The sequence below is a fragment of the Arachis hypogaea genome, chromosome 10, assembly GCF_003086295.3.
Source record: "Arachis hypogaea cultivar Tifrunner chromosome 10, arahy.Tifrunner.gnm2.J5K5, whole genome shotgun sequence".
NCBI lineage: Eukaryota > Viridiplantae > Streptophyta > Magnoliopsida > Fabales > Fabaceae > Arachis > Arachis hypogaea.
Window position 1 is genome coordinate 101,087,001 of NC_092045.1, and position 135,835 is coordinate 101,222,835.

Genomic DNA, 135,835 nt, shown 5'->3' on the forward strand with positions numbered 1-135,835 from the left:
AAATATAGTGAAGCTGAAATGAGCAAGGACTATGAGTTTAAGGTGGAGTTGGAGTTCAAGTCACTTAGTCAGTTTAAGGATGCTATTAGAGAGCATGCTTTGTTGAATGGAAGGAATATTAGGTATATCAAGAATGATAAGGTTAGATGTAGAGTGGGTTGTAGAGGAAAGAAAGGGAAGTGTAGGTGGATAGCATTTGCATATAGGCATGGCAAAAACCCCCGGTGGGGCGGGTACCTACGGAAATTTATCCACCGGAGGGCAGGTATGGAGAGTAATTTCTACCCACGGAGACGGGAGATGGGGCCCCGTATAATAAACGGAGTGGGGGTGGGGGTAGAGGCTCCCGCCCTGTGGAGACTCGTTTAAATCCCCGTTTATGTGGAATGACCAAAATGCTCCTGATATATATAATAGGTGAGCTATTGGAAAAAAACCCTAGCCGTCACTCACATATGCTTCACTGCTTCAGTCTCATCTCCTCTCCTCTCCACTCTTTCTCAAAGTTCAAACCCTCAGCCCCTCCTATCTCCTTCTCGAACACCGCTGACGACCGACCGCTGCCTCCCACCCTCTAGGTCCCTCAACGCTACAGTCTCGTCTCCTCTCCTCTCCACTTCTCCTCAAAGTTCAAACCATCAGCTCCTCCTGTCTCCTTCCCGAACACCACTGACCGCCGACCGTCGCCTCCCACCCTCTGGGTCCCTTAGCGTCGCCTCTCACCCTCTGGGTCCTTCAACGTCGCCTCCCACCCTCCGGGTCCCTCAGCGCCGCCTCCTACCCCCTGAGTGGCTCGGTCGCTCACTGCAGGTCTCAAGCTGACCGTCGCGGCCACGTTGTCTTCTTCTCCTCGTTGCGTCGTTGCTGGTCATCGTCTTCTCCTCTTTGCCGTTCATCCGTCAAATCGCCGGTCTTCACTGGTCTGCCCCTTTTCTCTATCGAGTAAGTTAGTCCTGTGATTTCTGAATTTATGTTTCTGAATTAGGGTAATTAGTTTCTTATTTATGAATTTTTGAATTTCTGATTCTTATTTCTAATCAGGGTCATTAGTTTCTGAATTTCTGAATTTCTGAAATTCTGAATTTCTGATTCTGATTTTTAATTAGGGTAATTAGATTCTGAATTTCTAAATTAGGGTAGTTAGATTTTGATTTCCGAATTTCTAAATTTCTGATTCTGATTTTTAATTAGGGTAATTAGATTCTGAATTTTTGAATTAGGGTAAATGTTTGAATTTCTGAATTTCTAATTTCTAATTAGGGTAATTAGATTCTAAATTTTTGAGTTAGGTTAATGAGACTCTGATTCTAAATTTTTTATTTTTAATTTATATTTCTGAGTTAATTTTGGGTTAATTTGGAGTTAAGTTAACGAGATCCTGATTTTGAATTTTTTATTTTTTATTTGTATTTTTGAGTTAGGTTGATGTGATTCTGATTTCTGATTCATATTATTGACTTATTCTTGATTTATTTCATGATTTTAACTTTTAATTGTATTCTTCTTTTTTATGTAGGATTCAAACAAATCGGAATCTACTATCACTACCATTACATCATGAAAAAAGGCTTAAGAATTCTACAATGTGAAGAATTATGCTTTGTAGTTTTTGGATATGTTTGATACTTTGGTTATTTTATGGATATGTTTGATATTGTTTGTTGTTGTTAATGTGTTTGGAAACTATGAACATATTAATCTCTTTGTTGTTGTTAATGCTTTGGAGACAAGAAACATGATGATTGATATGGTCTTTTCATTTTTTTATTTTTTTTTATTTTTTAAAAATCTGCGAGTATCTGTGGAATCCCCAATCCCCGGTGGATACGGGGTCCCCGTTACCCGTGGGTGAACGGGGTGGGGATGGGGACTGGATATGGAGGCGGAGGTGGGTGGCATGTCTCCGCCCCTGTGGGTACCCGTCGCCATGCCTATTTGCATCCAAAGTTGGTGGTTCTGATTGCTTTCGGCTGAAGACCCTTAATGGAAAGCACACTTGTGGACGAAATTATAGTGGTAGGCTTGCATCAAGTAGTTGAGTGTCCCAAAAGATTGTTACCAATATTAGTAGGGGAGAGGAGATGAAGATTGCAACCATAATTCAGACTATTCAGGATAAATACATGGCTAATATTTCAGTCACAAAGGCTTATTGGGCGAGGAGAAAAGCGAGAAAAGAAGTAAATGGCAGGGCTATTCTGCAATATGGCAAGTTTAGAGATTACTGTGCACAGATTATGAGGACGAATTCGGAGTCTACTACTCAGATTTTGGTTGACAGGCCTTTAATTACACACCAGCCTAGGTTTATAAGGATGTATATGTGTCTTGATTCTGTTAAGCAAGGGTTCTTGGTTGGTTGCAGGCCTATCATAGAGGTAGATGGCTGTCACTTGAAGGGTGATCATAGTCAACAACTTTTGGTGGTTGTTGGAAGAGATCCGAATGATAATTATTTTTCAATTGGTGTTGCTACTGTAGAGGCTGAGAGCAGAGATAGTTGGGGTTGGTTTATTAACCTGCTATTGGATTATATTGAACATGTCAGTAGAAGAAAGTGGGTATTCATGTCCGACCAACAAAAGGTTAACACTTGGTATTTATTTATTTATTAACCTGCTATGTAGTTATATTAAACATATTGGGTATATTTAATTAACCTTGATTTATCTTTTAGGACTTCAGTATATCTATGTTCTTTTATGTTTATGGTTTATATCATGTATTACAGGGTTTGATGCAAGTTTTTTAAGAGATGATGCCGGCTTTAGAACACAGACTATGCTTGAGACATTTGTATGCCAATTGCAAGAAAGCATATGGTGGTGGTGAGACTGTTTTTAGGGACCTAATTCTATCAATAGCAAGAACTACATATATAAAGAAATGGGAGAGGAGGATGACTCAGCTGATGCATATCAACCAATAATACTATGAAAAGTTGGCAGCATTGGAGTTATTTCATGTTTTCTACATCAACCAACAATACTACATCACTTAATTTTCATATTTTCTTTTGATATTATTTGTTTCATGAAGTTATGCTATGTTATCAATGTGAGCATATTGTAGGGCTCTATATATATATATATATATATATATATATTGAAAATAGAGTTGAATATTTATGTGGTACAAGGCATATAAATGTAAGAAATAATTCATCATTTTTTATGTGAGTTTTGACACTGGTTTATATTGCAAACTGGTTGTGTTATACCTAGTTTCAGAGCCTGATGTTGCTGCTATTACCACCAATAGAGAAGATTCGGCTGCTGTTGATAATAGATCCGGTGTAAATATTCGTAGATTTGAGAGAAGAAGGCAAGTAGTAATAGGTAGGGATAGAGGAAGGGGCAGAAGAAGGGGTAAAGGAATGACTATTGTTGCATCTTCACAATCACTCTCTGCTACTGCATCTTCACAACCGCCACCCACCACATCTGCTGTTGCTGCCTTTACTCAACCACCTCCCATAGTTGCTACTTCAGATTCTCAGGCTCCAACCACAGCCACCAGTTCAGCAAATTCTGAGTCTCCTATCGTAGCACCTCCTGGATCTTCACAGTTTGTCTTACCTCTTGCTTTTGTAACTTCCCAGCCTCTCCTACCTATTGTAACTGCAAATTCTCAGCAACCACCTGGAATATCTTCTCAAACTTTACTAAAGACAAAGGTATTTGGTGTGAGAAGGAGTGAGCAGCTAAAGTTAGGAGTGAGGAAGCCAACAGGGCAACCGAGTCTATATATAGACCTAACTGATGACTGAAGCATGATTAAAGTTAAAGTTAGGGTTGTTGGGGTTACTATTAAATAGTATATGTTGTGATGAATTGTGTCTCTGTGGCCAATATTTATTATGTGAATAGGACCATTATTTTAAAATTTTGTTATAAGGCACTTTTAATTGTTGTACTTCTTGAACCTTTATTTTGGATTAGGTATGTGGCATATTATATGACCACTTATTTTGTGATATATTGTGGACATATGATTTAAAGAAACACTTATTTAATGAATATCTAATTTTGTGGCATATTATATGGCCACTTATTTTCTGTAACTTGTGCACCTATGGTGTGACTTTAAATATTGAACTACAAAGTTTCTATCAACTATGGTTTTATTGTTATACACACACAAAATAAATCACTGCAAAATTTAATCAAACTAAATATAATTAGCAGTAATTGAATTGAAGTTGTAAAATCTTTTACATTAGAATTTTATAACATAAGTTAACTTTAAACCCTTACAAACCACATTGCAATTATTAAGACTATCAAAAATATAAACAACATATATTGCATTTTACATTGATTCTTCATATTATCATCTTATCTCTCAACTTGTTCTTGGACAATATTAAACTCATCACATAATCTACCCATACAAATATTCATTTCTCTAGCTTCAACAATCAATCTCTCCATCTACATGTTTAGTCTCTCTATTTTTCTTTCTTCTGCATCTAATTTCCTTATTTCAGCCTCCAAGTTAGTATGATGTTGTGTTTCTCCTTTCTATGGCAAGCTGTATGTAGGGCATCACCATTGTCAATGGCTACATCCCATCCTCTCAGTGAAAAAGGTCCAAATGCTCTGTGACGGCACGGCTAATCATCTGTTGGTTCTCGATCATGTCGGAATAGAATCCATTGATTCTTTTGCGTTTGTCATCACGCCCAACAATCGCGAGTTTGAAGCTCGTCACAGTCATTCAATCCCAGAATCCTACTCGGAATACCACAGACAAGGTTTAGACTTTCCAGATTCTCATGAATGCCGCCATCAATTCTAGCTTATACCACGAAGACTCTGATCTCACGGAATGGAAGGCTCGGTTGTCAGGCGAGGGGCAACCATGCATCGTGTATTAGGAATCCAAGAGATACGCATCCTAGCTCTCGCTTGTAGAATGGAAGTGGTTGTCAGGCACGCGTTCATAAGGATGGATGATGATGAGTGTCACAGATCATCACCTCCATCAGGTTGAAGTGCGAATGGTATCTTAGAACAGGAATAAATCGAATTGAATAGAAAATAATAGTAATTGCATTAAAACTTGAGGTACAGCAGAGCTCCACACGCTTAATCTATGGTGTGTAGAAACTCCACCGTTGAAAATACATAAGTGATCAAGGTTTAGGAAAGGCCGAATGGCTAGCCCCCAGTGTCTAAGATCGCATAAACTGATCAAAGATGTCTAGTACAATAGTAAACTATCCTATTTATACTAGACTAGCTACTAGGGTTTACAAAAGTAAGTAATTGATGCATAAATCCACTTCCGTGGCCCACTTGGTGTGTGTTTGGACTGAGATTGATCTTTACACGAGCTGAGACTTCTTTTGGAGTTGAACGCCAAGTTGTAACGTATTTTTGACGTTCAACTCTGGTTCGTGATGTGTTTCTGGCGTTTAACTCTAGAATGCAACATGGAACTGGCGTTGAGCGCCAGTTTACGTCATCAAATCTCGAATAAAGTATGGACTATTATATATTGCTGGAAAGCTCTGGATGTCTACTTTCCAACACCGTTAATAGCGCACCATTTGAAGTTCTGTAGCTCTAGAAAATCCATTTCGAGTGTAGGGAGGCCAGATTCCAACAACATCAGCAGTCCTTTGTCAGCCTTCTATCAAAGTTTTGCCCAGGTCCCTCAATTTCAGCCAGAAAATACCTGAAATCACAGAAAAACACACAAACTCATAGTAAAGTCCAGAAATGTGAATTTAGCATAAAAACTAATGAAAACATCCCTAAAAGTAACTAGATCATACTAAAAACTACCTAAAAATAATGCCAAAAAACGTATAAATTATCTGCTCATCACAACACCAAACTTAAATTGTTGCTTGTCCCCAAGCAACTGAAAAATCAATTAGGATAAAAAGAAGAGAATATAATATAAATCTCAAAATATCAATGAATATTAATTCTAATTAGATGAGCGGGACTTGTAGCTTTTTGCTTCTGAACAGTTTTGGCATCTCACTTTTTTCTTTGAAGTTCAGAATGATTGGCTTCTCTAGGAACTTAGAATTTCAGATAGTGTTATTGATTCTCCTAGTTAAGTATGTTGATTCTTGAACACAGCTACTTTTATGAGTCTTGGCCGTGGCCCTAAGCACTTTGTTTTCCAGTATTACCACCAGATACATAAATGCCACAGACACATGACTGGGTGAACCTTTTCAGATTGTGACTCAGCTTTGCTAGAGTCCCCAGTTAGAGGTGTCCGGAGCTCTTAAGCACACTCTTTTTGCTTTGGATCACAACTTTAACCACTCAGTCTCAAGCTTTTCACTTGGACCTGCATGCCACAAGCAGTCAAGCACATGGTTAGGGAGAGCTTGATTTAGCCGCTTAGGCCTGGATTTTATTTCCTTGAGCCCTTTCTATCCATTGATGCTCAAAGCCTTGGATCCTTTTTACCCTTACCTTTTTGGTTTTAAGGGCTATTGGCTTTTTCTGCTTGCTTTTTCTTTTTCTTTCTAAATTTTTTTCGCCATTTTTTTTTCGCAAGCTTTTGTTTTTCACTGCTTTTTCTTGCTTCAAGAATCAATTTTATGATTTTTTAGATTATCAATAGCATTTCTCTTTGTTCATCATTCTTTCAAGAACCAACAATTTTAACATTCATAAACAACAAGATCAAAAATTATGCACTGTTCAAGCATTCATTCAGAAAACAGAAAGTATTGTCACCACATCAATATAATTAAACTAAATTCAAGGATAAATTCGAAATTCATGTACTTCTTGTTCTTTTGAATTAGAAACGTTTTTCATTTAAGAGAGTGAAGGATTTATGGAATTATTCATAGTCTTAAGACATAGTTACTAAATACTAATGATCATGAAGTAGAGACACAAAACATAAACAAACATAAAGCATAAAAATAGAAAAACAGAAAAAAAAATTAAGAACAAGGAATGAGTCCACCTTAGTGATGCTGGCGCTTTTCCAATGATGCTTTTTGAGCTCCTTTATGTCTCTTCCTTGCCTTTGTTGCATGATCCCTAGTGATTTTGGTGCTCTTATCCTTAGTTGCTCCCAATAATTATGTGGAGGAACATGTATCCCCTGAGGTATCTCAGGGATTTATTGATGAGGGAATTCCTCATGCTCTCTTGATGTGCAGTCAAATGCTCTATTACTGAGCTATGGACCCTTGAGATGAATCTCTCCATCTCTCATGACTCAGAGGTGGAGGCTTTTGTCTTCCCTTTTCTCTTTTTTTTTTAGGTTTCTCTGGCCTTAGGTGCCATCAATGGTTATGGAAAAGCAAAAAAAAGCTATGCTTTTACCACACCAAACTTAGAATGTTGCTCGCCCTCGAGCAAAGAAGAAAGAATGAAAGGAGAAGAAAATATGGAGGAGAGGAAGAGATGTGTATGTTTCGGCCATATGGGTGGGATTGGGTGGGAAAGAGATGGATGGATGTGAGTGGTAAAGAGGTGATGGGGAAGAAGAGAGAAGGTGAGTTGAGGTAGGTGGGAATCCTGTCGGGTCCACAGATCCTAAGGTGTCAAGGATTTACATCACTGCACCAATGAGGTGTGTAAAACGCCCTCTGCATGCAATCCTGGCGTTTAACGCCAGATTGGTGCTTGTTTCTGGCATTAAACGCCAGCTCTAAGCTTGTTCTGGGCGTTCAATGCCCATCTGCAGCATGTTTCTGGCGTTGAACGCCAGCTTTCCTCAGTGTGCAATCCTGGTGTTTAAACGCCAGATTGCTGCATGTTTCTGGCATTCAGTGCCAGATCCATGCTCTGTTTTGGCGTTGAACGCCAGCCAGATGCTCCTTACTGGCGTTTAAACGCCAGTAAGTCCTTCCTCCAGGGTGTGATTTTTCTTCTGTTGTTTTTGATTCTGTTTTTAATTTTTGTATTTTTTTCGTGACTCCACATGATCATGAACCTAATAAAACATAAAATAATATTAAATAAAAATAGAATTAGATAAATAAAAATTGGGTTGCCTCCCAATAAGCGCTCTTTTAATGTCACTAGCTTGACAGTAGGCTCTCATGGAGTCTCACAGATATTCAGAGCATGATGAAGGCCTCCCAATACCAAACTTTAGAGTTTGAATGTGGGGGCTTCTCAACACCAAACTTAGAGTTTGGTTGTGGCCTCCCAACACCAAACTTAGAGTTTGATTGTGGGGGCTTTGTTTGACTCTGTATTTGAGAGAAGCTTTTCATGCTTCCTCTCATTACCAAATAACTTGGCATTTAGCTTCATGATGGCTCCTAGATATTGAGCAACTTGCTCTTCAGTCACATCTTCATCCTCTTCAGAGGAAGAATAGTCTTCAGAGCTCATGAATGGCAGAAGGAGGTTTAATGAAATTTCTATGGTCTCTATATGAGCCTCAAATTCCTTTAGGTCCTCAATAAGGAACTCCTTCTTGCTTGAGAGACGTCCCATGAGGTCTTCCTCATTAGGATTCATGTCCTCTCCTTCCTCTCTAGGTTCGGCCATGTTGACTATGTCAATGGCCTTGCACTCTCTTTTTAGATTCTCTTTAGTATTGCTTGGGAGAGTACTAGGAGGAGTTTCAGTGACTTTCTTACTCAGCTGGCCCACTTGTGCCTCCAAACTTCTAATGGAGGACCTTGTTTCGCTCATGAAATTTAAAGTGGCCTTAGACAGATCAGAGACTATGTTTGCTAAGTTAGAGAGGCTCTGCTCAAAATTCTCTATCTGTTGCTGAGAAGATGATGGAAAAGGCTTGCTATTGCTAAACCTGTTTCTTCCACCATTATTAAAGCCTTGTTGAGGCTTTTGTTGATCCTTCCATGAGAAATTTGGATGGTTTCTCCATGAGGGGTTATAGGTGTTGCCAAAGGCGTCCCCCATGTAATTTACCTCTGCCATTGTAGGGTTTTCAGGATCATAAGCTTCTTCTTCAGAAGGTGCCTCTTTAGTACTGTTGGATGCATTTTGCCATCCATTCAGACTTTGAGAAATCATGTTGACTTGCTGAGTCAACATCTTGTTCTGAGCCAATATGGCATTCAGAGCATCAATTTCAAGAACTCCCTTCCTCTGAGGCGTCCCATTATTCATGAAATTCCTCTCAGAAGTGTACATGAATTGGTTATTTGCAACCATTTCAATAAGTTCCTGAGCTTCTGCAGGCATTTTCTTTAGGTGAATGGATCCACCTGCACAATGGTCTAGTGACATCTTAGAAAACTCAGATAGACCATAGTAGAATATATCTATCATGGTCCATTCTGAAAACATGTCAGAAGGACATCTTTTGGTCATCTGTTTGTATCTTTTCCAAGCTTCATAGAGGGATTCACCATCTTTTTGTTTGAAGGTCTGAACATCCACTCTAAGCTTGCTCAGCTTTTGAGGAGGAAAGAACTTAGCCAAGAAGTCCGTGACCAGCTTATCCCAGGAGTCCAAGCTATCTTTAGGTTGAGAGTCCAACCATGCTCTAGCTCTGTCTCTTACAGCAAAAGGGAAAAGCATGAGCCTGTAGACTTTAGGATCTACTCCATTAGTCTTAACAGTCTCACAGATCTGCAAGAACTCAGTTAAGAACTGGTAAGGATCTTCTGATGGAAGTCCATGAAACTTGCAGTTCTGTTGCATTAGAGCAACTAATTGAGGTTTCAGCTCAAAATTGTTTGCTCCTATGGTAGGAATTGAGATGCTTCTTCCATCAAACTTGAACGTAGGTGTGGTATAATCACCAAGCATCCTTCCTGCATTATTGTTGTTAGGTTCGGCTGCCATCTCCTTTTCTTGTTCAAAAATTTTAGCAAGGTTGTCTCTGGATTGTTGTAATTTAGCTTCTCTTAATTTTCTCTTCATAGTCCTTTCAGGTTCTGGATCAGCTTCAACAAGAATGCCTTTTTTCTTGTTCCTACTCATATGAAAGAGAAGAGAACAGAAAAAGAAGAGGAATCCTCTATGTCACAGTAAAGAGGTTCCTTATTGTTAGTAGAAGAAGAAAGGGAATAAAGAAAGGAGAATCCAAACAGAAGGGTGAGGATAGGGGTAGTGATTTAAGATGAAGAGAGGTGAAGAGAAGTGTTAATAAATAAATAAATAAATAGAAGAAGATGAGAGAGGGAGAATTCAAAAATTAATTTTGAAAAGCAGTTAATGATTTTCGAAAATTAAAGGTGAGATAGAATTAAAATTAAAATTTAAAACAATTAGTTAATTTAAAAAGAATTTTGAAAAAGGGATGAGATATTTTTGAAAATTAGAGAGGGAAAAGTAGTTAGGTGGTTTTGAAAAAGATAAAAAACAAACAAAAAGTTAATTAGTTAGTTGAAAAAGATATTAAAATCAAATTTGAAAAGATAAGAAGATAAGAAGTTAGATAAGATATTTTGAAATCAAATTTTTGAAAAAGATAAAATTTTGAAAAAGATATGATATAAAAGATATGATTAAAAAGATATGGTTAGAAAAGATTTAATTTTTTAAAATTAAAATTAATTACATAACTAACAAGAAACTAAAAGATAAGATTCTAGAATTCAAAGATTGAGCCTTTCTTAACAAGAAAGTGACAAACTTCAAATTTTCGAATCAATCACATTAATTGTTAGTGTAATTTCAAAAATTATGAAATAAAGATAAAAGAGATTTTGAAAATCAATTTAAAAGAAATTTTCGAAAATATATATAAAATTAAAAAGATTTGAGTTTTGAAAAAGTTTTGAAAAGATAAGATTTTTAAAATTGAAATTTTGACTTGACTAACAAGAAAAACAATTTATTTTAAAAAATTTTGACTAAGTCAACCCAAAATTTCGAATTTTTGAGAGAAATAAGGAAAAGATTTTTTTTATTTTTGAATTTTTAACGATGAGAGAGAAAAACATAAAAATGACCCAAAACATGAAAAATTTGGATCAAAACACATGATGCATGCAAGAACACTATGAATGTCAAGATGAACACCAAGAACACTTTGAAGATCATGATGAACATCAAGAACATATTTTTGAAAAATTTTTGATGCAAAAAAAACATGCAAGACACCAAACTTAGAATTCTTTAATGCTTAGACACTATGAATGCAAAAATGCACATGAAAAACAATAAACAACATAAAACAAGAAAATTTAAAGATCAAACAAGAAGACTTACCAAGAACAACTTGAAGATCATGAAGAACACCAAACTTATAAATTGACTCAAGACTCAAACAAGAAACACAAAATATTTTTGGTTTTTATGATTTTATGAATTTTTTTTGTATTTTCTTTTATTATTTTCGAAAAAAGGAAAAACATTGAAAATTTTTGAAAACAAAACAAAAAGAAAATCACCTGATTTGAGTAACAAGATGAACCGTTAGTTGTCCAAACTCGAACAATCCCCGGCAACGGCACCAAAAACTTGGTAGGCGAAATTGTGATCATCAACAATGGCTCCAATAGTTTGGTAGCTCTCACACGTGAATTACACTTAGTCGCAACTCCGCACAACTAACCAGCAAGTGTACTGGGTCGTCCAAGTAATACCTTACGTGAGTAAGGGTCGATCCCACAGAGATTGTTGGTATGAAGCAAGCTATGGTCACCTTGTAAATCTCATTCAGGCGGATAATAGATGGTTATGGATTTTCGAATAATAATAAATAATAAACAGAAAATAAAGATAGAGTTACTCATGTAATTCAATGGTGGGAATTTCAGACAAGTGTATGGAGGTGCTGTGTTCCTTCTGAATCTCTGCTTTCCTACTGCTTTTATCCAATCTTTGTCACTACTTTTTATGGCAAGCTGTATGTAGGGCATCACCGTTGTCAATGGCTACATCCCATACTCTCAGTGAAAAAGGTCCAAATGCTCTGTCACGGCACGGCTAATCATCTGTCGGTTCTCGATCATGTCGGAATAGAATCCATTGATTCTTTTGCGTTTGTCATCACGCCCAACAATCGCAAGTTTGAAGCTCGTCACAGTCATTCAATCCCAGAATCCTACTCGGAATACCACAGACAAGGTTTAGACTTTCCGGATTCTCATGAATGCCACCATCAATTCTAGCTTATACCACGAAGACTCTGATCTCACGGAATGGAAGGCTTAGTTTTCAGGCGAGGGGCAACCATGCATCGTGTATCAGGAATCCAAGAGATACGCATCCTAGCTCTCGCTTGTAGAACGGAAGTGGTTGTCAGGCACGCGTTCATAAGAATGGATGATGATGAGTGTCACAGATCATCACCTCCATCAGGTTGAAGTGCGAATGGTATCTTAGAATAGGAATAAATCGAATTGAATAGAAAATAGTAGTAATTGCATTAAAACTTGAGGTACAGCATAGCTCCACACCCTTAATCTATGGTGTGTAGAAACTCTATCTTTGAAAATACATAAGTGATCAAGGTTCAAGCATGGCCGAATGGCCAGCCCCCAGTGTCTAAGATGGCATAAACCGATCAAAGATGTCTAATACAATAGTAAACTATCCTATTTATACTAGACTAGCTACTAGGGTTTACAAAAGTAAGTAATTGATGCATAAATCCACTTCCGTGGCCCACTTGGTGTGTGTTTGGGCTGAGCTTGATCTTTACACGAGCTGAGGCTTCTTTTGGAGTTGAACGCCAAGTTGTAACGTATTTTTGGCGTTCAACTCTAGTTCGTGACGTGTTTCTGGCGTTTGACTCCAGAATGCAGCATGGAACTGGCGTTGAGTGCCAGTTTATGTTGTCAAATCTCGAATAAAGTATGGACTATTATATATTGCTGGAAAGCTCTGGATGTCTACTTTCCAACGCCGTTAGGAGCGCGCCATTTGAAGTTCTGTAGCTCCAGAAAATCCATTTCGAGTGCAGGGAGGTCAGATTCCAACAGCACCAGCAGTCCTTTGTCAGCCTTCTATCAGATTTTTGCTCAGGTCCCTCAATTTCAGCCAGAAAATATCTGAAATCACAAAAAACACACAAACTCATAGTAAAGTCCAGAAATGTGAATTTAGCATAAAAACTAATGAAAACATCCCTAAAAGTAACTAAATCATACTAAAAACTACCTAAAAACAATGCCAAAAAACGTATAAATTATCCGCTCATCATCTCTCACAAAGTAGAGATCCAACTCAAAGTGCTTGGTTCAATTGTGTAAAATTAGCTTATAGGCAAGCAACACAGTTGAAATGTTATCACAAAACACAGTGGGAGGAGCAGAGCAGGGCTGGTGTAGCTCAGCAAGAAGGTTTTGAATCCATAGCAGCTCTGTGAATACTACTGCAAGGGCTCTATACTCTGCCTCGGTAGAGCTTCTGCTGACCATGGCTTGTTTGCTACATTTCCAGGACACCAAATTTGATCCAAGATACACACAAAATCCTATAGTAGACTTTCTATCATCAAGATTACTCCCCAATCTGAGTCTGAAAAGGCAGTAAATCTCAAGTCAGTGCATCTGTGAAATTGAAGTGTAAGATCAGCGGTACCTGCTAAATAACGCAGCTCCCTTTTTGTTGCAATCCAGTGTTCTTGACATGGGTTGGACATGAACTGACTTAGTTTATTAACAGAGAAACTAATGTCAGGTCGTGTAATAGTTGCATACTGTAACCCTCCTACTATGGAACGATACAAGGTTGGATTTTCAAAGAGAGTTCCGCCATTGGCTGTTAATCTCAGAGAGCTTACCATAGGTGTACTGATTGGTTTTGAATCCTGCATTCCAGTCCTGAAAAGTAAATTGTGAATATACTTTGATTGACATAAAGAAAGTAAGGAATTGGAATGCTTGACAGCTTCTATTCCCCAAAAGAAATTCAGATCCCCTAGATCTTTTAATAAGAAAGTGGAATGCAATTTAGTAAGCACAATTTTAATATCAGTTTCATTATCACCAGTAACAAGCATATCATCAACATAGATGAGAATGTAAATAACAGAATTAGTAGTAAATCTTGTGAACAAGGAGGGATCAGATTTTGTAACTGTAAAACCAAAAGACTGAAGAGTAGCAGTAATTGTTAAATACCAAGCCCTTGGGGCTTGTTTAAGACCATAAATGGCCTTGTTGAGTTTACAAACTAATTTAGGATTGGAGTTACTGAATCCTAGAGGTTGAGTCATAAAAACAGTTTCATGTAAAGTTCCATTCAAAAAGGCATTATGAAAATCATATTGTTGTATTCTCCATCCTTTAGATAAGACAAGAGTCAGAATGATACGAATTGTAACAGGTTTTATTACAGGAGAGAATACTTGATCAAAATCTATTCCTACAGTTTGGATAAAACCCCTAGCAACTAATCGTGCTTTATGTCTTATAACTTCCCCTTTGGCATTTATCTTGACAGCAAAAATTCACTTGCAGATGATAACTTTTTCATTTTCAGGGAGCTCAACTAAGGTCCAAGTATTATGATGTACTAGAGCCTTATATTCAGTAAGCATTGCTTCTCTCCATAAAGGATTCTGAAGAGCACTTCGAACACTTTTTGGAAGTAATTCATAATCAGGTATAGAGCTTACTAGAGAAGTACTTACCTGAAAGGTCTTTGATAGTTTGCTACCTGCTTTAGACCTTGTCTGCATAGGGTGAATATTGTCTGAAGGAGGGATAGGTGGAAGATTCTGAGACGAGGGTAATACAGCTTCTACAGAGGAGAGTGGTATAGAATTTTGTGTAGCTGAAATAATAATAGTTGACTGTAAGCTTGGATTTGTTGTGTGTGAGAGTTGATTTCCTTCTCTATTAGTAATGTCAGCATGCTCGTCCAAAGAATGAGTGGAATGCATAGGAATTGAACGAGATAGAGGGATGGCAGGATCAATGGATGAAGGTGGAATAGTTGCAATTTGAGGCAAAAATTCTGTAACTGTAGTACTACTAGCACCTAAATTTTGATCATTATTATTATGAAGGAAAAAGGAGAGAGAAAGAAAGGTAGTTTCATTAAAATTAACATCCTAGAGGTAATTATTTTTATATACTTTGTTAAGCATCTATATCCTTTCTGATTTAAAGAATAACCAAGAAACAAACAAGATTCAGATCTATATTCTAGCTTATGCACACTATATGGTCTAATATGTGGAAAACATAAGCAACCAAACACTCTTAAAGAAGCATAAGCAGGTTTGTTATGAAATAACAATTCAAAAGGTGATTTATTCCCTGTTACATATGAAGGCATACAATTAATTAAATAAACTGAAGTTGCAAAAGCCTCATTCCACAGAGTTAAAGGAAAGAAGGCAATGGCTAAAAGAGCTAGAGCAGTTTCAACAATATGCCTATTCTTCCTTTCGGCTATCCCATTTTGTTTTGGAGTATGAGGGCAAGTAAGCCTATATATAATACCTTCTTGTGCTAAAAAATATGTAAAAGTCTTAGACAAATACTCTCTAGCATTATCAATTTGTAAAGCTTTTATAGAATGTCCAAGTTGCTTTTCCATTTGAGCTTTATATAGTTTAAACACACTGAAAATTTGTGATTTATTAGTTAAGAAATATATAATAGTGTGCCTTGAGTAAGTGTCAATGAAAGATGCATAATATCTAACACCTGTATGAGCAGTAATTGGGGCTGGTCCCCAGATATCAGACAGATAAGGGAGAATCATATATAGTAGTAGATGGAGAGTAAGAAAGTCTGTGAGATTTAGCCAAACAACATGAATCACACATAACAGTATCAGATTCATTATTATTAATAGGTAGTGAACAACTTGCTACAATGAATTTTACAATTTGCATTGTTGGGTGACCAAATCTCTTGTGATACATATCTAGAGATAAAGTCTTAGCTATAAGAACATGAGAATTAAACTGACTATAATCTGTTTTTATTTTTGGAATATAAACTTTTTGAAATCTATACATGCCATTAGTTGCTGTTCCTTGGAGAAGCACCTCCTTGGTAGCCTGAGATTTCACAAAATACACATCAGGTCAAAAAGAGAAATAAACTTGATTATCTCTTGCAAATTTTGATACGCTAACAAGATTATGAGCAATTGAAGGGACATGTAATAAATCATAAAGATAGTATCTCTTTTCAGTTGGTTTATGATGTAAAAAGGATTTTCCAACATGCTGAATCTTCATACCTGAACTATTACCTATATACACCTGATTTGGTATTCTTGTGATTGCTGTAAGTTGGACTGATCTGGAGTACAGTGATGAGAAGCTCCAGAATCAGCATACCATGAAGGGTCAGCCATAGTAGTGGGTGTAGCTAGCAATGCTCTGGGGTTATGAAAGGAGGGAGGTGGGAGGTAGTGCATTGCGCATGGAGGATGAACCTGAATTTTGTTGGGCATGTTGGAGTTGTTGATCAAATCGAAAATAACAGTAACTAGCAACATGTCCCAGCTTGCCACAAATTTGGCATTGTGGATGATTAGGATTATTGTTCCATGCACCCCTGCCTCCACACTGCGATCTTCCTCCACGACCTCTTCTACCATAAGTTCCTCTACTAGGCATGTTTGTTGTGTGTCTTCCAAAGCTAGGATTAGAATTATTTTGATTAACAGGTTGTGATTGAGTAAAATTTACCTGCATCATAGAGGAATCCGGTTTCTTGAATCTCTCGACAATGTCTTCTTGAGCCATCAAGAGAGCTTTAAGATCAGAAATGGAGTAGGGTAGATCTTTTGCTGTAACATAGGTGAAAAAGATTGATAATCTTCATTTAAGCCATCTAGAATGACATTGGTGTATTCTGCATCAGTTAAAGGAGCTCCAACAGTAGCAAGAGAATCAACCACTTTCTTGATTTCAAAAAGGTAACCTGATGCTAATCCCTCCTTTTTGAATGACTTCAATTGCAATTGGAGTTGTCTAATGCGAGCCTTGGTTTGGAATGCAAAACGTGTATGAAGGCGGCTCCAAAATTCATGAGCAAAGTGACAACCAAGAACTCGATACTTAAAGGAGGGTATGAAAATAACTATGAAGCAACATTGTAGTCATCAAGTCTCCATTCTCTATATGCCTTTGATTCTTTTTGAGCTTGTGCATCTGCTGGTGAGGCATAGCGAACTGGAATCTTCGCTTTGTCTAAGTGATCTTCAAGTTCTTAACCTGAAATTGTAAGAATTGCAGAATGACGCCAGGTGAGAAAATTGTCATTGTTCAATTTCTCAGATAAAGGAATGGATAGTGATTTTGCAATAGTTGTTGTAGGTGTAGAAGATGCTTGAGGAATAGAATTGGACAGTAGTGGGTTGTTGATGATTTCTGGGTCCATGGATTTTTATCGCTCTATGATACCATGCAAGAATAAAAAAGAAAAGAATTTTTAAGCGGAAGAATGAAACTTATACAGAAGGAATTAGAAAGTGTTATTTGTCATTATATTGTTTGTACACTAAAGTAGGAGTATATATATATACACAGAAATTTTTACTGCTAATCTAACTAACCCTATTCCTCGTAATAGAATTATTTAAAAACATTATTTAAATTAATTTAAGAATTGCTCAACTAATTTTATTAGATAGAATCTATTTTTTTTTATTTTTATAACAGATTCTTTATATATGTTAATAGTATGACAAACATTAGGGTTGATATACGGAGAAACTATGCTAGGGCTTGTTCCCTTGAAGTAGCAACAAACCAATAAACAATACAAAATTCACGCCTAATAGATCTCTATGTGAAATATGAAATTATGATTATCATTCAATGCTGCCATTGGCTCAAATTAGTACTATGTAGAGATACTAATAATAATGTTATTGGTGTGTACTTCAATCCTCCGTGTGATTAACAATATTTATGTGAAGTGTGTTATATTATTCATAATTAAACATTTTTCTAGTTAAAATAAAAAGAGATTAGCTACTATTTCTTATTTTGTCAATAATGTTTCAAGAGATAAAACATAACATATACTTGCATGTATATAGATAAGTTTTACATGCTAAACCGATGAGTTGTTATCCATTTTCTGTTTATAATACACTTATATTAATTTAAAGAGTGTTCTAAGGATGGTGATAAACTTATTATTAATAAAAAAATTTAAATATTTTTATTTAATAAATATAAAATAAATATATTAAAAACTTAAATTTTTTATATTTTTAATAAAAAAATTTTAATTTATAAATTTAATATGTACCCTTAAAACACATGATAGCTAAATCCTTAATTTAGATAAAGAATCTTTTAATTATCTCGGTTATTTCATTAGCTATATAATGAGCTACTAGTAAAAACAAGTGACAATTAATAATTGTCAAAATACACGTTACACATAAGAAAACCGCTTTAGTATGTGCAGGGACAGACCTAGAAGGAGGTGGATAGTGACTTTGGTCCTAAAATTTTAACAAACTATACTTATATATATACTTAAAAAATATTATATAATTTAATAATTTTATATGTATTATTTTTTATGATGTAATGAATTTATGTTTTAATTATTTAATTTACTAATATTTTTCATTTAATCAATTCAATATCATACTCTCAAGTCTTATATTAATATAATTAATATTTATATTATTATATAGGATATTAATAATGACTTATGTAGTTATATTTTTGCTAATTATATTGTGTACTTTAAATATTCTTTTCTTGTAAAAAAATACTTATTTATAAAAATATCTTATATGTTGTATTCTATAAAAGTATTGTGTCTTTCAAATAATTAATAATTTATTTTTAAAATTTTCAAAAATTTTGAAAGAATTCATTTAAATTAATAAAATATGTGATAATTTTTTAATAAACACGCTATAAATTATTGGTATTCTATAACTTTATAATATACTATTGATATTGTTATGTTTCTTTTGTGTAGCATCACATAAAAATAAAATTGTAAAAAAATTTATAATGCCCTGACTCAATAATTGAGAGCCAAACCCAATAACACACAAAGGCCCACCACAAAAAGGTGGACTTCACTATAAACTCGACCTTTTTAAGGAGGTCGGACAACGATATAGAGGACCAGCCCTACTTGTCTTAACAAGTAACAGCCTTCTTAAATCTCTCATACTATCTCTACCTCATCTAGAGAAAAGATTTCAACAAACTCCCAAGATAAAGGGAATGCTTATCCATCAGAAAAGATGGAACTACTCCTACAAAGGTGGTTATCAATTCTACTATAAATACACCGACTCTCTCAGGTATAACTCATGCTCTAATATACTAAAAACCTACTTAAAGCCCTTGCTAACTTAAGTATTGGAGTCTCTTCCAGGTACCACCCCCACCTCCTCACGAGGAATTCGGGCAGGCAGCACCTCGGTACCAAAGAAGTCAGACGCTACCATACTAAGGGATCTGAACCTCACGTTCAGACCCAAATCAACGTTTCAAGTAACCCTCGAAATATTGGCACCGTTGCTGGGAAACTTGGCATCCTCTGTTTGACAAATGGCGGACCACGAGCGTAAAGATGGCTATACAGCATCTGAGTCTGAGCCCAGAAGATCAGCCAGAAGACCAAGCCCTCTTACTTCTACCTCCACCACCACACCATGGCCCCCACGGGGAAGGGACCTCAGAAAATCCTCAAACAAGGAGGATCCAGTCTGAGGTCCACCATCCCGAGGCTGAGGACCAGCCTCCATACGATCGAGATCTTGGATCTCATTCATGGCCAAAAGGGACCGACTACAACATCTCGAACACGAGGCTGAACGACAATGGAAAGCAGAATGGGAGTTGCGAAAAGAAGTAAGGCAACGAAATGAGTTAGAAGACAAGCTACGAAAACTGGAAGCTGATATACAAAGCAGGAATAATCGGGCGGAGCGTGATGAAAGTCCCTTAGGGGGGCAAGATCTGTTTACAGAAGAGATCATGAAGGCTAAAGTTCCTAGGAACTTCAAATTGTCTAACATGAATCTTTATGACGGATCGTCTGACCCAATCCACCATCTCAGTAACTTTAGAAACAGAATGTACTTGGTCGATGCCTCTGACGCCACTCGTTGCAAAGCCTTCCCGACTACTTTAACCAAGGCTACAATGAAATGATTTGATAGTCTGCCCCCAGGTCAGTCACTAGCTTTGACGACTTGAAAATAAATTTTTTTTACCAGATTCTCCATCCAAAAAGACAAAATAAAGCACGCTCCGAGCCTGCTGGGAGTAAAGCAAGAGGTCGGAGAAACCCTTCGTGACTATACGAAAAGGTTCAACAAAGTTTGCTTGAAAATTCAGAGTCTACCAACCGAAGCTATAATTATGGGTGAGGTCAATGGCCTTAGAGAAGGGTCATTTTCTCAGTCAATATCTAAGAGATACCCAACTTTTATGAACGAAATCCAACAAAGGATAGAAAAATACATCAACATGAAGGAAAATTTTCAACTCAAGGAACCTCCTTTGCGATCTAACCTACCCTATCTATCTTAGGATAAAGAGAGGGAACCTAAGAAGAAAGATGAGAAAAACATAGAGAAACCTCAAAAATATCACAATTATACTCCTCTTAGGGTTTCCTTAGTGGATGTCTACAAAGAGATATGCCATACAGAGAAGCTTCCACCTCCTCGTCCGATTAAGCACAAGAAAGCTGGAAGTCGGGTTGAATACTGCGAGTACCATAAGCTCTATGGTCACTACACGAATGAATGCTACAACTTAGAAAATGTCATAGAAAAGTTGACCAGAGAAGATCGACTTGATAGATACCTGGTAGACAGGTCAGATGACCCGAGGAAGAGAAGAAGGGATGAAGAAGAACGACGACCAGAACGCCCTCCTCACACCCCTGAGTGACATATACACATGATTAATGGTGGGTTCGCAGGAGGAGGAATATCAAAATCCTCGCAAAAAAGGCACCTCAAGGAAGTATACCAAGTCAGAGAGGACAATCAATCATCCGACTTACCCACTATTTCCTTCACTAAAGAAGATGATCAATGAATATTACCAGGACATGATGACCCAATGGTTATAACTATAATCCTAGCAAATGCTAACCTCCACCGAACCTTGGTAGATCAAGGTAGCTCGGTGGATATCCTGTTCAAGCCTACCTTTGACAAGCTCGGGTTAGAGGAAAAGGATCTAAGGGCGTACCTAGATAGCCTTTTCAGACTAGGAGACACCCCAATCTGACCTTTAGGTTACATCTCATTGTACACCACCTTCGGAAAAGGTGTCAGGTCAAGGACACTAAGTGTCGATTATATTGTAGTCAATGTAAGCTCAGCCTATAATGCCCTAATAGGTCGGACGACTTTGAATCGACTTGCAACTGTCGTCTCCACCCCACATCTTTGCGTGAAATTTCCCACAGCTGAAGGGATCGCCACCATCAAGGGAGATCAAAAGTTAGCAAGAAAATGCTATAACGAGAGCCTTAGCTTGAAAGGAAACTCGAAAGGCAAAGAAGTCAATACAATCGAGTTAGGTGGAGTCCGAGTTTGAGAAGAACTACGACCTCAACCTGAAGGCAAAATAGAAGAAGTACAAACCGGGAATCACCCTGACAAGATAACGAGTATAGGGACAAACCTAGAAGGGAGCCTTAAGCAACAACTCGTACAACTGTTAAGGGACAACTCCGACCTCTTTGTTTGGAAAGCTTCCGATATGCCTAGCATCGATCTGGACCTAATGTCCTATAAGCTTGCAGTATATCCAAGTTCCTGACCTGTTCAACAAAAACGTAGGAAGCTCGGACCAGAACGGACATAGGTCATCGAAGAACAAGTACAAGCCTTATTGGAGGCAGGGTTTATAAGAGAGGTAAAATATCCACTATGGTTAGCTAACATGGTGTTGGTGAAAAAACAAAATGAAAAGTGAAGAATGTGTGTTGATTATACCAACCTCAATAAAGCCTGCCCTAAGGACTATTATCCACTCCCCAGCATAGATGCTTTGGTTGACTCAGCATCAGGCTACAGATACTTGTCTTTTATGGATGCCTATTCAGGGTATAATCAAATCCCTATGTATAAATCGGATCAAGAGAAGACCTCGTTCATAACTCTGAAAGCTAACTATTACTACATAGTAATGCCTTTTGGATTAAAGAACGCAGGAGCTACATATCAGCGATTGATGAACAAGACGTTTTTCACTCACATAGGAAAACTCATGGAGATATATGTCGACGACATGCTTGTCAAGACCCAAGAGAATGCAACACTACTGTCTGACCTCTCTAAGGTATTCTCGACTATAAGAAAGCATGAAATGAGGTTAAATCTCTCAAAGTGCATTTTTGTAGTAGAAGTTGGGAAATTCTTAGGGTTTATGTTGACACAAAGAGGAATAGAAGCAAACCCCGAAAAATGCCAAGCTATACTTAATATGAAGAGCCCGACTTGTGTTAAAGAGGTTCAACAACTAAATGGAAGGTTGGCTGCTCTATCTAGATATTTAGCCATGTCAGCTCTGAAATCACTTCCCCGTTACTCAATTCTAAGGAAAGGGAAGCAATTTGAACGGACCCTAGAATGCAAACAGGCCTTCCAATACTTCAGGGCATTCTTGGGGCAACCACCCATACTTATCCGACCTAAAAAAGGAGAAGAACTCGTACTATACCTATCAGTTGGAAGTCGGGCTATAGCCTCGGCCCTGGTCCAAGAAGATGAAAAAGGGAAGTAACTTATCTACTTCATCAGCAAAGCCTTACAAGGGGCAGAGTTGAATTATCAAAAGATAGAGAAGTTTGCTTGTGCCTTTTTCATCACATCTTGAAGGCTCCGACCTTACTTCCAGGCTCACACCATCAAAGTCCGAACTAATCAACCAATAAAACACATCCTACAAAAGACAGACTTAGCAGGGCAGATGCTACAATGCGCGGTAGAGTTGTCCAAATTCGACATAAAGTACGAATCTCGAACGGCCATTAAGTCTCAGTATCTTACTGACTTCATCGCCGAATACACCGAAAGTCCAGGAAACCTAGCTACATGGAATTTGTATGTAGACAGATCATCAAATAAGGCTGGAAGTGGAGCTAATGTTATCCTAAAAAGTGATCAAGGAACTCGGATAGAGCTATCTTTAAGGTTCAAGTTCTCTGCTTCCAATAATCAGGAAGAATATGAGGCCCTATTTGTTGGCTTAAGCTGACTAAAGAAGTGGAGGCAGAAAAGGTGGTGGTGTTTAGTGATTCACAAGTAATAACTTCGCAAATTAGTGGCACCTACCAAGCTAAAGACCCCACTATGAAGAAGTACTTAGATGAGACACGAGAACAATTGACACACTTTTCAGAAAGTGAGGTCTGACATATAACTCGGGAGTCCAATGCCCGAGCTGATGCTCTATCAAAGTTAGCCAGCACCAAAGCAGGAGGCAATAAAAGATGTCTCATTCAAGATACTTCGCAAATGCCATCCATATCAAAAGAAGAGGAAGTACTGACTATGCACAATCAGCATTTAGGGTGGATGACCCCCATAGTCAACTATCTCAAATTTGACATACTCCCCAAAGATGAAAAGGAGGCCAAAAAGGCTCGTAAAAGAGGCACAAAACTATACACTGGTCCACAATATCCTATACAAAAGAGGAATCTCAACACCCCTCTTAAAATGCATCCCAACCTCCAGCACAAAAGAAGTCTTGGAAGACGTACATAGTAGCATATGTGGAAACCACCTAGGAGCTCGATCACTAGCCAAAAAAGTGATCCGAGCTGGCTTTTTCTGGCCAACCTTGCCGAAGGAGGCAGCCAAGTCCGTTAAGGTATGTCCGCGTTGCCAGAAACATGTTAACTTCCATGTAGCACCTTTTGAAGATCTTATCAATGTAACCTCACCATGGCCATTCGCGAAATGGGGCATTAACCTACTTGGACCCTTTCCACAAGCACCAGGCCAAGTCAAATACCTCATATTAGGGATTTGACTATTTCACTAAATGGATAGAAACAGAACCCTTAGCAACTATTACTGCTCAAAGAAGTCGGAAATTTCTGTATAAGAACATTGTCACAACTCACAAGGTTTGAAATTCCACACACCATCACCACAGACAATGGAACTCAATTTATCGACTCAACATTTAGAAACTTGGTGTCCGGCCTGAAAATAAAACACCAGTTCACATACGTGGAGCACCCCTAGGCCAATGGACAAGTTGAAGCTGCCAACAAAGTCATATTGACTGGGATAAAATGCCGATTGCAAAATGTGAAAGGAGCTTGGGTGGACGAGCTTCCTCAAGTCTTATGGGCATATCGAACCATTCCATATTCCACAATGAGAGAATCACCCTTCTAACTTGCATACTGAGTAGAAGTAGTAATCCCTATAGAAGTAGCTAAAGAATCACCTAGAGTCTTTTTTACAACGAAAGAGCTAATGCCTAGGCTAAAAAAGAAGAGCTCGACCTCCTCTATGAAGTCCGAGAAAAAGCTCGGATTAAGGAGGAAGCTCTGAAGCAAAGGATGGCTCTATGATACAATAGAAAGGTGATCAAGAGAAATTTCACCACCAATGACCTCATCCTGATTCGAAACGACATCGGAATACAAAAGTCAGGTGAAGAAAAGCTAGCTGCAAACTGGAAATGACCTTACAAGATAGTAGAGATCTTAGGCAAAGGTTCCTATAAGGTGTCCAACCTCCAAGAGCTGGAGTTCCCGAGGTCTTGGCATACTTGTAACCTAAAAGGATACTATAGGTAAAAGCTAAGCCTTGTACCTAAGTGCATTTTTCTAATAAAAAGGGCTTTTTAATGAGGCACCAGTGCAAGGGCTAGGGGCACCCAAACCTTTAGAAAATAGCTTTGTAAAGAAATTTCTTAAACATTAATAAAAAATTCCTAGTCTATTTCTTTTTAAAGTTTCCCTATTTCAAACGCATTAACTTAAGCTCGACAAATCGCAAAAATCATTGCTCGACCTAAAATTTTGGCAAGATAAAGCGACGATGTACAAGTTAATGTAAGAAGTTATACAAACAACTCGTACAAAGCGATCTCAAAACAGGTCGGAATAAAAACAGAGTTGTAAAAATAACTTAATAGAGACCGATTATTCGAAGTCGAGACTACATAAGGAAATTAATAAAATATCAAAGATTCAATAGTAAAAACAAATTATACCTGACCCCAAGTATTCAATAAAAAATCTACCACACTTCTCTTTTGGTCATCTAACTCGGATAAGTCAACTTTACAAATTATAAGGCTGTCTTGCCAGTACAGAGGAAAATGGGGTTCTTGGTTTTCAGGAAGAAAGAAAGGTTAGGAATCATCAGCAGCTCGGATCTTGAAAAAGTGATTTTTAAAATCATGAAACGAATCGCCAAAGATAGAAAAAACCTTCCAACCTTGTACAGCTCGAAAGGATATCCATCCCAGCTTCTTTGAGAAACTATAAGGTTTCATTGCAACAAAAGATAAAGGAAAACGTTTAGAGAGGGTTGAACATTTAAATCCCGACATAGGAGCTCGCACATCTTCATGAAGGCCTAGGAATTCGGATGTAGTTGGGTAAGGGCAAGGTTACAAGACCTAAGAACTTCCATTTCAAATGGAGTAAAAGGAAGTCGGACGCCTAACCTAGTAAAGAAGCAGTTATAGGCGTAAAAGAAAGGCCACTCTGAATCCACTAAAGGGGGAAACACACTCTCTCCTCTGGGCCAGGTGGTTCTAATACATAGTTTTTCTCCACTTTTCTATTCTCACAGATATTATGGTACCTACGAAATTCATCATTGTACTCCCTATCAGTCACAGAAACACAGCAAAGAACAATACTATCTACCCAAACTAGAAGACTAGGAGGGACTTTGGTCGATATGTTCGTGATAACACGACGAGACATACAAGCTACACCTACAAATGCAAAATTAAGAAGTCCATTACCAAAGAAGTCAGATGTTGCCTCAAAGAGGTCGGGTGAATCAATAGAAAACAAGAAAGCTACTATTTTCAAATTCTTTTCTACATAGAAAACAAATGGTGCCACTTCCCACTCAACATTACATCAAAGCGACACCATTAGGGGCAATACAGACACATAGTCAACAGTCAACTAAGGAAAATTATTACAGTCGTGCAAAAAACACAAACACATTAAAATTTTCATACATCTCTAAAGCTTCCTCAAAACGCCAAGCCCGCAAGAGAGTCAAAAGCAAATTTTTTTTCCAAGAAAGGAGAGACAACAAACAAAGCGGAGATAAAAAACTTAACGCAAACAGCAAGTAATCCTAGGCAAACAATAAGTAAGGATTCTAAAAAAAGGAGAAAGGAGACCAACCTTGAAGAAGACTACGAGAAGGAAGAACGCTAATGCAATAGCACAAATACAAACGATCCTTACGACGAAGGCAGCAAAACTCTTCAAAAACCATGAAAAGAAATCTTGAAGGAAACAGGAGCAATCTAAAGAACGCAAGGAAGTTTCTGTAAGAAAAAAACTAAGGCAATTCCTCGAAGAAACAATGGAAAAAGGGAAAGAAGAGCTGAAAGGACTTTTTATAAAGAAACAACGAACCAAAAAACGGTTCCGTTCTCCTCTTTAAATGAGTGCGAATCCCCAGGAACAACTGCTGCGCACTGTTCACCCATCATTAAAGTACCTCCAACGTTCAAAATTTCAAACACGTCAGGCAACCCGATGAGCTCGAACCCGACGTCCAGAACAGAAGCCGCGAATACTTGAGTCTGACCTATAAAAGGAACGTACTCAAGCAGGGGCACTGTTCATACCCTGACACAATAATTTAGAGCCAGGCGCAATAACACACAAAGGCCCACCACAAAAGGTGAATTTCACTATAAACCCGACCTCTTTAAGGAGGTCAGACAACGACATAAAGGACCAGCCCTACTTAGCTTAACAAGTAACTGCCTCCTTAAATCTCTCATTCTATCGCTACCTCATCTGAAAGGAAGATCCCAACAAACTCCCAAGTTAAAGGGAACGCTTATCCATCAGAAAAGATGGAACTACTCCTACAAAGGTGGTTATTAATTCTACTATAAATACATTGGCACTCTCAGGTATAACTCAAACTCTAATATACTAAAAGCCTGCTTAAAGCCCTTGCTACTTAAGTATCAGAGTCTCTTGCAAGTACTACCGCTCACCTCCTCACGAGAAACTCGGACAGGCGACACTTCGACACCAAAGAGGTCGGAAGCTGCCATACTAACGGATTTAGACCTCATATTCAGGATCAAATCAACGTTTCAGATAACTATCGGAACAATATATATATTGATAAATCTTTTGAAATATCAATTCAAATAATTATATGTTAATTATTTTTATGGTATGAAAAAATAATAAAAAATAATAAAAAAATTTATTTAAAACTCAACTCATCTATTAAAATTTTTTTATCCGTCCTGTATATTATTTTTGGCCATTATTATAAGCTGGTAGCCAAATATTTTTCTTTTAATATCTACACGTAAATAATGATTCAACAACGTTTAGTTTTAAATTGGTCATAATTAAATTTTACTCATCGTGTCAAATTGTCAAGCAAAAGAAAAAGATAATTAAATATATTCATTTATGAATATAACAAAAAAAAAGGGCACAATTGTCATATGAGTCAATTACGTATTACTACGTAAATAAAGATAATCGCATAATTATATAGTCACCAAAAAAAAAAAAATCACACAATTACATCGCGTGATGACATAAATGGTCATAAAAAAATATAATTAAAAGTTATATAAAATAGTTTATATTTTCGGTATATTAAAATTAAATTATTCTTTATATGCCAAATTAGGGTTAATTTTCAGATTGAATTGTAATAAGTAATTTAACCCACATGTATAGTTGTATACACCTTTGTTTTAATTAACTGTTAGCTTTTAAGTGTTAATTACGTACATGTATTTTATTATTTGACGTAATATAATATCTTGCTCGAATTAACAAAATATTTGCGCAATATAACTTTTCTTTCTAAAACTTTACGCAATCACATGACTAGAATTTAAATTTTAAAGACAGCCTTTGATAATATAGTAGTCCTTGAGTGAGTCATGTATGTGTCCGTTGATTCTTAATTAAAGTATGAATAAGCATAAATAAAAACATACTTATTACATTTTAGGTTTAATTATGCTGGTAATTTTTATAGTTTTATAAAATTTTTAGTTAGATTTATATATTTTTTAATTAAATTTTTATATTAATTTTTTAATTAAATCTTTATACAATTAAATTAATTACTGTTAAAAAGAATCTAATTAAAAAAATTAGTACAAAAAGTTAAATAAAAACAAATATAAAAATTTAATTAAAAATAAAATTTGATACAAAAATTTTAATTAAAAAATTAAAATATAATTAAAAATTTTAAAAAATTATATAAATAAACAGAATAATTATTTTTTTTAAATATAAAAAAGTAGAACATTTTAACTTATTATTATTATTATCATAAATTATAGAAATAAAAAATTTAAAAGATGTAAGATCTAACGGAAGTACGAAACTTGACAAGACCGACGTACACGTGTACAATACTTCGAATCCAAGTCTCCATTGGATTCAATTAGCGCCAAAATCCATTCATCTTCATCACTCCCATAAAAACCGTGCGTAAACCTTTTTCCACTAATCCAACGATCAACCTACGTTTCCAGTTACTCAGTAAAATCTCAGCCGTCAAATCAATCCTTTCCTTTTCAGCTTATTCAATTCAATTTTCAAAATCTGAGAGAGAAAGAGAGAGAAAGCGAAAGAGCACCGCAGAGCCTTCCTTCGATCACGTTTTCCAGCCAACTCTTCCGGCGACATTGCATCGATGCATGCTTCGTTTTCTTCCACCAGAGCTCCAAAGCCATTCTCTCTCTAGCCGTTGGTTCCTTGCTTCCGCGAATCGCTAACTGTAACGCTTGAGAATTTATGGCTTCAGTCGCTAACGCTGGTGCGGAAGCAACAACTTTCTTCAGTTACTCTCAGCTTCGGTGAAGATTTCTCGGTACGTTTCGTGAGCTCAGTTCGAAACATTGAGTAGTTAAGAGCCACATTGCTGTTCTTAAAAAAAAAAGAGGCGAAGACGTTGTTTCTGCGAGATCGGTTTAAAGGTGAATGGAGCAGAGCGAAACGGCTTTGGATCTAGCTCCGAGGAAATTGGTGAGGCAGTTGGATTTCACAGCACACCTGAAACTGCCGCCGACTCCGCCGCCGCAGTCGCTGGCACAGGCGATTCCGCGAACGCCATCACGATCACCGTTGCAATTGCAATTGACTCTGCATCCGCTAGGGCAACAGCAACAACAGCAGCAACAACCGCAGCCGTGGTTGTTTTCGCAGGGACAGCAGCTGAGAGCGCCGCCGCAGTCGCCAGCAGTGCGGCAGCAAAAGCTTTCGCCGGTTCCTCGAATTCCGTACACTGTGCAGAAGCTTCCGGTAAAGGCGTTCAAAGTGTCGTAAGTATTCTATAAGTTCACAACAGCTGAAAAAAAAAAGAAAGAAAGTAAAGAAAGAAAAAGGTAGGGTTTTGATTTGCAATTTTGGATTGCATGTGCTTCACTTATTTGTCAGGAAAGACGGCGTGGTAATAAAATCAATGTAGCAATGTGTGTTTAAGAGTTTTGAATCTGGATATTATATTCTGAGTTTCAGTTAAGGTGATGAACAGAAGGTGCAAAGAGGTGCAGAAAAGAAATGAATGCTATTCATTTCGAGAGTACTGATTCTTGGAGAGAACTAGTAGGGTGGAGAATAGCTGCATAAATATTCGTATGGTAGAGTAGAACACTTTTTTTTTGTGTTGAAAAGAGAAAAAAAAAATTTAATGTAGCAAATCAATTCGGACTACTTATAGCCTATGATAATGATTCTTCCTATTATCACTACACTGTCTACACATATTTGTTTCTAGCTTGATTTCTTCCATGCTGAAAAAGAAAAAATGGAACTTCGTTGAGGGTTCTTGTTGCTCTGATTTCGAAGATGGTTATATTCATCTTGATCGTGCAGTTAAACAGAGTATTCATGACAGGAAAAGAAAATGACTTAATTTTTCTGCTAATGAAGAGCATTGCTAACATTACATCTGTCCATATAACGGATCCTATCAAATAGACTGGTTTATCTCTTACGCTCATAAAAATTTGTGTAAGCACGCCTATTTAAATGACCTTTTTCGCTACACTTGAACATGTGCTTCACAGGAAGCAGGAGTCTCCCAGTCCCAGGTCACAACCTTGGCATAATGTTGAATTGAAAGACAGCACTCCAAAGAAATCAAAACAATGTAACTGCAAAAATTCTCGATGCCTCAAATTGTAAGTACTTAAACTTCTCCGAATGAGAACTGAAAATTTTTATTAAGAATGCTATTGCTTTATGACAAGATATCTTGCATTGCATGCATTTTCCCACACTTAAATTTATTTAACTTGCAAAAATTAATTTCACAAATGCTAGGTACTGTGAATGCTTTGCGTCTGGGATGTATTGTGATGGTTGCAATTGTACAAATTGTCAAAACAATGTGGATAATGAGGCAGCCAGACAGGAGGCTGTTGGACTAACATTAGAGCGCAATCCAAATGCTTTCAGACCAAAAATTGCTAGCAGTCCACAAGAAACTCGAGATTCCAAGGTTAGTAAGTAAATTCCTTGTAGAACAAAATTAATGGTTTCTGGCATGGGCCTTCTGAGCCAACTTAATGTGATTTGGATTTGGACTACTCTGGTTGTAGCTTTATGTTCTAGCTGACTTGGCTTGTGCTGCATTATAAATGCCTTGACTCTTGAACAAATTCAGGAAGATGTATCTGAAATTCAATTAGTTGGAAAGCACAATAAAGGATGTCACTGTAAAAAATCAGGTTGCCTTAAGAAGTATTGTGAGTGCTTCCAAGCCAATATCCTCTGCTCTGAAAATTGCAAATGCATGGACTGCAAGAATTTTGAAGGAAGTAATGAAAGAAGAGCAAGTTTTCATGAAGAGTGTAATATGTTTCACATCAAACAGGAAGCAAATGCTGCCATCAGTGGAGCAGTTGGTTCCTCTGGCTACGGGACTGGAATTGCCATAACACCCAAGAAAAGAAAAATTCAGGAAATATTTTCTAGCAAATCGTCGATAGATAAAACTGTTTGCCAAACATCTCAATATCAACAGGTGTTTGCTTATTTGCATTTTTTATAGGATTTACTTGGATTCTAGGTTTTTCTGCTTGGTTTTCTTTTTTGACAGGCCTCTCTTAGTTTCTTAATTTCTTTATTATTTTTGTATTAACTATCATTTTTCTCCTCCCTCTAACATCCAAAATTCATATAATAGTCTGTATTTTATTTTGAATTTTAATCAGGAAACTGATCCTATAGTTACACCATCGACATCTCAGTCAACTGCCTTTTATGTTGACACTGCCAACACTAGAAATTCAGGTTATTCAAGATCTACATACAGGTATGTGCATATTAAATCATTATTTGAGGAATTCATCTTCTGTTTATAATATAAATATAAAATAAAATTTAATTAACAATGGTTCATGCTGAAGGTCACCATTGGCGGATGTCCTCCAGCCACAAAATGTGAAGAATCTCTGTTCACTTTTTGTTGTTCTCTCAGGAGTAGCTGCCAAAACGAATGCAGGTTTTGACTTGTATATTGATGCATACTATATTTATATTGTTCATAATGAATTCAATTTATTTATATATTGGTGGTTGATTATGATTACTATTGTTTTTGTTTACAAACTTTCTAAAGTTCATGCTGCTGAGACATTTATATATACAAGCATAAATTTTATTTTCTTTTCCCCTATTTTGTACCCCTTTGTATTTTTTGTAGGGGCTTTTTTTATTATTTAAAATATGTTTGTTATTTGTTATTCATGGATAAATTAGGGGAGAGTGGCTTTATATATCTGATCTTTTTGAGGAGTATTGGATATTAAGGATTTGGGAAAGTATGATGATATGTGGAAATGAGTAACCTGATTTGCAACTGAAGCAAAGAGTACTAGGGTTTATGATAAAAATGAACTTGTTTTGGAATAAAAATTTATTACAGATTTTTTGCTTTTGGAAATTTCTGAATTTTTTGTTTGATGGAAATTATTGACCATTGGTCGTACATTTATGATTTTCTTTGCACAAAGTTGAATGATTTATATATATAAAACTAGAACGGTGTAGTTTAATGACAGGGTAGACCAGGAGAGGGTTCTGGTGAACTTCTACAGAACTACCATATGCTTTTACATGTTCTTACATTTTCTCCCTTTTTGCTTTTATAATTGCTAATGTGGGCAGTATTTTTTAAGTCTACTAAAATATGGCTGATTACTTTTTATTTTATTTTTTCCAAATGTTTTTCCCCTGAATATAGTTCTAGAGTAAGCTATCAACATCATGTGTAGTTGCAGCATCCATGTAAATATAGGCGTGAGGGTTACTGATATGTTCGTTATTTGTTACCTTGCAGTTGATGTGTCTGTCTGTATTTAATCTTAAATTTGTTCTGAGTTTTACACTTGCTATAGTTTTAGTTACATTTTATTTTAACACATTTAGAATCATAACTGTCTTTTAACTTTCCAGAAATGAGAGCCAAAGTAGGCCTGAACGTTGATGCTGGGAAATTTAAATCTTCTATTCCTTCATCAACTCAGTTGCTGCAAGACAGGGAAGATGTCCGCAAGTTTGTATGTGATGATCATAAAGATGAAGTAGATAGAGTTGATATTGACTGTTATAATAGGCCACTTTCACCAGAAACCCTATCACTGATGTGTGATGAACAAGATGAGGTGTTTTTCAATAATGGTTCTGCAAATAGAGTGGCATGCAACAATTTTCAAAGTATTGTTCAAAAGTCATCTACTTCTGATCGATGCCCTGATGTGTATGAGGAGCAAGAAAGGGTTGTACTCACAAAGTTCTGGGATGTTCTACGTGGACTCATTACTGTTGGAAGCATAAAAGGTTTGGCTTATTATTATGATGTTGAACTCTTCACTCTTACAACCTTTTTGTGCAGAATGCAATTTGTTTTTGGTATTTTATTTCTTCTATTTCCTCTGAAGTGATATAAAGTTGATGATGATATATGCCGGTTTCATGAGGAAGGATGAATGATTGTTGTTATCTACATGATGACAAATTCGAGTAATTTTTGAATTTTGCCATAGCTAAGAACTGTTTCTCATGGCACAACACAAACCTTTTAGAGATCTCTTTTATTTTTACTCGTTAAAATTTTATACAATTTTTGAAGTTAGGATTCTCTGTTATTTTTCTGCTCAACACCTTGGATCACTTTCTCTTTTTTTCTGTTGGTTACAAAGATCACTCGTTCTAATTATAATTAGTATCACTTATCTTTTAACTTGCTAGAAACAATGTGCTCTTCATTAGCCAAGAAAGATGGGGGAAGCGAGGAAGAACCTGCAGCCAACAGTAATGGTGCTGAAGTTGATATAGGGAGTGAAAAGAAGGAAACTCCCAGCAACTGTGTTGCAAGGTGCCCCATCTCATCATCGGCCATTGAAATATCTCAGAAAAAGCATGCAATGATCAATGGCAATGATGATCTTGATCTCTCCTTAAGGTTTGCTTGCCAATTTTATGGAAGGGAATGATAGAATGTTTCCTTATGTGAAAGACTTCTCAGCTGAGTGGTAATGGAAACAATGTTTGATTGATGTGCATAATTGGATGAAGTTGATGTTAACTGTTAAGCACACATAAAAAAAGGAAAGGAAATTTTTGCAGTTATACCGACAGTGAATTCCATGCAATGCAAGTATGCAACCGTGTAAAATTTTACAAAATCAAGTGCGCCGGGATTTATTTAATTAATTTGATCTCTCAAACTTGCACGGAAGTGTCAAATTAGTTGGAGAGTGACCAAAACTTCTTGTTTTGAGGAACCTGGTTAATAAGAAGAATGTGACTTTGGGGATCAAACTAGATGAGTTTTACTCATAAACAGTTCTAAGAAATTTTTGTTTACCGCTTAACCATCATGTTAGTCCTCATTTCCTTCTTTGTTTCTTTCTCCGTTTGCGGCCAAAGGATGAAACTGGCTGGATATTCTTAATCCGCAATATAAATTTGGTCTTCCAGCAGTTTTGGACATATTACACTAAAAAAAGTCAGGAATTGAAGTTTCTCCACAACTTACCACTTTTATAGTTCCTTGGTTAAATTATATCGAATTTCAATCATGGTTTTGCTTGAACTTTCTTTATCGAACATAATTTCATCGATTAAGAGTGCAAGTCCAACCTAATACACATCAAATTTTTCATTAGATATTTAAAGAACAAGTTAAGAATAATTTAAAACCGAATTAATAAAATAATTAATGAGCACGTATAGAACTATATTCAATTTAAAATAAAAATAAATTTGATGAAAGATATTATTACCTTAAAAAGACGGGGACAACTCTCAATTCTATTCGCTACGTGAGATACTAACAGTACGGAGCAAGTGAACGCCGGATGTATCACTAAATTGCAAGAACTCCCAAGCTTGTTTTGGAAGGAAGAATCACATTCTTTTCTCAAAACTATACTGTAAGCTGAGATTGGCACCACAGATATTTTAATGTATCTACCTATGGATATTAGACACCAAAAAGGGATATCATGTCAATTTTTTCTTTTTTTTTTAAAAATGAAAAAAAAAAGAAAAAAAAAAGAATATTAACACGTTGCACAAAAATATTTCTCTACAAAAGTACAAGCATGGCCTCAAATTTTAATTTCGTCTTCCCTTAAGGTAACAAGACAACAAAAATAATAAATAATAATAATAAAAGAGATAATGTAATGAGCAAGTCCATCGCGAGTTCTCACACCATTAATTAGCAGCTGCAACACGCAGAGACAGCACCGATGAAAGTTGGAGCTGGGAATCTTCTCCAAACATGGCACGTGAGCACTCCCATCAGCCTCACGTGCCTTCATTTCCTAACTTTTACTACTTCGGTACCTTCCGTAACAACACGCACCACGAACCCGCGCAACTTGTATATAAATATAGGCAGCAGAACACAAACTACATGCTCACTAACAAAACCCGTAGCCGTTTTAGTTATTCCTCAACAGACTCACACTCTCACTCACACCAAAATTACCAAAGGACAAGAAGAAGCCATGGAAGCTCAGAACAAGCTTCGGTCCGAGTTCCTTCAAGTCCTCCGTAGCAGAAGAACCACTCCAGGTAGTAATAACACTTCTTCAATCAATCACCATTGTTTCAGTTGACATAAATTAAGATTTCGGTGATGATTATATTGATTTAATTCTTTTCGTAATTGAAAAATTCATTTCAGTTCCGTTAACTATAGAACTTGCAAAGCCGGTGACAGATCCTTTGGATCAGAACTCTCCTCCATCGGAAGTAGAGGTTTCAAATTCGAAGTTTCATTAACATCCATAGCAATTTTTATTTTTTAATTTTCAATTCAGATTTTCCTTTTTTTTCCCTTCCTGGTTGAATTTACCTGACATCCCTACAGCTGGAGATTATGACGTCTTGTCCGAAGGCAGACATTGCTAACCTCCAAGATTTGCTCAAGGAGGAGAATCTCTACTTGACTGTAGAGGTATGATTGATTAGTCAACGGTTCTCAATCATTGATTCGATTTTTTTTCTTTATTGAGCTCAGCTGAATTATACAGTTCGAATTTGAATTTTGAGCTTGAGAGAAAAAAGAATATGCTGAAAACGAAGTTTGAATCGTTTGGTTGCGTTGCTTGTTAGGAAGGAGATCAAGGAAAGTTGCCTCTGTTGATTCTGAGCTTGAAGGAGAAAACCAAGGCGGAGAGAAGGCCTGCGGTTGTTTTTCTGCATAGTACGAATAAATACAAAGAATACCTGCGCCCTTTGCTTGAGGTTGTCGTGTTTCATCTTTGTATGCTTAATTCATTGGTGAATTATACTGTGTGTATATGTATAATCCTGTAATTGATTGTGAATCGTCAAAGTTTGTGTTCTTATTTTTTGGTTTCGTGTTTCAGGCATATGCTTCGCGAGGATATGTGGCGATTTCTGTGGATTCTCGATACCACGGCGAGCGTGCTAGCAGCGCCACCACCTATCGGGATGTATGTGTCTGCTTTATTAGTCATTAGTTTTCTAATAATTGCTAATTTTCACTGTTCATTCAGAAATTAAGCTACTGTAATTAAGATAATAATGGACCTAATTCAATTATCGAAATAAAAAAGAAATTAAGATAATAAACGTTTTAGGAGTGGTTTAGCATGCATAATGACTTAAGATGTTAGACTTGAATATTATCGCCTTGCAGTGAATAAAAGAAGGTGAAAATTGAGGATACTAATTTTTTTTATTTATATATATCCCTTTTAATAATATAATTGGAATAAATGAAGAGATATAGCAGTAAAATAGTGATAGATAGAGAATAAGTAGGCTAATTTATTAAGGAAGATAAATAACTAATATTAAGAGTAATTTTGTAAACGAAAATCACTTTAATGTCTTTTTACAATATTTGAAAATTATTTGATTAGATTGTTTCCAATATTTAAAATAATAATCATGTTTATCAGTTTATCACATTATTTAAGCTATAAGGCCTAGGAGAAGTACTTCGGCTTTAATTTTTATTGTTTGCTCATCTAGTCCAGTCTAGTCTTGTATAGAAGAGCTGAAGAGAGGCTTTTTTTTTTTCCACTGAAATATTTAGCCAAGATCCTTCACAAAGTGGAAGACAAATCATTTTGTAAAAATTTCATTGCAGGCTCTTGTTTCTGCTTGGAAAACTGGGGAGACGATGCCATTCATATATGACACGGTAACTTCCTTATTTATTATGCTGGTTTAAGGTGCAAAAAGATTCGGCCACTGGTGCATTTTAAACTTATGAATTCATGATTAATTTGGCTCAAAATTTGTGCATCGTTCCTTCATCTGTCAGGTCTGGGACTTGATTAAATTGGCAGATTATCTATCACAGAGAGAGGATGTAGACCCATCTAGGATAGGAATCACTGGAATATCACTTGGAGGTTGGTTTGAGAGAATTTGATAGGATCATGACAGATGCCATGTTTTATATCATTTGTAACTTACGTTATTCATTGATGTAGGAATGCATTCATGGTTCGCAGCATTTGCTGACCCCCGCTATGTTGTGGCTGCTCCTATTATTGGTGTTCAGGTGTAATTGAATTATTTTGGGGGTTTATCTTGCAAGATGTTCTTCTAAAGCAACAATTATTGAAAACTGTCATGCCGCCTTCGTGCAGGGTTTTCGATGGGCCATCGATAATGATATGTGGCAGGCTCGAGTTAACAGTATAAAGCCAGTGTTTGAGGGTAAGATATATAATGTCAAAAGAAATGAAACTTATATGATGTTGTTGCAATTTTGAAGTTTCTTAAATTTATTGATGCAGCGGCTCGTGAAGATTTGGGAAAAAGTGAAATTGACAAAGAAGTCGTGGAGAAGGTCAGCCAATGTTTGATGAATGGAACCATCATTAGTCTATAAAACGAGTTGCAATATGCTTTGCTGTTCTTTTAGCTTAAATAAAACAGGATTCTTGACGCTCATGACCATGACATATATTTTTCATAATGTCTAGTACTGGATACTAATCTTGTTTTTCTTATTTTCTTAATTTCTGACCAGGTATGGGATAGGATTGCCCCGGGCTTAGCTTCCCAGTTTGATTCACCCTACTCGGTTCCATCTATTGCACCACGTTCTCTGATTATTATTAATGGTAAGCTGAAGATCCTTTCACACAAGTTTTGATAATTTGGGGTTGGCAAGCTCATTCCATTTAGCCTTTTCTGAAGCATTTCCTTGTGTCTTGGATACATCAGGTGCGGAAGATCCTCGTTGTCCCATTGGAGGCTTAGTAACTCCTGAGTCAAATGCACGCCAGGTGTATGGGGAGTTAAATTCTTTAGATAATTTCAAGGTATGAACATGTATTATTTGGTTCACAATCTTTATATATATGGCCTTCCAATACTAATACTAATCTAAAAATAATTAATACAATTGGTTAGCTTCAGTTGATCCTATTTTGAAATGCAGATAATTTTAGAACCTGGAGTTGGCCACCAGATAACGAAATTACAGGTGAAAGAATCGTCTGATTGGTTTGACAGATTTTTAAAGCCAAAGCTTGTGCCCTCAACATCTAATTGTAAATTATGTGTAATGTTATAAACCTATTTGTTCTGGCTCATTGGTAGCCTTGGTATACTTTACTTTGTCATGTTGTGAAACTGAATGACAAAACGCTATGCGTATTCATCTATAGAGGGAGTACTTTACCTGTTCAATGTTATGCAATTTTACATTGCTGTACTATCTAGTTGTCATTATCAAATGTAACACAATGCATGATTTTATTTAAGCATGTTTTCTCTTTATTCCAAGGTGCCATGTTTCAGATTCTTAAGCTATATTTTCCTTTTTCTAAAAACCAATTTACGGTGAATAATGAATAATAATCTAATACAAAAAAACCATGTGATTTCTAAAGCTTTGGTATTTGTTACGATGGGTAACCGGAGATTAATGGGCTGGATTCGTTAGGTTGGTCCAATCGTCTGAGGAGGGAAGCCTTCGAATGGATTCGCACCTTTGGGGCCTCCGTCCGACTTGTGAGTGTGAGTGAAATGGGGGTGGTACCTGCAAAGACACTCCGATGCTTAAGTTAGCAAGGGTGTGAGCAGGTCTAGAGAGTATTGGGACTTAGAGATACTTGAGGGGTGTCAGTGTATTCATAGTGGTGAACCAATAACCACCGTTGGAGTAGTTCCACCTGTTAAGGTGGATAACCATCTCTTTATCTTAGGGAAGTTGAGATATGGCTCCTGGAAGTGGGTTGAGAGATTTTAGGAGCAGTTATTTTAGCATTATCTGCCTGCTAATCCTCGTTTCCGACTTCCTTAGAGCAAGTCGTGGCAAGAACCGACTTCTCAGGGGAAGGTCGGTATAATGTGAGGCTCAACCTTGTGGGTTGGGCCAGGGTATGAACAGTGCCCCTATTCGAGCCCGATTTCTTTTAAGAGTTGGGGTCGAGTATTTTAACTCGGGACAGTAGCCGACCTGATAAGGAACCGACGTGATTTTTTGGAACCGACTTGTTTTAAAAATTCTCAACAGTCGGGTCTAATCAAACGTCGCGTCCGTTAGAGATTCGTGTATTTGTACGCGGGGATCAGTTACATTGGGAACGATGCCTGTCTTTAAATGACGGCCTCCGTTTTTACCATCATGCTCCTAACGTTTTTATAAATACTTTCCCTTTCTTTCCTTGCTTCGTTTCTGAAAATTTTCACACTTCCTCTACTCTGTTCAAAAGAAGCTCTTGTTCGAAGGAATTCCTCTTTCTCTGCCCCTGCCCTTTTTCAAGCAAAGGTTAGTTTTTCTCTACTCTCTTTTTTTGAAGTGCTTTTGTTTGCATGTTTTTATTTTAGAAAGGAGGGTTGGCTTGTAGGCTCCTAGTGACTCTATTTTGTTTGATTCCAGGCCCCTTAGAGACTCTATTTTTTATCCTTCTTTTTCTTTTGTAGGTTTCGCTATCTTTTTCTAGGAAAAAATGTCTTCTATAGAAACCCTTGCTCACTGGGTGGATGTCACGGTTCTGGGGGAAGAACCTTTTGTTGATACTGACTTCATCACCAACCTTCACACTCGTCATAGGCTTTGTACTTCTGATGAGAATGAGCCGAAATATGAACTGATTGCCCCGGGTCCGGAAGACCGGGTTTGTTTTGGGAGGGCTTCTAAGGTAGCCCCTCATTTTCTCTATATGTATGAGAGCATGATTACCCGCTTAGGTGTTTTTCTTCCTTTTTTCGACTTTGAGATAGCTGTTTTATGCCACTGTCGGGTTGCTCCTACCCAACTTCACCCTAATTCTTGGGGTTTTCTGAAAATTTATCAATTTATCAGCCATGCTTTAGACTTTCCGACTTCTTTGAAGATTTTCTTTTATCTCTTTCACATGACTAAGCCCTTCAGTGGGCAAAATAACAAACAGCAGTGGGTGTCTTTCCAGGCCATACAAGGCCGGAGAGTTTTTACCCTTTTTTATGAATCCTTCCATGACTTCAAAATTTTTTTTTCAAAGTTCAAGCTATAGAGGCCTCTACGCAGTACAGGGGAAATGAGGAGAAGAAGTTTCATCCAGGAAAAAGGGGTGGTGACCCTCTACCTGGATACAAAAAAAGTTTCTTCAGGAGTCTCCGACCTTTGTCCAGGCTCAACTAGGTAGTTTTTTGTTTGTTTATCATATTTTCTGACTTGATGGTCGCACGACTTGTTTTTTCCGACTTGTTTTACTGACTTTAGCTTCCTAATTGCTTTTACAGAAATGGCGAAGAAGAATTCCAGGGAGTCTTACCAGAGAGTTCAGGAGGCCAAAGCGAGGTCCCGCGCCAAAGTCGGCGGCGCCAGGACAGCTGGTCCTTCTCTTCCTTCTCCCCCCTCCTTCTCACAATTCGGGGACCCTCACTCGTCCTATTGTTATTTCTTCCTCAGCCTCTTCTCTGTCGTCCCCTCCTCCCCGATCTTCCCCTGAGCCAGAAAAGAAGAGGCGCAAGACTTTAGAGTCTAGCTCTTCTTTTGAAGGTGAGGCCAAGGTGGATGCGCCTCGGTTTGTTCGGAAGCATATTTATCCTCATATTCGTATAAGTATGGATGATGCTTCTATTCGAAACCACCTTACTATTCTAGCTCAGGAGAGTATCAGGATGGCAGGGGTGTGCACAAAGTTCCTTGATATTTTTGAGAAGACTCCTCTTTGGGTTCATCCTCGAGGGTTGAGGAGCTGGAGGAGAGGCTTCTCTTATATCAAGGGCAGGAGAAAGTGCTGAGGGAGGAGGTCGCCAAATTGAAGGAGGAGAGGAATGGCCTCCAAGAGAGGGAGAGAAAGTTGCAGGCCCAGTGTTCCATGGCGGAGGGCCTGAGGGAGAAGGCGCATGAGGGTTATTCGAGCCTGTTCGAGGATCTTGTGGAGGTGAAGAAGGATTTGCTGAGAGCTCGGGAGGCCTATACAGAGTTGGAGGACTCCATTGCTGACGGGGCTGAAGAAGCATGGAGGATCTTTAAAGAACAGGTCGGGGTTCTTGCTCCCGACCTAGATCTCTCTCCTTTGGATCCGGATAAAATTGTGGTCGACGGAGCTATCGTTTCTCCTCCCTCTCCCCGAGGTGTCACCGAGTCTGATCTAAAGACTCGGGGACAGAGGATAATGGAGTCCCCTCCCCGACCAAAAGATCCCCCGAGTTCTTCGAAGGCTACTGGAACTTCCACTCCATCTCCTATGGACACCCTGATAGTGCTTCGACTACTCTCCCTGACTTTGGTGGTGTTCCGACTATTCTCCCTGACTCTGGTGGTGACGTCCTTCCCAACTGAGAAGAAAAAATTATTTGTGGCTATATGGGGCCCGGCCTGGGGTCCCCTTTTTTTAAACTATTTATTTTTACTATGTGATGGTATTCTGCTGACATTTTCTTGACCTTTTATGGCTGTAAACAAAATATTTAAAAATACCCTTTTTTGGACAAGAGTTTAGGTTATCTTTGTTGGTTGTGCGCATGCCTTTCTGTTTAGGTTTCGAAAAACCTTTTTGATCATTATTTTGAAAAACCTTTTTTTGGCTGGCTGTCCCTTTTTCTAAGTTTTTCTCAAATTTTTCTTGAAGGTTTGGGACAGTCTTTTCCTTAGTGCTTTCTATAAGTTTTCTGATCTCTTTTTGGTATTCCTTGTACTCAATTTTTTGATTTATTGAGCTCTTATAACTTAGGTTATTTTTGCGATGTATTTCTTTGTTTCTCGGTTTTTTCCGACTTGTTAGTCAGATAATTTCCGAGTTTATCACGATCGACTGTTATAACATCTTTACACCGACTTGTACCTCGTCGTTTTATCCTGACAACCATCTAGGTCGGTTCATAGGATTTTCACGCTTTGTCAAGCTTAAGTCGGCACGTTTCGTAGAAAGAAAGAAAGTGAGAAGGAATTTATAAGAGATATTGTAAAAGATCTTTATTTATTTGCGAAGGTACTTTACTGCTACTAAGGGTTTTTGGCTATTTATGACCTCTTAGTCTCTACTGTGAGGCCTCGTTAAAAACCCCCTTCAGAAAAAACCCTTTTCTTTTGGAAAAAAAACCATGAAGTTGGGAAAAGAGTACATCAGGGAGTAGAGTTCGCTTTTAACTGTAATGCCTTTTCATATTACAAGCATGCCATGACCTAGGTAGCTCGGTGCCGTTTAAGTCGGTCACTTTGTAATAACCTTTTCCTAAGACCTCACTAATCTTGTATGGTCCCTTCCAATTAGCAGCGAGCTTTCCTTCCCCAGACTTGTTGACTCCTATGTCATTTCTGATCAAAACCAAATCGTCTGGAGTGAAGCTTCTTCGAATGACCTTTTTGTTATATCTGTTCGTCATCCTTTGTTTCAATGCTGCTTCTCTAATGTGGGCTCGTTCTCGGACTTCGAGAAGTAGCTCAAGTTCTTCTTTGTGTCCTTGTATATTTCCAACCTCGTCGTAGAAGCTCACCCTTGGGCTTTACTCGTTGATTTCGACGGGTATCATGGCTTTTATGCCATAAGCAAGTCAGAAGGGTGTTTCTCCTGTGGCAGACTGAGGTGTGGTCCGATAAACCCAAAGTACTTGTGGGAGCTCCTCAGCCCAAGCTCCCTTCGCGTCCTGCAACCTTTTCTTCAACCCTGCCAGTATGACCTTGTTTGCTGCCTCGGCTTGTCCGTTTGCTTGTAGATGTTCCACCGATGTAAACTGATGCTTGATTTTCATGCTGGCCACCAGGTTTTTGAAGGTTAAGTCAGTGAACTGAGTGCTATTATCGGTAGTGATGGAGTGAGGTACTCCATATCTGGTGATAATGTTCTTGTAGATGAACTTTCGACTTCTCTGAGCGGTGATGGTGACCAATGGTTCTGCTTCTATCCACTTTGTGAAATAATCCACTCCCACTATTAGATACTTTACTTGTCCCGGCGTTTGGGAGAATGGTCCTAGCAAGTCCAACCCCCATTTTGCGAAAGGCCATGAGAAAGTTATACTAATGAGCTCCTCGGGATGAGCTACATGGAAGTTTGCATACATTTGGCATGGTTGGCACTTTTTCACAAATTCTGTGGACTCTTTTTGTAAGGTCGACCAGTAGAACCCAGCTCAGATTACCTTTCTGGCTAACGACCTTGCCCCAAGATGGTTCACGCAGATTCTATTGTGCACCTCCTCTAGCACCTCAGTTGTCTTTGAGGTCGGGACACACTTTAGTAGTGGTGTTGATATTCTCTTTTTATAGAGGATATTTTTCACCAGCGTGTAGTTTTGTGCTTCCCTCCAGATCTTTTTGGCCTCTTTTTCTTCTTTGGAGAGGATGTCGAATTTCAGGTATTCGACTAAGGGCTTCATCCACCCAAGATCTAACCCGACGACTTCAAAGACATCTTGAACAGCCTCCGTTTTGACCACGAAGGGTTCGAGGAGAGTTTCTTGGATTAGGCTTCTGTTGTTCCCTCCTGATTTGGTACTTGCGAGCTTAGAGAGGGAATCTACCCTGCTGTTGAGATCTCGAGTTATATGCTTCACCTCGGTCTCCTCAAAGCGCCTAAGGTGCTCCAAGGTTTTGTCCAAGTACCTTTTCATATTAGGATATTTGGCCTGATACTCTCCGTTTATTTGGAAAGTCACCACCTGAGAATCGCTGAATATCATTACTTTAGTTGCACTAACTTCTTCTGCCAGCTTTAACCCTGCAATCAAGGCTTCATACTTTACCTGATTGTTGGAAGCTGGAAACTTGAATTTGAGGGAGACTTCTATTTGCGTTCTCCCTTCGCTGACCAGTATTATGCCTGCACCGCTTCCAACCTTGTTGGAGGACCCATCTATATATAATTCCCATGTAGTGGATTTTTTCTCTTGATCTCCGACGTATTCTGCTAGGAAGTCGGTGAGGTATTGGGCTTTTATTGCCGTCCGGGCTTCATATTTCAGGTCAAATTCGGAGAGCTCTATTGCCCATTGAACCATTCTGCCCGCAATGTCCATCTTCTGGAGGATATGTTTTATGGGCTGGTTCGTTCGGACTTTTATCGTGTGCACTTGGAAATACGGCCGTAATCAGCGTCAGGCTACTACTAAGGAGTATGAAAACTTTTCAAGTTTTTGATACTTTAGTTCAGGGCCTTGTAAAACTTTTCTGGTGAAGTACACAGGATGCTGCCCGACCTTATCTTCCCGTATTAGAGCTGATGCTACAGCTCTGTCTGCTACTGACAGGTACAGGACGAGCTCTTCCCCGACAATAGGTCGGGTCAGAATTGGAGCCTGGCTCAAAAATCTTTTAAACTCCTGGAATGCTTCTTCACATTCCGGAGTCCATTCGAACTGGCATCCTTTTCTTAGTAGAGAGAATAGTGGAAGGGATCTTAGTACCGATCCCGCCAGAAATCTGGAAAGGGTGGCAAGTTGGCCGTTCAATTGTTGGACCTCCCTTAGACAAGTCGGGCTTTTCATTTCTAGAATAGCTTTGCACTTGTCGGGGTTTGCTTCGATCCCCCTTTGTGTTAGTATGAACCCTAGAAACTTTCCCGCTTCCATCGCGAAGGTACATTTTGTGGAATTTAGTCTCATCCCATGTAACCTTACGGTATTAAAAACTTGCGAGAGATCTGTCAAGAGGTCGATCTCCTCCTTGGTTTTCACCAGCATATCATCTACGTAGACCTCCATTAAGTTCCCGAGGTGGGTAGCGAACACTTTATTCATCAACCTTGATATGTGGCCCCAGCATTTTTTAATCCAAAAGGCATTACCACATAGCAGTAGTTTGCTCTAGGTGTGATGAATGAAGTTTTTTCTTCATCCGGCTTATACATCGGAATTTGGTTGTATCCCGAGTAAGCGTCCATGAACGACAAGTACTAATACCCTGAGCTCGCATCTACTAGGGTGTCAATACTGGGAAGTGGATATGGGTCTTTGGGACATGCCTTGTTTAGGTCGGTGTAGTCGACGCACATCCTCCACTTGCCGTTTTGCTTTTTGACTAGCACTACATTTGCTAGCCATGCCGGATACTTGACCTCCCGGATGAAGTCGGCCTCCAAGAGGGCTTGTACTTGCTCCTCCACCACCTGAGCTCGTTCTGTTCCGAGCTTGCGCCTGCGCTGCTGTACGGGTCGTGATTCGGGGTGCACTGAAAGCTTGTGGGACATGAGCTGAGGGTCTATCCCTGGCATGACGGAAGTTTTCCAAGCGAAGAGGTCGGAATTATCTCGCAGGAGCTTTATCAGCCTCTGTTTCAAATCTCCGTCTAGACAGGCTCCTATGTTGGTATTTTTCCTTTCTTTTTTTTGATTTGAACCTCTTCAGTTCTTCCCCCCGGATGTGGCCGCAGCTCTTCTTTAGCTTTTATTCCTCCGAGCTCTATGGTGTAAACTTTCTTGCTCTTTCCTCGGAGGTTTAAGCTTTCGTTGTAGCATTTTCTTGCCAATTTCTGGTCTCTCCGTACCGTCGCTATTCCCTTAGGTGTTGGGAATTTCATGCAAAAGTGAGGGGTTGACACCACCACTCTAAGCCGATTTAGCGTAGTCCTGCCAATCAAGGCATTATACGCCGATCCGACATCGATGATGATAAAGTCGATGCTCAGAGTTTTGGAATTTTCCCCTTTTCGAAGGTCGTGTGGAGGGGGATGTATCCCAGTGGCTTTATTGGCATGTTTCTTAGTCCATACAGGGTGTCCGGGTAAGCTTTTAGCTCCCTTTCATCCAACCCTAACTTGTCGAATGCGGACTTAAAGAGGATGTCAGCCGAACTCCCTTGGTCCACCAAGGTTCTGTGGAGGTTGGCATTCGCCAAGATCATGGTTATTACCACCGGGTCGTCATGCCCGGGCATGATTCCTTGCCCATCCTCTTTGGTGAACGAGATGGTTGGAAGATCGGGAGTTTCGTTCTCGACTTGATAAACTCGCTTTAGGTGTCTTTTGCAAGATGACTTAGTGAGTCCCCCTCCCACAAATCCTCCAGAGATCATATGTATGTGTCTCTCGGGGGTTTGTGGCGGTGGGTCTCTTCTGTCCTCATCATCTCGCTTTCTTTTTCCATGATTGTCCGACCTTTCCATGAGATATCTATCAAGTCGGCCTTCCCTGGCCAACCTTTCTATCACATTTTTAAGGTCATAGCAATCATTTGTTGAGTGGCCATACATCTTATGGTACTCGCAGTAGTCGCCGCGGCTTCCTCCCTTTTTGTTTTTGATGGGTCTAGGGGGCGGCAATCTTTCAGTATTACAGATTTCTCTGTATACGTCTACTATGAAAACTTCTAGAGGAGTATAGAAGTGATATCTCCTCGACCTATCGGGACCGACCTCCTCTTTTTTCTTGGGCTCCCTTTCTTTCTCTTTTGTTGAGTGAGGGGGCCCTGTCGCCAGCTTGGCTCCCGTAATCTGGCATTCTCCTCCATGTTGATGTACTTTTCTGCTCTCTCTTGTACATCGTTCAAAGAGGTGTGGTGCCTTTTTGATATGGACTGAGAGAATGGGCCCTCTCTAAGTCCATTTACTAACCCCATGATAACTGTCTCTGTGGACAAGTCTTGAATCTCCAAACACGCTTTGTTGAACCTTTCCATGTAGTCTCGTAGAGGTTCTCCGACCTCCTGCTTTACTCTCAGGAGGCTCGGTGCGTGCTTTACTTTATCCTTCTAGATGAAGAACCTCATTAAGAACTTTCTCGAGAAGTCCTCAAAGCTGGTAACCGACCTTGGAGGGAGGCTATCGAACCACTTCATCGCTGCTTTTGACAGGGTGGTCGGGAAAGCTTTGCAGCGAGTTGCATCAGAAGCATCAGCCATATACATCCGACTTTTAAAATTGCTTAAATGATGATTCGGATCTGTGGTTCCGTCATAGAGGTTCATATCAGGGCTTTTGAAGTTTTTTGGAACTTTTGCCCTCATTATATCCTCACTGAACGGAACTCTCCTCCCAGGGGTGACTCTTCTCGGTCGCCACGGGAGTTCCGACTTCTAAGGGAAGATTCTAGCTCCAAGAGTTTTTCTTCTAACTCTTTTCGTCGCTCTATCTCTTTCCTGAGATTTTGCTCTGCCTCTCGTTGTCGTTCTAATTCATGTTCCAACTGTTCCAAACGACCTTGGTGACCATGGACCAACCCCATTAGCTCGGCTGCATGGGGTGACCCTTTCTTTATTGATTCTCGTACTTCCGAGGAGTTTACCTTTGGGTTTTTAAACCCAGAGGTGCCTTCTCTATGCTGGTCGTTGGCTCCCTGGTGAAGAGTCAGGTCTGCGTCGTTGTTTCCGGTATCTAAATTTTCTTGTTCGGAATCAAACGCTGTATGACCATCCTCTGGTGAGTTGTCCGCCATTACTGGTTGATCTTTCGGGTCCCCGGCAACGGCGCCAATGTTACGATGGGTAACCGGAGATTAATGGGTTGGATTCATTAGGTTGGCCCAATCGTCTGAGGAGGGAAGCCTTTGAATGGGTTCGCACCTTTGGGGCCTCTGTCCGACTTGTGAGTGTGAGTGAAATGGGAGTGGTACCTACAAAGACACTCCGATGTCTAAGTCAGTAAGGGTGTAAGCAGGTCTAGAGAGTATTGGGACTTAGAGATACCTGAAGAGTGTCAGTATATTTATAGTGGTAAACCAATAACAATCGTTGGAGTAATTCCACCTTTTAAGGTGGATAATCGTTCCTTTATCTTAGGAAAGTTGAGATATGGCTCCTGGAAGTGGGTTGAGAGATTTTAGGAACAATTATTTTAGCATTATCTGCCTGCTAATCCTCGTTTCCGACTTCCTTAGAGCAAGTCGTGGCGAGAACCGACTTCTCAGGGAAAGGTCGGTGTAATGTGAAGCTCAACCTTATGGGTTGGGCCTTTCGTTTGGTCCTGGGCCTAACGTTGGGCCAGGGTATGAACAATATTTTTTTTATTTTATTTTTGGTTGGATTGGAAAGCGTATTTCATTCATTGATAATACAATAGTACATCAGAAGTTATATTGCTAGCATTTTGGTTTGTTTTCCATATATATTGCTAGCTTGTTACAATATGTCGTTGGACACTTTAACACACTGATTTTCTTGTCGCTGGCAAGCGCGGAGACAAACAGAAAAGCAAGTTATCCGAAATTATTCAGCCCTTCTTTGGCATTGCTGCAAGCCTGGTGTACATTCTGGCCATTGATTGGTACCCTCTAACATCACCGGAGCGCAAAAGATTACCTGTAATGCCAAAGAGAAATAAGTTGGGGATCGAAAAGGGATTCAAATTGTGGGTTTAGGAACTACAAATTAATTTGATGCTTTAAGCACAGTTCTATAATGAATAACAAAAATCTAAAAACATACATTTCATTTCAAAAGAAAACGCAGCTGGAGACTGAAGACAAATGGACCTCATTCAGTTAAACACTTGATTCTACTACGCCACTACCTCACCTATTGGCTATTGCCATTGTCTCATGCAATTATACTTAATTGGCATACATATTGCATTTTCTCATTCGTCAAATCCAACTTTAATATGTGATCTCCCGTCATCAGGATCTTATACTACAGATGTGCATCTATAAATTTAAAAGTCTTCTTTCAGTTATTTTTAATGAGAATAGAACTTCCTTTTGATTCCATGAAACGAGAGACAAACCAAAAAGGGTAAACAATAAGTGGAGAAAATCAGTCAACCTGAATCACAATTCAGTGGGCTGTCGGGTTCTGGATGTGCCATCAAAGCAATTATAGCCCTACATACAGACTGAAGTGTCCAAGCCGGGCTCCAAGCATTTTTCAAGATATCCAAACAAATCTCCCCCGTCTGGAAGTTTAATAACACGTTTAAGTAATACTCATGATAAAAATGTAAGGAAAATCAAATCTAATAAAGAATTGCGATCGAACTTGTATATCAAACAAAAGGAAAACAAGAATCTTCCTTTTTATCTTTTGGTTTTCCAAGGGTATCCACCCGCCACACGTGGTGACTAATCCGTTCGTGGCAGGTCATCCATTTAAAGGCCAACAGCTGGCCCCAGGATGTTTTCCATGTCCAGGTGGGATTCAAACTCCCGACCTCTTAGTTAAGGGACCAGATGATGAGCCACCATGCGACATCCACGCAGTTAAACAAGAAACATTAATAACTAGGCAATGAAATTAAATTCAATAATAGCTTCTAAAACACTCTATCGTAATAGTAATTAGTGATCATAAGGCTTAACCATCATCTTTGCCTCCCATAAAAGTATTTAATTCCTATTGGTCTTGCTCCCACAGGGACTGAGACAACTGAGACCCAAGAGCAAACTAAAGTAGGTAAGTTAAGACAACCAAGATTACGGGAACATAAGTTGCAAGTAACATAAAAGAGCACTAAACTATTGCGATCTTAGATGTGTCAAAGCTTTTTTTATTTTCAAACTGATGGTTCATGGTGAGGACAAACAAGGTATCCAACCCCATTCATGCTCCAAGCAAACAACTACACCATTTTTTAATTTCCACTTGAATTTGAAGGGAAAAAACTCAAAAAAACCATCTATGTAATAAATCAGGAAAATGCCTTTTTACTCAGAAATCATATAATATAAATGCAATATAAGTGAAAAAGTATAAGCACAAAACAAGGCAATAATTACTTAGGATTAATCCATCTTACCTTGAAGTGCACGTTTGGGTGAAATATTTTAGTCAGAAACCTGACTTGGGGGGGCTGTAGAGGATACTGCTCTGGAACCGAAAATGCAAGTTGGAAGACACCCCCCTCAAAAGGAGTCTCCGAGGGTCCCTAATACAAAAAAGAATAAAACACATCAAAACCAACATGATTTCAGAATCATCACACACTGGTTGAATGCCATAAACTGCTTTTACAAGAAACTTATTGATCAAACCTTGATCAGTGCCGTCCATTTAAAAATGTTAGAATCATCACAAACTAGTTGAATATCAGGATCAGCCGATTTCTCTCGTTGAACCTCTTTGTACTCCTTGAACAGCCTAGCTCTTGATGCCTAAGTCGAAATCCCAATTCATTATAACAACAAGGTTTTACTGAAGAACAATCAAGTTTATTACAACTACAAAGTTTGACAATAAATCAGGCACAGAGCCAAAAAACAAATAAAAACATCTTTAATGAGTAACAAACCCATCTTCATAGAAGGTAATTAAACACAAACACCAGGTACTTCAAAATAAACAACAATTATATGATATCCCATCATTATTTCCCGTAAACAAGTGCTACTCAATTCAATTTCAAACACCAATATGTTAACTCACAACAACTGCATCCATTATGAGTAGCCGGAAAATAAAATCATTAGACAAGATAGAAAGAGAAGACAAAGGTTAGTTATAAGAACCTGCATGATGCCCAAACTGTGAATTTAGCTGCATGATTAACCAAAACAACTCGTTAATTAGCGTTGGGAAACAAAATTGAGGAAAACACAAAAGAGGGAACGGAAGATCGTACCGTGTCAGAGGGTACTGTTGATTGGGAAGTAATTGAAATGAAATCAAAGGAAGAGTTGCGATGCTGTGTTGGATCGGTTCGGAAATGGAAAAGGGAATGGGAACACTGTGAACCCTAAAAAGATGAACTGAGAAAACAACACAAAGACGAAGACAATAGGAAAACCGAAGCTATTCTCACCAAGGTTCAACGATTTACTGGTCGGTTTAATTAAACATGTAATAAAATTATTAAAATTTCAATATACAATTTCAAATATTCAAATTCAATGATTTTCTAAACCAATAAAATTCAGAATTTTACAATTTCACATAATAACCTGTTCATATTTTATCATTAAAAATTCACAAAATAAAAAATTCCTAATTAACTTCTAAATTTTAATGAAGTAATCAACAACAATACTCATCACATCAGCAATAAAATTTAGAACCAAAAAAGCTTCAACCATAACTTCTAATAAACAAGTAATCAGCAACAATATAAAACACAAACTTACGCAGAAACTCAAACCATCAGCAATAAAAAATTCAGAATCACAACAAATTTTAACAAAGACTTCTAATCAAGTATTCAACAACAAAAACTCAGAATCCAAAAACAGAAAAACTAAGCAAAGAATCCAAAATAAATTCAGAATCACATCAGCAACAACTCCAACTCAGAACACAATCCCAACTCAGAATCTAGTACACAAAGTCAACTCAGAATCTTAGAAATGGAAACTGAAAAGGCAGTGGCTTACCAAAGACACGACGACGGAGGGACGGCAGTGACAGAGTGAGATCGAAAGAGAATTAGTTCGCGACGGCGAGGCTCCGGGCAGAGATTCACGGAGAGAGAGGACAAGCTTGAAGAGGATCGAGCAACTGTTCGCGACCGATGAAAACAGGGACGACGAGCAACCTTTCGAGACCGAGCAATCGTTTGCGAAGGCGACGCCAAGAGATTCAAGTAGACCTTCGCGCAACGTAGAGGAGAATAGGATCGAGGAGAAGAGGCTTCACGACGAGGACAGGGCCGACGGAGACTGGCTTGACGACGAGGACAAAGACGTCGATGCCAACAGCACCCTCCACCTGAGGAGAATTGTTCGGCGATGAATTTGAGCTCTGAGGTGGGATGGTGGCTGATCGAAGAGGGTATTAGGGTTGGGTTTTTTCACCTCGGTGTGTAAGAGAGAGAATCTGTTTGTTTGTTTGTTTTTTTAATTAAATCAAAATGGCGCCGTTTAGAGGGATATATAATATATCACCGAATGGGTAACCCAAACAGAAACCGGCCGGTTCCGACGATCAACCGGTTAGTTGTTGGTTCGGCGGGTTTAGACCAATTTTCTGTTGGTCGATTCTAAAAGTTGATCAAATTAGTTAAATGATCAATTTTTTATTAATTCAATCGAATCAAGCTAATTTTTTTTGTTATGGAAGTAGAAGTGGTGATATATTTTAACATTGTAAATTTTTGTGTTTTTTAAAACTGTAAAAAGTATACAAATTTGAGGGTCTGATTTCTCTACTTCAAATTTTTTAATTCTTTTAACACAAATCGGACGGTCCGATTTGTGTACCTCTAGAAATCGAACGGTTTGATTTCTGTATCTCTAATAAATCGGACGGTCCAATTTCTGCTTCCCTAGTTAAACGACTCCACATTTGAGTATAACACCCCAGCAATCCACATTTTAAAAAAAATCACTACTATTCCAATATTAAAAATAAAAAGTTCTCGAATCAATCGATCCAATTCGATTTTTAGAACAATGATTCTCCCTCTAAGGTAAGTTGTGATAAATTTTTTTATTTTATATTTCTATTTTCGATTTTTATGACAATAAAGTTAGGTAAAACTGTAAAAGGACAAAGATGTTTATTTTAAGCCATTCTTAAACATTTTTATTAAATAATATGTTCTTTTTATTAATTAAATAAATTTTATTTTTTATTTATTATATTTTATATTTAAAATTTAAAGTTTAATAAATTTTTAATACAAATTTATTTCATTAAAAAAATATATAATACTTTTTTTATTTAATAAAAATCATTTAAAAATTAAAAGTCAAAAAATATTATTTTCATATTGACTCCTTTATATTATCACCCTGTATAAAGAAAAAAAAAGGAAGAAAAGGTGACTTAATTAGGTAACCAAAAATTTCCAGATGCTAATTGTTCTCGTATGGGTACCTCAAGGGGAGTTTGGCTTCTAAGAATCGACACCGAGTTGTTTCCTTGAACGCCGATCTATAAGCTTTTGGAAGTCCGAGCTTTTTCCCTGAGGAAATGTCCAATTACGGAGAGTATGAATAAAGGAGGGTGTGTACCTATAAAAGGCACTCCATGCTTAAGTTAATACTGTGAATTCAGTGTGTCCGTTAAAGATAAGATGTCATACCTTTATAAGTGGAATGGAATAGGTCGGTTACATTTCTGATTGTCATCTGCATTAAGGAGTAGTTATTATAATTTAGTAGGTGATAATACTAAGTCGGGCGTTTTTATTTCAGGATGCAGTCCGTTGAGACGAAGTGTAACGCTTTATGCCGAGTTATGGTGCATAAAGCCGATTTATGGTACATAATGCTAATTTATGGTACATAATGCCGATTTATAACGTCGGATTTGTAACGGCTGTATCATAGCCCCCAAGCTTAGCTTGGGAATATGTTTTAATGAAGCAGGTTGAGCTTTTAATGAATCGTAAATCGGCTATTTGAAGGAGTTCATAACTTGGCCATTTGAAGTAGTCATAGAGCCCCCAATTCAAAATGCTTCATTAAAAGCTTGTATCATTGGAACTAATGGTATCACTAGGAGAGAGAAGAAAGTTAATGCACATCAGGGAACATGCGTGTTCCCAATGCCCCTTCACTTGCTTTGGTGTAACTGATGTAATTGATTTTAGTGGAATTCAAAACAGGTTTTGAGTATGTTAATTAAAACACTTTGGAATCCAAAAGGGTTGCATTAGCTGTGTTATACTCATTTGTTATCAGAAGCAGTTTTTGAAAATCATGAGTAGAAGAGGTACATCTGAAATTTTCCCTTTTGCATTTCTCTGAATTTCTTCTTCCTCATCTAGTTCTTTTGTCTGTATAATGGGATTTATGAAAGAGAAGAAAGATAAAGTCGATTGGTCTTATGACTGGGTCAACGAAGATGTGAAAAAACGTTTTTCCTTATTCTTAGATGAAGGAGCTATGAAAGAGATTGACAAGACTAAAGTTGTGAGGGCCAGTTCTGGGCTTCGTTTGGAGTTTCTCCTATGTTCTGCTGGCGATCGTATATATCATAGGGGTGAAGGGTTTGAGTATTTTTATATGTATAGTTGTGATTTTGGAGGAGTTGAGGGTGAAGCTACCTTTCATTGAGTTTCAATGTCAGGTATTAAAGCAACTTAATTGTGCTACATCCCAACTCCATCCTAATGAGTGAGCTTTTCTGTGAAGCTTTGAAATACTAATAGAGTTTTTGGAGGAATCTCCGTCCATAGAGTTGTTCTTTTCGCTCTTTCAGGCGAAGGATGTTTGGAAGGGTGATTGGGTAAACTTGAATAGTTCTCCTGGATTCGCTGTTTTCAAGCTTTACAAATCCTCATTTAAGAATTTAAAGTGATGTTTTTGAAGGTTAGAAATGTTGAGGGCAATTTCCTTTTTTACGTGGATGAGTTGTTGGGGGAAAATTTTCCTTTATGGTGGTGTTCTGAGCCTCATAGTATTCTGGGGCCTGAAACAATAAGTCCTAGGAATCAGTGTATTATTGAATATTTGGTAGAGATGGTTGATCGAAAAGAATTGATATATGTGTTTGATTTGCTTCAATGAGAGGATAATAAAGAAGCTGTCATAGAATATTTGGGTCAAATTCTCTAAAGGGCTCTCTATATTGTAAATTAATAAGTTGCTAAATGTTATATTTTGTTTCAGAAGGAAAATACCCCAGAGTTTCAGCTGCGACATTAAGAGCTCAAGTAAAAAGTAGAGTAAACACCCAATCCGGTCCTCGTCCATTTTCACGAAGGACAAAGCGATCCCTGTCCAAAAAAAAGGGACACTTCGACCCTCAACCTTTTTATTTTGGGACAATACGGTCCCTCTGTTAAAAAAATTATTAAATAATAATAGAAATTAATTTTGTGGGGGTTTTATTTGTATTTTGTGGGGGTTTTAAACCTCCACAAACTATTAATAACTTTGTTTTTAAAAAATTCCTTCATCAATGGTGGTTAAATGAAGAAAAACCATTGATAAAAATGATGCCACAAAATAAAAGTAATTATAGTATAATACCTTTTAAAGGAAAAAAATAACATGGAATAAGAAATAAAAGAAGAAAACTTTAATGTTGATAATATTGGTATTGGTGATGATGACGGTAGAAGAGATAATGATGATGATAAAATATGGTTACACAATAAAAATAATAGAAGTAAGAGTGATAATAATGAGGATGAAAAAAATAATGGTAGTAGTGGTAGTAATTGGTTATATTGAAAAGATTTTTGTGGGGGTTTAAAACCCCCACAAAATACAAATAAAACCCTCCACAAAATTAATTTTTATTATTATTTATTGAATTTTTTAACAGAGGGACCGTATTGTCCCAAAATAAAAAGGTCGAGGGTCGAAGTGTCCATTTTTTTTTGGACAGGGATCGCTTTGTCCTTCGTGAAAATGGACAAGGACCGGATTGGGTCTTTACTCGTAAAAAGTAAGAATCTCGAAAAAGAAGGATCAACTTCGAAAGCTGATAGGGCTGTGGGTGCTGGTGAGGTAAACCAACCCAAGCTGAGGAGGAGAAAGGTCATCTTGAAGAAGAGGAAGACTGACGTGGTGAACTTATCAGGAGGGTCCGAGGATGATAACCAATAGGTGCCGATGGAGGAGGTGCGAAATTTTTATGAAAACCAAAAGAGATTGCATGACGTTGTTGATGAGAGTGATGGCTCATCTTTGTCGGCTAAGGACTTTCCGTTTATGGTGATTGCCGACGATGTTTGCCAATCATCGGCGGATGTATCATTGACAAAAGAGGTATGGGATGTCGCCTTTGACCAGTACATGCAGGTATGTATTTGGTTTTGGCTGTTTTGTTTTTTTTTTGTCATTATCTGGCTGTGTTAGGTGGTTGGCTTACATTTGGCGAGCTTAAGACATAGCCTAGAAAGTAAGCATTGGAAACTGTCTGAGTAGAGGGAAAATCCAAAATTGAGAGAGGAATTAGATTTGAAGATAGCTAGGGTTACTGAATTAGAGACGAAACTGTCTGAAATTGAAAAGGAGCTAAAGCTAACCAAGGAAAATTATGCAAAGGAAGTAGAAGATTTGAAGAAGAAGGAAGCCAACCTTTCCAACATGAGTGCTCGGATGATTGAAGTGACAACACCGCTGAAAGAGATGGAAAAGAGTAAGGAAACAATGATTCTTGACTCCCTTGTTGAAGGGTTTGAACGAGTTGTGAAGCAGGCCAAGTTTCTTGCTCTTGAGGTTGATTTTATGCAGATGGATCCTGGTAAGATCATCCAAGATGGAGCTATGGTGGAGGATGATGGTCCTGCTGAAGAGGAAGACGAGAATGTTGAATAGTGTTTGCTTTTTGTTATTGGATTTGTGTACTTTCTTTTACTAATACAGTATCTATTTTGAAATTGGTTTGTTATTTGATAGAGCTATTTTGGATATTAAATTATTCAAATGGTTAAACACAATATGTGTGTTTTAAATTTACCTTTTGTTGGTGTTTGTGTGATATACAGTTTTTTCAGTTGGTAGCACGTTTAATGGTGCTTGTGTTTGATTTACCTTAGTCGGTAGTTGTTTGATTGTTATATCCTTGAAAATAAAGGATAGTAGTAGTATAGGTCAAATTGAAGTATTTGATGTGAATGGTTGAGATTGTTTTATATCTGATATAGGTATGGTTGAGATTGTTTTATATCTGATATAGGTATTGGCAAAATCTGATTAATTTGACTTTGAATAGAGGTCGGTAATGTGTTTGATCAGTGGGAGTTGATTAACTTCAATCTGAATAGAGGTCGGTAATATGTTTGATCGGTGAAATCTGATTAATTTCACTTTGAATAAAGGTTGGTAATTTGTTTGATCGGTGAAGTCTGATTAATTTCACTCTGAATAGAATTTGTCAGAATAATAGTATGAGTTTTAGAAGAGGAATTAAATATGCTAAGTGTGAAAATAGTCATTTGATAGAATAAGAGATAGTATGTATTGAAAGTCCTTTGTTTACAAAGGCGCAGGTAGGTAAGTCTCGTTAAAACCTCTCCAAGCAAAACCCGTTTTGGAAAAAATTTTGGAAGTAAGAAAAAGAGTAGTTGCATGTCCCTGACTTTTAACTATAATATGACTTTAAAGATGATACATTCCAATTATTGGGTACAGTATTACCATCTAGTGTTTGTAATTGGTATGCCCCATTGCCGATGACCTCAATAATTCGGAAAGGGCTATCCCAGTTAGCTGCCAGCTTGCCATGGCTTCGGGGTTTGAGAGCCTGCTCAGTCTTTCTTAGCAATAGGTCATTTTTCTGAAAGGATCTTGGTTGTAGTTTCTGGTTGTACCGCTGAGCTATAAACCGTTGCATAGCACGGTGTGTGATTTTAGCGGAAGATTGGATTTCTTCAACAGTGGCGAGATCGTGTTGACAAGCTGTATTTGCTATACTATGGTCGGCTAATTGAGTTCGAAATGAAGCTTGGGAGATTTCCACCGGTATCATTGCGTCGGAGCCATATACTGAGCGGAAAGATGTTTCCTTTATTGTTGAGTGGATAGTGGTATTATATCCCCATATGACTTCTGGTATGAGTTCGGCCTAGAGACCCTTGACATCGCCTAGTTTCTTCCTCAAGGCATGTAGGATGACTTTATTTGCAGCATCGGCTAATCCATTTGTCTGTGTGTGTTCTACCGATGAAAAGTGATGTTTGACCTTTAAATCCTGTAAAAAGGAGGTGAATTTATGATCGGCAAACTGGCGACCATTATCTGTGATAATGTGCCGAGGTATGCCGAATCTACAGATAATATTTTTCCATACAAAGAAAACCATTTGTTGTGAAGTGGTTTTTGCTAAAGGTTGTGCCTCTATCCATTTAGAGAAATAGCCAATTGCTACAATCAAGAATTTTACATGTCCGGCTACTAAAGGGAAAGGACCGAGGATGCCCAGCCCCCATTGATTAAAGTGCCAACTTACCTCGGAATTGTGCAAGAGTTCAGCTGGGAGGTGTGTTATTGGACTGTGTTTCTGGCAATTTTCACAGCTTTTTACCTTTATTTTGCAATCCTATTGTAAGGTCGGCCAGAAGAAACCAGCCCGGAGGATTTTGGAAGACAGACTTCGGGCACCGATGTGTGTACCACAGATTCCTTCATGTGCCTCGGCTAGTACAAGGTCGGCTTCTAATATGTTAAGACATTTAAGTAAAGGGCGAGAGAATCCTCGTCTATATAGGCAGTTGTTATATATGGTAAAAAATAAAGCTTGTTGGCGAAAGTGCCGAGCATTCTCGATTTCGTCCGGCAAGATTTCTGTTCGAAGATAGTTCATGTAAGGTGTTCGCAAATCTGCATCCTGTGAGACACTTATAATTTCTGTTAGATCTATACTGGGTTTAAGTAGTGTGGATTGAAAAAGGGATGAGTTAGTTGTTTGAGTACTTGCGAGTTTAGATAGGACATCAGCTCGGCTATTATTCTCCCGAGGTATATGTTGAATTTCACACTTATTAAATTTTATCAGTAATGTCTGAATAGTTACAAGGTATTTGGATAATAAAGGATCCTTCACCTGGTATAAATTATTTACCTGTTGTACGATGAGCAAGGAATGACAATATACCTTGAGATCAGTGATGTTTAGATCGACGGCGAGTTTGAGGCCGGCAATGAGTGCTTCGTACTCACTCTGATTGTTGCTTGCTTTGAAGGAAAAGTGTAGAGATTGTTTGATAATGTTACTAGTTCCATCTTCAAGTATTATGCCAGCTCCACATTCGTGTGGATTAGAAGAACCATCTACGTATAAAGATGATGAGCGGATATTTTATACGCTTTTTGGGGGTAATTTCATGTAGATTTTAGCATGTTTCAGTTAGTTTTTAGTAGAATAATATTAGTTTTTAGGCAAAAATCATATTTCTGGACTTTACTATGAGCGTGTGTATTTTTCTGTGATTTCAGGTATTTTCTGGCTGAAATTGAGGGAGTTGAGCAAAAATCTGAGTTAGGCTGAAAAAGGACTGCTGATGCTGTTGGATCCTGACCTCCCTGCACTCAAAATGGATTTTCTGGAGCTACAGGAGTTCAATTAGCGCTCTCTCAACGGCGTTGGAAAGTAGACATCCAGGGCTTTCCAGCAATATATAATAGTCCATACTTTGCGCGAAGATAGACGACGTAACTTGGCGTTGAACGCCAAGTTCATGCTGCTGTCTGGAGTTAAACGCCAGAAAAACGTCATGATCCGGAGTTGAACGCCCAAAACACGTCATAACCTGGAGTTTAACGCCAAGAAAGGCCTCTACTCGTGGATAGCTTTAGTCTCAGCCACAGCACACACCAAGTGGGCCCCAGAAGTGGATTTCTGCACCAATTATCTTAGTTTATTCATTTTCTGTAAACCTAGGTTACTAGTTTACTATAAAAACAACTTTTAGAGACTTATCTTGGACCTCATGACATTTTCAGATCTGAATTACATACTTTGTGACGGCATGAGTCTCTAAACTCCATTGTTGGGGGTGAGGAGCTCTGCAGCGTCTCGATGATTTAATACAATTCCTTTGTTTTCCATTCAAACACGCTTGTTCTTATCTAAGATGTTTATTCGCGCTTAATTGTGAAGAAGGTGATGATCCGTGACACTCATCACCTTCCTCAATCCATGAACGTGTGCCTGACAACCACCCCCGTTCTACATCAGATTGAATGAATATCTCTTAGATTCCTTAATCAGAATCTTCGTGGTATAAGCCGGATCGATGGCGGCATTCATGAGAATCCGGAAAGTCTAAACCTTGTCTGTGGTATTCCGAGTAGGATTCCGGGATTGAATGACTGTGACGTGCTTGAAACTCCTGAGGGCTGGGCGTTAGTGACAGACGCAAAAGAATCAATAGATTCTATTCCAACCTGATTGAGAACCGACAGATGATTAGCCGTGCTGTGACAGAGCATAGGAACGTTTTCACTGAGAGGATGGGAAGTAGCCACTGACAACGGTGACACCCTACATAGAGCTTGCCATGGAAGGAGCCTTGCGTGTGTTGAAGGATTTCAAGGAAGCGTTGAAGTTCAAGGGACAAAGCATCTCCAAAACTCCAACATATTCCCCATTACTGCACAACAAGTAACGCTATTATTCTCTATTATTTTAACTTACAATTTTAAATACTTTGACTTCTTACAATTAAATCCAAATCACCTTATTGACCTCCTGACTAAGATCAATAAAATAAACATTGATTGCTTCAAACCAATAATCTCTGTGGGATCGACCCTTACTCACGTAAGGTATTACTTGGACGACCCAGTGCACTTGCTGGTTAGTTGTGCGAATCACAAATTCGTGCACCAAGTTTTTGGCGCCGTTGCAGGAGATTATTGAGTTTGAACAATTGAAGGCATATTTTATTTCTTAGATTAGGAATAATTTATTTTTATAGAGTCATTAAATTCTGGTAGGATAATTTCTTTTCAAAAAAAAAAATTTTCTTTTCAAAAATATTATTTTTCTTAATTAATTGTTAATTTTTCGTGAGTTTAGTGTCTTGTTCTAAGTTTGGTGTTGATTGCATATTTTATATTTTTCTTTAAATTTTCGAACTTGTGTTCTTTGTTCTTCATTGATCTTCAGGTTGTTCTTGTTTATTTTTCTTGTTTGATCTTGAGTTTTTCTTGTTTTGTGTCTCTTCTTGTTTTTCTTGTGCTTTTTCAAAACATTAACTTTCAAAAATTATACTTTTATCCACAAAAATAATACATCTTTAAAATACATTACATTTTTTGCTCAGTTGGTTATAGCGTTGGCTTATGTTCTTGGCAATTGGGCATCTTCTTTTAAAAATCTTTTTCAAAAATAATTTTTCTTTGATTGAATCTTGTGCCAAACTCTAAGTTTGGTGTTTTCTTATTAATTTTTCTTTAATTTTCAAAAAATTGTCTTGGTTTTCTAAAAATTTTAAGTTTGGTGTTTTTTCTTTTGTTCTTGGTGTTCTTGTGAATCTTCAAGGTGTTCTTGAGTTTTTCTTGTGTTTTGATCTTAAAATTTTTAAGTTTGGTGTTCCTTGGTGTTTTCCCTCCAAAAATTTTCGAAAATAAGGAGCACTAGATCTAAAAATTTTAAGTCTTGTGTCTTTTGTGTGTTCTTCTCTTTCATCATAAAATTTAAATTTCAAAAAATTTTATATTTTCTAACTAATCTTGAACTACTTTTTCGAAATTTTTTATACATAAAATTTTAGATTTTAATTTCAATTTTTTCGAAAAATTTTCAAAAAAAAAAAATTTTAACTTCTTTTTATATATTTTGTTTTTACTTATTCCATTTTTTTAAAATCAACATATAAATTATCTCTTGTAATCCAATATGGAAGTAAGTAGGAATGAACAGTCCAAGAGGACTCTGGGGTCATATGCTAACCCCACTACTGCTTCATATGGGAGTAGTATCTGTATACCCTCCATTGGAGTTAGTAGCTTTGAGCTGAATCCTCAGCTCATTATCATGGTGCAGCAAAACTGCCAGTACTCTGGTCTTCCACATGAAGAACCTACAGAATTTCTGGCACAATTTCTGCAAATTGCTGATACAGTACATGATAAGGAAGTAGATCAGGATGTCTACAGATTATTACTGTTTCCATTTGCTGTAAAAGATCAAGCTAAGAGGTGGTTAAATAACCAGCCTAAGAACAGCATAAAAACATGGAAACAGTTGTCAGAAAAATTCCTGAATCACTATTTCCCTCCAAAACAGATGACACAGCTAAGGCTAAGCATCCAAGGCTTCAAACAAGGAGATAATGAATCCCTTTATGATGCCTGGGAGAGATACAGAGAGATACTAAGAAAATGCCCCTCTGAAATGTTTTCAGAATGGGTGCAATTAGACATCTTCTATTATGGGCTTACAGAAAAAGCTCAGATTTCTCTAGACCACTCAACTGGTGGATCTATACATATGAGAAAAACAATTGAAGAAGCTCAAGAGCTCATTGATACAGTTGCCAGAAATCAGCATCTGTACCTAAGCAGTGAATCTTCCATGAAAGAAGAAGCTAAAACAGCAACTGTAGAACTCAGTCCGGTGGATCAGGCTAATGAAATTAATCAACAATTGGACTTTCTAACTCAGCAGCTAGCCGAATTCAAGGAAATATTACAGGAAACAAGAATGGCTAACAGGAATATGGAAGTGCAATTAAAGCAGACAGAAAAGCAACTGTCAAAACAAATAGCAGAAGAATGCCAAGCAGTTCAATTAAGAAGTGGAAAAACATTAAATACCTCACTTCAAGACAGCAGGAAGCCAAGAAATGAACAGATGTCTACTCAAAATCCCTCTGAGGACAATCAGAGCCCAGAGAGGAATAATGCTGGCGCTGAATGCCCAGACCATGCTCATTCCTGGCGTTCAACGCTAGAAACAAGCATGAATCCGGCGTTGAACGCCCAAAGGGAACATGGTTCTGGCGTTCAAACGCCAGTAACCAACAAGGAAGTGGCGTCTAACGCCACTCCAGCTTCCACCCCTGGCATTCAAATGCCAGTGAGTGATCAGTCACATACAAGTGCTGATAACAACCCTTCTAAAAAGGCTTCCCAACCCACTTCTGTAGGTAATAAACCTGCAGCAACTAAGGTTGAGGAATACAAAGCCAAAATGCCTTATCCTCAAAAACTCCGCCAAGCGGAACAGGATAAGCAATTTGCCCGCTTTGCAGACTATCTCAGGACTCTTGAAATAAAGATTCCGTTTGCAGAAGCACTTGAGCAAATACCCTCTTATGCTAAGTTCATGAAAGAGATCTTAAGTCATAAGAAGGATTGGAGGGAGACTGAAAAAGTTTACCTCACTGAAGAATGCAGTGCAGTCATTCTGAAAAGCTTACCTGAGAAGCTTAAAGATCCTGGTAGCTTTATGATACCATGCACATTAGAGGGTACTTGTACCAAGCAAGCTTTATGTGATCTTGGGCCAAGTATCAACCTAATACCTGCATCTACTATCAAAAAGCTTGGTTTAACTGAAGAAATCAAACCAACCAGGATATGTCTTCAACTTGCTGATGGCTCCATTAAATACCCATCAGGAGTGATTGAAGACATGATTGTCAAGGTTGGGCCATTCGCCTTCCCTACTGACTTTGTGGTGCTGGAAATGGAGGAGCACAAGAGTGCAACTCTCATTCTAGGAAGACCTTTCCTAGCAACTGGCCGAACCCTCATTGATGTCCAAAAAGGGGAAGTAACCTTGAGAGTCAATGAGGAGGAGTTTAAGTTGAATGTTGTCAAAGCCATGCAACATCCAGACACCCCAAATGACTGCATGAGTGTTGATATTATTGACTCTCTGGTAAGAGAGGTCAATATGGCTGAGAGTCTCGAATCAGAGCTAGAGGACATCTTTAAATATGTTCAGCCTGATTTAGAGGAATCAGAGAAGATAATAGAACCTCTGAAAATCCCTCCAGAAGAGGAGAAACCTCCAAAACCCGAACTCAAACCATTACCACCATCCCTGAAATATGCATTTTTGGGAGAAGGTGATACCTTTCCTGTAATTATAAGCTCTACCTTAGCGCCACAGGAAGAGGAAGCACTAATTCAAGTGCTAAGGACGCACAAGACAGCTCTTGGGTGGTCCATTAGTGATCTTAAGGGCATTAGCCCAGCCAGATGCATGCACAAAATCTTGCTGGAGGATGACGCCAAGCCAGTGGTTCAACCACAAAGGCGGCTGAATCCAGCTATGAAAGAAGTGGTGCAGAAAGAGGTCACTAAGTTACTAGAGGCTGGGATTATTTATCCTATTTCTGACAGTCCCTGGGTGAGCCCTGTCCAAGTTGTCCCTAAGAAAGGAGGCATGACAGTGGTTCATAATGAAAAAAATGAACTGGTTCCTACAAGGACAGTTACAGGGTGGCGTATGTGCATTGATTATAGAAGGCTCAATACAGCCACCAGAAAGGATCACTTTCCTTTACCATTCATAGACCAGATGCTAGAAAGACTAGCAGGTCATGAATACTACTGCTTCCTGGATGGATATTCAGGTTATAATCAAATTGCAGTAGATCCCCAGGATCAAGAGAAAACGGCATTCACATGTCCATCTGGAGTATTTGCTTACAGAAGGATGCCATTTGGCTTGTGCAATGCACCTGCAACCTTTCAGAGGTGCATGCTCTCAATTTTCTCTGATATGGTGGAAAAATTCCTGGAAGTCTTCATGGATGACTTCTTAGTATTTGGAGACTCATTCAGCTCCTGCCTTAACCATTTAGCACTTGTTCTGAAAAGATGCCAAGAGACTAACCTGGTTTTAAATTGGGAAAAATGTCACTTTATGGTGACTGAAGGAATTGTCCTTGGGCACAAAATTTCGAACAAGGGAATAGAGGTGGATCAAGCTAAGGTAGAAGTAATTGAAAAGTTACCACCACCTGCTAATGTTAAGGCAATCAGAAGCTTTCTGGGGCATGCAGGATTTTATAGGAGGTTCATAAAGGATTTTTCAAAAATCGCCAAACCTCTGAGCAACCTGCTAGCTGCTGACACGCCGTTTATCTTTGATAAAGAGTGTCTGCAGGCATTTGAGACTCTGAAAGCTAAATTGGTTACTGCACCAATCATTTCTGCACCAGACTGGACATTACCATTTGAATTAATGTGTGATACCAGTGACCATGCCATTGGTGCAGTGTTGGGCCAAAGGCATGACAAGCTTCTGCACGTCATTTACTATGCCAGCCGTGTTCTAAATGATGCACAGAAAAATTACACAACCACAGAAAAAGAGCTACTAACAGTGGTTTACGCCATTGACAAATTCAGATCCTATTTAGTAGGATCAAAAGTGATTGTGTACACTGATCATGCTGCTCTTAAATATCTACTCACAAAGCAGGATTCAAAACCCAGACTCATCAGATGGGTGTTGCTTCTGCAAGAGTTTGATATAGAAATAAGAGACAGAAAAGGGACAGAGAATCAAGTGGCGGATCACCTGTCCCGAATAGAACCAGTGGAAGGGGCGTCCCTCCCTCTCACTGAGATCTCTGAAACCTTTCCGGATGAGCAACTGTTTGCCATCCAGGAAGTGCCATGGTTTGCAGACATTGCAAACTACAAGGCAGTGAGATTCATACCCAAAGAGTACAGTAGGGTGCAATCAAAGAAATTAATCACAGATGCAAAGTACTATCTTTGGGATGAACCATATCTCTTTAAGAGATGTGCAGACGGAGTAATCCATAGATGTGTGCCTAAAGAAGAAGCACAGAAGATCCTTTGGCATTGCCATGGATCATAGTATGGAGGACATTTTGGAAGTGAACGAACAGCCACAAGAGTCCTCCAAAGTGGCTTCTACTGGCCTACTCTCTATAAAGATTCCCGAGCGTTCGTGCTTAATTGTGATAGTTGCCAAAGATCAGGCAACCTACCTCACAGTTATGCCATGCCTCAACAAGGAATCTTGGAGATTGAGTTGTTTGATGTATGGGGCATTGACTTCATAGGACCTTTCCCACCATCATACTCAAATACTTATATTCTGGTGGCAGTGGATTATGTATCCAAATGGGTGGAGGCTATTGCAACACCCACTAATGACACTAAAACAGTGTTAAAATTCCTCCAGAAACATATTTTCAGCAGATTTGGTATCCCTAGAGTGTTAATCAGTGATGGGGGCACTCATTTCTGTAATAAACAGCTTTACTCTGCTCTGGTACGTTATGGAGTTAACCACAGGGTAGCTACTCCATATCATCCACAAACTAATGGGCAAGCTGAAGTCTCAAACAGAGAACTTAAAAGAATCCTGGAACGGACTGTAATTAACCGTAGAAAGGATTGGGCAAGAAGCTTGCATGATGCTCTGTGGGCATACAGAACAGCATTCAAGACCCCCATAGGGACCTCTCCATACCAGCTTGTGTATGGAAAGGCATGTCACTTGCCAGTGGAACTGGAACACAAGGCCTACTGGGCAACCAGATTCCTGAACCTTGATGCCAAGTTAGCTGGAGAAAGACGATTGCTCCAGTTAAATGAGCTAGAGGAATTTAGACTCAATGCTTTCGAGAATGCAAAAATTTACAAGGAGAAAGCAAAAAGATGGCATGATAAGAAATTGTCATCCAGAGTCTTTGAGCCAGGACAGAAAGTTCTGCTATTTAATTCAAGGCTCAAATTATTCCCTGGGAAATTAAAATCCCGGTGGAGAGGTCCATATGTAATCACAAGCGTATCACCATATGGATACATAGAACTTCAAGATAATGACTCTAATAAAAAGTTCATTGTTAATGGACAAAGAGTTAAACATTATCTTGAAGGTAATTTTGAGCAAGAATGCTCAAGACTGAGACTTAATTGAAGATCAGTGATAGTCCAGCTAATGACATTAAAGAAGCGCTTGCTGGGAGGCAACCCATGCCAATCACAAAATTTAATTTTATTTGCTTTTTTTATTTTGATCAAGTTTTACAGGTAGATGCTAGAGTATCTTCAAAAGGTGAAATAGCAATTGATTGAAGTCACAGAGTTACAAGGAAAATTGGAAGCTCACTGGCGTGAAAAAGCCAGTAAGAAATGTTTTGGGGCGTTAAACGCCAGAAAGAAGCACCTTCTGGGCGTTTAACGCCAGTCTGCTAGCATCCTGGGCGTTCAGAAAAACGCCCAGTGACAAAGGACTTCCTGGCGTTCAACGCCAGAAAGAAGCACCAAATGGGCGTTGAACGCCCAGGAGAAGCAACTATTGGGCGTTAAACGCCCAACACATGCATCAGGTGGGCGTTTAACGCCAGGATGGTGGGAGGAGGTACAAATTCGTTTTTCTTTAAAATTTTATGTTTCAATTCATGATTTCTTGCATAAACATGTTTAAAAATATCATCTTCAAGTCCAAAAGTTTTTATCCTAATTTCAAAAAAACCCTGATTTCTAAAAATCCACGTTTCAAAAAAAATATATATATATTAAATATATCTTAATCCATAAAGCCAAATGGTTTTCCAATCCAATCCAACTCTTTTAAGTTTATTTTCAAAACTCAATTATCTTTTTAAAATCTTTTTCAAAATTAAAAATTTCAATTTATCTTTTAAATTATGATTTATATCTTTCTTTTTTAAAAACTATACCTTTTTCTTATCATATCTATCTTTTATAAATCATATCTTCTATCTTATCTCCTTCTTATTTTCGAAAATTTCCCACCCCCCTCTCTATATATATTGTATTCGGCACCCTCCTCATCATCACCATCCAACTCTTGCTCTCCTTCTATCCCTCTTCTTTCTTTTCTTTTGCTTGAGGACAAGCAAAGCTCTAAGTTTGGTGTGTTTTATCCGTGATCACAAAAACATACCCACTAAAGATCATGGCTCCTAAAGGAAAACAACCCAATCCAAGAGGCAAGAAAGAAAGCAATCCAAAGCCACTTTGGAATCAAGGGAAGTTCTTAACTAAAGAACATTCAGACCATTACTACAAGATAATGAGTCACAGATCCGTGATCCCAGAAGTCAGATTTGATCTGAAAGAAGATGAATATCCGGAGATCCAAGAGCAAATTCGAAACAGGAATTGGGAAATTCTGGCCAATCCTGAAACGAAAGTGGGAAGGAACATGGTTCAGGAATTCTATGCTAATCTATGGCAGACAGACAGGCAAAGAATAATTGGAGCTGCTCTCTTTGACCATCGGACTGTAGTCAGAGGAAAGATCATTCATACCAATTCTGACAAGATCAGGGAGATATTTAAGCTTCCCCAACTGAAAGATGACCCAGACTCCTTTAATAGGAAAATGATGAGGGTCAATAAAGGGCTGGACAAGGTTCTGGAGGACATATGCATCCCTGGAGCCAAGTGGACCACCAGCACGACTGGCATCCCAGTTCAACTCAAAAGGGAAGATCTGAAACCAGTAGCTAGAGGTTGGCTGGATTTCATAGGGCGTTCCATATTGCCCACCAGCAACCGTTCTGAAGTCACTATTAAAAGAGCAGTAATGATTCACTGCATCATGTTGGGAAAAGAAGTGGAAGTCCATCAGCTGATCTCCTGTGAGCTATATAAAATAGCAAACAGGAATTCTAAGGACGCCAGATTGGCTTATCCAAGCCTAATTTCTATGCTTTGCAAAGATGCTGGAGTAAAGATGGGAATAACTGAATATATCCTAATTGAAAAGCCCATTACTGGAATATCAATGGTCAGACAACAGCAACAAGATGATTCAACCAAGAGGAGAGCACAAGAAGCCCTCCCAGAACTGCCCCAATTCGAATATTGGGAACATCTTGAGGCTTCTATTTCCAGATTACAAGAAGCTATGGACCAAATAAAGGAAGAACAGAATAACCAAAGTAGCATGATTTGCAAACTGCTCAAGGAACAGGAGGAGCAAGGGCGTGATCTAAGGGAGCTGAAGCGCCAAAAATTAATCCTTGAACAGCACCCCACAGATTAGAGGAACATCTACTCCTCAAAACAACAGGTTGCTGAGTTCCAATTTTTCTGCTTTAGCTTAGTGATAGTATTATTATAGAAATTCACCTTAGGAGATATTTAGTAATAATTAGTATGTCTATTTTGATTTTATTTCCAATTAAGCTATAATTTATTTTTCTCATCATCATCAGGCATGAATAAAGTAGTAGATTTTTTTAGAATAAAGAAGTAATCTATATTTTTCGAGTTCTTAATAATAAAAATTATAATTAATTATATGTGGTGGTAATACTTTTTGTTCTCTGAATGAATGCTTGAACAGTGCATAATTTGTACTTTGAATTTGATGAATATTGGCTCCTGAAAGGATGAGGAACACGAAAAATATTATTGATGATCTGAAAAATCATGAAATTGATTCTTGAAGCAAGAAAAAGCAGTCAAAAAAAAAAACAAGCCATGAGCCCTAGGTAAGGGTAAAAAGGATCCAAGGCTTTGAGCATCAATGGATAGGAGGGCCCAAGGAAATAAAATCCAGGCCTAAGCGGCGAAACCAAGCTGTCCCTAACCATGTGCTTGTGGCATGCAGGTTCAAGTTACAAACTTGAGACTGAGTGGTTAAAGTCGTGATCCAAGGCAAACAGAGTGTGCTTAAGAGCTCTGGATACCTCTGACTGGGGACTTTAGCAAAGCTAAGTCACAATCTGAAAAGGTTCACCTAGTCATGTGTCTGTGGCATTTATGTATCTGGTGGTAATACTGGAAAACAAAGTGCTTAGGGCCACAGCCAAGACTCATAAAATAACTGTGTTCAAGAATCAACATACTACACTAGGAGAGTCAATAATACTATCTGAATTCTGAGTTCCTAAGGATGCCAATCATTCTGAAATTCAAAAGATACAGGGAGATGCCAAAACTGTTCAGAAACAAAAAGCTACAAGCCCCGCTCATCTAATAAGAATCTGAGCTTCATTTAAAACTCTAAAATATTATTACTTCTTAATTTCTGTTAGAACCTATTTTATTCATCTAGTTGCTTGAGGACAAGCAACAGTTTAAGTTTGGTGTTGTGATGAGCGGATATTTTATACGCTTTTTGGGGGTAATTTCATGTAGATTTTAGCATGTTTCAGTTAGTTTTTAGTAGAATAATATTAGTTTTTAGGCAAAAATCATATTTCTGGACTTTACTATGAGTGTGTGTATTTTTCTGTGATTTCAGGTATTTTCTGGCTGAAATTGAGGGAGTTGAGCAAAAATCTGAGTTAGCCTGAAAAAGGACTGCTGATGCTGTTGGATCCTGACCTCCCTGCACTCGAAATGGATTTTCTGGAGCTACAGGAGTCCAATTAGCGCGCTATTAATGGCGTTGGAAAGTAGACATCCAGGGCTTTCCAGCAATATATAATAGTCCATACTTTGCGCGAAGATAGACGACGTAACTTGGCGTTGAACGCCAAGTTCATGCTGCTGTCTGGAGTTAAACGCCAGAAAAACGTCATGATCCGGAGTTGAACGCCCAAAACACGTCATAACCTGGAGTTTAACGCCAAGAAAGGCCTCTACTCGTGGATAGCTTTAGTCTCAGCCCCAGCACACACCAAGTGGGCCCTAGAAGTGGATTTCTGCACCAATTATCTTAGTTTATTCATTTTCTGTAAACCTAGGTTACTAGTTTACTATAAAAACAACTTTTAGAGACTTATCTTGGACCTCATGACATTTTCAGATCTGAATTACATACTTTGTGATAGCATGAGTCTCTAAACTCCATTGTTGGGGGTGAGGAGCTCTACAGCGTCTCGATGATTTAATTCAATTCCTTTGTTTTCCATTCAAACACGCTTGTTCTTATCTAAGATGTTTATTCGCGCTTAATTGTGAAGAAGGTGATGATCCGTGACACTCATCACCTTCCTCAATCCATGAACGTGTGCCTGACAACCACCCCCGTTCTACATCAGATTGAATGAATATCTCTTAGATTCCTTAATCAGAATCTTCGTGGTATAAGCCGGATCGATGGCGGCATTCATGAGAATCCGGAAAGTCTAAACCTTGTCTATGGTATTCCGAGTAGGATTCCGGGATTGAATGACTTTGACGTGCTTCAAACTCCTGAGGGCTGGGCGTTAGTGACAGACGCAAAAGAATCAATGGATTCTATTCCAACCTGATTGAGAACCGACAGATGATTAGCCGTGCTGTGACAGAGCATAGGAACGTTTTCACTGAGAGGATGGGAAGTAGCCACTGACAACGGTGACACCCTACATAGAGCTTGCCATGGAAGGAGCCTTGCGTGTGTTGAAGGATTTCAAGGAAGCGTTGAAGTTCAAGGGACAAAGCATCTCCAAAACTCCAACATATTCCCCATTACTGCACAACAAGTAACGCTATTATTCTCTATTATTTTAACTTACAATTTTAAATACTTTGACTTCTTACAATTAAATCCAAATCACCTTATTGACCTCCTGACTAAGATCAATAAAATAAACATTGATTGCTTCAAACCAATAATCTCCGTGGGATCGACCCTTACTCACGTAAGGTATTACTTGGACGACCCAGTGCACTTGCTGGTTAGTTGTGCGAATCACAAATTCGTGCACCAAAAGACCATTGTGTTGAGTCTTTGCTTGTGTCTGGGACAGTGAATTCGGCAATGAAGTCTGCCAAATACTGAGACTTGATCGGTCCTCATTCCTGATATCGGATATCAAACTCGGAAAGCTCGACCGACCATTTTACTAGTTGACCAGCTAATTTTGGCTTTTGAAGGACTTGCGCAAGAGTTAATCCGTCCGAACATATATGACATGACTTTGGAAATATGGCCGAAGTCGTCGTGCGGAGAATACCAGAGCTAACACTAGCTTCTTGATCTTCAGATAGCAAAGTTTGGCATTCTGAAGGGTTTTGCTAGTAAAATAGATCGGCAGCTGCTGTTTCTGCCTTTCTGCAATAAGAACAGAGCTTATAGCCCGTTAGTAATAGATAAATATAGATAAAGCGGCTCCTCTTGAAAGGGTGTTTGTAAAATAGGAGGTTTTGAAATAGTTTCTTTTATGGTTGTGAAAACTTGTTCACATTCATCAGTCCAGTAAAAAACATTTTTCTTTTTTAATATTTGGAAAAAATAGAAAGATTTGGAAGCTAGGCAGAGGAGAAATCTAGAAAGCGCAGCTAGTTTCCCTGTCAATTGTTGAACTTCTTTAATAGTTTGTGGGCTTTTCATATCCAAAACAGCTCGACATTTGTCAAGATTCACCTCAATTCCTCGGTTGGTAAGCATGAAACCGAGGAATTTGCCACTTTGCACACCAAAGGCACATTTCTCGGAGTTTAACCGCCTGTTATATTTTTGGATTTGATGGAATATTTTGGCGACGTCGTCAAGGTGGTTATTGTCGAGCTTGGTTTTGGCGACCATATCGTCTACATAGACTTCAATGTTTCTATCAATCTGTTGGGCGAATACTTTATCCATTAGGCGTTGATATGTTGCACCTGCATTCTTAAGACCAAAGGACAAAACTTTATGATAGTAATTCCCATCATCAGTAATGAAAGCAGTCTTATTCTGATCGGATGGATGCATTAAAATCTGGTTGTAACCAAAGTATGCATCCATAAAGCTCAGTTTTTCATAACCTGAAGCGTTGTCAACTAAACACAGAGATAAATTGTAGAAATAATAGTGCTGAACTGGTTAAAAAGGTCAGCCAAGAATCAAATTGTAAGGGTTGAAATAGTCAACGACTAAGTATTGAATATCCAAAGTCTTTGATAAGGGAATCTCACCAAGTGTGGTTTGCAACCACACAAATTCCATAACCGGGACCCTTTCACCTGAAAAGCCGACTAGGTCTCCAGTGGAAGGTTGTAGCATATTGTTACTTAACTTCATCTTCTGGAATGTGGAATAGAAAAGAACGTCGGCACTACTCTTGGGATCCAGTAATACTTTTTTAACCAGGAGATCTCCTAACTGGATGGAGATCACAGCAGGGTCATCAAGATTTGTTACAGTGGTATTGAAGTCGGAAGCTTGGAATGTCATCTGAGAAAAATGTGAAGGCGTCTGAGGATGATCTTGACTAGCGTCTATTGACAACATAGCTCGGTAAGAGCGTTTCCTTGCTGAGCTTGTGGCCCTCCACCTGCAAAACCTCCAGAAATACAGTTAATGATACCTCTTGGTTGGTCAGGATGACTTGTGTTCGGCCGCTCTTTATCTCGGCTGTTCTGTACGGCTGATTTATGGTTGCCAGAAGGAGGGGGCATGCCGTTGTATGTGCCCATCAATATATTTGTTGAGATGACTTTGTCGAGCTAGTTGCTCTAAAAGGTCCTTGGTGATGATGCACTCATCGGTGGTGTGTCCATGCTTCTGGTGAAAAGTACAATACTTTGATCTGTTTGAACCCTTGGACTCTGGGTAGTTGCCGGCCTTCCGTGGTGGTTTGATTAATTTTGAATTCAAGATCTCTTTGATAATTTTACCACGCTTGGTGTTGAACTGAGTATAGAATTTGTATCGGAGAGTTGGTTTAAAGTTTTTCTTACTTTCCCGAGGTTTTTCTTCGTCCTTGTACTGTGGTTTATCTATCTTTTGAGATTGTCGGAGTTCCTCAATGTCAATCTGACCTTTTGCCTTTTCACGGAACTCGGCTGATGCGTGAGCATCTTATCTATCTTTTCCTAGGGAATTTGCATCTAATTTGTTGAGTTTAATTAAGAATTAATTATATTTTAGCTGCTATAGATGCTATTTTGAGTTTTGTGCAATTTTATTTATTTTAGGTAGCATTTGGAGGGATTTGATGAAGTTTCTGCAGAGAAAAAGAAGAAACCAAAGAGATGACCAGCGAAGACCAACGCGGATGCATGGCTCACGCGACTGCGCGAAATGGAGAAATCGCAATGACGCGATCGCGTGCCTGACGCGAATGCGTGGACTGGAATCTGCACAAATGACGCGAGCGCGTGGATGATGCAGACGCATCACATGCGCGATCTGCAATAATACAGAAAATGCTGGTTACAAATTCTGGGCTATTTTTGACCCAGTTTCCAGCCCAGAAAACACATATTAAAAGCTGCAGAATAGACAAAGCAAGTGGTCCCCACCCATCAGCTGAAGACTTGTTAATTAATTCGAATTTAAATTCAAATCTTATTTTTTTAGGAAAAGATTATTATTTTTTAGTTTTAGATAATTAGATTTAAAATTTATTAGGATTAGCAATAAATAGGTGCTCTGTACATTTAGACACGCACATATTTTTATTTTTACTTGAATCCTTATTTTTCCTCTCAATCATGAGCAACTAAACCTCTATTGTTAAGGTTAGGAGCTCTGTCTATTTGTATGAATTTATTCGTTTGATCTTTCTAATTTAATCCATGTTCTGATTTATATTTCAATAATTGTTTTCGTTCTTTATTTTATGAATATGGGTGGAACGGAAGTATGACCCCTGTTCTAATTAAATTTTTGTAAAACTTGAAAAAGCTCTTTACTTGAACAACAACTTGAAAACATATTATACTGAATTTTTAATTGTTTGTAATTAAAGGGATACGTGACATATAATCTCCTTATTTATGGATAATTAGGATTATTTTGGCATATAAACTAGAAATTGATCATCACCCTCTAATTGGAATTAATTGACCAAGGAATTGGCAATTAATAAATTTTAGAGGAGACTAGGAAGGTCTAAGGAATTAGGGTCTAGTCACATATAGTTTGCCATGAAATTAAATCTTTCATGATTAAATTAATTAGTAATAAAAGTTAATCCAGAAAATAGATAACTCTGAAACCTTAACTGCTTTCTCAATACTTTATTCTCAACTTATTTATCTGCCTGTCTTTAATAGTCCAAATTTGTTGTTTAATGCTTTTTGAATATCTTAAAACCATTTTCTGCTTGCTTAACTAATCCTATCAAACGCTATTATTGCTTGATCCATCAATCCTCGTGAGATCGACCCTTACTCACGTAAGGTATTACTTGGTACGACCCGGTGCACTTGCCGGTTAGTAGTGTGAGTTGTAAAATACCGCACCAAATTTTTTGCGCCGTTGCCGGGGAATTGTTAGTGATTAACAACTATCAGTTGCTTGATTGCTTAGATTAGGCGCTTTATTTTTAATTTTATAAAAATCTATTTTTTTAAAAAAAATTATCTATATATATATTGTCTCTTATTTTTACGTAAACCCCCTCCCCCTGTTTCATTCTAATAACTTTTTTATTATTACTTGATTTTTAAAAAAATATAAAATAAAATAAAAATATTTTAATTAAATTTCAAATTTTCAAAAAAAATTCAAAAAAAATTATAAATAAATAGCACTAATATTTTTCTTAATTTCTGAAATTAAGTTTGGTGTTGACTATTTATTATTTTTCTTCTATTTATTTTATTCAATATTTTTATCTCCTTACACAGGTTACCTCACTGGGAATTCTCTGCACTTTGACGTAGAGATTCTCATTCTTTCTTGTTTTCTATTTGTTTATGCGCAGGAACAGAGACAAAGAACATCTCTTAGGCTTTGATCCTGAACCTGAAAGGACTTTCAGGCGGCGTTTACAATAAGCAAGACTTTATAAGGCTGCAGAATCCACTATGAATCCGACTAATACTGGGAATACCAATGCGGCAAACCCGAATGAGAATGAACAAAGGAGAGTACTTGGCTCTTTCTCTGCTCCTACTGCAGATCTGTATGGAAAGAGCATTGTGGTGCCTCCTATTACTGCGAACAACTTTGAGTTGAAGCCTCAACTGGTCACTCTAGTACAACAAAACTGCCAGTATCACGGTCTTCCCCACGAAGACCCAAATCAGTTTATTTCTAGTTTTCTATAAATTTGTGATACTGTGAAGACAAATGGAGTGAACCCAGATATGTACAAACTCATGCTCTTTTCGTTTGCTCTGAGGGATGGAGCAAAGCTATGGCTAGATTCTCAACTCAAGGAGAGTTTGGATACTTGGAACAAGGTGGTTACTGAGTTTCTCACTAAATTTTTCCCACCAAAGAAGCTGACTAAGCTTAGGATGGAGGTTCAGACCTTCAGACAGAAGGATGGTGAGACTCTGTATGAAGCTTGGGAGAGATACAAGCTACTGATTAGGCAATGCCCTCCAGACATGTTCTCCAAATGGACTCAACTGGATATCTTTTATGAAGACTTGGGTGAAATGTCCAAGATGTGCTTAGACAATTCTGCAGGAGGTTCATTGCACAAGAAGAAGACACCTGAGGAGACTATTGAGCTTATTGAATTGGTTGCAAGCAACCAATATTTATACTCTTCTAACAGGAATCCTGTGAATTCTGAAACCCCTCAGAAGAGAGGCGTGTTGGAAGTAGATGATGTTAATGCTCTTCTTGCTCAGAACAAGCTGATGTCTCAGCAAATAAATCTACTTACTCAACAGATGGGTGGCATGCAAGTATCAGCTATCAACACCCAAAATCCACCACAGGAAGTCTCTTATGACATGGCAGGTAAATTTATGCAAAATGATAATTATGATTATGCTCAACCCTCTTTTGAACAGGTAAATTACATGGGGAGTGGTCCTAGGAATCCCAACAATTATCCATATTCTAAGACATACAATCAGGGGTGGAGGAATCACCCAAATTTTGGATGGAGGGATCAACCTCAGATACCTCAGAACTTCAACAATAGTTCTCAGGGCGGTGTCCAGCAGAACAATGATTTGGAAGCAATATTGACAAGTTTTAGACAGGAAACCAGAGCATCCATCAAGAACCTGGAGATTCAAATGGGTCAAATAGCCACCAGAGTTAATGAAATTGATCAGAGGACCACTAATAGCCTTCCTAGTAACACAATTCCAAATCCAAGAGAGGAATGAAAGGCTATCTCCGTGATAAGTGGACAAGTGGCAAGTACGGAAGCACAAGTTATGCAGGAAACCAGAGCCTCCATTAGAAATTTAGAGGTGCTAGTGGGCCAACTGAGCAAGCAAATAATTGAGAGGTCTGCAAGTACATTTCAAGGTGATACAGTGGTGAACCTAGGAGAAGATTGCAAGGTTATTCAATTGAGAAGTGGTAAAGTAGCTGGCTCTGAGACCAAGGTCAATGAAGAGTTAGTTGAAAAAGAAGCTCCAGAGGAGAAGAAGGAAGAAGTAGAGCACGCCCCTCCAAAGCGTCGGACAATCCATTTCCAGACTCTGTTGACACTCATCCTACATTGCCAAAGGCTCCTGAGTACAAACCTAAGATGACATATCCTTAGAGACTTCAAAAGGAGACCAAGGACAAGCAGTTCTCAAAGTTCTTGGAAATTTTCAGAAGTTACAAATCAATATTCCTTTTGCTGAGGTTTTAGAGCAAATGCCTATCTATGTCAAGTTCATGAAGGAGCTGTTGTCAAAGAAAAAACGTTTAAAGGGAGATGAGACAGTATTCTTGACTAAGGAATGTAGTGTTGTCATTCAGAATAACTTGCCAAGGAAGATGCCAGATCCAGGAAGCTTTCAAATTCCATGCACCATTTGGAGCACAACCTTTGAAAAAGCCCTATGTGATCTGGGGGTAAGCATAAATTTAATGCCCTTATCTGTGATGAAGAAGCTACAAATCCAAGAGGCACAACCCACAAAGATAGCATTGCAGATGGTAGATAAATCTATGAAGCCTGCATACGGATTAGTGGAGAATATCTTGGTCAAAGTGGGTAGGTTCTTCCTCCCAGCAGACTTTGTGATTCTTGACACGGGGGACGATGAGAATGCCTCTATAATTCTGGGAAGACCATTCCTAGCCACAGGAAGAGCTCTGATTAATGTAAAAGTGGGTGAATTAGTGCTTAGAGTGCATAATGAGCAACAGGTCTTTCATGTCTTCAAAGATATACATCCAACAGGTGAAGAAGAGAGGTGCATGCAGGCATGGCTTATTGATCCAACCCTTCAAAAATCCCCTGATGATACACAGCAGAATCTGCAGCTCAAACCTCCCTTGGTAACAATCAATAAAATTCCTCCTGACATCAAACCTAAGTTTGGTGTTGGGAATGCATCATCTACCAAGGAGGAGGTTCTCAAAAAGAAGAAAGTGCCCAGAGGATGGACAAATAAAAAGATCCCCACTGAAGGTTTCTCCCCAGGAATGAAGGTGGTGTTGACCAGCAATCCAACATGGGTTTATACAGTAATCAGAATCCTCTCTCTGGAGCATATTGAGCTACGTTATGGAGACACAAGAAAGAAGTTCAAAGTAAGGGGTGAAGAGCTGAGCCCCTATGACCCTCCTCCTTAGAGGAGCTGATCGTCAAGCTAGTGACGATAAAAAAGCGCTTGTCGGGAGGCAACCCGATGATTTCGTATCCTTAACTATTTTTCGTAGTAGTAGTTTCTTAGTTATTTTATTGAGTTCTTACTAATTTTCTGATCATGCAGCTATTTTATCGCAGGAACCGAACACCTCAAGATCATAAAAAATGTGCATACGACGCGCAAGCGTCACTAACGCGAATGCGTCGATCATGTGTGAGTGAAAAAATAATTTTAATAGAGAGTTGCACAGGAGTGGTGCCAGATTGGAGCTTTTCGCACAAACGATCCCACGCGTTCGCGTCGTTTGTGATTTTCGCCATTCACGCGGGCGCGTCATTGACGCGAACGCGTGACCTGTAAATTCGACGTCAAAGAGTGTTTGGGCATAGAGTTGTGCTGGTTTGGGGCAGGAAGTGTGCTAAAAGCACAAATTTGGGCACACGGACGCGTAACTGACGCGTCCGCGTCAGTTGCACATATGGCCATCCACACGAGCGCGCGCATGACGCGAACGCGTCATATGAATAATTGGCTCCCAAGCCATTTGAATAGAGAGTCGCGCGGGCACGCGGGTGGCTTCACACAAATCGCACAAAATCCAGGGCACGCGGACGCGTGCCTGACGCTAACGCATCATTATGAAGAATGCGCAACCCACGCGTACGCGTCGCTTGCGCCGTCCAGTTTTCTTTCTCTCTCTCTCCCAATCCTAAATCTCTCTTATTCTTTTATCCTTTTATTTTTCTCTCCTCATAATATTTATCTCTTCTAATTTCAGTTCTTCTTTGCTTGAGGACAAGCAAACCTTTAAGTTTGGTATTGACGCTGCACTTATTGGTTTTCTGGCACAAAAGGGAGGCGAATCATCTTCACGGAGGAGCACAACTTGAAGAATAAAGCGACCGCTAGGATAACTAAGGTGGTTGAGTTTCTTTCATATTTTTTATTCCTCCCTCTGCTTCTATGTTATGTTTCGATTTTCTGCTATTTTGCTTTGTTTGTTGCATGATCTTTTATTAGTTAGAATCCTAGGACTAGTTTAGTTTTCCCTTAAAATGCTTTAATTCTGAAAGATGTCTCATGTATTGCCCACTGAGCTTGAAATAATTTTTTTTAAAGTGATATATTGCATGAGAAATTGAGTTAATTCTAAGAATACTCTTATTTACTTAAAGGTGGTGGTATTTTCTGTGATTTTGAATGCATGATATGAATAGTGCATATTTGAATTTGAATCAAGGGATGTTGATGTATAAGGAACAGGAATTTAGAGAATTATTATGACTTCTCTGAAATAAACAAAAATTTAATCCTTGAAGCAAAAGAAATAGCAAAAGAAAAAAAATAGATAATAATTAATAAATAAAAGCAAGGTCCAAGGCTCTGAGCATCAATGACTAGGAGGTCAGACATGATTAAAAGCTCAAAGAGTTGTTTCCCTAGTCATATGCTTGTGGTGTGATTGTATCAAGTAATCCTTGAGACAGAACACTTAGAATCGAGATCAATTGCACTTAACAGCGTATGCTAAAGGCTTTGAGCACCACTATCTGGGAGTAATTAAAAGAAAAATCAGAACTCAAAGAGAGTTCCCCAGTTAAGTGCTTGTTGTGTTTCTGTATCAAGTAAAGCTTGAAACAAAACATTTAAAGTCACGGCTAGGCTCAAGGTGCAAAGCACCAAAGAAAAATAAATTAAAGTAAATTTTGATGTGTTCAAGGATTAAACTGAAATATAAAGATCAGAGAATTCATAATATCATCCGGATTCTAATTCCAAATGACAATAACATTCTTGATTCAAAGGAGAGTGAGATGCCAAACCTATTCAGGATTACAGTTATAAACCCCACTATAAAAAGAGACATGAGCTTAATCGAACTCTCATTCTCATGCAAATTCACGTCCCAAGCCTATATAAGTTTTGGTTGCTTGAAGACAAGCAACAATTTAAGTTTGGTGTTATGATGCGTGAGCATCTTATCTATCTTTTTCTAGTGAATTTGCATCTAATTTGTTGAGTTTAATTAAGAATTAATTATATTTTAGCCACTATGGATGCTATTTTGAGTTTTGTGCAATTTTATTTATTTTAGGTAGCATTCGGATGGATTTGATGAAGTTTCTGCAGAGAAAAAGAAGAAACCAAAGAGATGACCAGCGAAGACCGATGCGAACGCATGGGTCACGCGACCGTGCGAAATGGAAAAATCGCAATGATGCGATCGCATGCCTGGCACGAACGCGTGGACTGAAATCTGCACAAATGACGCGAGTGCGTGGACAACGCGGATGCGTCAGATGCGCGATCTGCAATAATACAGAAAACGCTGGTTACGAATTCTGGGCTATTTTTGACCCAGTTTCCAGCCCAGAAAATACAGATTAAAAGCTGCAGAATAGACAAAGCAAGTGGTCTCCACCCATCAGCTGAAGACTTGTTAATTAATTCGAATTTAAATTCAAATCTTATTTTTTTTAGGAAAAGATTATTATTTTTTAGTTTTAGATAATTAGATTTAAAATTTATTAGGATTAGCAATAAATAGGTACTCTATATATTTAGACACACACATATTTTTATTTTTACCTGAATCCTTATTTTTCCTCTCAATCATTAGCAACTAAACCTCCATTGTTAAGGTTAGGAGCTCTGTCTATTTGTATGGATTTATTCGTTTGATCTTTCTAATTTAATCCATGTTCTGATTTATATTTCAATAATTGTTTTCGTTCTTTATTTTATGAATATGGGTGGAACGGAAGTATGACCCCTGTTCTAATTGAATTCTTGTAAAACTTGGAAAAGCTCTTTACTTGAACAACAGCTTGAAAACATATTATACTAAATTTTTAATTGTTTGTAATTAAAGGATTACGTGATATATAATCCCCTTATTTGTGGATAATTAGGATTCTTTTAGCATATAAACTAGAAATTGATCATCACCCTCTAATTGGAATTAATTGACCAAGGAATTGGCAATTAATGAATTTTAGAGGAGACTAGGAAGGTCTAAGGAATTAGGGTCTAGTCAAATATAGTTTGCCATGAAATTAAATCTTGCATGATTAAATTAATTAGTAATAAAAGTTAATCCGGAATATAGATAACTCTGAAACCTTAACTGATTTCTCAATACTTTATTCTCAACTTATTTATCTGCTTGTCTTTAATAGTCCAAATTTGCTGTTTAATGCTTTTTGAATATCTCAAAACCATTTTCTGCTTGCCTAAATAATCCTATCAAACGCTATTGTTGCTTGATCTATCAATCCTCGTGGGATCGACCCTTACTCACGTAAGGTATTACTTGGTACGACCCGGTGCAATTGTCGGTTAGTAGTGTGGGTTGTAAAATACCGCACCATCGGCCATAGTTTTAGGTTTGGCTGCAGCAATAGCTTCCTGGAATTTTCCTGGTCGGAGTCCACTTTTGATGGCGTGCAATTGCACTTCAGGGTGGAGATCTGGTATACTCATGGCCGCCATTTGTGAAACGCGTCATATAGTCTTTGAGGCTTTCACTCTGACCTTGTTTGATTGTGTTCAGATAGTTGGAATCGTGCAGGTAGATAGCTGATTCGGCAAAATGTTCCTCTAACAGCTTTGATAGATCTCTAAAACGAGAAATAGAATCTGCAGGTAAAGAACAAGACCAATCAAGTGTAGGACCCTCTAAATAAGATGGAAAACAACGACATAAAACTTTATCTGATGCACCATTTACTATCATTATGGATGTGAACTTTTTGATATATTTCTTTGGATCGCCTAACCCGTCATATGGGGTTAAGGTAGTTGGTAGAATGAACCTTCTGTGCAGCATGAAGTTCATCACCTTGGCCGTGAATGGCTAGGCGAGTTGTCTGGCTCGCCATCTTCATTTTCTGGTTGAGCTTCTTCATTGTGCTGAAGTTGGGCTTCTTCATGCCGAGTAGTTTCAGAGACGTGTGTCGGTCCAGATTGATGCTCGGGTTCTTCTGTTCGCTTTGTGGATCATTGTTATTTTCAATCCGAGCATTAGTTAGCTCAGCAATCCGGTTTTTCATTCACAGATTCTCCTCTGCCATGCGTTGGTTAGCTTGTTGCAACTCAATTACCATCCGAAGAAGTTTGGCTGGTGTAGGTGGGAGTTGATCAGCCATGGTCGAAGGTGAAAATGCTCTGGCCGATGAAAAAAGAAAAAATTATATCTTCGGCTCCACGGTGGGCGCCAATTGTTCTTGTATGGGTACCTCAAGGGGAGTTCGGCCTCTAAGAATCGACACCGAATTGTTTCCTTCAACGCTGATCTATAAGCTTCTGGAAGTCCAAGCTTTCTCCCTGAGGAAATGTCCAATTGCGGAGAGTTTGAGTAAAGGGGGGAGTGTGCCTGCAAAAGGCACTCCGATGCTTAAGTTAATACTGTAAATTCAGTGTGTCCGTTAAGGATAAGATGTCATACCTTTATAAGTGGAATGGAATAGGCCGGTTACGTTTCTAATTCTCATCCGCATTAAGGAGTAGTTATTAGAATTTAGTAGGTAATAATACTAAGTCGGACGTTTTTATTTTAGGATACAGTTCGTTGAGATAAAGTGTAATGCTTTATGCCGAGTTATGGTACATAAAACCAATTTATGATACATAATGCCAATTTATAATACATAATACCGATTTATAACGTCGGATTTGTGACGACCGTATCACTAATGTATCAAAACATTGAACCAAAAAATAAGAAAATGAAATATACACTTTTGATTTATTTATTTATTTATTTATTTTTGATATTTGATAACCCAAAAGATAGGCTACTTATGAAAAGATCGTGTCATGAACAAACTATAAAGACAAAACTTAAGTTGGTGTATTAAAATCCTTAACTTAGAGGACATTTTTATTCATGTCGAAAAAATATATATATTGGATGAAGTTTTGTTTTTTGTTTTACATGATTTTAGTATCAAAGTTGTTATACATCCAAATATTTTTTTATCTAAGTTTATCTAAGCAACCTCAACACCAACAAAAATTACTATCATTAAAAGAGCGTGATTACACATGCTTCTTCTTGTTCTTCTCACACTCGTTTACGCACGAAACTTCTTTTTTTTCGCCTTCTTCTTCGCGTTCCTCCTCCTCCTCTTCTTTTTTTGCGTTCATTTTTTTCACGTGTTTTCTCCTTATCATCATTTCTTTTGTTGTTGTATTTCTTTTCTTCCTTCTCTCCCTGGTGAAGAAGCAATAGAAGGTGAGGAGGAAGAATTTTGAATTATGCATAACAGAAATGAATCGAAATTATATTCAAAATGAACTGAAAATAAATTCAAAATGTAAACTCGTTTCAAAACAAGCACAGACTAAATGCATCTTATTTAAATCCAAAATAAATCAAAATTACTTAATGATTACGACACACAAACTTAATTCGAAAACAAACACACAAACTAAAATTGAATCATGAACAAATCCATCAAGTAATTTTGTAACATTATGTGTTTTTTCTTTTTTATTTGATTAGATGAACAAGACAAGAAAAGAACATGATTAGAAGTTTTGAGGAATTTTTTCTTTTTATTTCTTCTTTTTTTTCTTCTCTTTTTCTTGGTTTTATTCTCCTCAAGATAGTGAAACAAGAAGAATCATAACAAAATAATTCACTCGGAAATAAACTGAAATTATATTCTGAAATGAATTGAAATTATATTTAGAATGAATTGAAATCATTAAATACAGCAGGGAGAGAAGGAGGAAAAGAAAAAAAATACAGCAGTAACAACAATAAAAGAAGGCGAAGAAGAAGAAGACACTCTGTGCATAAACGAGCGCGAGGAGGAGGAGAAGAAGAAGAAGAACAGGGAAAAAGAAGAAGCGCGTGCCTCTAAATTATTTGGATAAACTTGGATGCTGAAATAGTAAAATTGCTTCGATGTGAAGAATAATTCTTAGTACTTTACTCTTTGTATTTTTAAGATTGAAAATAAGTTTAAATTAATTAAATTCAACTTAGTTGGTTTAAGTCTAGTTTATAATTTGTTAATTTAAATATAAGGAATAGTACATCTTTAAAATGCCATAGGCTACAGTTAGGTCTAATTTAGGTAAATAACTTAATTAAATTATTTTTGAAAAAATAGCTTAAACAATAAATACTTATATTAGAAGTAACTTGTAAATAAGTTTTTTGTGTTTGGTTTTTTTAGTTCTAAAAGTACTTATTTAAAAAAAAGTAATAAAAATTTTTTTATTATGAGAGAAGTCATTTTTTTTTAATTTCTCTTTAAGCAATAAAATAGCTTTTTAAAAAATTGTAATTTTATTTTTAAAATTGTACCAAACATTAATACTACACATTTTCATAAGTTAAAAGTTAAAAAAAATCACTTATAAACCTATCCAAAGAGCGATAATCCTTCTAAGTATAATTTCTGCCATAATTTTTTCTTCTTTTTCAATGCGATCTTCACCTTTTTAAAACATACACAGAGATTGGTGGGTGTCTTTTTCTTTTTTTTCTTTTACTTTTATGGCCGCGTGTAAATGTTACATGAAAAAATTTTAAAATACGGAACTATGTTAGTTATCTTTTAAATTGAAAAAAAAATGCTAAAAAGGCTTATTTCATGAATTCTCACCGTCTTTGTACCAAAAGAAAAAATGAATTCTCATCCTCAATCTCAAGTGTTTTTCTCTGGAACAAATTATGTACAAATCTAACATAATTTTCTAGCCAAGCACCACAAAATAGGAAAATGATTATAAAATAATAAAATAAAAATATTGATATATTAAATACTAGATATAGAAAAGTGTAAAATATTAAAGAAAAAGAATGAGGAGAACATGTGGCAAACAAAGTTAAAGATGCAAACCTAACAGTTCTAGGTGTTACTAGCTCGATCAGGAGCAGTTGTTTTAGGGGATTTCACTTTAGCCATATCAACAAGGTCCCCAAACAACTTATCCTCTGGCTTTGAAGGTTTTCCAGATGGCACATAAGAAGTAGCAGAAACTTGGTAAGAGTTTCTCATACCATTGTCATCACTCACAGATAAACCATACATCTGTTGCTCAACATATTGAACCCCTTGTTGCTGCTGACCGTAACCATATCCGACGAATTGGTTGCCGTACATTTGTTGTGGATACATGTAAGCCATGTTGCCATTTTGCATTTGATGTGGAACCATAGACATGTAAGCACCACTAGGAACACCTTGAATCTGCTGAGGGAATTGCTGATTGCTTTGACCAACATTATTGTTATTGATTGTTGACATATAGGTATTTGCATTTGGCTGCTGCATATACATACTGATAGCTTGATCATTCCCCATTGGCTGAGGTAGTCCTTGACCATGCGTACCAGCATTCTGTACATGTGTCATAACCACTTGAGTGACCTGTAACGGTTGTGGATATTGGTTGCCTGCTGCTGTAGGACTACCATTTTCGGTTGTTTCCCAAGGTGGCGGCGGAAATGATCCACCACTTTGTGTGCCTATAGCCATAAAAACATGAGTGATGTAATAATATCAAAAAACAAAAAAATGATACGCGCATACAAAAAATCAGCTATATATTTGTGTATAAACATATATGTAGTTTAACTCATTTTTAATGTATATTTTGTATTTTAATATGTATTTTATATTAATAATTAATTTAGTGACTTAATTTTTTATGTATACCTAATATGGTTCATCTAAAAAAATAGTGAAAATTATAGGTCAAACTTCATTATATATCATAACAATTGCTTAAGGAAAAAGAGTACTTGTTGTGAAAGAATTTAACCAAATAAAGAATCACTAGGTGTACCATAAGCTGGTGAATTTGGTGGTGGTGGTTGTTGTTGATGTTGTTGTTGGGCCTGAGAATTATTCCAAATAGGAGCTGTGGTTTGTGCAAATGGTGATGATTGTTGCTCATAACGAGGTGATCCCACATTTGGCATATTTACATTGGGATAAAATATGCCTTGAGATATGAATGTCTGGTGATGAAATTGGGGGGATAATGAATTTGGTTGGCCAAGAATTGGAGCAGGTCCATTGTTACCATTAGAGAACATATCAAAAAGAACAAGTGCATTATTCTGATGAGGCGTTGGACTGGCTGGCTGCTGTTCTCCTAGAGGAACAAGAGCAAGTGAGTTATCAGCTTTAGGTGATGAGTTATAGTCATCACCACTGAGTAGGTCCCATTTGGCATTAACATTCAAAGGGGCAGCAGAACCATTTGCTGTTGGGGGTGCAGTAAGTAGTAATTGGTTGAATGGCTGGGACTCAGCTTCAGCATTAGATGGTAATCTGCAAACATAAAGTAAAATAAAATGAAGATATATATAACCTGAAGGAACTATGCAAACACGTCACCTTATTGTCGAAGAAAGTTGGTATATAATTCATGCTGTTGTCTACGGTATCAAAAATTAATTGCGTCAGTAAATCTTACACTGACAACTTTTCCAAATTTATTTATCAAGATCAAATTCAACAATTTTGACATGATTTTAAAAAGTACCAGAAAATTGGTCGTAATAATTCATATATCGGCTTCATGCATGAAGTAATATCAAATTTTGCAACCAAAGCAAAAATCTATGACCTAATTAATCAAATACAAGATTTTATAACTGATTAGTACAGTACTAATTTATGAAATCAAACACAAAAATAAAATAGCATTTCCATCATCTATGTGCAAATTTAAAGAATATAAGTGAAAGAATAAAATAGAATTTTAAAAACCTTAATTTTACAATAAAACATTATTACTCTACTAGAAATTATCCAAAATTTCTAAAACTCCAAAAAGATAGCATCCAATAATTAATTACATGGATTTTAATTATGCTAATGGAGACCCGATTACCTCTCATCGCTTTGTTTACCACCATCTTCAGTATCAACCAGAGGATGATCAACAAGTGCTCCAGGAGTTGAAGGCTTTGGTTTCTCGTTGTCCTTTTGATTAGAAGTTCCTGAAGCAATGGATTCATGCTTGGCCAGTACACGTTGTAGATCATCATTAAGAGCTAGACCTTGGCATAGGAGTGACTCATCACTGGAAAAATTAAATATAAAAAAAGTTAATATACCAGTTTGTTTTCTTTGAATTTGAAGAGAAACTACTAGAAATACAATTAAAAAAAATTATACTTGCACCATTTTTTAGTATACCTTAAGTTGTATAATTTTCTTTTTAGAAACCATAGACATCAGTTATTGCGTATAATTTTTTCATTATATCTATTTTTATATCTAAAAATAGAAAGTATTCAGTACACATAAAGGTGTATTAAAAATAGTGGAATTAACACAACTCAAAAAAAAAAATTTAACCATAAAAAATTTAAACACCGACAAAATTAACTATAAAAAAATAAAACTAATATTGTACTAATAAAAAATAAATTATACTTAACAAAAAACTAATTGTTAATTTTTTTATTAATTTCAATAAAAATTAATTAAAATGTCCAAATTATTCCTGTCTACTCTATTTGCCTCGTCGTTATTCTCAAAAAGTGCATACTCTATTTATCAATGTTATTTATCTCCTTTTGTCTCATTCTTTCTGTTGCTATTTGTTGTTGCGTTGTGTTGATGGTAATGTTGGTAACGGTTGTGAACTTGTGATGGTCATATAATAATGGTGTTTAAAAGTTGAACGTTAATAGAGAGTTGAGTTGAAGAATTTATAAGATCGAAAATAATAAAAAATGAAAATAATTTAGATATTTTAACTTTTTAAATAAAATTAATAAAAAATTAATGATTAATTATTTTTGTTAAATATAATATTTTTTAATAAATAAAAATTAATTTTATTCTTTTATTATTAATTTTGTCCACGTTTAAATTTTTTATAGTTAAAAATAGGTATTTTTTTAAAAAACGAAAAAAAAAGTTAAGAATAGGATAATAAAGCCAATTTTGCGTCACCAAAAAAAAAAAAAAACCAATTTTGTTGCATAATATCACGGAAAAGGGACATTAGGCCTTACGAAGTTGAGTTAACAAGATGTACCACTCTCTGTTTGTAAGTTCTGCACTGGCCCACCAATTCAATTATAACCTCCTGTCTAAGCCCCTGAAAATAAAATTAGAGGTTATACATGATATGTCAGTTTTCTTTCTTTTTGTTTTAAATTTAAAACATGATAATCATCGGTCCTTGAGTTTTATGGTTTAAACTCTAAATTTACATATTTGCAAGTGGTTCATAACAGATAATTCAAGCGGAAGATAATAGTAACAACATAAATAAATGATACTCATATATCAAATATAGGTCACCTGGCTTATGCTTCTTTTTTTTTTTTTTTTGACTGTCCTGGCTTATGTTTGTTTACATGTACAGAATACTCAAATAAAATTATATTTAATAAATAAGATATAAATAAAAATATTATATTTAGAGATATGGAACTAATATATTTTATATTCATCTTTAAAAAAAATATAAAAAATATTAACAAAAACTATAATTTATTTATTTTATTAATTTTTTATAATTATATTTTTTTAAATTTTTAGAATAAAAAATAAAAATAAATTATTCTTTCATAATTTATTTTATTTTATCGCTAAATAAAATACAAGAACACTAATTTTATATTTTTGTTCTTTATATTTTGTTCTCAATATCTTATTTTATTCTGTTATCAGAACTAACCCAAATTAATATATCCCTTCCCGATAGCTTCTAGGCACAGTTAAGTTTTAGCCTGCAAACCGTTAATTCGATTAATTTTCACCCCTACCAACACATTTAAATATTAAAAAATCGGGTAAAATATGCTTTTTGTCCCTAACGATTTTAAAATTTTTTAAAATTATTTCTAACATTTAATTTGATTCAATTTTATCTTTAACATCTCAAATAAATTTCAATTTTATATTTGCAATAAACTTTTTTAACAGTCAATAATTAATATATTTTTTTTTTCAATTTCATCCTTATTCAAAATTTTAATTTTAACCCCAATCTACTTAAAAATTATAATCTTATCCCAATCCCATCAATTCCTCCATCGTCGGTCTTCTTCTTTTTTTCCTTCTGCGATGCGGGACACCCTCCACCTATCAATCACGTCGCACAGTCTCATAGATGTTTTTTTATTGTACATGGATGTTTCTTTTAAGTTCAATGGATGTTGTTTTTTTTTTGGTTTCCCACGGTATCCCTCAATCCGACAGGTCAAGGACTAATTCGTCGTGGTACTGATCTCCATTTAAGGGTTTGCCATTGGCCAATGGATTGCTGCATGCACAAGGCGGGATTCGAACCCCTGACACTTGCTTAAGCGGACTAGTGAGCTAACCACTAGACCAACCCAACTTGGTTATGGATGTTGCTTTTTATTGTACATGGATGTTTCTTTTTATTGCGGCGCTAAGGTCCCGTGTTTCCAGCGACATTGACAGTGTGATAGGGGAGAGGAGAGTGGAGTGGCTGCGAAAAAAATAGGATAATGGAAAAGGAGAAAGGTATAATTAGGAGTAAGGATGAATAATATGCCTTTTTATGTTTAGTGGCCTGTGGTGTAGCCCGTTGTCATGCGTTTCGGCTCCTTCATGCGTCCGCAACCGCCACACGCAGTCCAGCCTCATTGCGCCTCCATCGCGCCATGGGGATTGCCTCTGCCCTCTGTCGTTGCTGCTATATCGTTGGGCTTCACGTCGCTACTGTAGGGAGAAGTCGCGTCGAAGACACGATTGCAACACCCCTTGCATCGTCATCCTCCATGGTGCCCCTCCGCCGATATCAAACTTTTTTTTCTCCTTTTGCGACGTGGGGTATCCTTCACCTTCTATCAATCATGTCATATAGCCTCATAGATGTCTTTTTTTTGTTGTACATAGATGTTTAGTTTTTATTGTGCATAAATGTTTCTTTAAGTTCGATGGATGTTGCTTTAAATTCGATGAATGTTGTTTTTTATTGTATATGGATGTTTCTTTTTATTGCAGCGCTGTCAACGACATTGACGGTGACAGGGAAGGAGAGAGTGGAGTGACTGCGATGAAAATAGGGTAATAGAAAAGGAGAAAGGTGTAATTGAAAGTAAGGATGGATAATACACTTTTTTAATATTTATGTGTAGTCTATTGTTTATATTGTTCATATTTTTCGTTATCTATCTAGTGAAACCGTTATAATTTTTAAGTAGATTGAAGTTAAAATTAAAATTTTGAATAAAAATAAATTGGAAGAAAAATATTCATTAATTATTGACGGTTAAAAAATTGAAGGCACAGGTAGAATTTAAACTTATTTAAAACGTTAAAGACAAAATTGAATCAAATAAAATGTTAAGGATAATTTTAAAAATTTTCAAAAATATTAGAGACAAAAGATATACTTTACCTTTAAAAATCTAATTGGTCACTTAAGTTGAGCATATATATTAACAATTATGTTAGAATTTAAAAAGTATAATGAATGGAGTTTAAACTTTTGAGTATTTTTAATTATTTATTATTACATAATTTTATTATAAATTTAAATGTGTTTTTTTAATAATGCTTTATTTATATTTCATACGTTCTTCTAATATATTTTAGATTAGACCATAATTTAATAACATACCAGACTTCATATTTATAATAATAGTCTATAATAGATTGGTCAAAGTCACACCAAATGGTGAATATACTGATTTGGATTTGTTTCATTTTGCTATGAAATGTTATTAGGATTTACAAATATATTCTTCAATTGAAGAATTAGATTTATCTATAGAAGTCTTAAGCATCACACACAAATAAGCACCATAATTTGAACAATTGAACTGAATAACTTACTTCTTTATTTCCAGGGTCTATTGCATTCAGCATCTCTGCAAGAACATCCAAGATACCACGTGCGTTTTGAATCTCAGACAAACTGGACATAAAAAGGTCAATTAAAAAAATATAGGATAAGAGCATTGTTGGTAGAAAATTTTATAGAACTTTTTTCATTGATAATCTTTAACATGTTAATTAAACTCATTTCCTTATATGTCATAGTTTTTTTATCATCCTCATCATAGTCATCATCATAATAGTTGTTTTTGGTAGTCTGATCTTTCGTAAAAAAATTAGTACATAAAGTACCTTCTCTCTCTCATCTCTCTTTAAAATCTAAATACCTATCAGAAGTTGGAATCCAGGAATAGAAATCGATTCCTTCTTCAAACCATATTCAAGATCTAACAATAATTTTAGTTAGAAAAATAGTTAGAAGGCAAGGCCAATTGGGAGAAAAAAAAATGCTTAAAAATGACATTTGCTCTAAGTAAAAAGATAGTTCTGAAACAAGTGATCAAGGTGGTAGATATGGCTATGATACTCAATTACATTGGGTTTATATGTAATTACCGATAATGTAAGATCATAAGATAGAAGGAAAGTATGAAAGTAATAGAAAACTATATAGATCAGCATAAGAAAACTGAGTCCATTTCTCATAATAAAAAGAGATAGAAATACACCTTAGGGTTGGAAACTCAGCCTCGGTTGATGACCCGGTTGATGATGACCCAGCTGTGTCCCCCTGCACATCAAAGTTGCGGATATTTTGTGGATGTGATGTCAATGGACGTGTTTGTAGAGGTGTGAATACAGGTGGAGAACTTTCAGATCTTGGAGGGAATACTGCTCCTGCATGCTGAAACAGACAAATACTTCATAGGATTCAAGAAATAAACAAAAACTAATTCTTAAATGTATGTGCAAGTGCTTTGAATGTTACCGTTCACATTGAAAACCCATCTAAACAGTAAGATGAAAGAATTATGCAAAATACTACTTTTTAGAGAATTCCCCCCATGTTCATATATAAGGAAATAAGATCATTAAGTTAAAATAACTTGTTTGTAAACCTACCAACAGTTCTTGGTATGCAGCATAATATTGAGGATATCTTGCTCTTTGGCCTCCAAAGGCTTCTTGCCAAGTATCAATAAGATTCAGTATCTTCTCTCTGACATTAGAATCAGGCTACAATTGGCATGACAAATAACATAAATATAATTTATAAAATGAAAGCATGTATGATAGGAAGGATATGGAAACATAAAAGAGATATGTCTACCTTTTTCCTTGCTACTTTCACCATCTCATGAAGAACCTCTTTCTCTGCAACATGCATGTGAACAGTATCTCCACAGTTCTTTACAATTGTTTCCAGCAACTAAAGTATTAGACACCAATTTAAAACCGAATGAGCTTTTGCTGTTGTTAAAGATGATACAAATATGTTTGTTATATCCACAATTGAGAAAATCTTCCTATTTAAAGAAACATAATTTAAACAGCTACTATGCTATTTTCATTAGAAACTCTGTCTAAGGCAATCTGAATGCACAACAACCGCATTAAAGAATAGATATTAACCATTTACAGTGAACACTAGCGACTCAACTCCAAGTCTCCAAAATTTAGTACATTGATCCTACTTTTGGAACATCAAAGAAAGCCATATTTAAGAAGCTATCTGGACAACACTTCAATTTCACATAGAAACTAGAAGTGACAAAATGATGTTACGAGAATTTTAATTGCTTGCAATTCAAGCCTAGCACCTCACAACTCAAATAGTGACAAACTTTGTCGAAGTTTGAAATCAAAATAAATGTGAAAAGGAAAACACATACATGAAAGATACATAAACATATCTACTTACAGTTAATGCAAGGAGTTGAGCTTTAGGATTTTTACTTCGAATCCGCCTCTTTATGCCTTTAACGACATCCTTTGCTTGCCTGATAAATCATAACCAAATTGATTTCTCAAACTCTAGAAGTATAAACCAAGAAAGAGAGAAATAAAATATTGTACACTGAGTTCCATTTCAACTTGTGAAAGCTCCAAACAAAGTGCACACAAGAAACAAGAATAAGTGAAAATTGATATGGCAGTATGGCACCACCTTTCTCCCAATGACAAAAGACATCACTCACAATGAGCATGAATAATACATTTTTTTATATTTAACATAAATACTACATAATTATAAGAAATGTATAAATTCATGGATAATCAACGATACAAAGTTTTATTGCGTGTAGTTTTCACCAAGTATAGTGTTTTATGGTATTATATTCTTAAGTAAAGTACAGTGTGAATCCCTGTGAATTGCACAAATCACTCTGTGATAATGGTTTTGTACCATAATAGTTTATACTGAATATCAAAACTCTAAATTCAGATATGCCAATTCTAGATTCCAATTCTAGACATCGCTGATCGCACTCCATAAACAAAAATATTCACACTTATCTCCTTTTTTCTTGTCATTTAAAATAATCTGAATCATTTTCTTAGGTATCTAAATTTACAGTCGAATTAAAAGATTTCTTTACTATTTCTTATTTTTTAAAATAGTTGTTCCTTGGTTTTAAGCCAGTAATGCAAAAATTGAAATCGTAATTCATCGCCGAGAATAAGTAACTGCAGAAAACTTCACCTCCAAGGCAACAACATATCTAGAAAATTAGAAATTAATGGAAAGTGTGAAGATTTTGAGAAAAATAAATAACAAAAAATTTCATTCATAAAAAAATGTGAATAATTCCGAGACGAAAACAAAGAAGAAAATTGCAAATGAAGAAAGAATGTAGATAAATGGTGTACCCAGGATCATGGTTGAGTATGTCACAGATTTCAAGGTTCAAAGCCCAATCAGGACCAATCAGCATGTCGCTCGTGGCACGTTCAACTAACGAGTTCACCATTTCTCTTTCGTCGGCGATAACCACAGCAACGATTCTATCTGATCGGTGCTTCTTTCCTTTCCTCCGGTGTCGGAAATCTGGTTTTCCAATGGGATCGAAGACCGATTCCGGCGACGCGATGAAGAGACTTATGTTTATAAGTTATAACGGAATTAACGGTTTCTCATTATTCTCTCTCTTATTATGCGCTGCTAGCTGAATTTCGTTGAGAAAAGGTAGGGCCTAGAGGGTAGAGGAGGAATTGGAATGCGGAACTATCAAAATGATATTTGAATTGAAATTTTTGAAAGGAAAAAGTATTATTTTTGACCAAATCTTAATATTTGGTCCATAATATTTTAACGTTTTATTTTAATTTTAAAATTTTTAAATATTTTATTTTAGTGTCAACAAATTTAAAATAATTTAATGCAATTTTATCATCGAATTTGATGCAAATAATTTATATATTAAAAAATTAATAATATTTAAATGTAAATAAAATTAATTTACCAATAATTATTAATATAATTTTTTTAAAATGTTAATAATTGATTATTAAAATTTAAAGTTTTATAAAAAAAATAAAAAAATATTATAAAATTTTTTTAATTATGTTTTAGTATCACTTAATTAATAATATTATTAATGGCCACATTTATTCTATTAACTATTAGTTATTAAATTTAACAAAAAAATAACACTGAACATATGCAAAATTTTTTAAAACAAAAATAACACGTTCAAAATATTAAAAATTAAATTAGTACTTTATCTATTTTTTTAATATATTGCCAATCATGGGACTCCATCTTTCAAACTTTCTTTTCTTGATAACTGTTTTTTCATTTCCACAGCAAAGTAAACAGAAATCGTGTGATCATTTTAGTCAAAACATTTTTTTGGATACAATGATAGTCTATGATATTTTTAGAGAAAAGTATAAATAGGTCTTTAATTTTTTTTATCTATTGACATGTATATTTTTAAAAATTTAAAAATATATTTAAGTTTTTGACTTTTTTAAAATTTGAACATATTGATTTATGCGTTTAATTTATCGTATTTTAAAAATTCTCCCACTCGTGCATCCGTATATCAACCAAGTCAATACAACGGAAGTCATGTTTAATTTGTTCATTAAATCTGCCAGACCGACCCAAGTGAACAGAAGAATCAACGTGTCTAGATTTTGAGAATGTCAGAAACTTAAATGTATTTTTAAATCGTTGGAGATTTAAATATCCGTAGGATAAAAGGTTAAAGATCGATTTATTTTTTTCTCATATTTTTAAAATAAAAAAATTGGATAGTGATCTAATTTTGTTCTTATTTTTTTATATTTTTAAAATAGTCATCTAAATTTTTTTAAAAGAAATTTGAGTTAAATACAAATTATTTCTTAAATACAAAAATTACATGTTTGTCATTTATAAAAAATATAATATTTTTTATTATTTTTATTGTATTTTTAAATTATTTAAAATTTATTTATTATTTACATTTTTTATAATTATTTTTGTTAATAATATAATTTTTTTATTATTTTTAGTAGTTTATCTTTATTTATAATGTTAGGTCGTTGAAGTTTAAGATTTTGATGCTTAACTTTTTATAAACTATAAATTATATCAACCATGCAAAGAGTATAATAAAATTAACTACCAATATAAAATCAAACATGCTAGCAAGTAGCCAACTAGAATATCAACCAATTTACTAGTCAGATTGTAAAAACACCAAAAAAAAAAAAAGAAAAAACAAAAAAGCAGTATCTAATTCATTCCAAAACTCACTTTTACTGTTATACTAAAAAAAGACTCATTTGAATCTTCACCATTTCACTTTCTTCTGTCACATATTTCTTTTCCAAGAAAAACACTACTTCTGTTATGCCCAACCTTCACCGCACGTTCCCCTCCCCCCAGTGCGCTGTCTCTGCCGTGCTCTGCACTCCCATGCACTATCCTCCTGTGTGTTGCCCTCCTTGTGTGCATCATCTTGGTCACAGCATCGCCGTCCCCCCAGTGTGCTACCTCCACCGTGCTCTGCACTCCCTCCCGTGCGATGCCCTCTTCGTGTGCATTGTTTGCGTAATCTTGGTCACAGCATCGTCGTCGTCGAACTTTAGCAGTACTATCATTTAGAGCAGGTCGCTATGGTTGTCGTTTGTCGCTGTTCCTCCATTCCTCGTTGTCCATTCGTGTCCGGTATTAGAAAAAGAACGTCCAAAAATGAATAAAAAGAAACATCTCAAACATAACAAAAAGAAATATCCAAAATATCACGATAAAACCATCTAAAAACTAATAAAAAATCTAAAATTATAAAAAGAAAATATTAAAAAACCTAACAAAAAAATATTTGAAACCTAACAAAAGATAAATATTCAAATCATTTAAAAAATATCGAGTAACAAAAAGGAATATCCATAATTATTAAAAAAAAATTCGAAACATAACAAAAAAAACATTCGAAATCTAATAAAAGAATCCAAAACATCATAAAAAATCATCTAAAATTAATTAATAAAAAAAAACATTTACAATTATTAAAAAAAAACATCCAAAACATAAAAAAAAATCATTTGAAACTTAATAAAAGAAGCACTCAATATATAATAAAAAATCATCTAAAACTAACAAAAAAAAGTTTCCAAAATTATTGAAAAAAGAACAACCAAAATATAACAAAAAAATATCTAAAATTTAACAAAAAAACATAAAAAATAGTTGTAAATATCTTATGAACCTATTAAAGAGGAAGAAGATTCACAAGCTCAGAATTTTCTTCATGTGAAAGATAATTCATAGACATATCGCGTATAATACTAAAATTGGAATCTCCTTCATCAATTGAAGGACGCTGCCCGTGGAGGACACCGACGCCACTGATGATTTGTGCTCCACGTGAGGCTATTGTAGATTTAAACAGTAATGCAGAATCATCCAATCAGCAGCGCATAATTTTGCTATAGAATTGGTGAACAAGTGCATAAAATTCTACATAATTACGACAGCAGGTGGAGACCCACGACGTGCTAATGATTTGACGGCAGCAGGGAGACGCACGTCACGACAAAATTAATGATCAAAAGAAGAACACGAAATGGAGGACGAGAGGCACGTAATGAGCGTGTTTTTAATGGTAAAACGAGAATTAAATGAGTGTTTGTTAATTTAAAATCATGGTTTTTATGAAAAGTTAGCTGGTTTGTTACATTGTTGGCGGGAAAAAGAGTTGGCTATTTATATTTTTTCGTATAAAATATATGTTAAATTACAAAATATACATTAAAAATGAGTTAAATATATATATATATATATATATATATATATATATATATATTTATTTATACTTAAATAAATGGTGATTGATTGTAATGACTGATTTTAGTATATATATAATATTTTTGAAATTATATACACACAATACTCATTTAACCATATTAATGTTAAATTTGACTATTAATAACATAATCAAATTAATTTAAATAATATGTTTACAATCTTGCTTCTATATTATTTTAAATATTATTATGTAAATTATAACTTAAGGGTTTTTATTTAAATAAAATAAACCAATATCATGGATTCTCCTAAATCAAATTTTGAAACGTAAATATCTTCTTCTTAGTATTATATAAATCGTTACGGCATGAGAATTATATAATATGTTAACCATGCCACTCAGGAACAATTTATGCATGGATGACCTAGGGAAATAGGGAGTAAATCGTTGCAGGGCATACAAAGTTATAGGTAACGCATAAATCTTCCCACCCTATAAGAATTCACGTGATTTTGAGTTAAAACACAAAGGCTTGGCACGATTAACGTTTAAAACAAACCCTCTCAAACTTGACACGATTTATGTATAATAGAGTACTTTTATTTATAATATTTTAATTTAAATTATATCTATTTAAATTTTAACTTAAAAACTAAAAATATATTTTTTATAATTTCAATTATTAATTTTATTAATAAGATTAAATTAAATTAAAAAAAGAATACTAACAAATTATAATAAAAAGAGTACTAAATTTTAATACATAAATTTAAGTTTTTTCTTAAGAAAATGTCAAAAGGTGTTAGAAAATATTAATTTTGCATAATATAAATTCATGTTGTTTTAAGTAACATAAATTTAAGTTTTTACGAAATTGTTAGTATTCGTTGTTCATAAATTTAAGTTTTTATGAAATTTTTAGTATTTGAGTATCAAATTAATTATTAAAAAAATATGTAACTATATAAGACTTGTGTATATGTATGTAGGCAAAGTATTTAATAAAATTTTGAAAAAATGATAAATAGGTGCCTGACCTTTTGTCTCGCGAATATTTTTCTCCTTGAGCATTTGAAAATACTTTTAAATCCCCGACCTTCACAAATCTTGGACGGATGAGTCCCTCCGTCGAATTGCCTCCGTCAGACCCAACGAAAAAGTCTGACGTGGCTCCGTTCGGATGACGTGGCATGATGAGTTGATACCTGGACTGCTAACTGGAATGCTACTTTAAAAAATTGGACAATTAAGTCCCTGCACCATTAAACTACGTCGTTTTGCTTTTATCCCTAATCCTTAAATTGATTGCATTTCTTTCTGAAGGCGAGTGGTGAGAAGCTCAACATGCATCAACCATGGCCGCTAATGGAGCATCATCAACAAAAGCTACTATATTGCCACAACTGCCTCCATACCCTTCAATCTATGATCCTTTACTCCTTCAACAAAAGCTACTATATTGTAATCATTTGGTCAACGAATTGAAGCCCCATTGCACAATTTGCTCGAACTGCAATGGTAAAGAGAGTAGTACTATCTATTTTAGCATTAGTACCTTTATTTCCCAACCGAAACAAAAAGAAAAGAAACAACCAAGTATACTAAGTTAAAAAAGAGCTCAAAGAAATGCATCTTTCCATTTCAACCAACATACTAAAACTTGAACTTGGGTGGCAGTGAGTAGCTAATTATAGTTTACTCCAAGTATTGAGTTTTGGACGCCAAAAATTTCAAGTACTCAATAGTTTGATCATTGACAAAAAGTAGCTGCTTTCCTTTTGCACCAGGAATCAAGTTCTCAAGAACTCTCAATAATTCTCGAATCTGGTCCTTTTTCAACTGAAAATCACCTGCTATTGATTTACATACTTTCTCAGCGCCAAAATAATTCTGTGATTCAGCATCACTAATGCACTCGTGGTTTTCATTTGGTCTTAACGAACTGGAACTGTCCACAGGTTGTGGTGATCTATTGCAGTCACCATCAACTAGCTTCGGCCTTTTGTTAGGCCAATCATAGCTAGCAACTCCCTCAGTTGTGTGTTGAAATTGTTCTTGCATACCATAGGTCCTTTTAGTAACCAAAGGGGAATGGTCTGTACTTGTTACCTCGTTATCATCACAATCATTAGAATCACTGTCATCATCATCAGAATAAAGCAATGCATTGATTTCCTCTGTGTCTTCATGCATTTCACTTTCTTCATGACCTACATGATCATTATCAGACTTTTTTGGTAAACTGCAATTGGCTAGACCATTTTGACGCATACTACTTGTCCATCCCTTCTCATTTATATCACAAGCTAGAGGAAATTCTCTAGCAGAAATATAGTACCTTTTGTTGATGGTGCTCCATTAGCAGCCATGGTTGATGCAGGTTGAGCCCCTCACCACTGGCCTCCAAAAAGAAACGCAATCAATTTAAGGATTAGGGATCAAAACAAAACGACGTAGTTTAGTGGTGCAGGGACTTAATTGTCCAATTTTTGAAAGTGGCCTTCCAGTCAGTCCAAGTGTCAACCCGTCCTGCCACATCATCCGAACGGAGCCACGTCAGACTTTTCTGTTGGGTCTGACGGAGGCAATTCGACGGAGGGACTCATCCGTCCAAGATTTGTGAAGGTCGGGGATTTAAAAGTATTTTCAAATGTTTAGGGATGAAAATGTCCGTGGGGCAAAAGGTCAGGGACCTATTTGTCCTTTTCTCTAAAATTTTTATAAAGAGCTCCATTAGCCAGAGCCGCCTAAATTATGGATAAAATATGTTTTTCGTTTCCTAACATTTTTAAATTTTTTTAAAATATCTTTTATTATTTAATTCAATTTAATTTTGTCCTTAACATTTGAATTAATCTTCAATTTGACCGTCACCGTTAAATTTAAACGGTCAACCGTTAATCAATATTTTTATTCTAATTTTACCCTTGATTATTTCTTTCATTTTTTATTTCAATCCTAATTTTAACCCTAAATCCACCCCTCATAATCTTAAATCCTACCACCCTCTAACCATTAATAACCCAACACCTTTTACCTCCACTACCACCAGCTGCCAATCTCTTGTAAAGCTTCCATAGCCCTTTTTCACTCACTCCCTACAAAATTATCAAAAAATAAAATCTTTAAAAGTTCTGAATTCAAACTTTCTATGCATAATTTGCAAGTTTCTACACGACCCAAATGACCAAAAATTCAAACTTCAGACACAATTTGTGCTAATTGAAGCCGGAATTTTCAATAAGTAAAAATAGGTAACACAAAACATTGAGAGAAATAGAAAGAGATGGCGAGCCATTGATGCCATCGTCGACAAAAAATGAGAAAGAAGGGAAGGATGCGAAGCAGGAACACACACACGCAGAGTGAGAGAGAGATAGCTCGGCAAGAGTGACGAAGAATATGGGAGCCCGTGCCACCGTACCTTGGTCACGGGAGAACGTCGAGCACTGCTACCACAGGAGGATGATGTTGCACCGCCACAGGTATTGTTCGAGGCTGCCATTGCTGTTGTTTTGCCTTGCCCTGTGATGCCCTGTGCCACCCAAAGTGTTGCTGCTAGTGGCGTCCGCTTGATGCGTGAGCACCTTTCCTATCTTTTCCTAGTGAATTTGCATCTAATTTGTTGAGTTTAATAAAGAATTAATTATCTTTTAGCCAATATGGATGCTACTTTGAGTCTTGTGCAATTTTATTTATTTTAGGTAGCATTCGGCTAGATTTGATGGAGTTTCTGCAGCACAAGAATCAAATGAGATGGTTGCGAGGAGCGACGCGCACGCGTGCCTAACGCGTGCGCGTGATTTGGAGATATCCATGGTGACGCGTACACGTGATTTGAAGATTTGCTCAGCGACGCGTACGCGTGACCGACGTGTCCGCGTGACTTGCAGAAAAGACCATCGATACGTACGCGTGACTGACGCGTACGCGTGACATGCGCCACGTGCAAAAAATGCAGAAACCGCTGGTGGTGATTTCTGGGTCCCATTTTAGCACCCAAGTTAGGCGCGGATCTAGTGAAGCCAAGTGGTCCCACATTACAAGACGCGGAGTAGTTAGTTAATTCTGATTTAAATTCAAATTTGATTTTAAAATAGGAAAAGATATTATCTTAATTTAAAATATTATATTTTAAATTAATTAGGATTTGTTATAAAAAGGGGAGACTTCTCTTCTATTAGGTAGATTCCATTAGGGGGATTCCATTAGGAAATTCTATACAAATTTACATTCCACATTCCATGAGCAACTAATCCTCCATTTTTAAGGTTAGGAGCTCTGTCTATTTGTATGGATTGATTTTCTTGCTTTTTCTATTTTAATTTATGCATGGATTTATAATTTAAGAATTGTTTTCGCTCTTTATTTTATGAATGTGGGTGGAACGGAAGTATGACCCTTTTTCTATTTGAGTTCTTGTAAAACTTGGAAAAGCTCTTTACTTGAACAACAACTTGAAAACAAATTTCTCGTAAATTTTAATTATTTGGATTTAACAGGATATGTGACATATAATCCTCTTATTTTTGGGTAATTAGAATTTTTGTGGCATATAAACTGGAATTTGAACTTCACCTTCTAATTGGAATTGATTGACCAAGGAATTGACAGTTAATGAATTTTAGAGGAGGCTAGAAAGGTCTAAAGAATTAAGGTCTAGCCACATATAGTTTGCAAAAAATTAAATCCTACATGATTAAAATAGTTAGTAAGAAAAGTTAATCCGGAAAAATAGATAACTCTGAAACCTTAACAGTTTTCTCCATATTTTATTCCCAACTTATTTATTTGTCTATCCTTTTTATATTAAGAGTTCAAATTTAAACCTTTTGAATATCGCAAAACCCTTTTCTACTTGCCTAACTAAGCTTATCACTCAATAACTGTTGCTTAATCCATTAATCCTCGTGGGATCGACCCTTACTCACATAAGGTATTACTTGGTACGACCCGGTGCACTTGCCGGTTAGTAGTGCGGGTTGTAAAATACCGCACCACCGCTCCCACTAAAGTAGTTTTTTGTTCTGCATCTGCACCCTCCACCACCATTTTTGTTCCTTCTTAGTCACACCTCTGCTTGCTGGAACTGCTGCTGGAGGTGGCAATGCGAGACAGATCCAAAAGGTGCCACGAGGTGGAGACCCAGACAGAGGGACGGAGAAGAAGAGGGAGGAGGAGGAACAATGGTGACGCTAAAAAGCAAGAACGGAGAGGAACATTGCAGAGGAAGGGCATCGGAGATATGTTGGAGAAGATATGTAGATGAGAGTAAAAGAAGAGTTTATGGATTTGAGAGACTGAAGAATGGATGAGTGGATGATAGGAAGAAAGGCTGTGTTTGTGGTTTCGTATTCTGTTTGGTGATAAACTAGAACAAATTATGAAAATTTAATTTATTCTCATTTTTTTCATTTTAAAATTTGAGACAAAAAATATAATAATAAAAATATAATAATGAAAAATTAACAAGAATGATGAAAGAAAAAATGAAAAAGAAGTTGTGTTCCTTATTAGTGTCTATGTGTCCTTCTTGTCAAGATGAACACAAAATACACTAAATCAGTATCTCTGGACATATTATCTCTGTCCATGTTTCTTTTGTCAAACTCGATTTTGTGTCTTAGTGTCCTGTCTCTATAAACAAACGCAAACAAAGGTTTCAAGATAAAGCTGGAATAAAAATGTTGACCAACAGTTGACTACTTAAAATTTAACATTAAAGATAAAATTGAAAGTTATTTCAAACATTAAGAAAAAAATTGAATCGAATTAAAAGTTAAATGTATTTTTGAATAATTTTAAAAATGTTAAAGACAAAAAGCATATTTTACCCCCTAAATTGTTTAGGGAAAGATCCTAACTCATTATGACGTATTTATTTATTATTAGTAATAAAATTTATTATATTTCTAAATAGTCTCAAACAGAGACACTAACAAAGAACACATTTAATAAAATTTGTTTGAAATGTTAAGAATTAAAACTCATTTAAGATTTAATTTTTTTTCTTACTTTGGAATAACTACAAATTAATTATTTGAATTCTTTTGAGAATTTCAATTCCCATTTTTCCTCGTTTATAAATCAATTCTCATACTCTTCAAACCTACTATGAAAATGTAAAAAATATATCTATTTACAATTAATAAAATAGCTTTGTCAAGGATAATATTGTAAAAAAGAAAATTTAATTCATATAAAAATTATTCCAAATCAAAGAATTTAATTCTATTATATTCTATTGATATACTAAAGTCATTCTAAATTATAGAATTGAATTTTAAATAGAAATGAATTCCTTTTTTAAAAGGAAATAAAATTTTTTTCTCATATTAAATTGTTTCCAAACAAGCTCTAAATTAAGAGCATCATCAACAAAGTTGAATCTTCAACCCCACTGAAAATACCCACCCACCTAGATGGCAGCCAGCGACAAGACCTTGCTAGCAGAACAAATTTAATGGAATTTTAATTTGTTAGGAACTTTGTTGAGCAAATAGAATTTTGTTGTGTTACTCTTCTGACTTGTTCATCTTTAATCCATATTGATTAAACCAAGATTCTTGAAGCCTTTTTTTTCTCCCTTTCTTAGCGTTTATGGTTATACCAAAATTGAATGTTAGTATCCCAATTTATTTCTGTAGTCAATATCTACAATCCTAATGTGCTCATTAATAATGTTGTAGTTGTATATGTGCTGCAATTGCTGCTACCACTTGCATTGCGTCTATATATTGTTATTGACTATATAATCATATCTTGGGCAAGTAGTGCAAAGAAGAGAGCATGAAGGTATCAGTGAGGATGAGGATGTCAGAGAAGGGAGTAGACAGAGTAGCTGGAGAAGGAACAAGAGTCGTAAAGAGAGTGTGTTGTGCAGGAACTTCCAAAGTCAAAGAGCTGAACCGGACTACGTAAGTCAACTTGCAGTGGTTAAGGAAGTCGATGAGTTCGATAATGCAAGAATGGGAGGGTAGTGGAGGCAGCTGCAATGGTTCAGGAAAGTCAGAACCGTTTCCTTGGTCTTATGACCATGGTCGTTAGTGCTATTTAAGATCCACCACCGGCTGCCGCTTGGGTGAGTGGGCATTTCTTAGAAGGATTGAAGATTCAACTTTATTTATAAATGCACTTATCTTAGAAATATTTTTAATTAAATTGAGTTTATTTTAGAAATATGAAAAATTTTAGGAAGAATGAACAAAAGTATACATGAATTTTCACACAGTGGATAGATGTATACTCTAATTTTTTAATGAGTCATGTGTACACATCAATATCAAACTCTGTTGGTTATTTCTATCCTTCCATCACCTGAGTAACTTTTCTAGCAGTAGTGGCTGCCAGGTGGCGCCTTATTTGCCATGGGTGGCTCTGTACATTGTGTGACATGGCTCTTTTGATGACACAGTGGAAAATAAAGGTTAACTTTTTGGATTTGTTAAATTAGAATAAAAAAGAAAAAGCTTTACAAGTTATAAAGTCTCCTCATTCTCTTCATTCTCATAAGTTAATTCAAATAACAGAGACCTAGCAGAGAGTGTATAATGAGAGTGAAATGTTGAAGTCTTTGCATTTGTTGCAGTGTGTGGTTTTCGTTCTATTCTGAAGGCAAACGTGAAATGGCAAGAAGGGTTTCTTCCACACGTAGGGTAGTAGACGAACGAGGAAAGTTGAGCAGTAGACGGGATCAAAGGTAATGTTTCCCCTTTGTTAATTGTTGACTTTGGTTTATGATTTACTGAAAAAGGCTATTCATTAGTGAGTGATGTTAATTTAGGTTTTGATTGTTTGATAGTTTGATTGAGGTTTTTCCAAAAATAGAAGGCAAATAATATAACATTTTTGTATCATCATAAGGGATGATTTGAGAGAAACACGAACGGAGTTCTGAAATATATTAGAGGGGAGGTAGTTGCGATTCCAAGGGTGAATGTGAAAACCCTTAATACATTTTTCATAGTGGGGTTATTTAAGGATTTGGGGTAATATTTCTTTCAAGAATTTTTTTTGGGATGAGAATGAAATAGTCAATGGTTTGTATTTAATTAGGCTTGACAGTGATGTAGTTTGAATGTATAAATTTGCTATTGAAGTGATAGATATTGTAGATGATGAGCCATACATAATTCTTGACTCTATTGAATAATTTGTACCATAAGAAATCCCAAAAAGAAGGACTAAGATGATAATTTGTAGAAATCCAACTCCAAAAAAGAATATAGATGGTAAGAGTGAAAATAGGAGAAACAGAACCAACCAAAGAACAGACCAAGGCCAAAAAGATCCATTTCCCAAGCCTGTACCTACAGACCAACCAATCCTACAATCCCAAGCTCCAAATATCAACCAAAACACCATTCAACAATAAAGTGAAGTCCAAGTCCAATCTCATAATGTATCCCAAAATCCCATCGAAGGCCAACGTGAAGTCCAAACACAAATTGAATCTGGAGTTAATGATGCAATGGGTCCAACTTTGCAAACAGGTTCTATGTCAGGTCCTTAGCCAGCAAAACAAAGTCAATGCCAGAATGAGGTGCACACACAGTAATTTAAAAGTAGTTAAAAGAATAAAAGAACATCGTATAATAGGCCAGCTCCCACTGGTCAAATGTTTGTGCAAGGATGAAGGAATGCGGCATCAAAGATCTTTGTTCCTTGTGTGGAGTCTGATTTCTCTAATTTAGATGATGATAGTGACTCTGAACCTGACTACCATCATTATGAATCTAAAGATTTACATAGTCTAATGTCATCCGATTATGAGAAAGATATGATAGTGATCACAATATGTGGCGGAAAACCCAGCAGCACCTTTTGGCCAAGTTCATTTAAAGCTTGGGATGGAGTTTGCTATCATGGATGAGTTTAAGAGGGTAGTAAAAAAGTATAATATTCAAATAGGAAGAAGCATCAAATTCAGCAGGGTAAAGCCTACTAAGTGAAGACTTTTGTGGATCAACACATTTGTACTAAAAGACATAATAACAAGTTTGCAGATAAGGTATGGGTTACTGAGATGCTAGAAGAAAATATTAGAGACCAACAAAAAATCACTTGTGCTGAAGCTAAAATTTGGTTTAAGAGAGAGTTCAATGTGGCTATTAATTACAAGATCTAGAGAGACATGAAAAAGGCAAGAAAAAATATTGAAGGTTTGAAGAGGGAATAATACGCTGAGTTGAGGGATTACCTTAACCAACTACTTTGCAAATCTAGGATCAACTGTTCCTTTGGATACCACTCCAATGCCTAACTCCCTGCCCTTGTTTAAGAGAGTTTACCTTTCTTTTAAGGCATGTAAGAAGGGTTTTGTGTTAGGGCATAAACCATTCATTGGCCTTGATGGCACATTCTTGAAGGGTTTCTATAGAAGATAACTACTCACTGCAATAGGTTAAGATGTGAATAATCAAATTTTTTCAATTGCCTATGCTATGGTTGATTCAGAAACCAAAGATAACTGAAAATGGTTATTGGAGCATTTACACAACGACTTAGGCAACCATAAAGTGCATGGTTAGAACTTTATTAGTGACTGATAGATGGTATGGAGTTTGTATTTGTTGAATTCAAATGGAAGGACAAACAACTTAAAGGGAAAATGTGGCAGTGTTGCAGATCCACCACAACTCAAGAGTTTGAGGCTCTGATGATGAGGCTGCAAAGGATCAATGCTGATGCATGAGAGTATTTGAATGAGCTTGATTTGAAATCATGGACAAAGGCTCATTTTAGTGAGTGGCCAAAGGTTGACAATGTAACTAACAACAATTTCGAGACCTTCAATGGTATGATTGTGAAGTACAGAAGTAAACCCATCATCAGAATGTTAGAGGAAGTAAGAGCATATGTAATAAGGATCATGGCAAGGAATAAAAAGAATCTATCTGGATATATTGGAATTGTTACACTAAGACAATTGAGTAGGCTTGAGAGAGAAAAAGAGGAGAGCAATAAGTGGACTCCCACCTAGTCCAAAAATGATGCTGGTCTAAAAATGAGGTTGAGAAGCATCCAACTAAAGTTACTATAAATTTGGAAACCAAAAGGGCACTGGAAGATTCTGGCAGCTAACAGGCTTACCTTGTATGCATGTTTGTGTTGCACTTGCTCTTAGAGGTCGCAGGCAAGAGGAGTAGATCTACAATTAGCATGGAATGCAGATATACATCACCATTTATCAATTCAATATCAACCTTGTCCTAAGTAGAGAATTATGGGATAAGACTGATGGTTATCCTCCACTGCCTCCCCACTATAAAAAGCCAATTGATAGGCCTACTAAAAAAAAGAACAGATAAGAATGAGCCAAGACCAAACTCCAATCCTCATAAGCTAATGAGAAATTATGATGTAACCATATACAAATATTGTGGAGAGGTATGACTATTAACCAAAATATTTGTTTAGAATCTTATTGATTGTTTAAACATATGTTTAAAACCATATATAATCACTTAAACTTGTTTTTATAGTTTGGTCATAACAACAGGATTTGTCAATAAAAGAAGGATGATATTCTAGATGAGGAAGTAGATGTGGCAGTAGAGGTGATGAATGGATTTTTGACGGTTTAGAATTTCTCAAATAAAATCTCGTCGAAGTATAGTTTCTAAACCAAGCAATAATCCTTTCATACAAAAAGTTGTTGTCACTAAAACAAACCCCTAAATTTATAAACTGAAGTATTGAAACCTCGGGTCGTTCTCCCTAGGAATTACAATAAAGTGTCTTGTTATTGGTTTGAGTTGTTTTGGGGTTTTGATAAGAGGCATGAAAGTAAATGGCAATGAAAATAAACTAACAACTATAAAATGCTCTTGGCAAGGTATGAGAACTAGAAGTTCTATCCTAGTTATCCTTCTCAATTGTGATGAGAATTGTTCATTGCCACCACTTATTTAACCGTTACTAAAGAAAGGAAAGTCAAGTGGATGAATTGACTTGAGCCACAAGTCCTAGCCAACTCCCAAGGAAAGACTAGCTTTAGTGCACTCCAAACCAATTAGCAATCTCTCCAATTATCAATCAACAAAGGAATTAGATAACTCAAGTGTCACTAATTACTCTACCTAGGCCAAGAGGAACAAAATCTATACTATATCTAAAAGAGACATTTCAACAAACACATAAAGTGCAATAGAAGTAAACAACATAAATTGCAAGAATTAAAGGGAGATCTAACTACAAAGGCAAGAGATCAACAATAGAAAAGTAAAGAAAAACAATTATTATGAATTACCTCTTATTGAATTGAAAGAAAGTAGAAGGAACAATACTAGATCTACAACAAAATATAAGAACAACATAAAGGAAATTACAACAAAAGAATAGAAGAAGATGAATCTAGGAACAAAGAATTGAGAAGTAGAAGTAGAAGAAAGCAAAGATTAAAACCTAGATCTAAGAACTAATCCTAATCGTAATCCTAATTCTAGAGAGAAGTGAGAGCTTCTCTCTCTAGAAACTACTTCTAAACTAATCCTAATGTGTGGAAATGAACTAATGGTGTGATCATTCCCTTTGCTCTTCAATCCTTGGCCTTAAATAGCATTTTTGGCGCCAAAGTTGGTTGCAATTGGGCCCCACAACCCTTCAGAATTCGTTGGCCACGTTTTCATTAAAATATCATAAACCAGCACCGACGCGTACGCGCACAGCACGCATACGCGTCCATGGGGTAATTTGCAGGTGCGCGCAAGCGCCAGGTGCGCACGCGCGTCCATGGGCGAGTTTAACTTCTTTGACTTTTCATGATTTCTCCACTTTGCATGCTTTCCCTCTTCACTCCTTTGATCCGTTCCTAGCCTTTTCAATCTGAAATCACTAACAAACATATCAAGGCATCTAATGGAATCAAGGAGATTAAAACCATCAAATTAAGGGTTGAAAAGCATGTTTTCATATCTTAAGCACAAATAAGGAGACAATCACAAAACCATGCTATTTCATTGAATAAATGGGGGTAAAAGGTATAAAAATCTCTTAAAATCAATGCAAGATAAACCGTCAAAATGGGGTTTATCAACCTCCCCACACTTAAACCAAGCATGTCCTCATGCTTAAACCAAGAATGAAGTAAGGGTATGGCATTTATTCAATGGAAACTAACTAAATGCAATCTACCTATATGCAACTATCTAAATGAATGCAATTGCTTGGTCAAGATAAATCAATTCCCAAGAAACATATATGCACAAGGGCTAAGGACTAGCAAGTCTAATCCACAATTGAATAGAGTTATTAAATATTTTTACAAACTTGCATGAAAAGAGATGATCATAGGTGGAAACATGTAATTGAGCATCAAACCCTCACCGGTAATGTTTGCACTCTATTCGCTCAAGTGTTTAGGGTTGATTCTCTCAATTCTCTCCTAATCATGCTTTCTAAGATTTGTTCTTCTTCTAACAATCAACATATATTTCATGCATGCATACAAGTATCATGAGGTCTTTTTTTTAGGTTGTAATGGGGCTAAGGTCAAGGTAGGATGCATATATGGTCAAGTGGACTTTGAAATCTGAATCTTTGATTAACCTAGACTTCCCACCTAACCTATGACAACCTATGCAATTTAAGTTCCAACCTAACTACCCATTCTTCACTCTTTCACATACTCATGTATTCCTTTTTAATTTCACAACACCTATGCATTGATTTTATTGAGCTACACTTTGCTTTGGGGCATTTTGTCCCCTTTTTATTTCTTTCTTTTTCTTCTTTTTCTTTCTTTTTTCTATTTTTTTTCTTTTTCATATTATTTTTTTCTTTTCTTTTTCTTTTGTTTTTCTCATTTTTTTCTTTCTATATACAAGAACCTCAATGCATAAGGTTTTACATTTGATCAATACATGAGTATGTACCCAATTCCCAATATTTCCAATAATAATACAAAACTACCCTTTTATTCCTCCAATGTCCCAAGGTTCCCACACTTGAATGATACTCACATACTCTAGCCTAAGCTAATCAAAGATCCAAATTAAGGACTTTTATTGTTTTTCGCTTTAGGCTTGTAATGTGCTAAATTAAAGAACGAAGTGGGTTAATCGTAGGCTCCAATTGGCTAACAAAGGAATATAAAAGGTTGGCTATTTAGATAAGTGAGCTAATGAAATGATGGCCTCAATCATATAAATGCATGAATACACAAAATAATGGACATAAAGAATCAAACAAATCAAAGATTACAATTATAGAAAGAGAATAATGCACACAAGAAGGAAAAATAAGTGGTTATAAGATGTAACCACACCATTAGGCTCAAAACTCACTTGCTTGTGTTCTTAGCTCAAAAACATGATCCACAAGATATATAATTCAAGCAAGTTTAATGAAAAGTTTTCAAATCAAATCAATTGAGGTGCCCTATAGATAGAAATCTTGAAAAATTTCATTATTTTGACTAAGCTTATTGTGTATATATATGCAAAAATTAGAAAATGCAAGTAAAAAAAATCCTAAAATTCTAGAATGAAATGCAAAAATGTTGGAATTAGAAACTTGTCACCTAAAATCGCCGACCGGTCGGACGACCTCCCCACACTTAAAAGTTTGCACCGTCCTCGGTGCACTCAAAGATGAGCAAGGGGTACGGCGACTCTCCGGATTGCTACGTGTTCTTAGTCTTGCTTCCGTTATTGCTCGTGGTGCATCGTTTATGAAAAACAAAAATATAACACCATAAGATGAGAAGATATAAAAGCAAGGAAGTGTACATTGTTGGAATGAGGTAAATCACTAGAATTGAGTGAGTGAATTAGTGTGACATTAATGACAAATAGGTGTGTGAATTCTAAATTGCGCGGTTTAGAACACACATTAGCATAAAAAGCTATGTCACCAAAGAAGCATGCACTTTACTCATTTTAGTATGCTTGAGATGCTTTAAGTGAACTGGTAAGGTAAAACAAGCATTAAAGAAGCATGAAAGCATTCAATTCAAACACATATGGATGCATATGATCATGAAATACCATGCATTAAGGTAAATGCACATCATCATCCATCAATAGATTGCCTAATCAAAGAATACGATTCAAATCACATAGTGGCCAAATCATGCAATTCAAAAAAGTTACAAGCTCAAATGCAATTCTCATCACTTGGTATTCTTAAAAGGTAAGCATGAAAAACTCAAAACCAAGTAGCAAAATATAACCTCAATTAAATAGTCCAACAAAGATTATCGAAAAACATTCATGCTAAAATAGCATTTAGGCAATAAGAGGCAACAATGTGTAGTAAACAAAGTCAATAATCCAACACTTATAATGAAAATGGAGAAAATAAAATGAAAACTAAACTAAAGCTATCTAACAAACTAACTAACTAACTAATTAACTAACTAAAATAAATGGTTATCCATGGTGTTTGGAAGTGTTGGATGAGGGGTAGAAGAAGGGAAGAAGAAAAGGGAAATGAAAGAAATGGAAAGAGGAGAAGAAAAGAGAAGTGGATGGGAGAAAGAAATCCGCGCGTACGCACGCACGGTGCGCGCGCGTCGATGGCTTATTCGAGAGTGCCGCGTACGCGTCATGTGCGCGTGCGCGTGAATAGGGTTTGTGCCTCAGGCCCAATTTCCGCACAGTGCAGGCCTAACTCTCGGGTCAAGGTATGGAAGGTGGAACTTCTCAATCCATGCGTATGCACGCATGGCGCGCTCGCGTGGATGGTGCAAAACGCTTGATGTACGCGTACGCGTGTATTGCGCGCACGCGTGGATGGTGCTCTGTTTCCAAAATTTTTTTATGTTTTTTTGCACCAATCCAAGCATTCCAAACCTCCAAACAGCTACCAAAACACCTTAAAATCTTATTTAACATGATAAAATGCTAATTGAACTCAACAAACTAATCAAAACATGAATTTAAACTACTTTTACCAATGTGTACAAAAAGAAAATGAAAAGAAGTTACCATGGTGGGTTGTCTCCTACCTAGCACTTTTGTTTATTATCCTTAAGTTGGACTTGTGGGGAGCTCCTCATCAAGGTGGCTTGTGCTTGAATTCATCTTGGAACTCCCACCAATGCTTGGTTCTCCATTGTGCCCCAAGATTTCTTATGGATTGAGCCAAGTGTTGATGGAGTTCTTCACAAGCTTGGGGCTCCCAAAGTTGATCCTCTTCTTGTAATCCGGGATCCCACACTTTGTTTTCACACCTGTCTTGAGGTTGATCATCATTATTAGTCCAATCGGGTGGTGAGTAAGGTGAATTCTCTATATAGTGGCCAACAATCCTCCTAGACCCATCTATTTGAGCACTACTCCAACCTTTATATCTCATGTTTGATGCATCAACCATAATGAGCCTTGATTTGCAACGCCAACCACGAAACATCTTTCGCTTACGCTTCATCCCACAAAGCATCCTAAGTTGACCATCCGTTTCAAGCAAGCCATACTCAAGTGGGACAATAAAGCTAATAGAAATGAATTTTACCCACTCAAGTGAAGGAGTAGATGACAACCTAGGCAAAGATGCTTCCAACGATCTTGACAAAGCGTATTCCACTCCCATCCTTCTATTTCTAAGGACTTCCACCTCTTCACAAGATTTCTCTAATTCAATCCTTTGTTCATTAATACTATCTAAGCCTTTCCCCTTAATCAAACTATAATTGGGAGGGTGAAAGAAGTTTACCTCCACAACATTTTCAAATGCACCGGGAGAAGGTTCTTCAAGTTCAAAGGATTTTCCACCACTAGGACTTGATGCTTGATCTTCATCACCAAGGGAACTCAATTCTTTCTCTATCCCATCCAAGTCTTCATATGGAGTATGCCTTGGAAGGTGTGCACTTTCCTCCCTAGCATCAATTTCACTCATCTTGGAGGGGTTTTCTTCAACTCTATGTTCCATGGAGGCTCCGCATCTCCTAAGTCTTCTACCACTTCTTCCTTGTCTTCAACAATTAAAGCTTCCTCCAATTATTCTAATACAAAGCAACTTCCCTCATTTCCCACCGGAGTTTCCAATCTCTCCTTCATGCTATGTTCTTCAGTTGATTCTCCACATGTAGCCATGGGAGTTCCTTGAGTGTTCAAGCATTGGGAGGCTAATTGATTTGTTACCGCATCCAAGGTGGCCATGAAATTTTGCACATCCCTTTTTCATCTCTTCTTGCCCTTGAACAAGAACACCAAGGGTTTCATCCATTAGAGATTGGGGTGGTTGGAAGGGTTCATCATTTTGGGGGAAGGGTTCATAGTAGGAAGGTAGTTCTTCTTGGTAGAGTTGTGGTGGTTCAATGTTTTCCATTCTTTCCACTTGTTGCACAACACATGGTTGCTTGAAATTGATCCAATGCTTCCTTGAGATGATCCCTTGACTCTTGTTCCTCTTGGATAATATGATTAGGATCATGTGGCTCTTGGATCAATGGATATGAGTATTCTTCCATGGGAGGTTGTGGTGGAAAGTAGTATTCATCTTGTGGTTGAAAATTTTCGTATATTGGAGGTGGTTCATCTTGGTAATAATATGGAGGGGGTGGCTCTTGAAAATATTGATGTTGGAGTGGTGGTGGCTCTATATGTGGTTCATATGGCTCATATGGTTGTTGGTAGGATGGATATGGGTTAGGGTCATATGAAGGTGGTTGGTGAGAAGGGGCTTGTGAGTATGGTTGAGAGTTATGTTGAGGATATGGTTCATAGGCATATGGTGGTGGTTCTTGAAAGTCACAAGGTGATTCACCATAGCCATTGGATTGATATGCATCATAGAATGGCTCTTCTTCATAGTGCATTGGTGGGGGTTGTTGCCATGAGGATTGATCATAAGCATATGGCTCCTCCCACCTTTGGTTATCCCATCCTTGATACACATATTCATTATAGTTCTCATCACCTACAACATAATTGTAATCACACTCATAGCCAAAATGAGAATTCATGATAGCAAGAGAGGGCAAAAAAACAAAAAAATAGGAACAATTAAAGAGAACAAACTAAAAGTTAACAAAGAAGCAAAAAGCAAACATATTCACAATATTCACATATATACAATAACCAATAACACAACACCATTGCAACTCCCCGGTAACGACGCCATTTTGATGAATGGATTTTTGACGGTTTAGAATTTCTCAAATAAAATCTCGTCGAAGTATAGTTTCTAAACCAAGCAATAATCCTTTCATACAAAAAGTTGTTGTCACTAAAACAAACCCCTAAATTTATAAACCGAAGTACTGAAACCTTGGATCGTTCTCCCTAGGAATTACAATAAAGTGTCTTGTTATTGGTTTGAGTTGTTTTGGGGTTTTGATAAGAGGCATGAAAGTAAATGGCAATGAAAATAAACTAACAACTATAAAATGCTCTTGGCAAGGTATGAGAACTAGAAGTTCTATCCTAGTTATCCTTCTCAATTGTGATGAGAATTGTTCATTGCTACCACTTATTTAACCGTTACTAAAGAAAGGAAAGTCAAGTGGATGAATTGACTTGAGCCACAAGTCCTAGCCAACTCCCAAGGAAAGACTAGCTTTAGTGCACTCCAAACCAATTAGCAATCTCTCCAATTATCAATCAACAAAGGAATTAGATAACTCAAGTGTCACTAATTACTCTACCTAGGCCAAGAGGAACAAAATCTATACTATATCTAAAAGAGACATTTCAACAAACATATAAAGTGCAATAGAAGTAAACAACATAAATTGCAAGAATTAAAGGGAGATCTAACTACAAAGGCAAGAGATCAACAATAGAAAAGTAAAGAAAAACAATTATTATGAATTACCTCTTATTGAATTGAAAGAAAGTAGAAGGAACAATACTAGATCTACAACAAAATATAAGAACAACATAAAGGAAATTACAACAAAAGAATAGAAGAAGATGAATCTAGCAACAAAGAATTGAGAAGTGGAAGTAGAAGAAAGCAAAGATTAAAACCTAGATCTAAGAACTAATCCTAATCGTAATCCTAATTCTAGAGAGAAGTGAGAGCTTCTCTCTCTAGAAACTACTTCTAAACTAATCCTAATGTGTGGAAATGAACTAATGGTGTGATCATCCCCTTTGCTCTTCAATCCTTGGCCTTAAATAGCATTTTTGGCGCCAAAGTTGGTTGCAATTGGGCCCCACAACCCTTCAGAATTCGTTGGCCACGTTTTCATTAAAAAATCATAAACCAGCACCGACGCGTACGCGCACAGCACGCATACGCGTCCATGGGGTAATTTGCAGGTGCGCGCGCGCGTCCATGGGCGAGTTCAACTTCTTTGACTTTTCATGATTTCTCCACTTTGCATGCTTTCCCTCTTCACTCCTTTGATCCGTTCCTAGCCTTTTCAATCTGAAATCACTAACAAACATATCAAGGCATCTAATGGAATCAAGGAGATTAAAACCATCAAATTAAGGGTTGAAAAGCATGTTTTCACATCTTAAGCACAAATAAGGAGACAATCACAAAACCATGCTATTTCATTGAATAAATGGGGGTAAAAGGTATAAAAATCTCTTAAAATCAATGCAAGATAAACCGTCAAAATGGGATTTATCAAGAGGCAGCAACAAATCCATAAAACCAACAATCACAGGTGAGATAGTATATGATGTTCATATGAAAATGCACTAAATCACATGTTATCTCACCACTTGAATATATTATTTTTCAGAATACTAGAGAGAAAACACCACAGGTTAATGAAACCCCACCTCCATCTAACAATTTGGGTTCAAGTATTAAGGTTAAACCAGTTGTTAGTGTTGAGACAACGAATGCTGCAAGCCCTTCAATGAGAGAAATGTTCATGAAATTTATGTCTATCCCAAGCCTGACTCAACAAACCATTAGTGGCCCAAGACCACTAATAGCACCTAGTGGGTGGCCCAATTGAAAGTGGTCCAAGTAAAAAAGGTAATCCAAATGTAAAAAATGGTAGAAGCTCAAAAGTTGGTCCAATTGCAAAAAGTGATTCTATAAAAAAAAGGTTCAAGTGATAAGGCTGATTTGGGTGCAAAAACTAGTCCAATGGTAAAGGACGGCTCAAGTGCAAAAAATGGATCAAGTGCAAAAAAATAAGAGGTAAAACAAAATTAGCAAGTGGAGGTGGAACAAGGGCTCTAACTCAGAAATAGTAGCTTTAGTGTTGTTTGTATTGAAAAGAGATAATTGGTGTTATAATTTGGACCAGTGACTTTGATGTTGTGATTTAGGCCTATGATTTTGGTGTTATGATTTAGACCAATTGCTTTGTTATTTTGATTTTAGGCTTGTGATTTTCGTATTGGTATTATGATTTAGACTTGCACCTTTGCGGTTTGGATTTAAGCAATTGTTTTGATTTAGTCCTTTATTTTGATGATGATAAGCATAGATTTATTGTTTGCTATTTTGTAATATGAATTGTAATTTGGTGTTAGGCCTTTGTCTTCATGACTTGTTTGTTTTTAATGACAAAATCTAGTTATACTTACTTATTGTCCACCCAATTGTTGATCAAGTGTTGGTTATTATGAATTAGCAATAAATTATTTATTGAATTAGACTTGTTTTAAAAATATAATTGAAACAAACATTTCTATTCAAATTTGATGCAAATGAAATCTACAAAACAATCTTATCAGATATTTTCACTTTTACTTACAGGCATTTCAATCACTAATGAAAAGTTAACAAACAACCACAAAATACAGGTACTTATTTCTAAGCATACACACTGCACCGATTTTTTAATGCTCTTCGATTCTTTGATCAATTCCATTAATTGTCTGCAACATCTTCATGTCTTCTTCAACCTTTCAATTGCTTTTTTCTTTACTTTGCTCTTGAATCCCCCAATTTTTTCTAGCAACAACAACTTCATCAACCTAAACGAAATAATCACACCTCAATTCAACCTTCTCCATTCATGAACCCAAGGATAATTTTAGCCATTTCGCATAAGTTGCATAGCATTTATCATCATAAATATAACAAGAAATCATATACCTCCCATAACGAAAATGAAGAAACAATCTCTTTGGATTCCACTCTGTCGTAGACTCAAGCACCATTGCATCAAGTCCATGCAGACATGTACCGTTGTTGTAGTTGAACTTCTTCTTCTTCCTATTCTTCAGCGCAGAAGAGGAGCCACCACAACCACTCACACAACATGAAGTATGTTCTTCTTTCGTTGAGATGATGACATTTTGGTACCTTAAGGTTTACGAATCCCTATTATAGAGACGTGAAGAAGGTTTAGAGAGAGAATTTCATATTAATATCATAAAACAAAAGCCACAAACTACAAGAAATTCGAATGCAAACTTCAGCAATTCATTTTCATTGTTTACTCTTTATTAGGGCTCTGTTATTCGAAGTAACTTACGAGAACGAAGAAAGTGAAGAGAAGTTGTAATTTGTAAAGCTTTTTCTTTTTTATTCTAATTTAATAAATTCAATTATTTAATACTTAATTTTCACTAAGTCGTCAAAAGTGTCATGTCACACAATGCACAGAGCCATTATGGCAAATAAGGCGTTACTTGATAGCCATTATTGCCGAAAAAGTTACTCGGGTGACAAAAGAAAATGATCAATAGAATTTGATATTGGTGTGTACACATAACTTACTAAAAAAAGTAAAATGTATATCTAACTACTCTATGAAAATTCATGTGTACTTTTGTCTATGTTTCCATATATTTACTCATAAGTAAATATATCATACTATCATAGTAAGTTAGGATCTCTTTGTAAATAATTTAGACAACTCCAATTAATGGAGCTTTCTACAAGTGTTCTATCAAATATTTTGTCATGTATGTATATAGTTCGAAAAGAGAAATGTTAGGGGCTATTAAAATTTATTATTTTTGGCCATTATTTAGCTATCAACGTAATTCTTTTAGTCTACTAATTCAACAACATACTTTATCCTATATTTTTAAATATTAATAATTAATTATTGACAAAAAATAATAAATTTTGAGACTTATATTGTAAAATTGTGTGATATGCTCTAATATTTTAGTGCATGTGAGTTTTACATTGTTATGAGATATTTTTTACTTTTTAAAAAGTATAAAATGTCACCTACGTTTTATGGCTAAAATTTTTATATATGAATAATTTTAATGTGAAATACAAAAATATTTGATTATTTTAGTGTTTTATACGATTGTGATGACGTTTTGTAAAAAAAAAAAGTATTATTTTAATTGTAAAAACACAAAATGTTAGTGATGTCTTGTAAATAGTCATAGCAATGTTTAATACATAGCTTAGTTCATTATGAAGGATTTCACACCTAATAATACAATATAAAAAAGGAAAAAATTGACGTTTTGTGTGTACAAATATTTTAAAATTTGTTAAATACAAAATGGACGGTGCCTTTTTTATTAAAAAAATAATTAAAATCTATTTTTTTTTTTACAAAACGGCAGGGCCGTTTTCATGTGATATTTTTTTTTAAATTCAAAGAAAAAAAAACGTCAATGACGTTTTGAGGATTTTTTATTTTTTTATTTGTTTAAAAATCTAAAACCTAACAGTACATATTAATAATTAATTAATAATTTAATTTTATTATTAAAAACTAAATTCACTACAAGTATAAATTAACTAAAAAAATATAAATTAATAATAATTAAAACTTTTAATATTTTACGTAAACATAAAAAAATTCTAAAAATAAACTCTAACATTAAATAATAATCAAGATTAATAATTTTTAGTAAAATAATTATAATTATAATTTTTATTTTAAATAATTGTAATTTTAGTTTTATTTTACTAAAAATTATTAGCCTTGATTATTATTTAATGGCTGAGGTTTAATTTTAGAATTTTTTTATGCTTGCATAAAATATTTGAAGTTTCAATTATTATTTTATATTTTTTAGTTAATTTATACTTGTAGTTAATTTAGTTTTTAATAATAAAACTGAATTATTATTAATTATTAATATGTACTGTTAGGTTTTAGCTTTTTTTTAAATAAAAAAATCAAAAAAAAAATTTAAATAAAAAAATCAAAAGAGAAAATATAGAGAGCCAATAGAAAAAAACTTTTAAATCGTCATTGACGTTTTCCTTCTTTGAATTTCAAAAAAAAAAATTACATGAAAACGGCCCTGCCGTTTTGTGAAGAGAAAGTTTTTTGTTTTATTTTTTTAAATAATAACGGCACTGCCGTTTTATATTTAATGAATTTAAAAAATAATTTTATACACAAAATATAAATGACATTTTGTACCTTTTAAAAGTAAAAACTATCCTATAACGATATAAAAATCACGTATACCAATAAAATATTAAAATACATCACACAATTTATTATAATACCAAAAATATATTAGCAAAATTTTAATAACCCTCTAACCTTTCTCTTTGAAAATACAACACACAGAACTGACAGAAGTTCCTTGCAAACTTCTGTCAATATGACCTTTGGTACTTCATCCAAGTCATTTGATAATTTCATTGAACTTCTTTAGGAAGTTTGTTTAATGAAGTTAATTCAACAAGCATAAATAGATAAAATTTGCCAAACTCATGAGTGGGATTAATTTTCATTGTCACATAGACGTTATTGTCGATTTGTCATCGTCATTTTCAGGCCCATAGAGAGAATTAGCCAGCATTCAACCCTTGGAAAAAAGGAAAGCAGGCCGCCAATTGAATTTTAAGGAAATATTTAAACAAAGATTTAATTATTTTTAATAATTTTTATAATTTTATTAAATTTTTAATTAAATTTTTATATTTTTTAATTAAATTTTTATATTATTTTTAATTTTATAATTAGATATTTTTTGTGTTAAAAATATTAAAATTAATAAAATATTCTTTTTAAAAAATTATAGTTTAGTTTAGTTAAATATTATAGCAAATATTTAGTTTAGTTATTAATTATAATTATTTTTAATTTGTAAAAAAATATTTTGTTAATTTATACGCTAACAAAGATTTAATTACAAAATTAAAAGTAATAAAAAAATTCAATTGAAACAAATATAAAAATTTAATTATAAATTTAGTGAAATTATATAAACCAACTGAGTAATTAAATCTTAAATAAACTAAAAATTATTTGAGTAAATAAACGTATTAGCAAGGTTTTGAAAATCGAATCGGTCATCGAACTATTATAGTCATTGGTTTATTGGTCCAACCATAATTCAATTAGAAAAATTGTTTTATAATAAAATAATAAATAAATTATAAATAAACATCCTAAAATATAATTATAGTCTATATAAATCTTAAATTATCTTTTAAATTTGAAACACTACATAAAATGTCATCAAACAAAGTTATATAATCTTATCAAAATACAAACTCAAAGTTAAATAGTAAACGAGACAAGAGAATGTCTTGAAACCAAAAAGTTATAATAACTTTAATAAGGAGATGATTGAGAACCTTATATGATAAACATATTCATGTGAACGGTGGTCACTTTATAATAATAAATTAAAGACATTACACATCATTCTAGCAACAAAATTCTGATTCCAACAAGATACACTGAATCATATATGTACAGTTCAATACAAAGCTTATTTATTTATAAAAACTAAAAACACTATCAATAGAGGACAACAACATGATCAAATGGTAAAAGGGACAAAGTCTTTGACAATTGTTACAGGACAAATTACATTTGTATTTTGTAGTTACATAATTTGTAACACTTTCCAGCAATACCCTGCAATCAACATGTTTATCAGTAACTAGTTCTCATTGAAAACAAAACAGTGTCAAGCATGAAGGTTTTCAATAAATAATAAAGTTAGTACCTCTGAATGGCACCCAAGCCTCTGCTATCCATTACCAAGTAGTCAAGTTTTAAGTCCTCAACAACTTCACAAACTTTAATGTCAAGAACAATCAACAACAAAAACTAAAAAATAGTAATAAATAATCACTCTAAAAAAACAACAGTAGCAACAAAACAACACAAAATCAATAATTTCACATTCAGAAATCAAGAACGATTAGTAACCAAAAAAAATAGCAGCAACAGCATAACAACACAAAATCAATGATTTCACATTCAAAAATCTAGAACAATCAACAACAATAACACACAAAACAGCAACATAGAAAAACCAAAGTTAATCAATAATCACATTACATTCAATAATCAATAATCAGTAAATTAAAATAACAAAATCACAACACATACAAAATAGCAGCATAGAAAAACCAAACAGAAAAATAAATTTAACACATCAGAAATTACCAAAACATACAAAGAAATTAAAAGAAGAAAGCTACGAACCCTAAGATAGAGGACGCGGCGTGACTGAAGGTCGCAGACAACAAGGACCGCGGAGAGTAGAATGGCTGATAAGCAGACAACGACGCACCTGAGAAGCACATGATGTCTTGACTGAGAGGAGGAGGAAACAATGACGCTTGCGATGATTCTTCCTCTATGTGAGCGCGACGGCGAGCGGCGAGACGATGGCGAGCGGGGAGACGACGGCGACACGACAACGAGCAGCTCCAACCCTCAACTAGAGAAGCCACGGGAGGATGGGGACGACGTGCCAAACTACAAGAGAGGGGCTGGGTTCAGGACAAAGGGAAGGAGGAGGCCGCGGAGGTGCCGACAACAACGGACGGAGCCGACAAAACCCTAACTTTTTGTTAAAATTTAGAACCCAAATTTTTGAACTTTGAAACTTTGCTTTTCTGATTCTGAATGAGTCACGAAGGGGGTGTTGGGGGAAGGGGGGTGGGTGATGCGTTATGCATTGGGCTTTTTTGAAAAAATAAAATCCCCAAAACAACGTCCTTTATAAGAATCGGTCGGTTTTTGATACCGGCCAGTTCAACAATTTTCAAACAGTTTTTAATTTGACAATTTTAAATACTAAATCGGACCGTTTTTATCTCCGATCTCGATTCGACCGACCGATCTGATCCGATTTTCAAAACCATGCATATTAGTGAGAAGAAATGCCTTTTTAATTCGTGAAAAAGCTTCATACGCATTTTAGAGATAAGTTTCATTTACTCATGTTAAATATCTCGTGTGATATGACGAGTATTATTTGGCCTTATCAATGAACAAATATCAGGGGCAGTTGTCAGTATATTTTAGATAGAATAAATTATTATTTATAGTCACAATTTTTTATGATATAAAATTATTTTTTATTTTTTATATATAAATTTATCAATATTTTAAATATTTATAAATAAAAATAATAGTGTATTCTTTCAAATTTTATATTTGTTTGATAGGTATAACTTTTTTGTATTTAATAATTATATGTTAAAAAAATATATAATTAAAAAATCATATGTTATGTTTGATAATGTTTTTATTAGAACTTATGACTTTTGATTTTAGATATTGAGAAATTATATACTATGTTTACTATTTTGTTGATGAGTTTCAATTTTTTATTTTTCATGATTATGCATGAATTAAAATTAGTTATATTTAATGTTTTGCATTGTTTATGGTTTATTATTTTTTGTTATTATTAAGTTTTAAATAAAATATTATTAGTTTAATGAGATCAAAATAACGATTTTAATTAACATTTTAAATGAGCAAAAACTACTATTTTAATATGGAAAAATTGACATTTTAACTGCTATTTCAAATGAGAAAAAAATTTATTTTAATTCGATAAAAACAATAGTTAAAATTGCCATTTTGTAAAATAATATGCTAGTTTAATTTAGTAAAAATAGTGATTGTAAAAAACTCTCATTTTATCTAGATATAATGATAATTTTAATCGTTATTTTAAACATTTTAAAAGCTGTCATTTTAAGTTTTTAACTATAAGAATTATAGCAGTTTTTAGAATAACGCTTCAAATTGCAATATTTTTTAAAAATGTTATTTTAAGATATAATGATAGTTAAAATCATCGTAATTACAAAAAAAGAATGATTATAAAAACTATTTTTTTTTAGTGAAAATTGATACTTCCAAAAACACACAAATTTTTTTTTAGAAAGGAAGTATTTAGTAGTCTACTTTCTTATGATAAAAGCAATTTTTTTTACTCTAACCTATATATAATAAAAATATAAAAGAGAGTTAGTGTAAAAATTTTCGTTCTTAATTAAAATATCTTTAATTATATATAATTTATAAATAATTATTTTGTTAATTCTAAGAGTTGAAATTATGACCATTTAATTTTAATATGACATGTTTATTATCTAAATTAATTAATAATTTGGTTAAGTACTTTTTTCGTCCCTAATGTCTGAGACCAAAATCAAAATCGTCCTTGATCTCTTTTTTTATTATTAAAATCATCCTCAACGTTACAAAACGCTATAAATCGTCCTTTTTTACTTCAATTTGATTTTTTTTACCAAATTACCATTAATAATTAATAAAAAAATAAAAATAATATTAAAAAACAAAAAAACCCTCCCCCCGTATCTCTTCACTTTCTTCACTCCCCATCCCCTTCCTCATATCGCTTTCTTCGAAACCCCCAACCCTAATTCTTTTTTTCTCCCTTTTTGTCGTCCTACTATCTCCGCTCCCACCTCCTTCGCCACCTTCTTCTCCCCCTCCATCACTAACCTCAACCATTCCTCCATTGGCGTTGGCCTCACCTTCCTCAGCCACCCACAACGACCACTTTTTCGGCGATCCCGACCCCTCGTTATCCCTCAACGACAACCATGTCGGCATCAACCTCAACGACGTCGTTTCAACTCTGGCCACCGATTTCTGTCTCTTACTCTAGTGGTTTCAGCTCTGGCCGCCGCCATCACGTCGTTCTCCATCACCGTCGTTCCTATTCTCAGCCACAGCTGTGACAATGCCAGCAGCAGTAGCTTCCCACACATCGTTCCTCCTCTTTCCCTCAACCGGGACGGCAACAGATGACAACAACACCACCCCTCTTTTGAGTTCTCTATTTTTATCTTCGTTCTTCCTTTTTTATTTTTTTTTTATTTTTGAAGAACATAAACATTATTTCTTTCTTTTTTATTTTTTTAATTTTTGTTGTTGCTGATTTTGGATCTGAAATTGTGATTGATGATTATTGAATTATTGTTTAATCTGAAATTTTTGTTGATTTATTTTGTGGATGTTGCTGTTGATTTATTTTGGGACTGTTGTTGTTGCTGAAAGAAATGTGTTGGGAGTAATGAGTGGGTGATAATAATTTAGGGTGATGAACGTGTAATAGAGAGAAAGAAGGAGTTTTGGTTATGATGGCAATATTGATGGTTATGGTGGTAGTGGTGATGGTGGTGAGGAAAGGGAGAGAGAGGAGATGCGAATGGATGATGATGATGTGAAGTTAATGGTGAGAGTGTGGATATTTTTTTATTATTTTTGTTTAAGGGTAACATTGTCCAAAAAATATTGTTTATGGACAAAAGGACGATTTTATAATGTTTTTGTAACGTTGAGGATGATTTTAATAACAAAAAAAGGTTGGAGACGATTTTGATTTTGACCTCAGATCTTAGAGACGAAAAAAGTACTTAACCCTTTATCATTATTATCTATACATAATTTTAAAAAAGTAAATTAATATGTTAATGTACTAGTTAGCATAAAAGCGATGTTAATTACATTCAAAATAGACACAAAATCAATTTTGAAATTTCGATTGTAATTCAACCATACACTATATATTTTGATTCTCCAACATATTATTTCTGTTAAAAAAGAAAAAAAAATCAAGCTGGCACAGAAAATGCCAACAGAAGGAAGGGTTGATTTCATGTATTCAACAACTAGATTCAACAAAGCCTGTGTTCCTACATTGCCTACATAAAACGACGCATAACAAAATCAATTTAATTCATAAAGATCAGAAAAATTTCTTAATAAAAAATTATAAATCTATAAAAACAAAAGAAAATTTGTTATTATAATTGTTATAAATATCATTTGTCCTAGCAATTATCTAATAGTCACAAGAAGTTTAAGAAAGTCCAAGCACAATTTAGAGAAAAAGAGAATTGCATCACAAGATCAACGCACTTCGATCTAGGCTATATGGTATATGAAGTTGTAGAACATGTTTCTAACTCAACATTCAACAAATTTGTAGTTACATACGATATGATATCAACTGAAGTTGAATGACAGTGCTTATTATTCGAGTTAAAAGGGATATTAACATATTGTGCCGTCATTCTCTGAGCGCGTTAAGTTTTGAGTGAGTAAATAAAGTGTCACCAAGATATATATTGGGACGATGGAGCAAGAACGTAAAGAAGAGGCACACACATATCAAGAACAGCCACGACGAGCCTCTGTTGGAGCCAAGAAGCAAGAGATTTGACGATTTGATGTTTCGGTCACAAAATATTTGTAAATTTGCATCAGAATCTGAGGAGTTGAGTGTGATTCTACACCGCATTTATGATAATGCTATAGTTGAGATGCAAGAATACAAAGCCAAAAACAAAGGAAAATATTTGTTGTCTCACAAAGATACTTTCTTGGAAGATATTAATGAGTTTCAAAGCCCTCCACACATAAGAACAAGAGGACATTCCAAAAATAGACTGTGATAAAAAAAATTAATCTTTGTTGACTGAACTAAATTAATATATGACAAATAAAACAAAAAAATTTTACACAAATTTTTAAAAAAGCTCTTATTTGAAAAAAAAATTATCATGCTAGGTTTACATCAAATTCAGCCACTAAAATACGCTATTAGAGTAAAATATATATTGAAATACAAAATACATATTAAAAATGAGTTAAACTATACATGTATTTATATATATAATACATATTTGTATACAAATATATAGCGACTGATTTTAGTAGTGAATTTTGGTGCGTAAATAGCATTTATAAAAAATATCTTCATACGAAAACAAGAGAAAATGATAAATTGATCCATGACTTTTTGGTCTGTAGAAATTTAAGTCCCTGAGAATTTGAAAATACATTTAAGTCCCTCACTTCTTTAAAATCTAGACACATCGATCCCAGGATCTAATTGTCCCATTTTAAAAACTCTTCCACGTGGACATTCGTATTGGCCAGGTTAATATAATGAGAGTCAGGTTTGATTTTTTTGTTAAGTCTGAGAAACTCAAATAAATAGTAGGGATCAATGTGTCCAGATTTTGAGAAGGTTAAAGATTTAAATGTATTTTCAAATCCTCTGAGACTTAAATGTCTGCGGACTAAAAAGTCAAGGACCTCTTTGTCCTTTTCTCCAAAAACAATTACCGAAAATTTCAAAGAAGTTCTCGTCACCTTCATTGCCTCTTCGTCTTCCTCAAGTCAACATCATTGTGGCTCGTCCACTGTCCCCTCATTTGATTAACGAATCTCTTTGTCTCTGTCAATATCATCAGACTCAAACATTTGCTATGGTGAACAATAAAGGTTTAGATTTTTTTGGCACTGTGATAGTGTTAGTTGGGTGATTATCCTGGTAGATTGTGATTCTGATACTTGCATTTAACTTTTCTGAATATTTTCTGTTCATTCATTTTTTTTGTGGTTGTGTTCTAGGATTTAGGATTTCTTTTATTACCATTGTACTAATTTCTTGTGGTGTTATTCTAGTTTGCAAAGTTAGATGCATGTGTTAGCGTAGTTAACTGTTAGTTATTATGGCTGTAAATATGCATTTTTTTTAAATAAGTGATTGTTTAACATTTTTGAAAATTGGAAATTACTGTAATGGTGAACTTTGGCATATTTTGTTGCATTTTTTCAGATGAGTGATCGACTGAGGCTCATTTTTCACCATGGAGGGAGGTTCGAGACCCAAGCTTCTAATAGCAGAGTTGTGTACACATCAAGCCGCACCGATGAATGGGTGTTTTTGCCATAACTGGTTATTACAAAGAGTAGGGCTATGATAAAGCTGATGCTTGTTGGTACTTGGACCATAAAAAATTTTAGAGTACGGTTTGAGAAGGTTGAAGTTGGATCAGGATCTAAGGGACATGGTTAGTCTCTGCCACTAAAATGGTAATATCATCTATATCTATTTTGAACATGGTCCCTCTGTCCTTGAGTTTATAATATATGAAATTGTCTGATAATGATGACTATGTTGGTGGAGGAGGTGACAAGGATGGCAATGCCTCAGGTTTAGAGTAACACAATTGTGTTAAGAAAACTAACATAATTCTAAGCCAATTGTGTGATCTTATTGAGCAAGAGACTCCAACACTACCTAGTGAGCCAATTGTGCAACCGAATACCAACTTATATGGACCCACACCACAACCCACATTAAAGCTCACACTAAAGCCCACATTAAAACCCATTATCAGCATGCCCTTATCACAGCCAAATCCCATTGCTCCCAAAAAAAAATTCCATCACCCCCAAGCCATTATCTTAACCAAATCCGATTACACCTACTCTCCCATCTCAGAAAAAAACCAACACAAAAACAACACAAAATGTTAAGAGAAATTACACAACGAAAACAAAAAAAAAATTGGTGGCTTCAAGTTTAAAACTTCTGAAGGTTCTCTATGGCCTAGAGAATGTGGTAGGTTGAATCTATGGCTACTTTTAAATTTGAGCTCTTTCATTTCAAACTTGATTTTTTTTAATGTTGTTGTTGAGTCTGCAATGTTGATTATACAAGATATAATTTTGTTTTGTCTCTTAACAATTAAATAAGAATAGAGCAAACACATTACTTGTGAGTATACTGAGATGTTGTGACTTCTGCTGGATTGATTATGCAGGAGACAATTTCATTTTGTCTCTCATCGAATAAAACAAAAAACAGAACAGAGAAGAGAAAATGACACAGCCATATAATCTGGTTCAACCACCTTGTGCAATGTAGCCTACATCTAGTTTTTACCATAAACGTGGTAAAATTTTCACTATCTTTCACAAGGATTACAAACACCAATTTTTCTTGGATTCTATCCAATCCTATCTGGGACAAACCAAACTTCTACCCAATCTTGATTTGGCTAAGTTCACTTCCTAAACTTTCAACCACTAAGTGCTCACCCATATGAATACAAAACAGAAATACAAACAAAAGAGTTTGAAATAATTTAGTGGCTTTTATTAAGATTGCTCTCTTTGCCTTTTCTCTCAATGGCTTTTACTGATACCTCACTGATAAATCGGCATTTTATGGTATTTATCTGCTTTAAATGAGTGAAACTTGTCGACCTTTTTCATGTTTATTCATTGAAACAGTATAGTTTTGTGAATTTCACCTAATTATGCTTAATGATTAAAAACATGTTTTTTATGTTCTTAAATGGCTAAATTTAATTCACTTTAATTCCATTCGATGCCTTGATGTGTTTGTTGAGTGATTTCAGGCTTAGGAGACAAGGATGACTTGAAGAAGTAAAGAAAAAACATGCAAAAGTGGAGAATTCATGAAGAAATGAAGTTTGAAGTTCCTTATGGTCATGCGTACACATGAATCCCAAGTTGCACGTACGCATCTTTTGCATGAATCTCAAGTTGTGCATACGCATGGTAGATATATACGCATGACTGTCACCACGTGATTTTCTTAAGTAAACATGTGGATTGCGATTTCAGGGTTTTTTTGGGCCTAAACCAACTCATTTTTGAAGCATTTGATACTGAATTCAAGGAAGATCAAAAGCGGGGTTCATTAGTATAGTTTAGAGCATGTTTTAGGTTAGATTTCTACAGAGAGAAACTCTCTTTTCTCTCTAGAATTTAGGATTTTAAGTTTAATTTTCCCCTTAGTTTAGGTTTTAATTCTTGTTTTAGGATAGATTTACTTACATTTTCTTAATTTTCCTAGTTTTGCTTGTTAGTTTCTCTAATTTTGGTTAATTTTGATTTATGAACTCTCTTGTTAATTTGATTTTCTTTAATACAATTTGATCTTTTATGTTTTATTGATGCCTGTTTGAGTTATTGTTATTATTTTCTTACATTTGGTAGTTTTAGATTTTATTATTCTTGCAATTTATTATGCTTTTCTTTCATGCACACCAAGTATTTGATAAAATAATTGGTATAGTTTTAGAGTAGAATATTAGCACCCTTGGCTTGGAATTAGAAAATTAGGCGACCTTGAGTCATTAATGTCAAATTTGGATTGATAATCTAGAGTTGTTAGTTAATCTTATCTCCATTGATTCTAATCGTTTGCTAATTTAATTAGTAAATTGATTAGGACTTATGGATTAGGGTTAACTATGCCTATTTGACTTTCTCCTGATGTTGGAAATCACAAATTAGGATTACTCTTGATAATTGTTATGTTATGATTAACGACAAGGATAGAAAATCTTGATTCTCAATCCTAGCCAAGATGTCTTTTTAGCATTTATATTTCTTTGATTGCTTTTATACTTTCTTGTCATTTAATTTCTTGTCAATTGTTTTCAAACCCTTTTTTCTCATAACCGATAATACGCACACCTAACTCAATTCCTTTTGAAAGACGACCCGAGATTTAATACTCTCGGTTTTTATTGGTTTATATTCGTGACAAATAAATTAAACTTTAATAGGGTTATTTGTCGGTTTGGAACTACGCTTGCAACGAGATTCGAGTTTTGTAAATTGTGAATTTCTAAACCAGTATCTAGCCTTCCATCAAGTTTTTGGCACCATTGTCGGGAAAATGCAATGTATGCTTGTTATTGGTTATTGTTCATATGTGAATATTATGTGAATATTGTGAATAGTTTGCTTTCTTGTGGTTGTTTGCTTGTTTCTTTTTAGGAGTTCTTTTTCTTTGTTTTCTTATTAGCTTTTGTTTTCATTTTTTTCACTATGAATTCTCATTCTTTTGGTTTCAAATTTGGTTGTAATTATGTTGCAAGAGATGCAAACTTCAATGATGGTTCACACTATAGGATTGGAAATCAATCTAGGGAAGAGCCGCATTCTTGTGGACGATCTTCATGGTATCCATATCAACTTCCTCCGTCGTACAATAATGGCAATCTACACCATAATGCACACTAATCCAATGGTTATGATGAGCCTTCTTAAGATTTTCAACCTCAACCACCATACATCCATGAACCACATCCTCAACATTGTTCTTAAATACCTTACTCACAAGCCCCATCATACCACCAAAATTCTCCATATGATCCAAATTCCTATCCACCGCCATATCACCAACCATATGTGTAACACCCTACCATACAGAGTCTTATGCTTAAGTCATAATTCAGAGATGGCAAGGTATTACGACCTCTAAAATAAAAATTTAGTACATATAGTAGTATGAATGATTGATTATAACTAGGAGCCTTTGTAGAAAAAGGGGTAAACAAAAACCATCGCAACTCAAAGCGCAACACTCCGATCGATAACGGAACGAACAAGGATAACCAACGCGTGATTATATATATACAAAGGAGTGTCAAAAACAGGAATATCAAGACTCAAGATCCGGCTGCGAAGATAACCGATCCGAGCATAACAATATATACATATGATATAATAAGGAAAACCCCAAAGGAAACCCAAAGGGACACAAGTACATAAAACCTATTCTCCAAAATCTCCCATAAGAGGAGTCATCACAGTTTGTATTATTTCATGGAGATAAAAGTATCTAAGCAAAACATATAAACCAAAACATAGTCCCGAGAACAAAGGATCTTCGCAAATCTAGAAGTCTCCAGCATGCCTCAGCGGGAAACCTCACGTCCTGCATCTGAAAACCACAAAATCCGCATGGGTGAGAACCAGAGGTCCCCAGCATGGTAACAGGTTCCACATATATAATACATAATAATGGAGGAAAGCCAAAGGCAATCCTAGAACTTCCTCCAGATAATATTAAAGCTTATAAACAAGCTAAACCATAAAGGGCATCTGACTAAAGATTCTTCAGTCTAACTAATACTTCCCTTTCCAATTCCTTCAGACCTCCCAACCACCAGCAGGAGTATAATATAGCAAACACAGTTATACCAAGCAAGAAATATACAATTAGGAACAAGTAAGGCATTTAGACAATTAGCAAGTAATATGCAGTCAAATAGGCAATCTCAAACAATTCATATAGTATGCATATGATGAATGCCTGTCCCTAGTGGCTGATGATATCATCTGTCGGTTATAGAGCCAACCCGACAAGTCCTGGTAGCTAACCCTTGGACTGTCCCTCTGTCATGCATCCCCAACTCGAGTTATACTCATCATAAACTTGATCATAATCATGATCTATATCCATCACCTTCACTGGTGAATATTTACGGGGGCGAGCTCATCCGGGTCTTTCACAGTGCCCGGCCACACTTATGACATAGGGTCAAAAGAGAATCAAGTCTCAACCTGGAGCACGTGGTGGCTAGCCACTGCTACTACCCAGGGAAACTCGTATCTCCGATAGTGGAAGTGCAAATCACAATTATCAATAATTCAGCATAAACATGCATGAATTCTCATCCATGGATCAACATCCATATCAGCCATTCCGGCTCACGGTTAAATCCATAACCAGCCAATATTCATAGCATACACAGCTATTCCGGCTCACGGTTCAATCCAGAACCAGCCAATTCATAAACAATTACGGCCCTTCGGCCAATGGCATAACAAGCACTTCCACCACCATCCTCCACATCTCACATAATCATCAATGATCCTCATTGATTATTCATTTTCCCCTTGCTTCACTCGCAAGTTACCTCATTCACTAGCCCTTCTCTCATAGCTAGGCATATCATAATGATTTAAGATATAAGTGGTGAGATCGGAGGCTTAGAAGTATGAAATTTGGCTTTTAAAACTCAAAAATCAACTTTGGGATGAAAACAGGTCCGCGCGTACGCGCACTCCACGCGCACGCGTGGATGGCCTCAAAAACTTCATCGACGCGCAAGCGTCATGCACGCTAACGCGTGGTTTAAACATTTGCCAATCGACGCGTACGCGTCAACCACGCGTACGCGTGGGTGTCCTCGTGCCCCAGGCACAACACTGGCACCGTTCTGGCATAACTCTCGGGAAAATGGCTGGGCATTGGGTGCAGCACCATCGGCGCGCCCGCGCACATCACGCCCACGCGTGGATGGCATTTTCGGGAAGAACGGCGCGCACGCGCCAAGTGCGCCCACGCGCAAGGGGTCATTCTGCTAAAAATTTTCTAAGTTAAAAGCTGCAGAATTCACCAATTTAAACCCCAATCTTCCAACGGACATAACTTTCTCATTTTAAATCATTTTTCACCCGTTCTTCGAACGGCATGGACATCCCGGATCCAATTTCATTTCTAAATAAATTTGGCACAAAACAGAGATCCGTAGTCCAAGTTATGTCCCACCAAAGTATGCCCAAAAACCATATTTTTCATAAAAACCTCAAAGTGCCATTTTCAAAACAAGCCATATCCAACTCTTTTCAAAATCAATCAAAACATGCCATTTTCATCCCTTTTCTTTGAAATCAATCAAAATATATCAATTTCAACATCAAGCCTCCTCAACTCACACATTGAGACTTTACCACATTTTACAAAATCACTATCTCATCATTTTAACCCACTTCACCCAAGTGGCTCAAACTCAAACATATTGACATATCATATACTCTTCCTCATGCCAAATCCAACAACACCAATCCCAATAATTCATTATTATACACAATCAACATCATGCTCACCATAAACATGGTTCAACCCACAATTCAACCATAACCAATCATCAAGCATATATCACAACATGCATATTTCTCATACATCATACCACCAAGGCATCATTAATCATCATCACATATATGACCACATCATATATCTCAATCATTCAACAACATCAACATTTCAATGCCTATCTTAGGGCCTCTAGCCTAAGTATTTCCTACCACATTACATATTAGATACGGGAAACCGAAACCATACCTTAGCCGATTTTCCCAAGCTCCACCGGAGCACTTCTAAACCACTTATCCACAAGCTCTCAAGGCCTCAACACCTCCAAGAACAGATTTTTCACCACCAAGCCCTTTCCAAGCTTTTCAAAATCACCAAATCAAGCACCAATATTCACATATACACAACCTAAGCCACAATCATCATACCCATACACAACATCTCAAAACCCAAACATCATAAAACAACAAAATACACTAGGGTTGAGAATCTTACCACACCCAAGGTCCAAGGAGACAAGATTAACCTTCTCCTTCAAGAGAGTTGGGTCCTATAACATCAAAGAACCCAAAATCTCAACATTTCACCCATAAAACTCGAAAATAAGGGCTGAGATTTCGAACAGAAACTTGTGGCTTACCTCAAGATTGATTGTATGGGTTTTGTAGAGCTCTCCGCGGTGAACGCGTGGCGGCAAACGGGGCGGCAATCGGAGCTCTAGATCAAAAGTTATGGTGGTTTGAAGATCAAGTGAGAGATAGAGGTTTGAGAGAGTGTTTTTCCCCCATTTCCTCTCTTTTCAGCGTGTTTGGTGTTGTGTGAGGAGAGAGAGTGCTGAAAACTAGGGTTTTGATTAAGTTATGTTGGGCCAAGGACCCACTTTGGGTCCAATTGGCCCGGTTTGGCCCGTTCGGTCCAATCTTGGTCCGAATTCTATAAAATTGGTACCAAAATTCTCGTCTCAATCTCCTCTATCACATTTAGCCACAAAAATCACATTTTAGGCTTTCTAGAATAAATTCTCATTTATGGGTTAATTAGCCGTTAATTAACCGGGTTTTACATTCTACCCACCTAATTGGGAATTTTGCCCACAAAATTCAAATGCAATTACCTGAGAATAAATGCGGGTAATCCGTTCGCATCTCCGACTCAAGTTCCCAAGTGTGTTCCTCAACACCGCCTCGACTCCATGCCACTTTGACTAATGAAACCTCTTTTCCGCGCAACCGTTTGATACTAGTATCATCGATTCTGACCGGAGCCACTGGAAGCGTCAAATCTTCCCTCAACTGAACCGACTCAGGTTCCAACACATGGCTAGCATCAGGAGTGTACTTCCGAAGCTGTGACACGTGAAACACGTCGTGCAGGTTCGAAAGATGAGGTGGTAGAGCCACCCGATACGCGACCGGTCCAATCCTCTCCAGGATTTGAAATGGACCAATGTATCGAGGATTCAACTTCTTTGCCTTAATTGCCCTACCTACTCCCGTAGTCGGAGTAACCTTAAGGAAAACATGGTCTCCTTCCTCAAACTCTAAGGGCTTTCGCCTCTGATCGGCGTAACTCTTTTGACGACTCTGCGCCGTAAGCATCCTATCACGGATTTTCTTGACTTGTTCAGTAGTCTCAGCTATCATTTCCGGTCCCAACAAGCTTTTCTCTCCAGCTTCATACCAACATAGCGGAGATTGACATTTCCTCCCATACAAGGCCTCATACGGAGCCATTCCGATGCTCGCATGATAACTATTATTGTATGCAAACTCCACTAATGGCATATATCGATCCCAACTCGCCGGTTGGTCCAAAACACAAGCTCTCAACATATCCTCTAGTGTTTGGATCGTCCTCTCAGATTGACCATCGGTTTGAGGATGGTAAGCCGTGCTCAAGCTTAATCGGGTTCCAAAAGCTTTCTGAAATGCACCCCAAAACCTTGAAGTGAAACGAGGATCTCTATCAGAGATTATAGTAGCAGGTACACCATGAAGTCTCACAATCTCCTTTATGTATAACTGTGCTAGTTCCTCAAGGGTGTAAGTCATCCGAATGGGCAAAAAGTGAGCTGACTTCGTCAGTCGGTCCACAATCACCCAGATAGCATCAAAACCAGCACTAGTCCTTGGCAATCCCGACACAAAGTCCATTGCAATACTTTCCCACTTCCATTGTGGAATCTCTAAAGGTTGCAACATCCCGGAAGGTCTTTGATGTTCAATCTTTACCTTTTGACAAGTTAAGCACTTTGATACATATTCCGCCACATCATTCTTCATACCCGGCCACCAGAACATTGCCTTTAAATCATGGTACATCTTAGTACTTCCCGGGTGAATGGAGAATCCGCTTTTGTGTGCCTCCTTTAGAATATCTTGTCTCAAAGTGCCAACATCCGGCACAATGATCCTACCTTTGAATCTCCATAACCCATCTTTTTCTTCCAACACTCTCCATTGTTTTCCTTGCTCAATAGCCGGTAACACCTTCCATAACGCTTCATCATTTTGATGAGCCTTTAGGAGTTCGGACTTAAAATCACTTGAGATCTCTAATCGGCTCAAACACAAAGTTCCGGATACTTCTCGAGCACCGATTTTTAGACTCTCAAATCCCTTGAGCAACTTCTCCTCTTGAAGCATCATCCAAGCCGCATATAATGACTTTCGACTTAAAGCATCCGCCACTACATTCGCTTTTCCCGGATGGTAATGCAACTCAAAGTCGTAGTCCTTCAACAATTCCATCCACCTTCTCTGCCTCATATTAAGTTCTTTCTGATCAAAGAGGTACTTCAAGCTCTTATGATCAGAGAAAACTTGGAACTTAACCACATAGAGATAATGCCTCCACACCTTCAAGGCAAACACAACCGCAGCGAGTTCCAAATCGTGCGTAGGGTAACTAACTTCATGAGGTCTCAACTGTCGTGAGGCATACGCCACCACATTACGATGCTGCATTAGCACGCACCCTAGACCCTTCAATGAGGCATCACAATACACCTCAAATGGCTCGTTCGGCTCAGGTAACACTAACACAGGTGCAGTGGTCAACTTTTCCTTCAATGTCTGAAAGCTCTCCTCGCACTCGGGAGTCCAAACAAACGGAGTGTCTTTGCGGGTTAACTTTGTCATTGGCAAAGCTATCTGTGAAAAGCCTTTGATGAACCTTCGGTAATAGCCAGCTAAACCCAGAAAACTCCTTATCTCCGTCACGGTGGTTGGTTGCTTCCAATCCATCACAGCCTCCACCTTAGTTGGATATACGGCTATTCCTTCTTACTCACCACGTGACCCAAAAACTTCACCTCACTCTTCCAAAACGCACACTTAGACAGTTTTACATAGAGTTTCTTCTCCTTTAGAATCTGCAACACGGTCCTCAAGTGTTCCGCATGCTCTTCTTCAGTCTTGGAATAAATCAGTATGTCATCAATGAAGACAACAACAATTTATCCAAGAACGGACGGAAAACTCTATTCATGTAATCCATAAATACCGCAGGAGCATTCGTCAACCCGAAAGACATTACAGTGTACTCGTAATGACCATAACGAGTCCTGAAAGCGGTCTTAGGGATATCCTCATCCCTTACCCTTATCTGGTGATAACCGGATCGCAAATCGATCTTGGAGAAAACTCCAGCTCCTTGTAACTGATCCATGAGATCATCAATTCTCGGCAATGGGTACTTATTCTTTATTGTAACCTTGTTCAGCTGCCTGTAATCCACACAAAGCCGCATACTCCCATCCTTCTTCTTCACCAGTAACACTGGAGCACCCCATGGAGAACACTTGGTCGTATAAA

General features: G+C 36.3%; 5 protein-coding genes and 1 long non-coding RNA gene across 9 annotated transcripts; 2 read left to right on the forward strand and 4 right to left on the reverse strand.

The window, feature by feature from the left end:
• Positions 1 to 28,639: 28,639 nt before the first annotated feature.
• On the forward strand, positions 28,640 to 33,732 carry LOC112716149 (protein tesmin/TSO1-like CXC 5). The gene is made up of 8 exons (XM_025768016.3): positions 28,640 to 29,337; positions 30,085 to 30,198; positions 30,341 to 30,518; positions 30,684 to 31,043; positions 31,234 to 31,334; positions 31,429 to 31,523; positions 32,477 to 32,860; positions 33,272 to 33,732. Exons 1-8 carry the CDS (start codon positions 28,997 to 28,999, stop codon positions 33,514 to 33,516), a joined length of 1,818 nt encoding a protein of 605 aa, XP_025623801.1. The 5' UTR covers positions 28,640 to 28,996; the 3' UTR covers positions 33,517 to 33,732.
• A 917-nt stretch (positions 33,733 to 34,649) lies between these two features.
• Positions 34,650 to 38,305, forward strand: LOC112716150 (uncharacterized). Its single transcript, XM_025768017.2, has 13 exons — positions 34,650 to 35,107; positions 35,220 to 35,293; positions 35,406 to 35,492; positions 35,651 to 35,782; positions 35,908 to 35,994; positions 36,657 to 36,710; positions 36,834 to 36,924; positions 37,006 to 37,076; positions 37,165 to 37,234; positions 37,315 to 37,367; positions 37,551 to 37,644; positions 37,748 to 37,845; positions 37,965 to 38,305. Exons 1-13 carry the CDS (start codon positions 34,780 to 34,782, stop codon positions 38,097 to 38,099), a joined length of 1,374 nt encoding a protein of 457 aa, XP_025623802.1. The 5' UTR covers positions 34,650 to 34,779; the 3' UTR covers positions 38,100 to 38,305.
• Positions 38,306 to 47,850: 9,545 nt separating this feature from the next.
• Positions 47,851 to 51,666, reverse strand: LOC112716151 (protein PEROXIN-4). 4 transcript variants are annotated; one of them, XM_025768019.3, is made up of 7 exons: positions 51,189 to 51,666; positions 50,444 to 50,548; positions 50,331 to 50,358; positions 49,857 to 49,976; positions 49,622 to 49,750; positions 48,652 to 48,781; positions 47,851 to 48,189 (listed from the first exon to the last, which is right to left on the reverse strand). In XM_025768019.3, the coding sequence occupies exons 3-7, from the start codon at positions 50,334 to 50,336 to the stop codon at positions 48,101 to 48,103; spliced, it is 474 nt and encodes a 157-aa protein (XP_025623804.1). In that variant the 5' UTR covers positions 50,337 to 50,358; positions 50,444 to 50,548; positions 51,189 to 51,666; the 3' UTR covers positions 47,851 to 48,100. The 4 variants fall into 4 exon arrangements, with proteins under 4 accessions (XP_025623804.1, XP_025623805.1, XP_025623803.1 ...); XM_025768020.3 differs by having other exon boundaries at positions 47,878 to 48,189; positions 50,444 to 50,570; XM_025768018.3 differs by having other exon boundaries at positions 47,878 to 48,189; positions 50,444 to 50,557; positions 51,189 to 51,662.
• Positions 51,667 to 84,253: 32,587 nt separating this feature from the next.
• On the reverse strand, positions 84,254 to 93,428 carry LOC112716153 (TOM1-like protein 9). Its single transcript, XM_025768022.3, has 10 exons — positions 93,116 to 93,428; positions 92,166 to 92,244; positions 91,575 to 91,673; positions 91,367 to 91,480; positions 90,973 to 91,148; positions 90,302 to 90,383; positions 87,499 to 87,584; positions 86,364 to 86,555; positions 85,308 to 85,798; positions 84,254 to 84,987 (listed from the first exon to the last, which is right to left on the reverse strand). Exons 1-10 carry the CDS (start codon positions 93,214 to 93,216, stop codon positions 84,368 to 84,370), a joined length of 2,040 nt encoding a protein of 679 aa, XP_025623807.1. The 5' UTR covers positions 93,217 to 93,428; the 3' UTR covers positions 84,254 to 84,367.
• Positions 93,429 to 98,181: 4,753 nt separating this feature from the next.
• LOC112717827 (transcription factor bHLH143-like) lies at positions 98,182 to 99,991 on the reverse strand. The gene is made up of 3 exons (XM_025769761.1): positions 99,911 to 99,991; positions 99,524 to 99,584; positions 98,182 to 98,696 (listed from the first exon to the last, which is right to left on the reverse strand). The coding sequence occupies exons 1-3, from the start codon at positions 99,989 to 99,991 to the stop codon at positions 98,182 to 98,184; spliced, it is 657 nt and encodes a 218-aa protein (XP_025625546.1).
• Positions 99,992 to 119,941: 19,950 nt separating this feature from the next.
• LOC112716154 (uncharacterized) lies at positions 119,942 to 120,397 on the reverse strand. The gene is made up of 2 exons (XR_003160192.3): positions 120,249 to 120,397; positions 119,942 to 120,157 (listed from the first exon to the last, which is right to left on the reverse strand). It is a non-coding gene; the product is annotated as an uncharacterized lncRNA (long non-coding RNA).
• Between the last annotated feature and the right edge of the window lie 15,438 nt (positions 120,398 to 135,835).

What these genes read in the sequence shown, in the direction of transcription:
- LOC112717827 (XM_025769761.1), bottom strand. Translation starts at nt 99,991, where the DNA reads ATGGCAGCCTCGAACAATACCTGTGGCGGTGCAACATCATCCTCCTGT. An exon ending in GACGTTCTCCCGTGACCAAG is followed by an intron (nt 99,585 to 99,910) that starts GTACGGTGGCAC and finishes ATAATTTTGTAG; the next exon opens with GGAGTGAGTGAAAAAGGGCT. An exon ending in GGCAGCTGGTGGTAGTGGAG is followed by an intron (nt 98,697 to 99,523) that starts GTAAAAGGTGTT and finishes ATGATCATGTAG; the next exon opens with GTCATGAAGAAAGTGAAATG.
- LOC112716150 (XM_025768017.2), top strand. Translation starts at nt 34,780, where the DNA reads ATGAAAGTTGGAGCTGGGAATCTTCTCCAAACATGGCACGTGAGCACT. An exon ending in ATCTCTACTTGACTGTAGAG is followed by an intron (nt 35,493 to 35,650) that starts GTATGATTGATT and finishes GTTGCTTGTTAG; the next exon opens with GAAGGAGATCAAGGAAAGTT. An exon ending in CTCCTATTATTGGTGTTCAG is followed by an intron (nt 37,077 to 37,164) that starts GTGTAATTGAAT and finishes GCCTTCGTGCAG; the next exon opens with GGTTTTCGATGGGCCATCGA.
- LOC112716149 (XM_025768016.3), top strand. Translation starts at nt 28,997, where the DNA reads ATGGAGCAGAGCGAAACGGCTTTGGATCTAGCTCCGAGGAAATTGGTG. An exon ending in AAGAAACTCGAGATTCCAAG is followed by an intron (nt 30,519 to 30,683) that starts GTTAGTAAGTAA and finishes GAACAAATTCAG; the next exon opens with GAAGATGTATCTGAAATTCA. An exon ending in AAACATCTCAATATCAACAG is followed by an intron (nt 31,044 to 31,233) that starts GTGTTTGCTTAT and finishes AATTTTAATCAG; the next exon opens with GAAACTGATCCTATAGTTAC.
- LOC112716153 (XM_025768022.3), bottom strand. Translation starts at nt 93,216, where the DNA reads ATGGTGAACTCGTTAGTTGAACGTGCCACGAGCGACATGCTGATTGGT. An exon ending in TGAAAGTAGCAAGGAAAAAG is followed by an intron (nt 91,481 to 91,574) that starts GTAGACATATCT and finishes TGCCAATTGTAG; the next exon opens with CCTGATTCTAATGTCAGAGA. An exon ending in GGTAAACAAAGCGATGAGAG is followed by an intron (nt 85,799 to 86,363) that starts GTAATCGGGTCT and finishes TTATGTTTGCAG; the next exon opens with ATTACCATCTAATGCTGAAG.
- LOC112716151 (XM_025768019.3), bottom strand. An exon ending in AATGGACGGCACTGATCAAG is followed by an intron (nt 49,751 to 49,856) that starts GTTTGATCAATA and finishes TTTTTGTATTAG; the next exon opens with GGACCCTCGGAGACTCCTTT. An exon ending in ACCCAAACGTGCACTTCAAG is followed by an intron (nt 48,782 to 49,621) that starts GTAAGATGGATT and finishes TTAAACTTCCAG; the next exon opens with ACGGGGGAGATTTGTTTGGA.